The sequence below is a fragment of the Diplotaxodon limnothrissa genome, linkage group LG7, assembly GCF_057381915.1.
Source record: "Diplotaxodon limnothrissa isolate DT_005_m linkage group LG7, D_limnothrissa_male_GT1.1, whole genome shotgun sequence".
NCBI lineage: Eukaryota > Metazoa > Chordata > Actinopteri > Cichliformes > Cichlidae > Diplotaxodon > Diplotaxodon limnothrissa.
The window spans coordinates 39,891,667-40,035,845 of NC_140602.1; the positions used below are offsets into that span (position 1 = coordinate 39,891,667).

The following is a 144,179-nucleotide window of genomic DNA, read 5'->3' on the forward strand; positions in this document are numbered from 1 at the left end:
TATTGACCAGCATGTTTTTATATAGGTGGTCACACTAGCAGGACTATGTATGCACATATCTGTAAAGTAACACGTTTTTTTTTTTTTTAAGGTTTTTTAAAGATACTTAACATGGTCCTGTGCTGTGTACAGAAGATCAAACTGAGAAATGTTATTTCAACTAAAAGTTCCACCTATCAGTTTTTGGTAGGCTATATGAAGTTACTCTAAATAATATTTTGATATTTTTAATATTTTAAATATTATTGTAAATTTTACTGTAAATTTGTAAATTGGTATCAGCATCAGTAGCTACTGTAAATGAGTAATTCTTGAAAATACCAGGTAAAAACTGATTTGTATGATTTACATTGTTGTAAGACATGTACACTCATAGCACATTCTGTGAAGTGCCATTACTGTGAAGTTAAAGTAAATGGGGTAACTTGTGGGTACTATATTACAATGTGCATAGCTTTTAATTGTCCTTCTTTCTGAGCTATTATTATCACTATGTATTAGATTAATTCAGTCAAATAATAAATATTTTACAAAGCGTTGCTTATATCTTATATAGAGCACTTTAACAGTTTATAGTAATATTCTCTTACTTTGAGAATATTAATACAGATCTTACTGGGTTTCTGGTGTGCATTATTCCTCAGCTCTACCAAAGGCACCTTTAAAATTGCCTATGAAATCTATGGAAGATTGTGGTTACCAGCAGTTGGTGGTTGATTATCTTGGACATCAGGGTGGTAATATCCCGGCTTCAAAATCCCTTAACCGCTACTGTAAAGATTGAGCGTTTTAGGGCTGACAGCTCGATATTTGGAATTTATTCCAGAAAAAAGGTGGTGATAAACTCAAAAGTTGCTTCTGTCATCTGAAAGACAAAGAGCTTATCATAGATAGATGTAAGCAGATCTCAAAACTTTCCAGTTTTGAGTTGACATTAGTGTCTCCAGTCACATTGACATATAACTCTCACACTATATGTCATGGGCCATCCGCTATATCATGTAAATCCAGACATATCATATAAAAAAATAAAACACAGATGTATTTGTTGAGCTTTAAAAGCTTTAAAAAAAAAAACTAATGCATAGACAGACAGACAGACAGACAGACAGGCAGATAGATAGATAGATAGATAGATAGATAGATAGAAGTGCAGCACAGCTGCACTTGAATAACTGAACTTACCGTACAAAATATTACAAAATGGGAAATGTGGCTTTTAAACACTCTCACTAACCATATTAGTTTTGCAGCAGGAAGCTGTTTCAGCAAATGATACCTGTGTTTCCTCTGTGTTTTTCTTGTTCTTTAAATCCATGTGTAGCATGTGCAGTAAGTGGTTTGCAGTCATGCTTTCTTAGGTGAACAGTTTTATTAGATAAAACCCATTTTCCCACAGACTGAGAAATATAGTAACAAGCTCTCTAGAGGTCTATAAAAGTGGAACCGGGGCATCAGGTGACAGAGTATGGGCTGCTTTTATATACTGTAAGTGATTCTTCCTCAGTGTTTTAAACAAAAATCTAAAGGAATACTGCTGAAGACCAAATCAAAGAGGTCCACAGTGTGTTTACATGTGTTGTACCAGAAGGAATAACATTAACAGTTTCTCTGTGGGGGGGAAATCATTTTTATTGATGTTAATCAGTTTTATTAAGCTATTCTTTTATTTCTGTTGAAATGTTCAATCTTACTGCCAAGATTAAATTACATGTAAACTCAAGTGCTAATTTTTACAGCATTGTCAACAGATGGCTGGTCTATGATTGGATTATATTGTCAAAGAGAAAATTCAGACATGCACTGCATGGAGATTTAGAGTGCTGTGCCAGGCAATATTACTTAGTATTTCTGTGCTATGTGCCATGTACAGTATCACTACTACCAAGCATGCCTATTATCTGTGGACATTTTCCCTGGCACAGTCCACTATTGATATGAAAAAAGATATACAGGCTGCCATTTTTTTTTTCAGCTGTCTGGGATAAATGTTAGCTAGCGGTGTCATATATAGTCCACAAAGATACAATGTGAAGTCTGGTGTGAGACACTACTGAACAGACTAAAGGTCATGTTTGTCTGTTTTGGTTTTTCAACCACTTTTTACTGATATATAAAAACGTGTTTTTTACAAGGCATCTAAATTTTAATTTCTGTTTGGACTTTGCACAGCACTTAACCTCCAACAAAGGTGAAGTTGCAATGTGAAACCATAAAAATATGCAGTAAAATATCAGTAATGTAAAACTGTAGCCTGTTTATTTATTTATTTTTCTTTTAGCTCATTCAGCATTTAGGTGATATTTGTCATTTTACAGGCAATAACCTGTTAACTGTGCTGGATGCATTGGATGTGGGGGTTATGTCTGTGATTGTACCGTGAAACATGTACAAAATTGTATCTGTGCAATGAATATGATGTACTTAAGGATATGATTAATGCATGCATCAAAGTTGAGTCCAGTAACTTCTTTTGAAGTCAGATCAGTCTAACAAACTATTCACATTAAGGATTAATTCACTGGCCATTGCTTAGTTGTTTTTTGTTTTTCTTTTGTCATTTGTATGATTTTTTTTTTTTTTTTGCTTCATTTTGGCCACTGAAAGGAACATATTTATGAACTTATTTTTGCTTCCATGAAATTGTATCTAGAACACCAAACTCCAGCCCCATATTACATAACACGCTTGCACATATGCAAATAGGGCTGTGCGATATGACCAAAATCTCATATCCCGATATAAGACATCTATTGTCCGATAACGTTATAAATCACAAAAATGTAACATTTTCTGTAAATTCTGTGAATCTCGGCCAGCTCGACTTGCATGAAGTGTTTCCAGCTGTGCGTCATGTAGCTGGAGTCGAGTGCTTTAACCGATGCATGAAACTATATATTTTTAGACATAAGTTGTAAAGGCCACCGTTTTCTTTTTGAGTATTTATTACATGGCGTGCTGCGGGGAAAAGCCTGTTCTAACATTTGAGTCTAAGATTTATTTTTTTAGCACCTGACGGCTCTTTTTTGCTTCTCATCCGTAAATACTGCATACTATTTCATGTGATTCAGTTTATTTTGAAAAGTCTCAACAGGTTCTTGAGTTTTATTGTGAAAGGTTTATGTGGAAAATAAACAAGCGAACAGCGATGGTTTTACCGTCGTTGTTGCTAACCACAATGCATAAAAACAGGCGTTTGTCTGTCCGAAGTGTGGTTATATTAAATATAAGAGAAAGAAAGAACTTTAAGAAATGAATATAACCACTACAGTGACCATCAAAACAATGAAAAAATATTACTGGAAACGTTTATTTTGCGACACCACGAAACAAACGATAGCGTAAAATGAAACGGTAGATGTTTTTATATCGTCATCCGATATATATCGTTATATCGAACAGCCGTATATGCAAACTTTCCCAAGTAACAATGATTTACAGTTTGAAATCTTAGCAAATTCTCTCTTTATGCATGTTGTTCTCAGCCTCTGGCTTTTTGGTGAGACCATAAATAGGCTCAAAGAATGAGCCAGATGAAGATCATGATCAGTTATGAACAACATACGGTGACTTAAACTACTTAGCTACTGTAATGCTTCAATTTTCCTCACCTCTGACTCAGTGAGGTTGTTTTTGTGAACCTTATCTTATGGCTTTTTCCAGTTGGCTTGTGATTGATTGGTAACAGCCTGATGGAGTTCAATAGTTAGTTACAAGCTGCTGGCAGGCCAGATGGCTGCTAACTGGCTGTTGGCTGACTCTCTGTGCAGCCATCAGCTACTGTCTGACTATGTGGCTAGTTACCTGCTGTTGCCAGGCTGCTGTGGACGCAGACTTGCTCCTAGAACATTGATTGGCTTGTTCTTCTGTTGAGGGATTGTACTGGTTGTGCAAAAGTCAGAGTCAGACCCTGGAAAATAAGTTGTTTCATGGCCACCTCTGCACACTAACTTGTTGGGATTGTGTCAATACAAAATATAGAAACTATGTTCACTCAAGGCTCATTTTTAACAAAAAAAATAATTACATTCAGGTGTCATAGCATTAAGTTACATTTGATGAGAAGCAGAAAAATAATAGTAGAGATAAACTGCAGACATGAAGGCAACATTATCATAACTTTTACTACAAGATTGATGAGGACACTCTAAATTATCCTGTAGATGTTTACTAAATATCTCCATTAATTTCCCATGGTAACACACACAGTAAACATAGGAATTTTTATTATTAAATAATTCAGCAAATCATATTCTGAATGAGCTGCTGTGCATTTGTGGCAAAAAAGTAGCTGTTGCAGTGCTGATGTTAATGTTTGATAAGCCAGAAACATTAACATAAAGAAGTCCAATCCAGACTTCAGAGGTTGAAAATGTTAACATTAACTGTATCTATTGACCACAGTCTGTCTGTTGTAATTACTGCAGAGTACAGGACATGGTTACCTCAGTTTTCAGTATATTTGTGATCATATCCATCCAATGGGCAATGACAATGACACCAGAAAACAAACAGAAGAGTGCTGGGGCAGAGAGATTGGACTTGAGCCAGCTAAAGTAGCAGCAGCATCCACGGCAACTAGAGCAGCACCTGGCTGAATCACTGGAAGCTGCAGCTTCACTCTGTCGGGCAACTTAGTTTCTCTTCTGTGAAGTGAAATCACAATTTGGCTAAGGATAACTTGCATACTCAGAGTAGTCTTTAGGTTTTAAGGCAAGTACACACTCAAAGTCTGCCAGTAGTCAGTGATATGAAGCGAGCAGATGAAGATGCTGTGGATCTGGATTCCAACAACAGTTTGCATATGAAATGTGCTTGAAAAAGAAGGGCCTGGTCAATGCTGAGGCAGATGATGCTAAAAATCATTTGGCAGTCATTTTTTCCTTGATGTGTCACAGAGCCATCGTCTGGTCAAAACGTCAGTTGATCTAAGGCTTTTTTGGGTTATGATCAAACAAACCTAATCACATTTTAATCAGACTCAGCTTTGCTTTATTTTCAGCAAATGGAAATGTTTTCAAATACTATTAAGATGTGAAAATGTTAACTATTATACATTATTAGTGTCAGAATTTAGCTTAAATAATTATCTGCTAGCATGCAGAAGGTTGGTGTAACAGAAAAGGATGCAAGACATGAGATGGAGGCAGATGATCCACTGTGGCGACCCCTAAATGGAGAAGCTGAAAGGAAGAAAAAAAAAGCTGAAAGCATGAAAAGAACTGGCAATTTACAACAATGGTAAAATGTTATTGTAAAAGTGTGTGTGCGTGCATCTTTGTGGCAGCATTGGATGTTTCTAATGCTGCAGCTGTGTTGATGCTTTGTTCGGAGGCGAATGCACAGGCATACACAGTCCCCAAGGTCTGCCACTCTGTCCTGTACTAATCACTGATGTCTATTCACCCTCTTTGTTGCTGTAGTTCCCTTTCTGTCCTTCTTCCTGCTCTTCCTTCTCTGTTCTCCTAATTTTCTTTTTAGTTTCCGTCCCTTTGTTCTTCTGTCTGTTCTCCTCCACATTCTCTGGCATATAAAGCTTCACCTTGTTGTAATTGCCTGCTCTGTTTTCTCTGTTTGGGGGGGGGCTCACATATGGACCATCTTTCAAACAGCCTCTAAATAAAGTACACAAAGTTGTATCTGTTTCTTCTTCATACTATACTATAATAAGTATAATATTTACTATATATTAAGATATATAAATCTCTTACATTTTAAATAAATGTCCTTCATACCTGCAGGTAGATCAGTTATTGCATTACTTTCTTTTTTTTTTCTTAAATACACTCAAAAAACAATCAGAATTAGTCCTGTAAAGCTTTTAGATGAAATATACTTGCCTCTCCTCCAATTAGTGTCACCCTGTACTGGTGTTGGTCTGTCTAGACAGAAAACAACAATTATTTGATTTTAATGCAAGTCACACGAGAATTTGACATTTAATGCTGTTGTATAAAGCAGAAATAGGTAGTTCTATTAAAATCAGTAATTGGCGACATAATGTCACACATTCTGAATTTGACTGGGATCACTGGAATATCAAAATACCGGCAATAAACAGGGGTGTTAAATTGTTTCAGGGTGAATCTTCTTCACTTTTTCACTTCACAAGACCATCATACTTCATCTCTCTATCTTGTACATCTCTGATAAGTTATGAAAAATAATAACATTAGGAAGGTATCAAGGTGAAGATCACCATGTGCACAGATGTGTTTTTCTCTCTAACACCATCTGTGGCTGTGTGAAAATACTGTGTTGACATTATTCAGCAGGTCAAATGTTTGCCTAATATCCCAGTGACAATTTCACATAGTGAAGGCTAGATGTTAGGTGGAAACATGCTTCACTACACTTCAAAGATTAAAGTGTGAGCAACATAGAGACACAGGACAGCCCATCCTCCTACAATGTAAGAAGGTCAGATCTTTTCACAAACTTTCCAGAGCTGATAGTGAGAACTGATTTGTATTTAGGAAGTAAATCAGCCCCCTAGAGAGGCTTAAATTAGATTTCAGTAACTCGCTTTGGTAATAAAACAAACTCTACAAGACAATAAACGAGACAATAAACAACATGGAGTGGCCAGTGAGATAACATCCACAAACTGTAGCAGCAGTGGGCAACACAGGTCAACAAGTATTTGTTTAACAGTGCTTGAAACACCAGGATAAAATACTTAGTTTGTTTTGTTTTCTTGTAGCTCAGAGGCACAGAGGCGGATACAAGAAGTCATACAGCGTTCAATATTTCCTATCTTGATTTAACTAGAGCTCAGGTTATTACTTGCAGCCTCTCAGTGTGTTTGTGTTTCATTATCTATTAAAGTAACTTTTTTGTAGGATCTGATGTTGGAGGAGGCATATCTGCCTCCTCTTTAGATCTAACCAACCCTCCATTGCCCACCTCCTACCCCCCTAGTGGTATATGTTTTTGCCATATCTCACAGGTGTTTTTTTTGTTTGTTTGTTTTATCTATCGTTCCAGTTTTATTTATCACTTCGTCGATCAATTTGTTCTTAATAATGCCACATTGTTTTTTCTGCTTCATGTTTTGGGGTCCCTAGAGATGGTCAGAAAGTCTGTGTACATTAGTCCTTATTCTACCCACATATTTAAAGTGAGTGTAAAGATTTAGGAATATAGTAGTGGATTAATCCAGTTAATCTTGCAAACACACAAATGAACTTTATAATCCAACGCCCATCTCTATGGCTTTATGAAGTGGAGTTAAGGGAGACTGGGTCTGTGCTGAGCTGCAGCAGCTAATATTCAGTTTCTGAAATCCATCTGCTTGTTAATTCTCATGGCAGCTATGAAATTCCTCCAGAGCCAAGTGGGGCTATTGATCGTATCTGTTTCTCTTGTCAATGTTAAAATAAAAAAACCAACAATAACACAAACAGCTGCTTAGTCAGCTCTCATACAGATGAATTATCTATGTGTGTGGGAGGAAAGGACAAAGGCAAGTATAAAGAAAAGGAGGATAAAAGGATGAAGGTGATGATCAAGGAAAATGAAAGAAAGAAAGTGAAAAGTCTAAAGTTAGGGAAGAAAAAGCAAAACTAACTGGAAAGAGAACAAATGAGACTTGTGACTTTTATAACACCACCCACAATAACCTTTAATAATAAGGCTATAGTATATCGTTGACATCCATCCATCCATTTCGTTCCACTTATCAAATTCAGGGTCCAAGGGGGTACTAGAGCCTATCCCAGATGCCAGTGGGCGAGAGGCAGAGTACTCCTAGATCCTTGACGCAACTGTTGTTGTGATTATTTGGTGCTATATAAATTAAACTTAATTGAACTGAACAGGCCACCAGTCTATTACAAAGCTAACACTGTGGAAGGAAGCCGGAGCACCCAGAGAGAACCCATGCAGACGCGACGTGAACATGCAAACTCCAGCCAGAAGTGCTCAGGAGTGGACTCTGGACTTTCTTCCTATGAGGCAACAGTGCTAATGTTGCCCCGTATTGTGGTCATATATTAAAAAAAAATCAATATATGAATAAGTAAAATAAAAATTAAAACGTTATGTAACACCTTTAGATTCAGCCTAAAAAGTAATTAATGGTGTTTTCCAGTAGTTTACTATTGTGAATGCAACCAAAGGCTGAATCATCATCAGTTTGTAAAATAAAATGCAAAGTAACTGGGTGCAGGTAGCTCACCAAATGCCAAAAAAGCTAATGCAGAGCCTGTAATTGGAATCTTCTCCAAGGCCTCTTGGTGTATCTTCTTCTTCCCTGTTTTCCTATCTTCTCTCCACTGTACAATAAAGCTAAAAAATAAAGTGCAAGTGCACTCACTGGTTACTTTATTAGGTGCAACTGTTCAAGTGCTTGTTAATTCATATATATAATCAGCCAAATGGCCATATTTAGGCATATAGACAGGGGAAAGCTAAAGTTTAAACCAAACAAGAAAGGTGATGTAACCCACTAAACACTGGATGTCGGATAGACGTGCAGATCAGACCGTTGGGTCCGCTGGTCCACGACCAATTCTGTATATCTATACAATGTCTATACAATTTGGACTGCCCAAAATTACTTCGTGCAATGGAAAGTCCTTTTGAATGTGGCATGGTTGTTAAGGGGGTTTGTCTGAGTACTTCAGACACTTTTGATCATTTGGGATTTTCCTACACAGTCAGTCAGAGCCAGTTTTCTGGGGAAAATAACACCTTGTTGAGGTCAGAGGAGAATGGACAGATTGCTGATAGGAAGGCTACAGCAACTTAAATAACCTCTTGTTACAAGCAAGAATGTGGAAGAGCATCTCTGAATGCACAACATGTCAAACCTTTAAGCAGATGGGCTGCAGTCTGTGAAGGTTCTCAGTCATCCAGGTAGTCTAAGGCAGCGGTCTCCAACCCCCGGGCCACGGACCGGTACCGGGTGTGAAATGTATGGTTTTCAGGGTTTTTAGCGTTATTTTGTTATCGTTTTTATCGTTAACTCAGTTTTCCTCTGTCTTTTCACGTGTGTTATGAATAAATCGTATTTTTTTCTGTACCGGTACTAGTTTTATTTTGTTGTATTTATCCACGACACCTTAAAAGCCGGTCCGTGAAAATGTTGTCAGGCATCAACCGGTCCGTGGCGCAAAAAAAGTTGGGGACCGCTGGTCTAAGGAGTCAAAGGAGCTTGGATTGGAAAGAAAAACGTCTGGACTTCTTTAAGTTGCTTGAAGACGTTTCACCTCTCATCTGAGAAACTTCTTCAGTTCTAGGGTCAAATGGTGGAGTGCCCTCCCAAGAGGGCCATGGACCCCCTAATGATCCTCTACCTAATCAGACGAGCCAAGGTGTTAAAATGGGTGTAGGTCACAATCAGCCAAAGCCCCACCCTATCATGTGATTTCCTGAGGTTGGGCTACAGCAGCAGAAGACCACACTGGGTATCATCCAGAGTTATAACAACATTTTTCCATTCAAAAAGTCTCAGATCTAATCTGAGATAAGCAGCTGTGATCTCGCTACGTGCTTCCAAACCAGCATTTCATCTCGGAGAAAGCTATCCAAGAGAAGTAAAGCAAGTGTGTAAGTTCATCTCTGAATGTTCGTAAAGCATTTCCACATTAAGCTTAACAACCAATATATGGAGCGACTGCTTCTTCTCTCTCCCTCCCTCTCCTGTTGCTACTTCAATCATGAAACTGATCAACGATCAGCTGATTGACTTTTCTGTCACAACTCCCGTCTCTCTTGTTTGTTTATTTTATTTATTTATGTACTTTTGTACACTGATTCTGCTGCATCTTTTCAAAGCAGTGTTTTCATTGTCACACTAAAAACTCCCTGCATGCTGTAGAAGCCATCACTTTTTGTTCATTTTCATTATGGCAGCTCTGCATGGCTCCGGGACCCAACTGTGAAAGTTTTCAGCTCTGTTCGAATTCTGTTGCTGGTCTGATCTATGTATTTATTTCATTTAGTTAATCGTTTATTTATTTATTCATTTCTGTATTTTTAAGACCTCTAAGGCAGAGATAAGTCACTGTATGTCTGAAAAACTTTGACAGAGCAGAATTAGCTAGAATTATTAATTCAGAATTATTAATTCAGAATTAATATTAAGAAACTTAAATGAGATGGACACACAACAGTCTTTCTGTTGTGATCTTTCCCATGTTTCTTTTCATCATATTTATTCAAATAGCATTTTTTTAACACTGCAAATCTTAGGCAATAAATAAAGAAGAACTGCATGGGTTTAGGAACCGTGAGAGTTCTCAGCTTTGTTGTTGACCTGATTTAAAATTAAGCTTTAAGGAACAATAAATAAATAAATAAAGGTGAAAATACAATGAAAAATGTAATTATAAGAAATTCCTTTTCAGTTAACAGACATGTCCCTTATGTCTTGACTTTCCTTTATCTAAAACAAAAGCTTCTCGGTAGTGCAGTAAGGGCGACCTTTTAATACATCTGTAATACAGAAATATGCACAACAAAAGACTCAACAAAGTGATGAAAAGCATGAAAAAGAGGATCCATATTTATCCAAGGTGCCCAAGTTTGACCACTTTCCCAGCTTTGTCAAAACTGCTAAAACCAAAGTCCATTTTGTCTTTGAGAGATTTATCTTTTATTCTTGTAGTTTATGGGCGCAAAAGACTACCACGTTTTATCATTTGTCTCCTCTGGCACTGCAGGAGCTTTAAAAAAGGATAACTAACAAGTGTCACTGGTGTTAATTCTCAAAATTAATTTGCACGGTCAGTCAGAAACGCCACAAGCTGCTGCTGCTGCCACAAGCCGCAAGAATAAAAAGCTGTGCAAAGGCATCAACAAATAATTTCCACATGACTTAAGTTCAACTCATACAACTACCAGTGAATCAAAAAACAGTGTAGACCCCCCCTCCCTCCCATCAGTGGTGATACATACTGTAGTACTATCATTTTGGTTTAATAACCTTTACATTGTACTCCTTGAGCTCCACAACCCAGCTGAGACCATGTTAGCAACAAGCATCCCACAGGAACGTAGAAACTGCTTGCAGAAACATCACTCCAAATGAATCCCAGTGTTTGCTGGTCATGCAGGAAACTGTTTGTTATAATGAAAGCACATTTATAAGGCAATAATATGTCAGAGCTGTGCTGAGCTAAGTGCAAAGGAAACACAGCTGATGTGGTCAGGCACAGATGAGTGGGAGGGTGACATGTCAGAGCCCCATAAAAGAAAAAAAGGGACTCAGACTATAAAATGGAACAAATTGCAGGAACATCCTGCAATATAACAAAATCAAATTCAATAGCCAATAAAAATGAACAACCTTATGTAACAATAAATTGAAATTGTGATATTTTTTTTAGGCTGCGGCCTGTGGGAAGTGAATTTTTAGTTTTATTTTTTCAAAATCTAATTAAGTGACTCTGCGGTGTCCTCAGAAACTGTTGCCACAACCTCCTCCTCATCCTTCATATGTTTTGTGTGTGTGTGCTCTCCTCCTTACCTTTCTATCCCCCTGCATCCCCTTCTTCTGTTTCATCTCAGGATCTACAGCACCCAGTGAGGTGACAGATTAGCAGGTGAGAGACCTGCTCACGCTGCCCTCTAATTGGAGTCTGCTGAGCTGTTAGCGATGTCTGGATTTATTTCACTCTCTCTGGTCAGCCAGCAGATGAGTGGGGAGTGGGTTCCAAATTCTTCAATAAAATCTTTTGAAATAAACTCTTTTGCCAACCTGAATTTGCATCCTAAATTGACTGGTGCTTTAGCCAAAGGAAAGCGGGATCACATTAGAATGCCAAATATGATAGCTGGATCTGTTCACGAGCTCTTTTTGTTGGACTATCAACCTGTGACCAGTTGCACACACATTTTTTATTTCCATGAGATGAATTTTGTTGAGTTGGTGACCCCTTTAGTGCTAACGGCTTGACATTTTTGTAATTTTCCTAAAAATCTGGTAAAGACATGCACCCGATTGACTGCAAGCATCACAAACTTGACATGCATGTGACGAATAAAGAACCTTGAACCTTAAACCAAATCAACACAGTTCTGTGTAAACTATGAATGCCGTTTCACTGTATTCTACTGGGAAGTCATGCACATCTTCCTGATATCACATCCAGTCTTTTAATCAATAATTATTTTGCCTACTGCTTAATTTTTTAAAAACACACAAAATTGTTGATACAACAGGGCCATGCAAATTACAGCCTACTAACCAGATTTCGTTTGGCATCAATAGCTAGCACTGGGAGAACAATTCTCTACCAGAACGCCTGCAAAAGACAAGCGACAACAATTTGGCACAGAAGCCAACCTATCCTCTTTCCTCTGCCAGTAAGGAGATTCACAAGGGTAAGACACAAACACAGACTCCTCTTTGTGTGTGGAGATAGAAAATATATATTGTCAACAAACACACACACACACACTCAGAGAGTCTCAAAGGAGTGATGAAAGAGATGAGAAGGGGATCCATGGTGAGCCTGGAGGACTGGATAAATATTGACCTGAATGAATGAGGTCTGTCACAGTACATAAAAAGGGTTATACACTCACACACAAGCTCACCAGCAACCATGACTCCAAAGAACCTCTCTGTTTATAAACTACACCTACATCTCTACTGCTCAACCATAAAATTTAAGAAAACCTGGAATCGACATTAATATTTATAGAAAAACTGAAGCTGAGGTTGAGTGGAAGCAGTACAAATAATGAAAGTGATGTGTGTCTGTAGCTGATATTGCTTATTTGACATTGCGTGTGCAAATATAGCCAATGTTTTTGTGCATGCCTGAAATCCACTTCTATGCTTGATTGAGGGGGAAGTAGCTGCTGTATGGATGGAAAGAAAAGCTGATGGAAAGATGATTTTATTTTATCTAATTGACACTGACATTGCTGGATTCATGTTTGATGTTTCCTCTTAAATGCAACAGCATATTCCGGCTGCCAGCCTACAGACAAAAATGCTGCACAGTGTGTGGAAAAGGAGATAAGTAACTCATTAACATAACATTAACAGGTTATGATGTCCTTAAAGGTACCACTCTGGTAATGTGTGATGATATTTGCTTTTGCTTCACTCAGCCATGATGAAAACAGTTGCACATCATCAGTTTTTCTTAGCAGCAAGTGACAGGAAGTCACTTGTTGACTGCTGACAAGTGGGGGAAGGAAGGAAAACTGTTTTGAAGCAAGTTTATTTACTCCTGTGTTGATGCTTTAAAGTGTATGTTTGTGTTTCTGTAGCCAAATTTGGATTCCAGCAGGCTTTGAGAACTCTTGGCTAATGTTCCCCTATGTGTTTAGTACAACGTGTGCTCACCTAGGTACATGGTACATTCTAATTAAAGTAAATGAGTTTGAGGAGCTTAAAAAACAAAGGAAAACAGCGATCCACCATGTGTTGCAGTTTGCTGTGCTTCTGCAGGTTTTAAATGTTTGTGCAACTTGTTAAGCAAGTATGACCCCTTTTGTCTTGCTTTGAAAGATTCATTCTGTCAAACCATATTTTTCTTGGATTTTCATGCTGTTACAGTTTCATGCTTTTGGATTTTCATAGTTGCTGTCGAGGAATACAACATGATTGCATGCTAAGTTTTAGTGAAACTGATACATTTGCTAAAGTGACTTTAAACAGATAAAGAATTGTTTTATCTATGATGCTAAATATCTTAATTAAAATATACTGATTTTCCACCACAGTAGTTTAATATCTAATCAGTTCTAAGCACCAGATAACACCTAAAAAGATTTACATTTACTAGGGAAAAACAATTATTTAAACTCCTATGAGTACCGGCAATGCTTTCTGACACTGTTGGGTTCAACCTCTTGTGGATTTGCAGGCACAGACAAACTCCGCTTGCTTACTGCATAATGAAGGGGGAACGCGGCATGATCATGAAACAACACTTTCCCCAGAACACAGCATGTGGCAATTTGTGTGGTTTTCTGCTAATTATCAGCTATTTGGCTCTGTTTTAAGGCAACGCTGATTATCCCAATAAAAAGAAACGTGTTTAGGAAGTAAAGATGAGCAAGTCCCGTTGTGACACTGCAGTAATTTTTTAAGAAGCTGAATAATGAATGTCTGCAATGGGAATTATCGTGTGCAGCACTATGGTATGAATACAAATACCCTGCTCTAATGTTCTGTAGCTACACACCTACAGCCCCCATTTTCAATCAATCATTAATAATAAAACGGGATCAAAGAAGGACTTTAGCAAAGTCATACTCACTGTTGATAAATTCTCTAAGGAGAATGGCAATGTTCACTACTGTAAAGGTTTTGGCTACATCAAAACCAGAAAAAGAGACTGGGAAGGTAATGGTTTTTAACTAAAGCCTTGTCAAAGTCTCAGCCTAAACCAAATCACCCCCCTTACTTTTTAAACAACAGTACCATCTACTGTTATCATAGTGAGAGCACACCTCATTTAACATGTGAAGAGTACAGTACTTACTGTTGTGTTTCATTCAGTAGCAGGTAGAACATTTTATTTCACGAGTCCTCTAATAGCTCAATGGAAATTTGTCCCACATCACCACTGACCATAGATTTAGTATCAGAAAAAAGGATAACTTTTCAGTGTTGAATGTTAAGACGTTATGATTTGAAAAAATAAAAATAATAATTATAATGAAAATAAGAGTAGCACAGTCTTAGACCTAGCCCAGTTTTTCAATACTACTAACAAAACACTGTGTTTGGTTATATTGGAAATGCCTTTGTGGCTGAACACTTTCCAAAATAACCAAACAAATGTTTGTAAGTATTTAACAGAAGGGATGTGAGGAAGGGGAGAATACTGTTTGGAGAGGTTTCACACACATTTTATTTAAAGTCCTTTATTACAGTCAGAAATCCAGTACCAAATTTTGTGCATATGTACTGAAAATAGAAAATATTCACATATTCCTTTGATCGGTGCATGTAGAAAAAGCTTTCGGCCCTGTGTCGGAAATGGTACTTAAACATGTAACTCTGAGACGGGGTTTTTGTCTCTTGCAAATGCCTTTTGTTTTTTTTAAATAACAAATCTTTTAAATACACCTCTTCCAACCTTCACACAGTTTGTTACAATTCAGTGCCTTTCTTGCTCTGGTTTTCATGGATCTATCTGGTTTTATAGTGCTCTTCTGGCAGGTTTCTTAGCTTCTCGGCAGCCTAGGGCAACAAACACAAAGTTATTATGCAGTTTGACATAGTTTTTATGCGATTTTATGGAGTTCTATGCATTTTCAAAGCAACAGCATGAATCAGTGGAATCCTGTACTCATGTTTTTTCTTCTTTTGATTTAAAGACATTAGCTTTTTATCTCCAAAATTAATATTTGTAAACATTTGTAAATCAAAAATTAAGGTGTCAGTCCCATATTAGCAGTCACAACTTTGACTTTTAATTGAATATCATTCAGTTTATGATGCTGAGCTTCTCCTTGCAGTAGTTACTCACTATAGGAAGCTTTGAGTAAAAAATAGTTACTATGACATTTGACTGTAGTCTGGATAAGCTCAATGGAGATGAGAAAAATCAAAAGTTCATGTTCTCTGCTCGGTATGAACGCATGTGCATAAATGTATCACCTGTTCAGGGGTGAGATCTCTTTGCTCCTGGGCAAGCATCTCATAACCCACCATAAACTTCTTAACTGTTGCTGAACGCAGCAGAGGTGGGTAGTAGTGAGCATGAAGCTGCCAATGGGAGTTATCTTCTTTTAAATATGGGCCAGTAGGTGCTCCTGGAAAAAACAGAAGACAGAAGAGAATCTTGAGTTGCATTGTGTGAAATGAATGGACCCCGCGCAGCCTCAGGTGGGAGCTCAGCTTTTCAGCTGCTTCTCCACTCCAGACTCAGCTCCCCTCTCGAGCCCCTGCATCACTGAAATAGGGAAAAACTGATTACAGAGTGGCAGCAGCTGCCCTGCCAACCACAGTGGCACTGACCCTCGAGCCCACTGCACCATGCTCGTTTCTGTGAGAGCCAGTCTGGTCTAGCAGTGGCATGGAAAATCAAGAAGGCAAATCAAAGTACAAAAAGGATGCCTATGCTAAGCAGCCATGAAAAATATATCTGACATATCACATCAAGGGCTTGGTGGAAGAGTCATGAATGCCTGCTCCTTCATATTTTCATGTTAAGACACCATGTTTCAAGTCTAAGAACTGTAATTTTCAAAGGACAGTATGACACTGCATGTTAAAATACATTCACTGGCCTCTTTGTTATGTACAACTTGTTAGTAGGGGTTGGACCCCCTCCCTTCAGGACTGCCTCTGTGGCACTGATTCCACACGATCCTCAAGTATTTTGGTCCGTTATGTGAATGTCTGAGTCCAGGACGTACCAAAAGTACTGCATTGGTTTCAGATTTGGTGACTGTGGAGGCCATGTGAGTACACTGAACTCATTGTTGTTGTCATAAAAACCAGTAACGATGAGCTTTGTGACATGATGTGTTATTGAAAGCAGTCTATCAACACCAACAGCCTGAACAATTGATACAAGATGGGTGGATCTATGCTTTCATGTTGTTCATACCAAATTCCTAAGACCCTAATATACAAATGGTGCAGCAAAAATCGAGACTCATTTGACCAGTGACCATTTTTCCAATTTCCCACCATCTAATTTAATGAGCCTGTGCAAAATGTAGCATTAGTGTTCTGTTCTTAGCCGACCGGATGAGCAGCCAGTTTGGTCATTTCATTTGGCGTTTTTGTTTAGATATTTTCTCTATTTCATACCATTCTCTGTAACCTCTAGAGATGGTTGTGTGGAAAAATCCCAGGAGATCATGAGTTTCTGAAACAGACCACCAGTGGATCATGTGTACCGTATTATTTATTTCCTCAGTGTGCCTGTGAAACTACGAAACAAATAAATACACAAGCACACTCACAAATTGACAAGAGCACAATCAAGAACACTAAAAGGTAAAAATATGCACAGCCAGCTCACAACAAGCTTAACAATCAGTTAACTAACATGGTAAATTAAAGAATAACCCATGATGTAGTGTAACAGAAACAAAAACTTCCCTCCAACTTGGGCTTTTGTGAGGACATGCTTTCTGATTTAAAGAAAAAAGTGTGCAAATGTGCCTCCTGTTGCTGTTCAGCTGGCTTGAGATCTGGTGACTCACAAAAGCAATAGCCTGTAATTACCATAACTTTCATGATCATTCAATCATTTGCACTCATCATGTTTGTCTGCCATTTAATTCTGCCTTTTGCCTTTAATTTGCTACCATCCGCATATGTAAATTCATAAAACTTGCAGAAAATTCCAAAAACATTTGGGTTATTACATCGAGTCTCTAAATCCCCTAAGTGCCAAGACCAACAATACATACTCACTGATTTATGAGTGAAGCATTTAAATAATTTTTTGTATCTTACTGCAAGCTAATTAAGTGATCAGGGAAGAAAAAAATGCAGTGGCACATATCTTTGCAAAAGAAGTATGAAATATCCCTTGGGACATTGTATTCGCAAGGAAAGCTTCTCCTTTTGAGTGAGTTTCCTGACAACGGGGTCTGATCAGACACAGATACAGATGACAGGAGGGCGACATAAAGAAAACTAATGGATGGGGGAGAAAAAAAAGGAGGAACAAAGAAAAGCCTGAAGCAGTCAGATAAAGAATGAATAGAGACAGATGTTCCTATTAGAAGACAATTACCTAGTTTTAAATCGTCTTTGGGTGTGTTTGCTCTGCTGGCATGCGTTTCAGTATATTACTGGGTGCATTATTTCACAGTTAACAAAGTTACAGATATTCCTGGATATGGGGCCACAAATCAGAACAGTTAGCAGTGTAATTTTCAAAGACAAGCAATAACACTATATATCTGACAGATGTTTTACGACTACCATACATCACTGTTACCCTGCATACTGTGTCTGCCTCAATCTGTGTTCAAGTCCTTTACTCAGCCTGGTAATATTGTCTGTGATGCGCTGCACATCTCTCTGCAAGCCTCCTGAAGGAACAGAAAGGTAGTTTAATATAATGTATTATTTCCCAGGTGAATCAAACAGAATCCACCCAGTCCTCCATCTTTCTGTGTCACCACTCTGACACTAATAAGCCCAGCACTAAATAATAAGAGCTGGCTTCTGCCAAATTAACTAAAATAAAGAAACAGCTATAAACTGATATACTGTAAGCTATGTGCTGTATATATAGAGTGAGAGGTCAGTGTGTTTAAAGTAAACAAAGTTTAAAGTAAAGTTGTTGCCTACGGGACTAGAAAGCTTGGGGTCAGTGATTTAACTATATGTTTAAAATCATATAATGCTTAAAATAATCCACCAAAGAACTGCACAAACATAAAAAATTGAGGGTAAGGGGGGGGGGGGGGGGAAGTCCAGGTTTAAATTCAATTGAAATGTCATTGATCTGAAATGAGCTGTCTATTTTAAATATGTGTAAACTGAAGCAATTTTGCATAGAACAAAAGTTAAAAGTATGCTGATGTGAATGCCATGTGGAAAAAAGTACAATGCACCATGTTGATAAAGCATTCATAACTCTCTGAAATCTTTCAAGAGATACAAAACATAGCAGGAAACAGGCAGGCATTTAATCCCCTAATTGTCTGCAAGTACAGAATATGTAAATAAAAACCTGGCTATAGGTTTTTGGCTAAGTGCACACTACAAAACCGAACAAAATATGTATTAGCTTAATATTCTAATATTTAAAGGCCTAATTTTGAAATACTGTGTCTTAATTGTTAAACTGAGACAACTCTCCAATGTATCAAAGTCATTCTGTTTGCTAAAAAATAAAGGTGCAGCTACTGAGTCCCTGCTTACAACCTTCAACACATTGCTTTAACTTGACCTGAGTCTTTTAGACTCTAAGAAATGAAACAGACTAGAAGATTAAAGTCAAAACTTAACACAAGATCTGTGGGATCTTTCACCATAGGCAACTTTAGAGTGCTTCAAAGATTTGATATCAAATAAAATAAAAAGAAGAAAGTGATTCGATGACTGTGTCCTCTGGTGCCCTCTGTCCTTTTCACCACACTGCAGTTTGGGTGGGAGTGTTTCATCTCGCCTTTTAAAACTATCTTTCATGTGGGCTGCCTTGTTCCTAGTGACCTCCTTTAGAAAAAAATGATAACATGACAACTCAGGTGGTAGGTCTTAAAAATACAGGATTTCATTTTCTGAAACTGATCTGTCAAGAGATATTTATGGACCAAAAACTGGCTCTCTGGAACATAACAGATTTCTGAATTCTTTCTTGACTAATCAAAATAATACATTTTAACCTTGTGTTTATTATTTCCAGTCAGATTGCTATCAAACCCTTCCCTGGTCTGAGGATGCTAATGGAAGAAGACACAAGTCACAACAAAAATTTTAAAAATGGGGAATTACAACAGACCAAATAGCAGTAGAGTTGACCTTTAAGCTAAATGATAAATTTAGCATACTGATATGCTCACAAGGACAATGCTAACTTTATAATTTCATGTATTGAGAAAGGAAAACTGATGTCTGACAGGTACTGTGTCTCAGTATTAATTTAATGTGTTACTTGGTTACTTACTAAATGCAAAGACCAGATGAGACTGATGGGAATACAGTAGTTTTGGTCATCATTAATAAAATATTGATTTTGCCTTCTTACATACAGTCAGTGTGCAGTGAGATTTCCTTTCAGTAAAACAACTCACAGGGCACAGGTGCTGCAAGGATTGAACCAACAACCTTTAGCTTATACAAGGATCACTCTGTCCACTCAGCCATGATAGCACTACAGTCCTTTCTGCCATTCATCACCTCATCGCATCACTGCACTCTGCTAACCTCTGCCCCAGCTTGAACACAATGCAAGGACATTTCTGTGGCTTGACTCACAGTATGTAATGTATTTCCTTTACTTTCTAAAGCACAGGTTACTATCAGCCAGTACATTCACGAAGCACCTCTGTAAAAAGCAGAGAACTTTCTGGATAAAGTTTGAAATCTTGCTTTTGTGTACAAGTTGCTTCTTCACCTCAGAAAACTTATTTTGGGCTGATATTTGATATCCAATATAAATTGCAAAAGTGATATTTTTCTACAGTTCCCACAAGTTTATTTGCTTTTTCACTTTGCTGTTCTTTCATTTCCCTTATGAGTTATAAATTATGGGGAGGTACAAGAAAAATGGGCGCAGCATTGAAATACATGACGGCAAATAAACATTTGTTAAACTGAAAATACAAAAGAGCAGCAAAACATTTAGAAGAGCCACCTGCAGCATTTTATAAATATGTAAATTTATTTCATCACAAAGGCAAAACGTGTCTTCAGTTCCATGCCAAACCACTGTCATATATTCAATTCGCAATGACTTGTAACTCAACAACAAATTCAGCTTTCCTCAGAGGATATGACTTGATCGGTTCAACCTGAAATGTAAATTCAAATACCTTTTCTGACTTCACGCATTTTTTTTCTTTTTTTTTTTTTTAGCAAAAAATGCTATAAAGACATTACATGGATGAAAAAATAAATAAATAAGTAATGGGCCTCCTACACCTAAAGGGGCTTTTATGATATCTCATTCTAAGTCTATTGATTTGACTGCTTCCACTCTTTTGGGAAGGAATTACACAATATTTTAGAGTATGTTTATGGGAATCTTTGCCCATTCATCCAGGAAAACAACTGATGAGGTCAGTCACTGCAAGCGAGATCCTACCGTCCAACAACAATCTCTGTTCCAATTTATCCCAAAGGTGTTCTGTGTGGTTAAGGTCAGGGCTCTTTGTAAGCCAGCAAAGTTCTTTCTCACCAAAGACATTCAACCATGTTTCATCCAAATTTGGAAGCACAGAATTGTCTAAAATTGTAAACTAAAGTTTAGAGATTTACCTTCACTGGAATTTAGGAGCACAGCCCAACCCAGAACATAAAAAAAAACAAAAAACCCAAACAAAATAGCATCCCTCCTCTGCCAAACGTTATAGCTGACACAAGGGTTGCTTAGTCAAGGATTGTCGTGATTATTTTTGATCAATATTGAGATCATGATTATTTGTCATGACTATTCATTGATTTTACTGACAGAATTTGTTCATTGCATCTGTAAACAGAACACTATTTTCACATCTTCAGTGGATCTTTTTGATTTGGATGGATTGTTAATGCTGGACAATTTATATTAGCAGCAGCTGCTTTGCTTTTCTTGGCCTTCAAGCATTAGTTATACTGTAGTTTTGTCATTTGTGTTTCCAGGCAGTTGTGTAACTTTGCAGTGAACTCTTTGCATATGATTCGCTCTTGGTTAACATCACTTTTGCTCAATCCAAAGCACTTATAAATAATGGATGTTGATCCACTTCAAGGGAAAGTTCTTAAACTTCTGCTGTGGCAGACATTTGAACTTTGTTGTACATCTTTTTCTTTTTAATGTATTGTTACTTTTCTAGACTGGTGCAGGAAACTTCAAGCTGCATGGCACAGAAAAAAACTGGCTGGTATACTCAGGGAAATATTCAGGCAGTGAATATTTAGAGGACACTTTATTTGCTTTTGCTTCATGTTCTGTTGGTGGAGTGGGTAATTTAAACATCACTCGATCATCGTCATTTAATTGTAAGAAGCCAAAATCATGATTAAGATTAAAACTGCAGCCCTAGATGCACAATTAATCCAAAGAGAACACTTCGACCCATATCCAATTATGGTATGACAGTGTGAACAGCACAAATCCGACATTTTCAAGTCCGATCTGGGTCACTTTCATATGTGGTACTGAATCCGATACATATCTGATGTTTTAGAAAGTGTCTGCTGTTTGAACGGTCATGTCGCATTAAATCCGTCTTTTACGTCACTGACACAAAACAGACACCAATTATCAGCGCCGGAGAAGCGCCCGAGAAGACATCGTTAACGCTTCCTGGCCATCCGGTGTAGAGGAACATTTTATTTGTACTGTATAATCTGCAGATTCTGACAGAAATCTGCATCCTTTGAAGCATGGCTCCTCTCTAAAACAGCAATAAGGATCATTATTACTCCATATGTAAATAACAAAATAACTTTATAACTTAAGGCAAAATTGGGAAACGTAAAGTCTGAAACAGTCAAATAATACTGTTTGGTCTGGGTCTAAACAGAGCGCGTTGTGTGTGATGTCTTCTTTTGCGCATGCGGGCCGCTTTGAGGGTTCACACTAGAGCGCGTTTGCTGTCACAATTTATTTGTAGTGTGAATGAGCAGACAAAAAAAATGGATTTGATCAAAAAATCGGAATTAAGCATTAAGACCTGCAGTGTGAACGTAGCCTAAGATCTCCTGTTTTACATAAGAGACAAAAAGGTTGTATCTTTTGTAGAAGTTTTAAAAATGTAAATATTTCAATGTGTCTGAGTGCACACTAAAGTGGTAACACAGTAAGTGGCTGATGTCAAAGCTGAGACTTTATCAACCAATTTATTACGGCAGAGATGATGCAATTGCAGCAAGAGCTATCTAAACATCAGAAAACGTGTGTTGCACCTTAACGAACATATATCTTTCCAGTGACATTGGACGAGCTGATCAATATTCATATGTTCATTTTGTGTTGTGTATGATGAAGTGCCTTTGCAAAATTATGTTGGGGAGAAAAGACCGATCAAGGAGATAGGTGGAAGACTGGGGATGAGAAGTCCTCTGCATGTTAATTATGCTGATCTGCCATTATTAAAAAGCATGTCACAGGGTGAACGTTGACTTAATGGAGAAAGGGTGGCACAAATAATTAAATATAACAAGAGGTGGAGAAAAGCAATTGAAAGCTCAAAGAAAAACCAGAGGATGTAAGGAAAAAGGCAAGAAGTGGCATCTTTAACCTTGTGTTGCAGAAAATATAATGCATATGAGGTCAAAGTGGGGTGGATTTTCAGTATTAAAAATCTGCGGGGCTGTCAAAAACATAAGGTGTGACAGAATTTTAATCACCCTCCTTCCATATGACTTCTCATTGGTGCCAATTTGGTGTGGTATGAGAAATCATTTAAATACTGACTATGAAAACACTTGAAAACACACATTTTTATAGATTATTCTATAATAACTGCACTAGCTGATCACTCAGATTCAGTCAAATCATGCAAAATTGATTAGATGGAACTTTACAGTATAAACTGATAATGACCCAAAGCACAGTGCAAAAGCGAACAAAGAGGTTCTCAAGGAAAAGGAATTGGACATCCTTCAACGGCCAAGTCACTCACCTGATCTCAACCAATAGAGCATGCACTTCAGTTGCTAAAGACAAAACCAAAGAACTAGAGATGGACAAAGCAAAAGCCAAGTGATTGCAGTAAAGGCCTAGCAAAGCATCTCAAAGGAGAAAATGCATCATTTGGGGTTCTAGATGTCAGGCAGTAACTGAATGCAAAGTAGTGAAAACCTCCTAATATTTAAAATTGTTAGTTTGTTCAGTTAATTTTGAAAATGAGGCATTGTATAAAAATGGCTATAATTGCTGAACAGTTAAGGCAATACGTTTAGTAAACCTCTTGATTTAAAACTGAGAGTCTGCACTTCAATCACACCTTGATTGACTGATTTAAAATCCACTGTGACAGTTCACAGAAGAAAAGATATACAATCTGTGTCATTTTATATTATTATATGGATATATTACAATATTTTGTAGTAGTCTACATGTGATACATCCATCTATTTATTTAAACTAAAAGTATCTTGAAAGTTTTCTGCCACCTGTCTCTCATATTTCTTTCACTCTCTTAAAATATCATAAAAATATGACTGTTTCTTTTTAATTCCCCCCCCGACCATGCCACTTTTTGTCTTACCATGCCAGCCCATGGAGTATGGAAAAGAGACTTCGAACAGATTGTCATATTTGGTCAGTAGTCGCTTCATAATGGCAGCCAGACCTGACAAACAGTAACACAGACATAGATATAATGACTAAAGGCAAATAGTGTGGGAAATAGGGAGCATGAACACATTTACATATACTTATATACCTGTGCGCATAGTTAAAAATTAACTACATGAGGAAGGGAAGCTGAAGCAAGGGTGTAAGAGTGAAAAAAAAAAACTTTAAATGTGAAATGAGAAACAAATGCAAGCAAAAAAGCTTTGAACTGAAAAATTTAAAAATAAAAAAATCAGTATTTTGGAGGGAAACTGGAATATAAAAGAAAAAAGTCCAGAATTATTAGTATACAAACAATTACACAGACACACACACACACACACACACACACACACACACACACACACACACACACACACACACACACACACACACACACGACAGATAAATAAAAAAATATTCAAAGTAATCTGTCACAATTAATCAGTAGTTTCACTTCTAATATCTAAAATATGATCTCTTCTTTAATTTTATCTTTATCTATCTTTATCTTTGAGAGCTAAAATATTTGTAACACACAGTTCAAAAACATTCTGTCATTGGCTTACAGTGGGGCAAAAAAGTATTTAGTCAGCCACCGATTGTGCAAGTTCCCCCACTTAAAATGATGACAGAGGTCAGTAATTTGCACCAGAGGTACACTTCAACTGTGAGAGACAGAATGTGAAAAAAAAATCCATGAATCCACATGGTAGGATTTGTAAAGAATTTATTCGTAAATCAGGGTGGAAAATAAGTATTTGGTCAATAACAAAAATACAACTCAATACTTTGGAACATAACCTTTGTTGGCAATAACAGAGGTCAAACGTTTACTATAGGTCTTTACCAGGTTTGCACACACAGTAGCTGGTATTTTGGCCCATTCCTCCATGCAGATCTTCTCGAGAGCAGTGATGTTTTGGGGCTGTCGCCGAGCAACACGGACTTTCAACTCCCGCCACAGATTTTCTATGGGGTTGAGGTCTGGAGACTGGCTAGGCCACTCCAGGACTTTCAAATGCTTCTTACGGAGCCACTCCTTTGTTGCCCGGGCGGTGTGTTTTGGATCATTGTCATGTTGGGAGACCCAGCCTCGTTTCATCTTCAAAGTTCTCACTGATGGAAGGAGGTTTTGGCTCAAAATCTCACGATACATGGCCCCATTCATTCTGTCCTTAACACGGATCAGTCGTCCTGTCCCCTTGGCAGAAAAACAGCCCCATAGCATGATGTTTCCACCCCCATGCTTCACAGTAGGTATGGTGTTCTTGGGATGCAACTCAGTATTCTTCTTCCTCCAAACACGACGAGTTGAGTTTATACCAAAAAGTTCTACTTTGGTTTCATCTGACCACATGACATTCTCCCAATCCTCTGCTGTATCATCCATGTGCTCTCTGGCAAACTTCAGACGGGCCTGGACATGCACTGGCTTCAGCAGCGGAACACGTCTGGCACTGCGGGATTTGATTCCCTGCCGTTGTAGTGTGTTACTGATGGTGACCTTTGTTACTTTGGTCCCAGCTCTCTGCAGGTCATTCACCAGGTCCCCCCGTGTGGTTCTGGGATCTTTGCTCACCGTTCTCATGATCATTTTGACCCCACGGGATGAGATCTTGCATGGAGCCCCAGATCGAGGGAGATTATCAGTGGTCTTGTATGTCTTCCATTTTCTGATGATTGCTCCCACAGTTGATTTTTTCACACCAAGCTGCTTGCCTATTGTAGATTCACTCTTCCCAGTCTGGTGCAGGTCTACAATACTTTTCCTGGTGTACTTCGAAACCTCTTTGGTCTTGGCCATGGCGGAGTTTGGAGTCTGACTGTTTGAGGCTGTGGACAGGTGTCTTTTATACAGATGATGAGTTCAAACAGGGGCCATTCATACAGGTAACGAGTGGGGGACAGAAAAGCTTCTTACAGAAGACGTTACAGGTCTGTGAGAGCCAGAGATTTTCCTTGTTTGAGGTGACCAAATACTTATTTTCCACCCTAATTTATGAATAAATTCTTTACAAATCCTACCATGTGAATTCATGGATTTTTTTTTCACATTCTGTCTCTCACAGTTGAAGTGTACCTCTGGTGCAAATTACTGACCTCTGTCATCATTTTAAGTGGGGGAACTTGCACAATCGGTGGCTGACTAAATACTTTTTTGCCCCACTGTATATGTTGGAGAAAAGGTGATGTATTTGCAATTTTAATCAAGTATATAATGTCTATAATGTCTTTAACCTTAAATGCATGTAAACCACTAAACCATACTTTAACAGTGATTAATTATTTGGAATAGTGTTAACACGAAAACCGAAAGATAAAGTTAATCATTATTTTACAAAAAGAAATTGCAAAAACAAAACAATAACAAAAAATTAAGTAATCAGTTACAACAATTTCACATAGTGGAGGATTTGACAAATGTATTAAAAGGTAATACTCTTCTGTAGTTACATAGTACTTAAACAGCTTAGAAAACACTTTTTGAACTTAAAGTGTGTAAAAGGGTCTAAAATTATATACTTTTTCTACTTTGAAGATGATACATATCAGAAATCAAAGCTGCAGGTTCTTCACTCAATCACAGTTTCACCTCAGAGAACTCTAAATTGCCGTATCACTCTCTCAGTCACTAACTCTGTAAGTATCCTTATACACAGACAGTCTTAAAACACACACTTACCCTCTCTTTCCTCTGTTGTCAAGTCACTGATTCGGAGGACATGTCGTCTTGGTAACAACAATGTCTGATAGGGCCAAGTTGCCCAATATGGAACCACTGCCAGCCAATCAGAACTCTCCACCACAACACGTTCCTAAGAGGATACACATTAACATGTTTTAAAGTGTGCAAAGAAGCAGAATTATGTATTACATATCAATAATATAAAGCCTAAATTGCTGATACAAAGCTAAAGTGGCTTCCCAGATACTTCATGAGGTCATCACATTACCATTTTTACAAACCAAAATTACTTCTGCTGTGCAAAAGTCTTTAGCCTCCAAGGTTTTATTTAAATCTCAGTTCTAATAAGCCAGACTTTTTTTTATATTTTTAAAGTTGCCTTAGCAATAGTTTCTTCAGCCTTTCTGAATAACTTCCAAAGCTTTTCTTTGTACATTGGCTGATTTACATTCATTTTCACTCCAGTCCTTGTACCCGACCATTTTCATAGGAATGTGTGTTTATTTATTGAGACACCTAACACTAACCTATGAATCATTCAAGCATAAAAAAGACACCTGACTCAAGGGATGACTCAACAGTGTCCCGTGTACACCTAACAGAGAACAAAGCAAAGAAGCAACATTTAATTGTATCTTTAGGTATTTTTGGTCACGTGCTTTCCTTGAATTTATGAAAAAGCCAAAGATAACACTTTGACAGGCATAATATAGTATTTTCATATCAACAAGGTGATTCCCAAAGAGCTGTTATCAAAAAGCTTGGGATATCTCACCAGGATGTTAAGTGTGTCCTTAAGAATTTTGAGGAAATCAAACAAATAGACGACAAAAAAAGGAACAGGGCTACAAAATTGACCTACAACAGATAAACAGTATCTGAAAGTCATTTCCTTAAGAAATAGGAAAACGTGCAGCAAAGACCTGACACAGGACCTGAGAGGTGCATCTGACCCATCTACTGATACCTCATCGAAATGGTCTCATTGGAAGATTGGTTGTCAAGAAGCTATTTGTAAGCAAGAAAAACAAGGAGACAAAAATTGAGGTTTGCCAAATTACACAAGAACTGACAAGAAAGATCAGTGGCAACAGGTCTTATGGAGTGATAAATCCAAATTTGAAATTTGAGAAAGGTAAACAGTAAAAGTCTGCAGCTGACTGTAAAATACAATAGAGGCTCTGTCATGGTTTGGGGCTGCATTTCAGGCAATAGTCCTTCAAGAAGCTATGAAGACAGTTCATGCTATGTTGGATAATAAAAGGAGATCATACCAAATGTTGATTTTTCAAGCCCATTAAATTGTACAAACTTAGTTTTTGCCTTGTATTGTGCATCTCCATTTGTTTCATGTTTTGCGCCGCACCCATTTCCCATTTTCCTAACAAAAAAAAACTTTCCACATTATTGTATACTGTAATTATACCTTTTATGGTATGTGTCATACAGATACTGTATACCTGTATAGGGTTTTGCTGTCTTATATTATGCAAACAGAAAAAAAAGAGAAAAGAAAATTTCCATGATACATAAAGATATACCCGATGCTACACAGGAACATTCACACTTATGTTTGCTAAACTAAAATTACCCTACACATGTTGAAAGTAGTAATTTGATCCCTTTAGCTTATTACACTAGAAAAAGGAGCCATAAAGTTAAAAAAAAGAAAAGAGCATGTTGTAACAAAGTGGGTTCAAAATGGTAATATAATGAGTCAGTCAGGTTTGGCTGTTCGCAGCAAGTAGCCTAATTATCATAAATTGTTTATATGCAAAATGTGTCTGAAGCCAAGAATTAACAAGCTGATGAATGGGCACAAACAAGCCCTGACCTTGCTATTACAATCCATCAAAAATAGATAAGTGTGTGCACATGCTTGTGTGTGTGTTAAATCACTAGCATGAATCTGATGCAACTTGGCTAGTAATCCCAACAGAATACATGCAATCGTTTTTTCCTCTTTGCATTTTACTTCCAGGTTCTGTTTGTTTGCATGTATTTCCTAACAGAACTCACTGCTTATTGTTATCAAAGCACAGACCTGATAAATTAACACCTCAAAGGGTTCTTTAACCAAAGATATGAAGCTAAGATGCCTGTCTGTTGCTTAGTACTGCCAGGTGAAGAGTGAATTTATAAAAGCTGGAAATCTGAAATCTGATCTGTGAGTGTATTGAGACTGAAAAGAACTGTGGCAGAAAGCCAAAATCATCAGCTATACAACTGCACTTCTTGGTTTCCATCATCCATAGCACCTAATTGACACACTGCACACAGGCTTGTATGATGTGTGATTTCGCTTGCCTAAAAAGAACAAGTTGAATTCAAGTCAACGAGCAGAAACAATCCAAGGATCACTGATAGAAGAAAGGATTTACCAGAGCCTAACTGCAAAAGTAAAGTTTGTGTTAAATTGATAATGCTGAATGGAGCACTCAGTGAATCACATCTCTCAAAATGGTACTAAAATGATTTTATAGTGTGCTGTGTATAATCATAAGGTTTGTAAGAGACAAGAATAAAATAATACACAGATCAACAACTCAACACAATGCATTGTCAAAGGAAATAAATACACATACCTTCTCTATACTGGCTTCTTGTAATTTTGAGATTGTTTTTAAATTTTACTTATCACTTTTAAAGCATGTTTTGATCTGGCTCCAGGCTACATAGCAGATGTGTTACCCCGATATCAGCCATCTTACAGCCTTAGATCCTCAAGTGCTGCCCTCCTGGTGTTTCCAAAGTCAAGGCTTAGAATATCCTTTTGAATAACCCACCTGAGTATATAAGTCTTGGAAAATCTGTGACTTGTCTCAAATTAATTCCAAAAAACACATTTTCATAAACTTGCTTTTATGTGATGTTTGCGCTCTCTTTCTTGTTCTTTATTTTGTTGTTATTTGTGTATCTTTTTTGACTGTCTTGTGTATTTTGTATGCAGTGTTTTTCTGTCTCTTAACCTCAGTTTAATTTTACAGTTTTATTTCTGGCCATAACCTCTGGCTTTCTTTTCAAATTTCTACTTGTACTTGCCTCTGAAAGCACTGTGCAAATTCTGTTTTTGAAAGGTGCTTTAATTATTCAGTGTACACCTAGTTTGCCTGATTTTTGATTTCCTTCACTCTTTTTATTTGCAACCATTTGCACATCAGAAATCATAACTTATCAGAGTCTAGCAACATACCTACAATCCAACCTGAGCAAAGGGAGTTAGACTAACAGAAAACAATTAACAATAGTTCAAAGGTTTAAATACTGAACATGTTTCTACCAGCATGTTGTTCACCCTTGTTGCACCTTCTGTGCGGTGATTGCCGAATTTTGGACCCTGGATTTCCTCCAGGTATTCAAGACATCCCCCACACCAGCAGAAAATAATGTATTGTGACTCATTCTGTCATTTCCCATCACTGTGTTTCTAACCCCAGAACTAGAGTTGTTGTGCAATACTACTATAAACCTAATTATCAGTAATCACACTTCTAGCCAGATAAGAGTCGGAGCTATAATTCTTCCACAGGTTTGAACAAGCTTGCCCAGAAAGGCATTAGTGCATAATTAATGGATCTACAGGGAATAATGTGCTGTTAAATAACTGTGGGGGGAAAACACAAAGTAATCTAACAGAATCACAAAATGTTCAGTTCTCCTAATCAAGTGAATTTGCTGTATAGAATTCTACTTAGTGCCTGGAGTAATACCACAGAGACCATGGCTTCTGTTTCACCACATACGCTTTATTTATTTATCTTTTAAAAGGGATGATGTAGCGCAACACTGTAAAGAAAACTGTATAATATTTTAATGCAAATTATTTAATCAAATCACCATGACTCACATTTTATGCTTTTAACCATAAAATTTTTTTTAACCTAAAAGCACTTACGCTACATATATCTACATAGTTTCTTCTATTTTTGTTCTATTAACACTCAGTTTTTTTATTCTTTATCCTCAAGCCTACTCAAGTTCTTTTGTCTTCAGTACTTTCAACAGAATTACAGAGAAACACAATGAAGATGGAAAACTGAGAGCCAGAATGGTGAGGAAAGATTGAAGAGGAGGTGCTATTAAATGACAGAGAGGAAGCGAAGGGTGGCGTAAAACAGACACTTCACGGACAGCAAATCCCAAGGAGTTTTTTTCAATTAGCTTAGAAAGTTTTTGTTTCAAAGTCAAGAGTGTCACCTGGGAGCCGAAGACCAATTCAGAGTCCTCTAAACACGGCAGTGTGCCAATTTAAGGTCCTAACCACGAGGTCAGAGAGACAGGAGCAAGGAGCCAGCGAGAGGGAGAGAAGGAGAGAGACGTTAGAAGACGACAAGGCTTTTTTGCACACACACACTTCTACTTTCACACTGATTTTATAAAGGTCAGTCCCCATGAGTACCTGTCTAGGAGATTCAAGTGTCTACTCTGCTCTTCTCAAAGCCTTAATGCTATCCTCTCTATCTCCCTCACACACAGACACACACTCCCAGTAGAACAGGTCAGCTCATTCCCTGAATGAATCAGAGGCTGTCTGATTTTTTCTTTTTTCCTCTCACCTGCACGTCTTTCTCTCTTTGTGACTTTGCATCTCTGTTTGTGCCTTCACTCCTCTCTCTCTATCTCCACTCGACTCCTGCAAGCTTCTTTTGTTCTTTCTGTCTCTCGTTCCATCTACTTGCTTCTCTGCCTTCGTCTTACTTTACTCCTTGCAGTTAATCTGAAACGCTCTTCACCCATTCTTAAACTTGAAATACTTTTTTGGCATAAAAAAAAAAACAACTACAAAAAAAACAAAAACGCTTTCAATTCAAGAGTAGGCTACAAGTAGAAAAATATCACTGTCTAGTTGTATGTGACTTTCAGCTGCATTTTTAATATCTAATCAAAATAATAATGACCACAATTTACGGTAAATGAGCAGGAAAATGAACAGTTTACAAACCAAAAGTGAAACTTTAGCAACTAACAGAAAAGAAGTTAAGGGTCTTTTTATATTTAAAAGGCTTATTTGAGTCTATGCGTGCATGTGCACGTGTGTATGTTAACTGATGAATCATCCTAACTAAAAAGTAAAATAAAAAAGTTCAACATTATGGATAAAAAATGATTTCCTTTCTTGCAAATATTTATATAAAATGATTGGTATCAGTCTTTCAAGGCCTTTACATTAAGTATGCAGGTGGTGCTCATCAGTCTGACTTTGCCCAAACACTGCTTTTTAAAAGGAAGAGCTACTCTGGCTACTCTCTGGTAAAAAAAAACAAACAAAAAAAACAAAAACAAAAACTAACTACCATGATCATCACTATTTAATAATGTTGTATATTTATTGTTGTGCGCTTCCCCTCTTTAATATATAGAAAAAAGTGAAGTCAAGGCAATTAACTGTCATGGTGTGTAGGTTATACATAGTGTGAGAAATGTGATGAAGAGGGCCCAAGATCCTTACACAGGATGCAGGCAGGAATTAACCAAAGAAAGACATTTATTTAGAAAGTCCTGATTTTCTGTCTTCTTTCTCAGAATTATGAAAAAAGTCAGAATTCTGACTTTATTGTCTGTAGGTTTTAATATCAGGTTTAATGTAGACATGAAAATGTAGTCATTCTTGTCATCTTGGTAGAAAATATAGTTTGTGATATTAGTAATGTGATATCATTACTTTAATTGGGAATAGTTGCCCCAGTAAATTTACATCAAACTACAAGAACATCTTACAGGTGGAAGTCTAAAACTGAAGGCACAGCTAGGTAATATCATTACAACAAGATCAACTGGTAGCATACTGTATTTTCCGCACTATAAGGCGCACTTAAAATCCCTTAATTTTGTCAAAAATCAACAGTGCGCCTTATAATCCGGTGTGCCTTATGTATGAATTCTGGTTGTGCTTACTGACCTCGAACCGATTTTATGTGGTACACGGCGCTCAAAAATCTGTCAAGAAATGTTTTAGTATGACTTTGGTAAGCTACGAAGCTGCGCCGCTTAATGGATTGTCAGAGCATTACGGCTACCGTAGTCAGGAGCCTCGTGGAGTAATCTGGGTCCAAAACTCCGTCAACTTCAGGTCCCAAAGTCAAACGAACACTGCGGCATCACTCAGAGTTAAACACTGTCTAAATTCTTTCATCTTTAATAAAATGATCAGCGTTGCTGCTTTACCAGGTGTAACAACTAAATTTAACATCCAGGCATCCATGAAAACAGAATTTATTAAATTTAACGGAATTAAGTTAGCAGGAAGTTAGCTCACTAGTTTCTACCTAAACATTATATAGCATGTTCTGACTGAGAGATTTCTGAAAAAATTAAAACGTACAGCTCAGCTATCACTTCCAACATAAATGTAGAAAGGAAAGTAAACAGCAGTGACGTTTGTAGGGTTACTGAAGTTCGGCTAGCTGGTATATAATGATGTGCTACGTGATTGCTAGCGACACAGCTATGTTAGCATAACATAAACAGTGAAGCTGGAGAACGAACGCTAACTTTTTTCCACTCGATAAAAGTTCCCAATGCTGTAAACAGACCAAACTTCAGTCAGGAGAATTGAGATAATTAATCCACAATACAAGGTTAGTCATTAATATACTGCAACAACACAGGAATGGAGGAGCTGCGAGAGAATTCAACATTGATTAATCAATGGTACGGAAGTGGAGGAAGCAAGAAGAATGAGTTGAGTAAAATTTAATCTGATTTTTTTTTTTCGTTTAATGCACCTTATAATCCGGTGTGCCTTATGGTCCAAAAAATACGGTATTTGGGTAGCTTATGGGTGGATAAACAAAAGTGAAGCAGGTTTACAAAAAAAGGGTTTTAGCTGTGAATATAACCTGAGGTTAAGTATATTAAAGTGGCATAAGTAAGCCAGTTCTCCATGGTTTCAGATAGAGATGTAAAAATTCACTCCCAATTCGTTCTGGGTTTCTGCTAAGTGTATGCTCACTAATAAGACATTTGCCAACCTGCTAAATGTACTCAGTGCTGTCTTCAGTGGTTACTGCTGCTGATGCTGTACACATGACTGAAAGATCACTCAAATACACCCACACTGAGTTTTCCTGTTCTTCTGGCAGGTTGAAGATTGATGCTGCAGCATTATGTTAATGAGCATCTCTGCTGTCCAATCACACGCTTCACTGACCAAGAGACAGGCAGATGATGTGGATGGGAAATCAAAAGAGAATGGTGAGGTATAAGTAAGAGAGAGGAAAAGAGCAGCATGGCAGAAAAGTGTAGTAAAGTAGACAGATAAAGAGAGCAGTCATGGTGAGAAAAACACTACGGCAGAGGTTTGCAGGCATCCTGCATTTCGAGGAATTTCCATCAACATTATATCAAAAAAATAACTGAAGTAATATATTAAGAAAATCATTTGATTAAACAGGCCTTCGGAATCATGTATTATGGTTTGAGTTGCATATTTGACCTGGGAGACCACATCTCTTGTACGTCTCCTTGTGGAGCACACATTAGACATCAATTTCTGGATAATACACTGGATACACTTTCCATAATTCATGACTTTAGAAATTTTGAATCTGATAATAACCTGACCTCACAGGAAGAGTAAAATACAAGCTTTGGGAACACTTTATAATAGCTACTGTTATTAAATAGGAACTTGACAGGTAATTAAACTTCTCTTAAAAGATAATTACAAAATTACACAATGGAATGAGTTCGGTTTATGCACCAAAACTACAGTGTAGGATTTAACAAACCATGCTTAAAATCTACTCATCCACAACCTTAAAACTGGACAATGGAAAATTTTGCTTAAAGGGTGCATACTGTATTAAAATGGGGTCCTGCCATGGCACAGATACCACAGTACACCTTCATCCATCTCTGTGTCCAACAGTTTTAGACACACGGCAAAAGAAAGTCTTGCTGTTATAATTCCATATACAATAAATAATATAATTATTTTAAATTACCCAAATGTAATTATTGAATAAACAACTGATGGCGTAACTAATCATTCAGAAACATTATTAATTATCATTAATTAATTATTATATATTTTGTTTGTTTATTTTGTGAATTAAAATGTATTAAATTACAGATTACAAATTACTATTTCAAAAATGTTCACGTGTTTTAAAGGTTACCAAAACAATGTGTTTATGTGTGAGCCGTACCTTTTTCTCAGCCTCCCGTTTGGCATATTGCAGCAGCATTGGCTCTCCGTGTTTCTGATAGTATGCTCTCTGACAGCGGTCTGACAGGGCCGGCTCATTAGGAAGAAAGTTGCTGGCCCACACCTATATGAAAGCAGAACGCTGATTATGATCATGATGATGATGATGGAGATGACAGATGGAAAAACATAGAATCTAGAATAACTTAATATATGTGTGTGTGTGTGTGTGTGTGTGTGTGTGTGTGTGCGCGCGCATGCGGTTACACTACAGTGTGTTTAGATAATCAAAGGGTTATTAAGTGAATCTACCCACTTTTTCCCCACTGCCCTGATTCCAAATGACCACATTACATTTGCTATTTAATAGGGTGATTTATCAATATCACTCAATCAATAAATGTTTTACAGATGCAGAATTCAAGCTTTCAAAACACTTTCTTTTCTTTCAGGCTTCTCATATTGATAAATGGGTTTTCCCCTGCAGCCACAGGCTTTCATTTATTTCAATACAAAGTAAAAATCTGTTCCCATACACTAAAACTTAATTAAGACAGGTACTTTATCAATGTGAAAAGCACTGACTGGCCCTGAGAATGTATTTTCTCGATGTGCTCCCCAGTCAGAACCTTTTGTGAACCCGGTTTGGTTCACAAAAATAGATTTGGACTATTGTGACACCCTTCTCTCTGCCTCCAATAAAGTTCTTGTCTATTCTTAATTAAATCTGGCCGACACCTGGGTCTTCATCTGAGGCACTCAGTGGGTCTAGAAAGTTTCTGTTGGAAAAGAATTACTTGCAAGTCATAAGATCCTATTGCACATGGGCTCAAAATTATCTACTGAAGTTGAAACAGTTGTTACACATTAGAAATCTGCTGTTCTACTACTGTCTAAGCTCATCACACGCAACTAATCAAATGGACCAAGGCTGTGTTTCAAATATGGTGCCAAATGCTTATAATTATAATCTATTGACATTTGTTGGGCTTTTTGCTTAATTTGTCGACAACTACCAATCAAGAATTGGAGCTCTAAGGTTTAAGATGTATGTGAATAAACTCTCTAGTGAGTAAGGAAGTAAATAAGAAAGTGAATTATAAGGAAACACATAGTGAAAATACTCCAGGAAAATAATTTAAAGTTAGCAAAAATGACAAATCTCTGTCATTGCGACACCTGCATTTTTTTTTTTGTCTACTCTACTGTGCTTGGGATCACTGCCCTGTTACATTACCCAGTTTTGGGCAAGCCTTAGCTCTCAGACAGCCTCACATTTGACTCATGAATATTTTGGAATACAGAAGAGTTTGTGGTCAACTCAATGACTGAAAAATCTAAAGTTTTGTGGTTTGTACAAATGCAACTTTGCAAATCTAAGATGTGCTGTCATGTTATTTTAAGAACAAGCATGGCTTGTTTGTCTTCCAAACAAGCCATGCTTGCTTGGTACTTTTCTATTTGTGCCCTTGGGAATTTTAATATTTAACATGCTAACTGAAGCCTGTAGATGAGTTTGAAATGTAGCTTTTAATTTTTCACTGGGCACTGCACAGTCTGACATCTGACATCCATTCCTGGGAAAATTGAGGCATTGTTTTAATGTTCCAGACCAGCCAAACCCAATACTGGTTCTCCCAGAGGTGTCTTCCTATTCAAAGGGAGTTTTCCTTTCCAATGTTTCCAAGTGCTTGCTCATAGAGGATCATTTGATTGTTGGGGTTTCTTTCTATTTTTGTGGGGTGTTTACCTTGCAATACAAAGCACAATGAGCTGACTGTTATTGTGATTTGGTGCTACATAAATAATACCGAATATAATAATTTAATTTTCTAGACATGATCACACTTGCTGATGATCAATTAATCAAGAGTATTTGATTATCTGTACTTGGAGGCTGATAACTCTGTTAATTCCTATGGAAGCAGTAAGGGTGTACTTGCAGTAAGGTTTCACAGTCCTGTGAAACCTTTTTTTTTTTGCTTTGTACACACAAAATTAAATTCTTGTGATAATTGCACCTGGCAAGAAAAATAAAATAAAACAACTGTCTTGATCGTTAACAGAGACAAACAAATTGTTCAAACTTTGCTCTCATCAACCACCAACTGGCATTCCCCACCAGGCTATGTTTACTCTAAATGAAACAATGGTATTATCTCTGATTGAGAAAGTGAGCATCCCTGGAGAAAATGATGCTGCAACATATTCCTGCAAATTTATGAAACAAAAGTATTTTTTTGGTTTCACACTATAGTTCAGCTGCATTCTGGGAAGCTTTATATGGATAATAGTGAGCATCAGACCAGACATTTGCATTACCCATGCAAAATATAGGATTTTAATGGCTGTAAAAGCAGTGCCAAATAACTCAACTTGACAGTGCACGTTAAATGATTGCCTAAGACAACTGTTACTGAGGTTTTGAATGAGGCACTGTATTTAATTTGGGGTTTGTTAAGAACATCACTGCCTCCCTACATATACTTGTGCTCATTAGATGCAGAGTAGACAATGCATTGTATATTCATCCTCTAAAGACTGAAAACTTCACCAGAATATTGATTAGGTATGTGGCTGCTTTGTGTGCATACGTCTGTTCTTTTAAGGTATTTCTTTCTACTACGGTGATCTTGCTTTCTAGTGGGATGTCTTTTTTAATATTTGTCAATTTTATTGGAATCTTTTAGGTCTTCCATAGTGTTCTGAAATCGAAAATAGCATATTTGTGTCAGGCATCAGGAGTGGATTTTCCAGTTAAATCATTCCACTATATGATGAACAGAGTAATAACCGGAGGCATCCTCTGATGCTTTAAACACCACCGCTTTACACTGTGTTGGAGATTCCTTTCTGATTTCAGACTTTTTTTCTTTTTTTACCCATACTGTAGTGCAGGGATAACACAGTGACAGATTTGAACCTGTCAACCTTTCCTGCTTTGAATACAGAAATTTTAGGTGGAAATGCAAAATGGTTCCTACTGAGTGCAGGCTGGAGCTTTCATGTTCTCACGGTGCCTACGTGGCTTCTCTCTGAGTATTCCAGCTTCCTCCCACAGTTCAAAGACATGCATGTTAGGTTAACTGGTGATTTAAATTAACTGTAGGGATGAATGTGAGCACAAATGCTTGTCTGTCTCTCTGTGTTAGACCTGCAACAGACTGGATAGGATCCTGGGATAGGCTCCATAGCCCTCACAACTCTGAATTGGGTATGTGGAAGGAAATAGATGGATGATAATCAAGATTTTCTTCTTCCCTTTCAGTCAGTTCTGCTGACCTTGCCCAATAGTTGTCATATTAACATGGGTTTGGATTTATGAATAATGCTTAGCATGTAATAAAACAAACGCAATAAAGTAATACTTTTAAGCAGCTGGAAGTTATTAATGTTTCCTGGCATGTTGCCTCAAGCTGCGATAAGACCCTTTCCACAATCACTGCTGTAGAAACTAGATTTATGTTCATATTAATGGCTTTTGGCTAAAGGCTGCACCATGCTTTTTCAAGCATGACCCTGGGAAGGCAGAAAGAAACAGACTTTGTTGTGTTTTTATTAAATGTGCACATGCTGTTTATCTTCATACTTCCCGGTACGTGTAGATACATACATATTATCTTTTACTGCAAATAACAACATCATCATGGCTTTTACTTCAGCTTCCAAGTATAACATCTGAAATAAAAATATATACTCTGGAAATAAATATTAACTCAATGAATATCTGGTCCTCACGGTCAATTCGTAGCACTTTGCAAAATTAATTTTCTATATTCTTTGGACTGCTTACATAAAAAAAATTATATCACTATTCCAGAGGCATATGTTTTCCTTCCTCCACTTACATAAAAATACATAAAGCTCTTTTCCTTTGAGACCAAAGTTATCAGAAGCAATGCTGCCTCCAGAACATGATTAACATTTTCTGTTGATTATTCTTCAAAGTCTTAGATCTACCCTTCGTATGTGTTGGCCTGGAGGGGTTGCCTGGCTGTACACATAGACGAACACACGTTTAAACCACTCTTTTCTTGGACTTTGATGTCTAAAGCAAGGGAAATCTAGTCTGCAGGAAAATCCTAAATAAATAAATAATAAACATTTTCAAAAAGCCCCACCAAAGACTGGATCCAGGTTTGATTCTTGATCTTTATAACAGACATGAAAAACTAAATACATATGTGTCCTTTTTATCTATTTACAGTAATGGAAGTGTATTATAGAAATTTGGTGTATAGAAAGTATACGTATCTTCAACAAACTTGGATTATTTCTATTACAACCCTGTTATTTTGAAGTTGCGTACTGCCATCTGTTGGTCATTTCTATATTTCAGAAAATAGCAGCTGATTCAGATTCTATTATGGTTTTGCTTCTATCTGTGTAGTGATGAGCATATTATTGATTTTATTTATTATTTTTCATTGATTGCCAAAAGGGAAGAAACTAATCAACTAAGCCAATAGAAATCCTTTTAATAAAGCTTAAGAGTTAAGAGGGTGACATCAGCTTTGTTTTCAACACATTATTTTAACTATGCTTTTAAAAAAACATAGGAAAATCAACCCAGCGGTGTTTATCAGAGCTAAAACATCTCTATGATTTTGTCTCTGTTGTTTGCTCAACATCACACAGTAAGGTGACAGTTTGACAGGAAATGCCTCCCTATTTCAAGTTTTAGTTCTGCCTTATTAAAAGGCAGGAAAATATGAGCACAAGAAAATAGCAAAGCTGTAAGGTGTGATTTGTCTTTAGAAAAAGTAATAAAGGAAGAAATGACCGACACACAAATACAGAATTGTTGATAATTTCTGGATGAAAAGTCAATTAACAGCTTCTGTGCTGAGGCTTGTCTGGCTCAAAAACTTTTATATGAAAGCTTTGCTGTTGGGGTTTTTTTTTTTAAATCACTTCTCATCTTCATTGTCATAAACTGGTCGCTCAGATGTGCAAATTGGACCAACGAGACAGATTTGTATTGCAAATGTGTGATAAGAGAATTTAAGGTTTTGATGCTGCAACATGAAAGTAGCTGGAATGAGTGTATGTATATATTCTTGCACTTATTCTCACTGTGAGGACATTTCATTTATCAATGAAGATGAAAAGTTTGTGGGAAATTAGATCCAGCATTGTTTTAATTGCCCTTTCTCACATGTCGCACACAAGAGGAGATTACTACTGAAATGTGAGGTCGCTGCCAACGCAGAGCATGCAGAAGGAAGGACAGACTATTCTCACATGGCCACAATCAGACATCACACAGACTTTCTGCTAGGAAGCTGGCAGGTTAAAGACAGTTTAATGGTCGATTCAACTCATTATGACATTTGCATTCTAACAAGCATCACCATGACTGCAGTGCATATGCCAAATCAGGTAATGTGTGCATCGCTTACCTGGCAGTGAGGATGTGGATTTGAACAACCCATCATAGCACCCTTATTCTCGAAGATCTAAAAACAACAGCAGCAACAACAACAACAACAACAACAAAGCAGCAGAAGTTAACACAGGATTTAGATAGCTGTTCTTATCTAAACAGCATGCATTTTCTGGGCTGGATTGGTTGACACCAAGTATGAGTATCTGAGTATTAGGTGTTATATGAATTTCTATATCTAAGGAATTATGACAAAATGCTGAACTGAAACAAAAGGTGTATTTTTTAGTTGGGTCCAAATAAGTGTACATCCTACAAATGAACAAAAAAAAGCTTCCAAAAATATTATTTAATATTTGGCATGTGGCACATTTGAAGTTAGACATCTTGCCCATGTCCTGCTTTATTTGAAACAGCTGTTTGAATTTGTGAATTTGACCGGAGGCGTCATTAAAATTTTATGTGATCCAATAAAATACATATTAACGTGAAAAACTAGAGACGGCAGAAAATTGAAGGATTTGTGACAGGGTAAAAAGGTTAGCAGTTACAATTTTAGATGTATCCAGCCCTGGGAAAAATAAAATCAATAATGTGACTGTGTTTGTGTGTGTGTGCGTGTCAGAGAAAGTGAGAATATTGCATACCTGAACCCATGGGTAAATAGTGCCTAGTTCCTCAACAAGCTCCGCCCACTTGTCTATCACGTTTACAACCTCTTCTTTTTTCATGAGAGGGAGCGTGACGTCTGACCAGGGATGGAAACACATGACCTTACTGAGGAAGGCATTTAAAAATGAAAAAAAAGAGAAAAAGAGGAAGGAAAGGTGGTTATTGGTGTTAAAAGACTGAAACAGAATCTAACACTTGCTGAATTAATTAACCAGGATCAGCTTCTCAAAATTAATTAACATTAATAACTTAACACTGCACTACCAAAAAGAAAAACAAAACAAAAACAAAAACAAGAAAACCTATTACGATGCCTATAATAACAGCAAATTTGAGTCTTCAGAAATTTTAGCCTGCACACCAGAGGGTAATGTCATAGTGGCTTAATCGATCTTCTATCCAGGCAACAGTCTACGCACTTACAGTAGCATTAAATGCAGATAAGACGGTGGAAATGTCACTAGTTTTTTATAGGGATTTGGGGTGATGTGTTCCTTTTGTTGTTAGAGGTTCATTTAAGACACATTACATTGTTGCTGTTGCTCTTCTTGTGAATAATAAGAATTGAATGATGTCATTGTTTTAGTATAAAACAGACCCTTGCTCTGTTTTTGAATTTCCTGGTTAATTAAAGCAAAGTGATAATCTGGGGGAAGGTAAAAGTCATTGCTATGCACTTCCCATAAACTGCCTGTCAAATACAGCTACATAGCCTTTACTTTAGATTTTCTGTTGACTCTCACATTGGCAGGGCCCTGGGGTTCAGTTGAAAAATTACTGCACATAAAAGCAAAGCTGACATTTTGCTCCTTTTAGATTTAGATGAATGTCACAAACAGACATGGATTACAACTACTGGTTGAGTTCAATCTTGTTTTTAAGAGGTAATATTATAAAAAAGTGAAGTCAAATAGTCAGTGGAAACAGAATGGAATTGGTCTATGAAAAACAGAGCCAAATAACTGAACACAGAGTAATAACCCTAAAAAATGTCTGCAGGAAAAAAGAGAATGGAAATAAATGCTGATGGATATGTGAGAAAGTGAAGGTGCCATTAATGAATTGTGTATTCTTCATGTTCACTATATAAGTTAAACTACCTCACCTGGCAATAAAGTCTAAAGTCCAGATTTAAACTACGGTTCTAAATAAATAAATAAATAAATAAATAAATAAATAAATATATATATAAAAATGTGAATTCTATGACAGCTGTGAACAACTATTTGCGTTATTTTTAGAGAGTCTTCCTTTGTGCAACCAAACAAAACAACCTTTTTAAGCAACCAAAATAGCTGTCACAACTATAACATCGTATGTTACATTTAATGAGCCAGACTCCTAACGATAATAAAGGTTTATTCAGCTAAGAAAAAAAAAGAAAAAACAAAAAAAACAAAAAGCAGGTCGTGGGTGGGGGGTTGTTTAGGCATTTTAACCAACTTTTGTAAACAAACAGCACAAATTAAACATCTGACACAATGAAGCTGATAGGAAGCAAAAAGTCAGAGGATCACTGAAGATATCAGCACTTGCTATTTTATTTATATTTCCAACAGCAGTTTTTACTGTGCACCAGTTTGACCAGCTCATCAAACCATGTAGCGCAGCTAACACAACATCAAGCAACTGTGAGCTTTCTCTTTTAAAACAGTTTACTTTGGGCTCTGTTGTAAAATGTCAAAAATACTTTTTTTAATGCATGAGGTCCTGTGAAAAATTAAATACATCCGTATTGCTTCTATAGGAATTAAGGGGGTGAGTAACAGCCAGGTGCTGCTAATAAAACACGCTTGATTAATTGATCTTCCGCAAATGTAATCACCTCTGTAAAAGCAGATGTTTGGGCAGATTGCTGGCCTGAAGCATTCAGGTGTTTGTTAACACAATGCAATAATGTTCCCAGCAGTGGATGTTCCAGCAAGTTCACCCTAAGGTCAGACCGTGCAATGTTGAGACAAATTGCAAAAAAAAAACCTAAGGGGTACTTATCAGACTACTCTACATGTTAAATGTTCATTACAGCAGAATTACAAAAAGACTGAACAAGTCTGGCTTGTTAGAAAGGGTTGCTATGAGAAAGCCTCTTCTCTTTAAAAAATATAGCAGTATAGCAGGAATATATAGAAGTGTAAAAACCAACAATCAACACAACAACTGTCAAGCACGGTTTGCTTTCCAGCCACAGGACCCGGGTACATGGCAGTCACTGAGCTAACCTTGAACTCCTCTGTATATCAGAGCAATCTAGAGTCCAATCTGAGGGCATATGTCGGACATCTAAAGCTTGGGTGAAAAGGGGTCACATAACAGGACATTAGCAAATGAAAGACAAGACTCAAGGTGGTTGTAATGGTCCAGTCAAAGTAAAAACCCAAATGAAATGCTGTAGCATGACCTTAACAGAGCTGTGCTTAAACTAAATTGAGGGGTTTTTTGTTTTTGTTTTATTACTGTATACACAAGCTAGCTTTAAAGTAAATGAGTAATTAGATGGAAATTGTTGATTTCCAGAGACATTTTTTTCAAGAAATATAATCTTAAGTTACCTTAAATCTGACACAACAACAAAACCAGAACACCTAATTATCTCTTGAATCTTCCTTTTGCTTGAAGTTAAATTTAAGACAAAAAGACACCTGTACTGACAGCAAATTACACCATTAAATAACTATAATTATTGTAAGGTGTCAACTGACATTGCTTTTACTAAAAGTTTTAGCAAATTTCAAAGTCCTTCTTAGAAATATTCCTGGGCAGCTATACTTAGTTTTCCTAGAAAGGAAAACAAGACACTGTCAGATCTGTAAAATAAAGTGAGACCAATTTTTTGTCACCACAGTGCTGAGAGGGGTACTATGATAAAGTGTTAAAAACGTTCTTATTTCTTTTGTTGCACTACAGCTTTCTATTGCCTTCCGTGACCCAGATCCCCTAAATTACATTTCCAATTCTGCACTCCCCTCTAATTGGCACTGAACTTTGCTGCAGGGTACAAAGATCTACTTTATTTTTCACGTTTATTATTCTGTTAATATGGCCACAAAAGCATATACTGATCACAGATACACTAAAAGGAAAGCAGCAGCATGCTGGATGTGTGAACAAATATGAATACAACCTCACACTGCGAGAAAAATCACACACTCTCACCTAAATTGAGACAGAGGAAGAAAAGTACCCTAAAATGTACTATATTTTTTAAGTCAGTCACTGCTGTTTCTGTGCTTCATCACATTGCGAGTGTGGTAAGCAACACCTGACGGCCTCTACATCTGCCAGCACATGGGATTTAGAAAAAAAAAAAAAAAAGCAGAGTCTTCAGTTTTCAACCAGCACAATATTTTTTGATTAAATCTATTATTCAGTAGTTATGCAACTCTGCTGTCAGACAGAATCAAGCAAGAATTCCCAGAGCACAGGATTGTTTGGGAATGTTACCTTCAGACTGAATATTATTTATGCAAAAATATCAAAAAACTCCAAAGCACTCTCTATTCATATAAAATTTAAATCCCTTTATTCTTGTTAGATTTAACCTTCGAAGGCAAATAAAGTTTATAACAAAGTAGTAAAATGCATTTTTTAAGAAAAATTTTACTTTGTTCTTATAGACTTAATTTGCCTTTGAAGATGTATTTATATTATCTGTGTGGTCTTTTTTGTCTGATTTGAATTGACTTTGGTGAATTTTTGGTGATTTTGTTGATTTCTGGGCTCTTACATCTGTCCACTCTTATTGGTTGAGTTTTACTTGTGGAATTTTCCACTTTCACCTTGAAGTTTGCTACTAGTAAAACACCACTTAAAAATTTTCAACCACTCATTTTGTCTCTTATAAAGGCCTATATGCCACAACCTGTTGGAGTTTTAGGTTCATCTTTTAATATTTTACCCTGAAAGCGCTCCTTAAACCAATTTGACAATTATATATCTTTGATTCATAGCATAGCAAGAATCATGTGTGGCCAAGTACCCAGAGAGGGAAAAATGTAATCTGTGAATTTTTGAAATAGAAAATGCTGTGTATTGTATTATAGAAGTGTGCACTAACAAAGGATTTAGGTCTTTTTTAAGCTTCTCTGGAGATGTATAAATCCAGCAGCCAGTGTTTATTGAGCTGACTCCTGTTGTAAAACATTCTTCAGTTGAACTTTGTAGAATACAAGATACACCCAGGAATAGGCATTTTGAGCTACCGAAGGACATGTTATTTATCAGTGTGGATGGATTTAGGAAAATATCACTCATGCACCAAGGAGCTACAAACTAGAGTACTGATAAAACATCTCCATCTGCTGGTTGCACAAAATAACATCACTTTCTAATGTATGTACGGTGGCTTGGTGATTTTGTTTTGCTCAAGTTCAAGATGTCCTGAAAACAGGAAGCATGCAGTGCGTTGATGAACAAAATTAGCGTCATCTAATAGCTGATTATGATGAAGATGATGACAACAACGAATTAAGAGTTGCCTCAGCATGACTGCTCTGATTGCAGTCATCAGCTTAGATTTAATTAGTCATACATTTGAATGCATCATAATTTTGAAAAGGAACACTGATTAAGATGCATCGTGTCCTAGATTAAATTATAACTTACCAACTGCATATTAATTTATACTATGTATTATACATTTCATTATGAGCACTGCATTTCATACACATATAGATTGAGATATTAAGATTTGTTCTTACCAGACACCTCTTGCAGCTTTAGACTGAAATAATGGATCTTGGTCTGAACCTGAAGAACAAAACAACAATATATACTTTATCATATTTAAGTATTATAACCAAATAGCTAAAGAGCTACACGAAAGTCGAGTTTGCAAGAAAGAAAGAATTGCAGTTACTTGCTTAAATATTTTATTAAAAAGGTACTGCAGTTACTTCTCCTTTTCCTTACAGTATTTAGACTGCACTAGAACTCACCAGGGTCTGGAGCGTCAGGCTGAAGAGCGGGGAAGTCATTCTCAAACACAAAGGTACTGTCATAATCTGGATTCCCCTGGAGAAAAGCAGACAGTTGGAGAGATATTAGAAAACAGCAGACAAAAAACATTTTCTTTCAAAACCCAAGCAGAATGAGGAGTGAAGAAACCTCTTATTTGGAACTGCTGGCAATGTTACAGCGCAATTTAGCATTATGTATGATTGTTAATGTCTACAACATCAATAATAAATGGAGAGAAGAATAGATGAACTATCCACGACATTATCAATATGTTTTCCAATGGATGCCTTGTTTGTGGATTTACTACTTGTTGTGATCAGAACCAAAGAATGCTGTTCAATGCCTCTTCTCACCTTTCCATTTGCCCTTTTGTTCCCAGGACAAAGTGGGTTATTTGGGTCATATCTTGGTATGTGCTCCTCAGGTGGTCTTTCAACTTGACCTGCCCAAGGTCTCTTCATGCGGTGGGCGGACACAAGAACCCAGCTGTCCCTAAGAGGGTTGTAACGCAAGTGCTGGTGCTCTAAAGTTACACAAGACAAGTGATAAAATGTAACAAGACAATGTAATAACACACATACATTATTGAAACCACAGGCTTCAAACATAAGGCCCGGGGGCAAAAATTGGCCTGGCAAAGACTCCAATCTGGCCCCACTGGACAGTGGGGCTGATCAATTAATCGGATTTTAATCACGATTACGATCTGGGCTTTCAACGATCATTAAAAATGACTGAGCCGATTATTAGCCCCTCCCTCGTGCTTTACTCTCGTGCTGCTCCGTGTGGCAAATCGAGCGCACCTCTCTGCATTTCGAACACGTGTCACAACAATTAAGAGCAGCAGTCTCTATGGGCTCAAAATGTGGTCATAAATATTTTGTACTTGTAAATCGGTTTTGTACTTGTAAAAAAGATTTGTATGTGTAAAAAAGATTTGTGCGTGCGTAAAAAAGATTTGTATGTGTAAAAAAGATTTGTGCGTGCGTAAAAAAGATTTGTATGTGTAAAAAAGATTTGTGTGTGGACTTAGCCCAAAAAAAACCCTGCAAGTTACAAGTACGAATTTTGACCCTATTTTTCTTCCTTTAAGCTGATTGGTCAATGTCATGTCAATCACAAATTAAACAATCCAATCAGAGAACAGATGGGTTTGGCTGTCGGAGAGGCACTTTTTTGAACTGCAGGTCCTTGAAGGGTAATCTCTATATAAATATCCGATAGCAGTTAGGTCCCCTTACTTTCAGCAGCTGTTGAAAGGATAATGTTGTGGTATGTCAGTGGTTAGAAATACATTATTACTTTAGGATTAGTTTAACACAACGTCAGGGCTGACCCAGGACCATTGCTGTGAGTCACAGTGCGCAGCATAAAAGTCCTTTCACATCGGACGCAGGATGTGCTGCTAATGCTAATTGCTAACTAAAAGCAAAGGATCCAGAATTTGTTGCTGGCTGCTGAGCTCTGTGGGTTTTTGCAGCAGCTCTACCTGTACTAGATGCACCTGCTCCTTGTCGTTTTTACCTCTGACTTTATGTGAACTACAAGAGTTTGTGGGGTTTTTTTGCTAGTTCTTCAAATGTTCAAAAAAAACATGTATGCTAATTCATAACGAAGAAAGCTTTGTAATGAAGACTGTCATTTCCAAAGCACTGCCCCCCCCTGCGTCTGCAGCGCTGTTGAAAAGGCTGTGGAAGTCCCTGTATTAAACACGTAGTCCTGTGACACAAAAATCACCAAACTCGGACGACCACAGACTGTTTTCCTTCGTGGTGATGAAGGAAAACGCTGGGTTGGCATGTAAAAGGGCATTTATTCCCTTCAAAGACCTGCAGTTCAAAAAAAGCACCCCTCCGACAGCCAAACCCATCTGTTCTCTGATTGGATTGTTACATTTGTGATTGACCACCAATTCACCAATCAGATGAAAGGAAGAAAAATAGGGTCAAAATTCATACTTGTAACTTGCAGGGTTTTTTTGGCTAAGTCCACACACAAATCTTTTTTACGCACACACAAATCTTTTTTACACACACAAATCTTTTTTACGCACGCACAAATCTTTTTTACACACACAAATCCTGATTTACAAGTACAAAACTGATTTACAAGTACAAAATATTTATGACCACATTTTGAGCCCATAGGTCTCCAACCTTTTTGCGCCACGGACCAGTTTATGCCCGACACTATTGTCATGGACCGGCCTTTAAGGTGTCGCGGATAAATACAACAGAATAAAACTAAAGAAAAAAAAAATTATTCATAACACACATGAAAAGACCCAGGAAAACAGAGTAAACGATAAAAACGATAACAAAATAACGCTGAAAACCGATAAAAACCCTGAAAACTATACATTTCACACCTGAGCCTCAACTCTCGCGGCCCGGTACCAAACGACTCACGGACCGGTACCGGTCCGAGGCCCGGGGGTTGGAGACCACTGATTAAGAGGACCCGAGGGAAGCTCGGAAAGCTAAGCAGAAGTTATTTGGAGAGGAGAGTGACTGCCGCTGGTTGAAAAGAGAGGTATAAAAACTTCAGTGGTGTGGAAACATTATGGGTTCGCGGAGTCAGACGTGGATCAAGTAGACATAGTGTGTAAACTTTGCTACAATGTTGTAGCGGCACCACAAAGCAACACTGCAAAGTTCACTAAACATAGATGTTTACATTTTTCATTTATTTTTTATATTGCAAACATTTGCACTGTTATCAGTATTTGCACACTATTTTATTATTTTTTGACAATCTTTAAAGTCATTATTCAATACATTGTTGTTGTTAAATAAATATCGTCAAATAATCGAGATCTCAATTTCAGTGAAAATAATCGTGATTATCATTTTTGCCATAATCGAGCAGACCTACTGGACAGTTTTGGAAAGTGTGAAGGAAGGCATAAATCTTGGACTTTTAACTTTATTTTCATACGTTTCACAGCTTTAATAACAAAAAACCTCCCCTATGGGCCATGCTACACCAAAGGAATTAGGTAACAGATAGAAAATTAAATTAAACAACAGGAAGTTCCTTTTTGTTCAATAGAAATGTCTGGGTATTTTTTACAGTGGGTACACAAAAAAGGACATTTTCCATAAAAAAACAAAACAAAACAAAAATCTTTGTGTTTTATACTTTTTCAGTAATTTTACACATTTATTTCTTACAATTTCTTTAAATCACTACAGAAAAGGTTATTTACCATGTAGAAAAACGGTGATTTCCTTTGCCAGGAGAATAACCTCCTCCTAAACGTCAGCAAGACTAAGGAGCTGATCGTGGACTTCACTACAAAGCAGGCGAGGAATTACAAGCCCCTCGTCATCAGTGGCACGCCAGTAGAGAGAGTAGACAGTTTCCGATACCTGGGTGTCCACATCACTCAGGACCTGTCATGGTCCTGTCACATCAACACCCTGGTTAAGAAAGCCCGTCAGCGTCTCTTCTTCCTCAGAAGACTTAGAGACTTCCATCTGCCACTGAAGGTGCTCAAGAACTTTTACTCCTGCACCATCGAGAGCATCCTGACGGGAAACATCTGCACCTGGTTTGGGAACAGCACCAAGCAGGACAGACGAGATCTGCAAAGAGTGGTGCGCTCAGCCGAACGCATCATTCAACCAGAGCTCCCTGACCTGCTGTCCATCTACACCAAGCGGTGCAAGACCAAAGCTAGGAAGATTATGATGGACCTCTCCTATCCCAACAATGGACTCTTCTCACTGTTGAGGTCTGGGAAGCGCTTCCGCTCCCTTAAGGCCAAAACAGAGAGAATGAGGAGGAGCTTCTTCCCCCAGGCTATTCGGGCCCTGAACCAGGTGTAGGACTGGACTCTCCCACACACATCACATCACTATAAGACTGGACTCTCACACACATCACATCACCACACGCACTCTGGTTTTTCTTCATGCACACTTCCTATAATTTATAATCTCTTTCTGCTACTTGCACATTTTTTTACTGTAAATTTCTAAGTTAAATCTGTAAATTTTGTAATAACCTGTAAATTGTAAATACTGTAAAACCACTGTCATTTAATGGTCGGGCATTGCATTGCACAGCTACAAGCATTTCACCTCATGTCATACTGTGTATGGTTGTGTGTGTGACAAATAAAATTTGAATTTGAAACTGCACTTTTTTCTTATATTAAAATATCTCAAGGTTTAATTTGTGTATCAAACTTTTTTACAGTGACAGATCAAAGTTGGGTGCATCTTACCCACGATGTACAATGAGTTTGACATTCCCGATTTAAACATTTACTATTACTTATAAGAAACACCTCAAAAAGCATTCAGGAGCAGGTTTTGTAGCTACAACATGAACTACAGGAACTACAGGAACTACAGGAACTACAGTCACAAGACAGCTGGCAGAGTCAGCATGTCTGTCAGGCCGACAGGGGAAAAAGTGCAGGGTACAACATAACTAAAGACTTTGTGTAAACTCCTATAACCTACCAGTGAATTCGAGTAGTGAACAAGCCCCGAAGCATGACTGAATGCATTTTAGCTTTAACTGTTTCCAGTGCAGTACCTTTTTGGTAAACAAGAATGAAGAACTCGGGAAATTATAGAAGTCATTTTGACGCTTAAACATTAAGGCAAACTGACAAATTTAAGAAGTCCTACTCATTATCCAGTGTCTGTCATTGGATATAGTGAGTGATTGAAATTAGCTTTTTAACGTTTGTAAATTCACAAAAAAATGCGTACCTTTTGGGTCAAAACTGACGTCTTGCTTCCCGCTCATGTCGGTAACTCACTGTTTCACAGCTGTCTCCTCCCCGGTGTTCTTTTTTTGAACCATGAGCTTTCTCTGGACTTTAGCGTATGACGCTAAATCAACACGGTCCACAACAAACCTTGGCCTACTTCCTGTTTTGTTGACAAGCGAAAGGTTGCTACTGTGCACAAGCCGGTATGCAATGGCACACTTCTAAAAATCTAAACAAATAAGTAAGTAAATAAGACTGAAAACGTCAAACTAAGGATAATTGGTCATTAGACTGTTACCACCCAATACAGCAGCCTGAAATGTTTAGCTTTGGTCAACTGGGTTTTTTTTTAAATATGATATTTTAATGTCTTTAGAAAAAGACGGTTTTGCATTGTGCTGGCAACCCTGGAGTCGCGCGCTGCCTACGCTACTGACTCGGCCCATGATTGGCTAAGCGTAAAGTTCCCTCCCTCACCTGACCAGGAAGAGGCTGTGAGCGGAGCACCACGCCAGTCCGCCTCCCTATATGCATGTAGCCAAACCTGTCTGTGTGTGTCTGTGCGTTTTGTTCAGCCATGTCCCTGCTCAAAATCATTTTAAGACTTCTGGTGTTCGCCGGAGTCACCGTCCTGACCGTGCTGTTGTTGCGGTATTGGTTGGCCAGCAAGCAGTATGTGTTCAACAAAGAAGACGTCGCCAAATTGGCCAAACAGTATGCAGGTGAGTTTGGGTTTGCATGTGAAAAAAGTTGCCACTTCATTTCGTTTATATTTAAAGCGAAGCTAATTTTGGTTGCCTGAACTGCCATATCTGCATGTCCTGTGCATTTTAAATGTGTCTGTTCTCAGGACAGGACCATGAGCAAGCTTTCTCCAAAGTGGTGGTGGAGCTGAGAAAAAGGTAACGATACCGTTACACGCAGGCTTGCATGTATCAGGCAGCTTGTGGTTGCTTCTGTACAATTTCCATCACTATTAGGTTGTTTAAGCTACTTATTAGCTGCAACATGATGCAACTTATCTCTTCAGCATGTGCTCATTTCACTTCATTCTTTCTTGGTATAGTATGGATGTCTTATTCACTTTCATTTTTTAATACTGTATGAAAAATTGGTGTAGTCTAAAATAAAGCCAAAGTGAAAGTTGTCCATAATGATTTCTTTGACCTTGAGGTACTTTCCTCCGATTTTCCTACTAAAACTCAAAACTGGTAAATTTGCACAGAAAACTCTCACTTGGTATTCAGATTATTAATCAGTTTTTTAACGTTAAATAAATGGCTAACAAAGTATATTTGAACTAGGTATCCTGGACACATCCTCCCTGATGAGGACTTGCAGTGGGTGTTTGTGAATGCTGGAGGCTGGATGGGCTCCATGTGTGTCCTCCATGCCTCTCTCACAGAGTACTTGATACTGTTTGGCACTGCGGTGGACACTGGAGGACACTCAGGTGAGGAAGGAGAGCAGTTAAAGAGAGATACCGTATTTCCCGGACTACAAAGCGCACCTAAATATTAGCCGCACAAGCTAAAATCAGGGGAAAATCCTGTTTTGTACATACATTAGCCGCACCTGACCAAAAGCCGCAGGTGTTTCAATGTTGACTTATCATATGTAAGAGAATATGCACAAAGGGAATTGTCAGGAAAGAGATGGCTGTTTGGAGACATCACTTTTATTAATATTTTGAAAAACAAGTTATGGGTACATATTTGCACATGTAGTACATAACAGTAGCCTACAGCACACCAGAAAAATAGATTCGGACTACCTTTTAGGCTGAGGTGCAGTGACACAGCTTTAACAAGAAGAAAAGTCAGTCATTCACCACCATCTTTCTCTTCTTCCTACGCACTAAAACCACCAAAGTCCTCTTCTCCAGTGTCGGATACAAACAGGCTCAGGATGGCTTCGTCATCCACTCTTCTTCTCTCCTTCGTTGTCACTTTCAAAACCAAAGAAATCCTCATTGTCAGTTTCAGAGTCGAACACCCTCAGAAGGGCCGTGGCGGTGTCCTCCTCTCCATCATGCAGCAGTCCAGCCCTTCAAAATCCGTTGGTGATCGTGGATGTTTTCACACTTTTCCACGCTGTCAGAATCCACCGGTGGAGTTGGGCATAACTTGCTTTTTGGGCATAACTTGCAAGTTTATCGCCGCTCATCATCCACGACTCCCGCTGAACGCGTAGCGCTACTTTGAAGTTTGTTTTCGCGCTACTTCGTACGGCACTACGTTGCCTGGCGGACGGACATGTGACTAACATACCACTCTTGAACCCCGATCCTTCCGCCAGGCAACGTAGTGCCGTACAACAGCGGAACAAATAAAACAAATCGTCTTACGATATGACAAAAATCACGGACAATCCATAGAAAAGCCGCACCTGACTAAAAGCCGCAGGGTTCAAAGCTTGTGCAAAAAGTAGCGGCTTATAGCCCGACATTTACGGTACATAGATGGATCAGCTCCAAAAAAAGTTTTTTTTGTGTAAGTTGACGTAAACATCTGCAGACATAATGGTTTTGGGGAACAAGTTACTCTAGAGCAGGATACTCTGATCTCAAAGTTGAAATCTGCTGGAGTTATTTACAGTATGGTGTCAGATATGAAGGGATGAATTGCCCTTCTTATGCTCTAAAGTGAAGTCAGTCTGAAGCACCCCCATTCCAGTCCAAGTCCTTACAATGTTGCACAGTGGGCTACAACTTGATCCTTGCAATCTAGGAGATGCTGATATATATAGTCCCATTCTTAGTCCCAACAATAATATTTGATTTGTGACATGATTTACAGAAGACTATTGGAATTGTATGTTTAGAAAACTATAAATACTCTGAATTGTATCATTTTGACTCTTTGCATCTTGCTGTTTCTCTCAGGTCGTTATTGGGCTGAGATTTCTGATACCATCATTTCTGGAACCTTCAGACAGTGGAAAGAGGGGACAACCAAGAGTGAAATATACTATCCTGGTAATGCATTAACTCATTACAATATTCAATTTTGCATTTATACACAATGGAAACTTTAATGTATCTCAATAACTATAATTTTTTTTTTCGTTTGTTTGTTTTTTGTTTTGTTTTTGCACAAATTGGCTGGACATTTTCTTTCAAGATTTTTTGATAGAGAGCAGGAATGATGATTTTAAATATGGCAAGTTGTTCAGTTCCTAAAGCAGCCCCAGACCATCACAGTACCACCACCATGTTTGACTGTTAGGATGATGTTCTTTTTATGAAATAGTATGTTATTTTATTTTTTTAAACAGATGTAATGGGACGTAAACCCTCCAAAATGTTAAACTTCTTCAATACTTCACTAAAATATTTTCCCAAAAGGCTTGAGGATCAAGATGTTTTTGCCAAATGTTGTTCTGGGTTCTTTTGTGACCTCCGGGAATAGTCATTGAGGCACGAGTCATCTTGCAGTAATTTTGGTAACCTGCCTACTCTTGGAAAATTCCGATTTCAAGTTTTCTCCATTCATGGATAATGGCTCGTTCTTTGGAGTTCCAAAGTCTTAAAAACGGCTTTGTACCCTTTCCACACTAATAGATGTCAATGACTTTGTTTCTCATCTGTTCTTGAATTTCTTTAGATTGTGGCATGATATGTTGCTTTTTGAGATCTTTTAGAGGACTTCACTTTGTGAAACAGATTCTGTTTAAGTGATTTCTTGATTCATCAGGTCTGGCAGAAATCAGGCCTGCGTGTGACTACTGAAATTAAACTGGTTAATTACCCTCTTATGATTTAACAAGAGGGGTAGGGCTGCATGATTTTGCATAAAATGAGAATCACGATTTTTTTTTTTTTTTTTTTTTTTTTTTTTTTTTTTTTGGCTTAGAATTGAGATCACGATTCTCTCACGATTTTCTTTTCCAGTATAAATATTTATTGCACTTATTAACTGCACTTCATAACAGTTGAGACTGAACATAAAAACAATAAATAAACATAAAAACAACAAATGTCTCACGTTTTGTTGTTGCCGCAAAATGTTGTACTGCTTGAAATTCCGTCTCCACCGTTGCTCGATGCTGCGTGTATAGAGCAGGTAGTGCAACAATAGAAAAATAGTTGCGGGACGGCACTGTGTAGCGTTTCAGAATCAGAATCAGAAAGGGTTTTATTGCCAAATGTTGAGCAGGTTTACAACATTAGGAAATTGCTGCGGTGCTTCAGTGCAAACATACTGTCATAAATTGCGCTTAAATAGACATGAAAAAATAAAAGTAAGAATAAGAATTAAAAGTGCTACGTAGAAAGATATATACATGAGTGCAGGTGGTGATCCGTGCCAAAACATGGAATGATGCAGTGAACACAGCGTAGGGTCATGTGTTAGTGGTGGGAACAGTCGTACGTTTATTGTTCATGTGTCCAACAGCGGAGGGGAAGAAACTGTTCTTATGGCGAGAGGTTCTCGCCATAAGAGAGGTTTGTCTAGGGTGTTGATCATTTTCCTAAATCCCTCGTTTTGCACAGTGTTGATGGGAGCCATATCTTTGGTCAGGTGATAAGTAATAGCCTCCGTAATTTCTTTGTGCCTGCGAGAGTTCCACGGGTATAGGGAAGCGCTGTATAAGGTTCTCGTTATTGATGTTTGGGTGGTTGACCGGGACGGATTTTCTCCTGTCACTTTCTCGTCATCCCTGACGTGCTCTCCGTTGTTTTTTCCCTGCTAATTTTAGCATCACACGGCGCAGCTTCTGTATCACGTGGTATAAGGCTCCGCCCTTGTCATTTGTTGAGCACGAAGAGTGAGCGCTTGTTTTCATGCAGAGTACGTCCCGGATCAAAATGCGGCACAATCGGCGTCGTCCTTTTTTTTTTTTTTTTTTTTTTTTTTTTTTATTTAAATCGTTGTCATTTGGAAATGAGATCGCACATAAGTATGAATCGAGATCGCGATTTTCTAACGATTAATCGTGCAGCCCTAAAGAGGGGGTATTTATTTTTGTCACATCGGGCCAGGTAGCTCTGGATAGCTTCCCATTTTAAATAAAATAATGTAAACCACATTTTAATTTACTTTAATTATCTTTGTCTAATGTTAAAATTTGATTACCTGAAACATGTAGGTGTAACAATATGCAAAAGAGAAAAAAATCAGGCTGTTGGTAAATAAGTTTTCACAGCACAGTATGTTATTAGCTAAACTCCTGTAGTATTATTGGGTAGTAGTAATTTTTTTTTCCTGTTCTTTCATATTCTTTACCCACAGGTGACACTATTGTGCATGCTGTAGGAGAGGCTACGTCAGTCCAGTGGAGTGCCGGGACTTGGATGGTGGAGTATGGCAGAGGATTCATCCCTTCCACGCTGGGCTTTGCTTTAGCAGACACCTTTTTCAGCACCCAGGACTTCCTCACAATGTACTACACTTTTAATGCCTACATGAAGGGTTTGCTACTTGAGGCTGGTACACTACTTACAGAAGCTGGAGTTTTCTAAGGCAAAATAGAGTCCTAGATGATTGCACATGGACATTACCATCAAATCTTGTGCTGTGACATTTTCTTCCCAACCACTAAAATCTGGTAGAGGAGAGACTTGCTGATAATTCAGAGTGCTGACATTTAATATTTTTATATGAAATTGTAGACAATCCAAATTTACATTGGTACAGTTGATCATCTTCATTGACTCTCTTGACCCTCATAAAGGCTATGCAAAAGAAAATGTCTTACTCCATTTCACCGTAACATTTGGCATGAGATTTCAAACTGAGCCAAATCACCCAAACAAACATTGCATTCTGAATGGCAGCCTTCCTTACTTTACCTCGATTTTAACAGTGAAACTAAGCATCAGGTCATTAAACATTCCACTGAGAGCTCAGACTGCCTCCAGAGTCAGAATGACTAATAAAAGGAAAGAAAATCCATATTATTAGGATCCAATTTAAAGATGAAAGCCTTAAAGCTTATTTTGCCAAATTTATCATTCTTTTGATAAAAATAAGGCAATATATGCAACCAGGTTTGGTTGTGTTTACTTCTTCATAACCAATGATTTTTACAAATAAATACTGATATTCAAAGTGGTTTTTTTGCAGGCCAATCTTTCAAAACAAATATGCAATGTTTAATCTGGATTGTAAAACCTACAGTAATGTATATAATGCACAGCTAAAGTCACTATTTTCTTATTAGATGCCAATTTCCACTTTGTGCAGATTCTCTGCAGATGAGGTCTATTGTAAATGTAGCTGCATTAGGATTCGGGCTCTCTAAGCTACTCTCGGTGAGAAGATGCAAAAAAGAGAAATTCTGTTCTTTGCTTTTAAAGCTTCTCTTGGCATTGGCCACCATTTACCGATTCAAAGCTCACCTTTTGTGTACCGTGTGTCTTTTGAAGGTGTTAAAAACCTGGGAGGATATGCTAATGAAAGCTCTCGTCTTGTCAGCTGTGCGAACCTTGGTGGTTTTATTTTTATTTTAACCTGTCTCTGCTCGAGCTCATCTTCAGAGCTACATCATTGTGGCAACCACCAAATTTTCTGACTAGATGTGTGGTTTTGACATTTTTTTTTTTTTTTTTTTTTTTTTTTTTTTTTAAATCTCAGAACTGTGGAGGTTAAGGTGGAAAACTGAAATCCTTTCAAACAATAAAGCAAAACATTTACATCACATACTGTACATACTGTGGTAGGACACCAATGATGTTATTTGGAGAAACTCTTTAAAATGTTTGTGCAAGTCATTTAAGGTAAGAAAATGGGAAAACACGGTTGTATCATACTACAGACTTCTGCTAGGTTTACCTGTAATTCTGTCATTTTCTAATTTTACAGAATGGTTTAATTATGTAAACTTGATTACTTTTTTTTTTTTTGTCAAAAATGTTCTGAGCTCAAATAGCCTATAAATTAACTTGAATAATACTGGACTCTGACCAAGCTACTTGGCTTCAGTATCTGCAACTTCCGTTCCTGGTCTTGAATTTTGCACTGGCCGACTGGGAGGGCTAAATATCTACATCCTATTGTAGCACTGTGGATAAATGTAATTGTGGTGTTTTACACTGCTGCTGATTGTGTTCTCAGTTTGTATCTTTTCATGTAAAACAGCCTTATTTTCAGGCTAATGGCTGAACTTACTAAGAGCTATGTAGGGTTTCTAGTCTAGTGAAAATGTGCTGTTACTACTCTAACTGATGTTAATTAGAAGCAGCATCAGTAGCAGTGCATTCTCAGATGAATTGTAATACTGTACCAGATGTGCAATTTACTCGGGGTTAAGAATGAAACTGACGGTGCCAAAAGAAATAAATGTCTTTGAACTTAATAGAAGTGTGTTTTGCTTATTTCTCTCTATACTGTGTATTTAATCAAGGCAATGAGAGGACGACTGGCATATAAACAGTAGCTGTCAATATTTGATCTTGGCTGCCTTATTCATAATAGAATTGTGAAATGACATTTAATATTTCATTGCAATGGTATTGAATCCATAAAAAGTGCCTTTGCCATGATGCTCCAATGCTAAACACAAGATGAGTGAAATCTCAAGCTTGACACTCCAAATCCTTTATTGTAAATACTCAATGGTCAGATGGTATTTAATAAATCTGGTCATCAGATGAGAAGACAAATATATCAGTCCTCATCTCTGTCTGTAAATGTCTCAGGCAACCTGGTTGTGTTTCATATACACAGAGGTGTGTGGTAGATTTTTGTGTGATATGTATAACTAGGTAACTATATACACTATATATCTATGTGCACTGAACATACATATTTTAACTTTCATGTAGAGTCTTAAGCACAAGACATTTTGCTTCACCGAGGTTTATTAAGGTTTTACAGTAACAGGGCAGTTAATACTGTTGAGAGTTCGCCTAAATAACTCACTCTCCAGCTCCGGTAACTAACCTTCCCTAATACACACTCAATGTCTTTCATGAAGTACAACCAAAAGAATAAGTAAAAGTAAGTAAGTAAAACTTTATTTATATAGCACCTTTCAAGATAAAAATCACAAAGTCCTTCACAGAAGCTAAAACCTAAAAATATTGTAACAGAGATCCTGAACACATCACAACTAAAATATCATACGATATAATCACACACACACACACACACACACACACACACACACACACACACACACTATGAACCTACACTGAAGTGTTTTTTCCAAGATTTAATAATTAGGATTAATGTGTGATGTTTGACCGTGTCATGACCTATTGTGATAAGCCAAAGCCAAAGGGTAGCTGGAGTCCTGACTGGCCTCTGGCCAAGACCTTGGCCGCTACCTGAACCCTGCAGCTGTGTTTGGACGGGTGGGAAAGTTACCCAGCAGCAGGGGGCGGGGATACTGGTCCCTATATATCAGGGGACCAGAGGACACCCCAGCACTTTTTCCCCTCTGCTGTTTCTCTCTGTCTGCCTCTGTGTTGCTCTGCTGTCTGTGCTTAAGGCTGTACACCCTGGGGTTTTTCTTTGCTTGTTTTCTGCTTTGTAATTCTCTTGCTAAATGTCTGTATGTATTTTTCCTGCTGTTCATATGATTCAGTGTATTAAACTCTGTTCCAAGAATTCTACTCTTTTCCAGAGCATCTTTTTGAGTGTCTTGATTTTAATTGGATCTAAAAGAGGTTGGATCTCCACATCGTTGGTGGGAGAAGGTTATCAGGTTGGCTTCAAAATTTGCGACCACATGTGATAGGCATTTGTGTTGTACATTTGCTTAAAGCTGTAGAATATCCTTGCTGTTGCTTGTTCACCTATTTATATATACTGTATATATTATACACTCATTAGACAATTAGGTACTTCTTGCTAGTACTGTGTTGAACTCCCATTTGCCTTCTGAAGTATTCCTCAGTGATTTTGGTCAATATTGGCATTAGAGCATCACACAGTTGCTTCAAATGTATTACGTGCACATCTGTGACACAAACCTCCCATCACAGCATATCCCAAAAGGTGCTCTACTGGATTGAGACCTGTGACTGTAGAGTCCATTTTAGTAAAGTGAACTGATTGTTATGTTCAAGAATTTTTTTTATCTGAGCTGCTTTGTGACATGGTGTGCTATCCTGTTGGAAGCAGCCATTAGAAGATGGGTACACTGTACTCACAAAGGCATGGGCATCAGCAACGCTCAGTTGGTACTAAAGTGTCCAAATTGTGCCAAGAAAATATCCCACACACACTCAAAAAAATGAAATTGGGTGGTTGTTACATGCATAAGATCCAAACTTGTAATTTGAACTAAATAATTCCATGTTTTTAAGGTGAACGTAATTAAATCATGTAGCATCTGCATGAAATTCAGCAACTTAATTTGTTCTTGTTGAGATGACATCATACAATCTAGTAAGAGTGGCTGGATCCAGGCAACTAACCGCTCTTACTAGATTGTATGATGTCATCTCAACAAGAACAAATTAAGTTGCTGAATGATTTAATTACGTTCACCATAAAAACATGGAATTATTTAGTTCAAATTACAAGTTTGGATCTTATGCATGTAACAACCACCCAATTTGATTTTGGGGGTCGACTCACGAAATTCACAAGATCACATTAGATGTCAAACCACAGGAAAATCAATGGGGTTACAAGAGGAAGACAACCACACCACGTGTATGCTGTTACTATTTCTTGTGGTTTAACTTGTCAAGAACAACAACATAAAGCATCATCAAGCATAGCTTTCCTACTTTTGTTAAGTCTGTATTGACAGATTAATGCCATGGTGGTTCGTGCTGTTGCCTCAGAGGAAGAAGATCCTGTGTTCAAATCCACAATGTGGCGAAGTTTGCAGTGGGTTCTCTCTGTGTACTGTGGTTTCCTCCACAGTTAAAAGTCATGCAGTTGTAAGGGTAACTGGTTATTCTAAATTTCCCAAAGGTGTTAAAGTGCAAATGATTGTTTGTCTCTGTATGATTGACTGGCGACCTGTCCAGGATGTACCCTGTCCCTCTTGCCCTATCACTTCCGCAGCCCAGATAAAGCTAAGAAGATGGGTGGATTGGAAGTTGCTGTAAATCCATTGATTTCTTTTTTTGGTTGAACATTACTTAATATGAATACATGTACTACAGACATAAGTTACATTTCATTCATTCAACAAGATTATCATTGGTGTAACAAACAAATATTTTACTAGTTCATGTAACAAGACTGATTTTTGATGTGCCAAAGTGTTTAAACAATATAAGATGGATTTAAATAAATTTAATTAGACTAACGTGGTGCAAACATGTTGATTGAACAAAAGTCAAATTAATTGAATGTTAATGTTAATATTATGTTAAACCTACACACATATATCGTGTTGAGACAACACAATCAAGATGGATTAATATAACATGATTTGTTTAGATGGAATATAAGTGGCAAGATAAAATTACGTTCATCCAATGAATTATTTTTTTGAGTGCAACTTTATACCACCGGCACCCTTTCATGTTGTTTATTGCAAATTCTGGCTACCATCTGCTCGTGACCTTGACATGTCATCTTGATGGCATCTACATGCCTAGATGCCATGAGCTGCTGACATGTCATTGTCTGATTAGATAATTGCACTACCAATCACTGAACAGGTGTACCTATTAAAGTTTTCAACAAATGCATATACTTTAATATTCCCTTATTCCTGCTAGTCTATTGTGTGTGTGTTACCATGTTATCTTAAATATAGGTTTAATGTCAGCCTAACAGACTGGCTTGACCTCATTACCGTTTTGCTCTTTAAGCTCTTTGGGGGAGATTTATTCAGAATCGAAGCTGGACAACCAGTGTTGAAATACCAGCGTGATTGAGCAGGAGCTGCACCTAATGGGATAGACAACACTCTCTTTAACTAATTGTTTGGCTTATTCCAGGGTGTTTATGTCCTCCCACTGGTTGCTGGAGTTGTGCAAATAGATGTCTCTGTGTGTATGTCTGCCCCTGGAGACACACATGCACACAAAGAGTTAGAGCACAATAGTTACTAAGGATGGACACAAGCATGCCCTCAAAAACCAGACAGCCAAAACGGATCTATTCATCACCCATATTCACATTTACAAAACACTCACACACATTCTGATAAATTAAAGTAGCTTAAAATGGTGTCCTTTGATAGTACCGCTGTGACTTGCATGTTATATAGATCTCTTCTGCTCTCTAGTGGAGATAATCAGGATGACATACATCAACTGATCAGTTTCAACCTGAAAAGAAATCAAATGTGAGCTCTACAGGAGGCTTTCAAAAGATAATAACATCAGAGTAAAAGGTAGTAGGCTACATGTCAAACTTGGAAAACATTTGTGATTGAGTACAAAAGTGCAATATAGGCAGTTAAGATATTGCGGTTTAATGAAACCTAACAATAAAAAAAAACCAAAACTTTAGCATTCTAGCTTTTAAAGAGCTTTTAACATCTCATTTTTGCAAAACTTTAAGTCAATGAAACATTTTGTCATTGAGATTTTTCTAAATTCTCAAAGTAAACATAGGTGATGCTTTTCTTTACCACCGTTGCTGCTTCACAAAAGAGGCATACTCTTAAGTACGGTAGCCCCGAGGGGAACGTAAGACCCGACAGAACTACGCGGTGGACCAACTTCACCATCACCTAACGAATAATACCGACCTTACGAAATTTTTACAGCAGTAATGGAGCTCAATTATCAGTCAATGAAAGTCGCCCACCAGGCCCGAGAGGCGGTGAGTGAACACGGGCTTTTGTTTCTTGTTGTTTTACGCAAATTTGACGCACAACTGTTTTCAGATATCAGCTTGTGACTAACTAGCAGTGGCAGTGAACAGATGGGCACTGAACTGTCTGGTACTGTAAGCAGTGTTAAGCTAAAGGCATATGTATCCAGGTGTTGGTCGATTTGTTTTACACATGTGATGGGATTTCTATATTGTCGCTTTCACGAGCGTGGTAGTTAGCCGTCGAGCTAATCGTTAAGTTCTGCATGCACTCACTGGTTGCCTAGAGACAGCGTCAACTGGTTGTTGTTTGTGGTTGGCTGGCCCCCTCTGCTGGCAACTGTGTTTTCCCTGTATTTCCAGCCCAATATAAAATATTCCTCCTCCACATGTTTGAACCAGGGAAGAGAAGAGAACTGAAGCATTAACGAGCACAGGCTAACTCGTTAGTTGATAATTAGTGGCTACTTTTAGTTAGACCACAGACATAAATAAATACTTTAGGGAGTGTCATTTCCATCTTTATTGTCTGTGCAGGTTCTTAGTCATCCAGGTCATGGCAGTCTTTAAGAACTTGTAAAAAAAAAAAAAAAAAGCAGTTGGACTTCTTTAAGTTTGATGATGTTTTTCATCTTTCACCCGAGAGGTTTCTTAAGTTCTAAAAACAGCAGGTGGAAGGTGCAAGGTATTTAACCAATAGTGGGAATTTTCACAAGCTTAAAGAAGTACAGTTCTTGAGACTTCCATCTTTACTGAAATTAGGCATACAGTTAAAGCCCGTGGGTAGCACAGTGGTAAAGAGTTTTGCCTCCCAAAGAGGTCTATCCACAGGCCAGCTGGCATGTCTCTGTGTGGAGTTTGGATGCTCTCCTCGTGTCTGTGTGGGTTCTCTTCAGCTACTCTGGCTTCCTCCCACAATTCAAACACATGGACATTAGTTTAATCAATGACTCCTAACTTGATCATAAGATAGGAATGTGTTAGCCCTGCGTTAGGTTGGCAGCATGTCCACGGTGTATCATGCCTCTCGCTATATGACAGCTGGTACAGACTCCAGCCTAATGGTGACCCTGATTGGATAAGGCGAAGTAAAAGGATGAATGAATGGAGTTCCAACCAGTATTTGTTGAGTGCTGTGGCTCACTTGTGTAATGCTTTTGCTATTATGCATAGCATCATGGCCTAAAATAATACTGTTAAATGTTATATCTTGCTATAACCTGTATATGGAGTGGCTAATTTCTTTGCATTTCAGTGATTCACTTTAAAGTTTTGTTTATCCATAAGTTGTGACACTTCATATCCTTCTGTTAAAAAAATCCTAATATTCTTCTAAAATATTTTGCTTTTGGGGGGACTGTATTGGTCTTTATTAGACCATATCTGTTCTTCATGACACCTGTGACAAATTGAACAATATTATTTGGTAGTTCTTTCTCATATAACAGCTCCATTTGAATTCCCCTTTTGTCCTCTTGTTGTTGCTGTTCTTGTTGCTGTCCAACAGGATGAGCAGAGGACTGAGATGAGGAAGAAAAGTCTCCTCATCCTCATCTATCACCACCTGCTGGGGCAAGGGTCAGTATAAAATTGTGTGTGTGTGGATGCATCAAGTGGTGATCAAAAAGATGAACTTTTCTTTTAAGTACATTTTTAGCATCAGGTTTAGATACGGACTTTTAAAACAGGTGGCTGAGTTTCTTTGATCAGAGCAAGTAGAATACATAAATTCACTCTTTGTTACTTCAAAACAGAATGGCATTATGCAAAATGGCATTGCTGGTTTATTATTGAATAAGTGGTAACAAACCAACCAAAAGGTCATATTTGTATGTCTGTATAGAAAAAGTGAAATGCAATTCATCAAGACAAGCACATCAAAAATCTGTTCCTTGCAATGTGTCTGTCCACCAGCTATGTAGCTGCAGCAGTGGCCTTGGATCAAGAGACAAATGGAGGTGTGAGGAGGTTCGAGGTTAGCGATAACATCGATCTGGAGATGGTGTTGATGGAGTATGAGAGCTACCACTACGTCAAATTCCAGAAGTATCCCAAACTTATCAGAAGAATAGCAGAAGCAGGTGCAAGAACTCTGCTGAAACACTGAGAAGCAATGAAAATTATATCTCATGCTCTGTAAAATTATTAAAAACTAACTTATAGTCTTAGCATGTTTTTTTCTGATATTTTTTTCTGTCCAGGTGAAAGAAAATATCCAACACGTAGTGCAACTAAGAGGTGAGTCAGTCACGGGCCAAGTATGCTGTGCATACATGCTCACAGTAGAGGTGGGGAAAAATCGATACAACATCGAATCTCAGTATTTTCGGTGGCAATATTGTATCGATAAAGCAACACAGACACTGTCTTATGGCGACATTTAGGGCAGAAAAAACAAAAACTTATTGCATAAAACAGATATTGACAAGTTGAACTTTGAGGAGATAATTTGTAGTTGAAATGGGTGATAAATTGCAAATATGTTATTGCAAAACTCAGCATGTCACAAAATATTAAAAATCACAATAATAATTATGAGTGAAGTATTGTGATAATATTGTATCATGGGTGTGTCTGGTGATTCCCACCTGAATATATAACAATAAGTGAGTCTGCCATGCTGCTAGTCCATGCATGACAGTTAAAAAAATACATGTGTTTTGTTTTTTATTTGTCCCCAGGAGTCCCCGTTCAGCTGTGAAACCCCTCCCAGAAATCAACCCTTCCCGGAACACAAACACAGGAACTGGAGCAAAGAAGCCAGCCACTAGTGTACGGGCAAATGTGGAAAAATGAAGTCAAATCAAAACAACTCTGTACTCTAGCTAGCAATTATTCTGACATTTATGTTAATTTCCTAGGAGAATGGCACCTATCTTGCTCCACAGTCATCGGACTTTGGTCTCAGCGTATCCTCCATCAAAAATGCACCAGCTGGAGAGTGTGCCACAAACAGGAAGGTACTGGAGAAGTGAATACTCTGAGAACAGAAGCAAACCTCATCGTCCCAATTGAAGTTAATCACATTTTTTTCTTGTATGACATTTATGAGACGGTTTTCATTTTACGATGATGCTGCAGCAGGATGCTAACAAAATTGTTTATGTTTAATTCATTACAACATAAACCAGCACCTTTATGATCTGGGGTTGATTTGGCCGTGCCAAATGCAAAAACATAAAATAGAAGTCCTCACCCTTTTTAAAACAAAATTACCGCTGTCACTTTTGTTCCTATTATGTTCTCTTATGTATCTTGGGGGCAGATGACTGATGCCAAAGGTGCAATCCAGGATGCTGTCAGAGGAGCTGGGATTGATTCAGACCATATGGTAGTTATGCTGGAGCCTTTGAACTAAACTGACTTATAAAAAAGGTCATAATATTCAGACAAGCTTCAAACAACTGTGAAATGTGTAAAAATATATTTTGGTAACAGTCTGAATTGTCCAAAATAAAAACTATTTGAAGGCAACAAAAAGTACAAAATGTCTACTGATAATAATAAAAAGTCTATGTTGCAGGAACGCCTACTGAAGCCACTGAGTGGCTTTTCTGGAATGAGTGGTGAGATGAGGGCACTAGCTACGATCGTCAGCAGGGTACACACACACACACACACACACACACACACACACACACACACACACACACACACACACCTTAATAAGCCTGAGGAGAAGCTGATTTTATCTTAATTTGTTCCTTGGAATATGATGTAAAATCCTCCATATGACTACAGAGCAGCAGAGGGCTTTGTTTTGAATGAATTGATCTTTTGTATTAATGAAGGCCCAGGCTCTATCCACTTCCCTTACCTGATGTTTCATTCTAAAAGACACCTATTTACGCAACCAGGATGTGTGTGGGGGCCAATTTCTGGCTTATGTCTTCCACATGCATCACTCACTCTCTGTTGTGTGTGTGTGTGTGTATGCTTTTCCAAAGGACATCTATTTGCACAGCCCCAATGTGCGATGGGAGGACATCATCGGTCTGGAGGATGCCAAGCGATTAGTCAAAGAGGCCGTCGTTTATCCCATTAAGGTGCGGCCGCTACCCGAGCATGCTGGTATTTCAGCTCCGGTCGCCCATCTTCGATTCTGAATACATCTCTTTTAAAGGGCTTAAAGAGAAGGAGGGCAGTGGGGTCAGGCCAGTCTATTAGACTAATATTAAATCTTTACCTGGGATATTATGGTAACACAGATACAGAAATGGATAGAAAGACACATGTGGCATGCCATGTAGAATTTATTGTACTGCTACAGTCACACAAGTTGTGCTTCTGCAAATAGATAAAAACTGCATCATCAGACTTATCAGGTTTCTTTGCACAGAGCTCAGTTTGCTATTGGTGTGCTGAAAATGGAAATACAATGTGTTCTCATACTGAGCTAGGATGTGATTTACTCAAGTTGTATCTATACTGTTTTGTTCATGTTTCCCCCTCATTCTTTGACTCAGTCTCTCCTCCTCAGTATCCCCAACTCTTTACAGGCATCCTGTCTCCATGGAAGGGTTTACTGCTCTATGGTCCCCCGGGTAAGGACTCAAGTGCAGGATATTAAAAAATGTCAGGGTCTCACTATGAAAACTTCACATTCCCTTACCCACGCAGGTACAGGTAAGACGTTGCTGGCCAAGGCCGTAGCTACAGAGTGTAAGACAACCTTCTTCAACATCTCAGCTTCCAGCATTGTCAGCAAGTGGAGGGGAGACTCTGAGAAACTGGTCAGGGTAGGCTGTCAGCTATAGGAAGAATTTTACAAAAACATGTTTGAATACTATTCTCTGGGGGGGGGGGGGGATGTCTAATTAGTGTAAATGATTTAATACATGTGTCTGCAGGTTCTATTTGAGCTGGCCAGGTACCACGCTCCATCCACCATCTTCCTGGATGAGCTTGAGTCAGTGATGGGCCAGAGAGGAAGCAGCATGGGGTGAGCTCAACCACGAAGTGCAGTAAAATGTAGCTGTGCCACTGCTGCTGTCCACAAAACCTCTGTTTACTGCTTTCAGGGGCGAGCACGAGGGGAGTCGCAGGATGAAGACTGAGTTACTGGTTCAGATGGATGGACTAGCCAGATCAGATGACCTGGTTTTTGTACTTGCTGCCTCCAACCTACCTTGGTAGATTAATCACATGCACATTTGGACTTATTGGCCTTCTGTTGCATATACAAATAAATAGGAAGACAGAAAAATGCAACTCACTATTTTTGCTGTTTCAACCCTCCTCGTAAATTTATTGCCAGCATCATCTCAGCCTGATTTTAACATTCATTCATTTTTCTTGCATTGAATGCATTTGAAAAAAGACCCTTCATTTTCTTGACAAACACAAGATTATGATGTTATGATTTCAAAGTCACAGCTGTATAAATACAAAAAGATGACTACTAATACAGCTATAAAATTATGACAGTTAAATCTGCCTTTGTTTGTTTCTAATAAATCTTCTCTCAGGGAACTGGACCACGCAATGCTGAGGAGGTTAGAGAAGCGGATTCTAGTGAGTCTTCCCTCTTCACCAGCTCGCCAAGCCATGATTTCTCATTGGCTGCCTCCTCTCAGCTGCACAGGAGGGGTGGAGCTACGCACTGTGCTAGACTACGAAGCACTGGCAAAAGTGCGTATGGAGTTTGTCAAGTGTTTAATCGTTATGCTTAATAATTTTTCTGTAATTAATATTTCATAAATCATATATGTTATCTGGAAGGAAATGTGTTCACTCATGTACATCTGTACATTTGTGTGTTTTATTTCCAGGAGATGGAGGGCTACTCTGGCTCAGATATAAGATTGGCATGTAAGGAAGCTGCCATGAGACCAGTTCGAAAGATCTTTGATGCTCTGGAGTCACATCAGGATGGTAGGACAACACACACACACAATGTCAAGATTGACCCCTACAACAGCCATCTTCTCTGTCTTACTGTGATTCTCTTTTACAGATGACACAGACATGCCCGCCATCCAACTGGAAACTGTAACAACAGCTGATTTCCTGAATGTGATTGAACACACCAAACCCTCAGCACGAAACCTGATGGACAGATACACAGCCTGGGAGAGAGAGTACCAATCTGTCTGACACTAGTACACATAACATGAATGTAAAGACTTTCATACTAACGCCACTAAAAGTGATGATAACTCGTTTTTACTGTTACAAATTTATATCCTGCACTATACTAAAAATTTACACTAATGACTATATATTAGCGTAAAATGTTTCCTATACTTTGGATATTTGTGACAAGCTACTGCAGGTTGGAACGGTGTACATTTTAATAACTGTGGAGCTTTGAAAAACTCTTTTTGACATGGAGAAAATATTTGTTCAGTGATCATTTGTTTTCTTTTTTATTATTTGAAAACAAAAAGTATACAACCTAATACAAATACGCGAAGCCATACCAAATGACTATTAGAGCTGGCCTACTGGTATTATACAGCTAATATATATATTGTTTAGTATTAAACTTTGCTTGTTCCATATTCAGTTTTTCAGCAAAACGTGTTTGAGTCCATAAGAAAAGATTCATTCTCATATCTGGAGGAAGATTTTTTTTTTCAATAAATATTAATGTTAGCCCGCGACTTTGTTCCAGATTTGAATTTTGGCCCACTGTGTATTTGAGTTTGACACCCCTGCTCTAAACCAAGGCACAATGTACATTCCAAATTCCTTTAATTTTAAATATGTTTATATTGTCTATTCTGTAAAATAGTCAGATGTCTATTCACCTGCTTGCTGCTACTACTGCACATTCATCCAATGTATATACTATATATATATATATATATATATATATATATATATATATATATATATATATATATATATATATATATATATATATATATATATAATGTTCTTCCTCTACCCCCCCCCCCCATTTTTTGCACATGTCGAGGAGCGTGTCAGGCTACATTTCACTGTGTGTTATACTTGTATAACTATGCATGTGAGAAATAAAGAACCTTGAACCTTGAATTGTCTCTCTATTATGTTTTAACTGCATCTTCCTTTGTTTGAACCTATTCTCCCAAAAAACTGCATTAGCAGTGTGTATGCAATGAAATTAAATGCTTATTGCAGTGTAGGAGGCTCTCATTGTTCCTTCGGGTAACTCTGTGTCATTTATTCTATTCTCTCCTCCTTTTGTTTTCATTCTCTCACCTTATTTTCATTGGCTCGCATGTCTTTCGACTCTTTTCTCACCTTCTTTTTTCCTTCTATGCAGCGTTTTTGTCTTTGTGCACATTGCCTTTCCTCTAAACTTTACTTTGAGACTGAGGAAGCAGAGTACTCGGAAATGTACTATTTTGTGTACTAAGTAGAGTTGGATGTCTCGAGACCGGTCTCGAGACCACTTTTACGTGGTCTTGGTCTCGACGTACTTTTGTCTCGGTCTTGCTGTCTGAGGTCAACATAGTGGTCGGGAGTCAACAGTATCCATGACACACAGCGTAACGTTCGATAATGTATCATGCGCAAAAGCTTTAGCTCTGAGAGCCGTGCTTAGAGAGTGCTTTGTAGTGAATCAGAATAGTCGACTCCCATTGAGCGAGAGCCGGCTCCTCAATTAATTTCCTTTCGCTGCTCAGCTGTCACACAGCGACACACAGTGGCTCAGCCATGCTCAAATCCCTCCACATTGTGGCATTTTATTATTTCGCCTTTCGCGCCCTTCAAACACAACTAAATGCAACCCGTTAGATTGAGCAGTATGCCCGGTCAGTAAGTTACAGAAATGTCAGCGACTTCGTCTGTCATAAAGTTTGCGTTCATAGAACACAAAGAGTTTTTGGTAAATGCAAAAAAGAAGCATTCGGCAAAGTGCAGGTTTTGCAAAGTCTCCTTGACCGAGACAGCTGGGACTACCTCAACCTTCCCATATGGAAAAGATATATATAAATCTTATAAAGTTTGTATCTGTCTTGTGTGAAACTTGTATGAAAAGCATATAAGAGTGAAAACAGATATAAGATCCCTTGAAAAATTATATAATGAAACTTGTATGTTTTGGATACTTACTAAAACAATGTATGAAAGTAATGCGAAAGTGGCCACTTTCATGAGTAAATCATGTAAGCCTTATATGATTTACTCATGAAAGTGGCCACTTTCATGAGTAATCACATATAAGTTTTTACTATTTCTTTTCCGTATGGGCTTCACCAGGCACCTGGAGCGCAAACACCCTCAAAGGTAAGCTAGCCAGTAGCCATCTATCCATCTTCAAACTCTTCTAACTACCTTTCCAACCTCAGATGACCAGGTCATGTTTATGTAATATTGTTATTTATAATGTGTTCTTCAAACCTCTACGGTGGCCCATAGAGACAAAGCATGTACAAACTCCAAGACGCTTACAAATTCCAAATAGCACGCACAAACTCCAAAACACATACAAAATACAAAACACATGCAAACTCCAAAACACGTACAAACTCCAAAACACGTACAAAATCCAAAACACATGCAAAATACAAAACACGTGCAAAATCCAAAACACGTACAAAATCCAAAACACATGCAAAATACAAAACACGTACAAAATTCAAAACACGTGCAAACTCCAAAACACATGCAAAATCCAAAACACATGCAAAATCCAAAACACATGCAAACTCCAAAACACATACAAAATCCAAAACACATGCAAACTCTAAAACACGTAGAAAATTCAAAACACATGCAAACTCCAAAACACGTGCAAAATCCAAAACACGTGCAAAATCCAAAACACATGCAAACTCCAAAACACGTAGAAAATTCAAAACACATGCAAACTCTAAAACACGTAGAAAATTCAAAACACATGCAAACTCCAAAACACATACAAAATACAAAACACATGCAAAATCCAAAACACGTACAAAATCCAAAACACATGCAAACTCCAAAACACGTACAAAATCCAAAACACATGCAAAATCCAAAACACATGCAAACTCCAAAACACATGCAAACTCCAAAACACATGCAAACTCCAAAACACGTACAAAATCCAAAACACATGCAAAATCCAAAACACGTACAAAATCCAAAACACATGCAAACTCCAAATCACATGCAAACTCCAAATCACAACGGAAGTGCTCCAGGACGCTAGGGGCAGTGTTGAGCTCGATTTACAAAATAAACGGCAAGTATGTTGCAAACACATGGGCTCTAGTCTCCGTCGCGCTTCCCAGGTTGCCTAGCAACCATGATACTAACAGCTGGAAACGTGTCATACAACTTTGTTTGACAGAAATGAAGGAGAACATATTTTTTTCATTTGTTTGTTTGTTTCTACAAGAGCTTTGTGTGATTTGATAAGTATCTGAGGCTGAGACCACAGGACAGTAAAACATGATTGTTGGTCTTCATTTCTGTACTGAACAGTCATTTAAGATTAGCTAGTAAATAACAATTAGCTAATGTTGTTCATGAGACTAAAGTCATATCACTTTGGTAATGTAAATATAATATGGCCAATATTATGGTTATTATATTAGTCATTATTAGCTATTACAGCAGTGAACATGAACTCTGTGTCAAATACTGAGCTTCAGTACAGATTCAAGTTGCAGTTATTTACAGTACATGTCTTACCACCTTAAATCTTCACTCAAAGACAAGTATATAGGAATGACTGCCAAATTTATTTGCCACTGAAGCAGAAGGATGGCATCTGAATAAAACCTCTCTTGACATGCCTAGATGACATTAAAGCTTGGTTGGCTCTAAACTTTTTAAATTTGAATGAAAAGAAAACAGATTTGTTGGTGTTTGGACCCAGTGGCTCCTGTGAGTCCTCTTCTTTTCATTTGGAACCCCTGGAAGTTTATTTTAAACCTGTTGTTACTGCCCTTGGTTTTAAGTTGAACCAGTCCATTTTTATCATTTAAGGCGACTGGCAAGAGTGAAATCTTTTCTTCCTAGGCAGCACTTTGAAACCGTGATCCATGCTTTTATTTCTTCCCCTGTGGACTACTGTAACGCACTTTATGTGGGGGTCAGTCAGTTGTTACTCTGACATCTGCAGCTGGTTCAAAATGTATATTGACAGTGCATATATAGGTGTATCATATATAAGAGACAAATGTTGTTCCTTCAGTATGTTGGCATTACTAAATTTGGCTCAATGCTTACATACATGTGTAAAAAGAACATGTACAAGCTGTGATAACTGTTTCTGATAGAATGAAGGGTAGACTGATATATTAAACATTCCTTTATTGGGTTAGAAAATCAGACCATGTCATAACTGCTTTAAGTCATACAGAATAGATATCAGAGCCTTAAACAGGCTGACGTCTGCTAAATGGGTCAAACTGGGCAGAAAGTATACAAACACGTAACATCCTTATAGAATATGATGTAACACTATAGATCAACTTACCTCAGAATATATAAAGCATATAAACAATTACAGCAATATGATGCAACAAACACAGCAGTACTACTAATCCAAAATACTCAAAGCTTCATAGAACTGAAACAAACATTTATTTTTAGTTCCATTCTGCTGCTGATACATACTTTATTTTTCTGAACATTAAACTTGTTGCTTCCTTTCATAGTGTGTAACCTGAATGCCCTGGGTACTTTCTCCCACACTGAAAACACTGGAATGATCAAATTATTTGAACATTACCTAATAAGACTGATTCAGGACAGACAATTAGTTATGTTAAACTTTCTTAGCAGTCCTTCACAAACAGGGAACAGTCTGTCTATTCTCTCCATCTGTCAGCTGCTGCTGGCTCTTCCTCCTCCTCTTCCTCACATACTGCTGAGTTTGTCCTGGTGGATCATCAGGGGTGCAAAGCCTCACAGATGATGTGTAGCAGTGGGTCCCTCAGTCTGTCCTCACTCTGGACACTTGCAGTTGTCACACATAGAAATCAAATGTGTGATAAGCTGCAGGATTCAAACACAAGTGTAACTTATAAACACATGTTCATACTTTTATTCCACAATCAGAGAGAAAGAAAAAAAGAGAGAGTGCAGGACAGACAGACAGGTGACAGTCTCAGGTGTATACACTGCTACAAAACAGCACACGAGAAGGAGGATTTAGTGTTTGTGTTATTACGAGTGCTAAACAAGAAGAATTCCCAGATGGTACAGTGGACACGTGTGACTCCTGTGATTAAAGCATCTTTCTTTCAGCTTAACGAGTGAACCGTCAGCTGACTGACATGACTGACTTTAATTATGCATAAAATCATCACATTCTCTGTAAGATTAAGCTCAGCTATTGAACGGCAAATATTTTGAAGTAAAGGCTTTAAAACCAAGTTAGTACAAACGTCGCTAATGTCACATAACTTTCCCGACATGTTGCCAACAGTAATGTTTTAATGTTCTTCATTATAAAAACATTTGCACATAAATAAGTGACATAATATTCAGTACTTACTTCTGAAAGTTTACTCTTCGTCCGCTCCGCTTCCGCCGTTTTTTAAATTATCCACACCACCGCCGAGCTATGAAGTCTGGGATATGTTGGGCCATGAAGGCTACACCGACCCATCCTTAAAATTCAGGGAAATTAAGGACGCATTTGAGGGCCGCATGTAGAGCAGCCTTTGAATTGGGACAGTCTTCGTCGTGTCACTGTGACGTAATCGGCCTTAAAATGCGGCCTTTAAGGCTGCAGACCCCAAATCCGGTCATTGGTACTTCCTGGCTTGTGTAGTTACTAGGTAACAAAAGCTCAACACTGCCCCTAGCGTCCTGGAGCACTTCCGTTGTGTTTTGGAATTTGCATGTGTTTTGGGGTATGCATGTGTTTTGGATTTTGCAAGTGTTTTGTATTTTGTACGTGTTTTGGATTTTGCACGTGTTTTGGATTTTGTACGTGTTTTGTATTTTGCATGTGTTTTGGATTTTGTACGTGTTTTGTATTTTGCATGTGTTTTGGATTTTGTAAGTGTTTTGTATTTTGTACGTGTTTTGTATTTTGCATGTGTTTTGTATTTTGTACGTGTTTTGTATTTTGCATGTGTTTTGTATTTTGCATGTGTTTTGTATTTTGTAAGTGTTTTGGATTTTGTACGTGTTTTGTATTTTGCATGTGTTTTGTATTTTGTACGTGTTTTGTATTTTGCATGTGTTTTGTATTTTGTAAGTGTTTTGTATTTTGCACGTGTTTTGTATTTTGTACGTGTTTTGTATTTTGCATGTGTTTTGGATTTTGTACGTGTTTTGTATTTTGCATGTGTTTTGGATTTTGTAAGTGTTTTGGATTTTGTACGTGTTTTGTATTTTGCATGTGTTTTGTATCTTGCATGTGTTTTGTATTTTGTATTTTGTAAGTGTTTTGTATTTTGCATGTGTTTTGTATTTTGTAAGTGTTTTGGATTTTGCACGTGTTTTGTATTTTGTAAGTGTTTTGGATTTTGCATGTGTTTTGTAGTTTGTAAGTGTTTTGGAGCTTGCACGTGTTTTGGATTTTGCATGTGTTTTGTATCTTGCATGTGTTTTGTATTTTGTATTTTGTAAGTGTTTTGTATTTTGTAAGTGTTTTGTATTTTGTACGTGTTTTGTATTTTGTAAGTGTTTTGTATTTTGCACATGTTTTGTATTTTGTACGTGTTTTGTATTTTGCATGTGTTTTGTATTTTGTACGTGTTTTGTATTTTGCATGTGTTTTGTATTTTGTAAGTGTTTTGGAGCTTGCATGTGTTTTGGAGTTTGTAAGTGTTTTGGATTTTGCATGTGTTTTGTAGTTTGTAAGTGTTTTGGAGCTTGCACGTGTTTTGGATTTTGCATGTGTTTTGTATCTTGCATGTGTTTTGTATTCTGTAAGTGTTTTGGATTTTGCATGTGTTTTGTATTTTGGACGTGTTTTGTATTTTGCATGTGTTTTGGATTTTGTAAGTGTTTTGGAGCTTGCATGTGTTTTGTATTTTGCACGTGTTTTGTATTTTGGACGTGTTTTGTATTTTGCATGTGTTTTGTATTTTTTAAGTGTTTTGGAGCTTGCATGTGTTTTGGAGTTTGTAAGTGTTTTGTATTTTGCATGTGTTTTGTATTTTGTAAGTGTTTTGGAGCTTGCATGTGTTTTGTTTTTTGTACGTGTTTTGGATTTTGCATGTGTTTTGTATTTTTTAAGTGTTTTGGAGCTTGCATGTGTTTTGGAGTTTGTAAGTGTTTTGGATTTTGCATGTGTTTTGGATTTTGTACGTGTTTTGGAGTTTGTACGTGTTTTGTATTTTGCATGTGTTTTGGATTTTGTACGTGTTTTGGAGTTTGTGCGTGCTATTTGGAATTTGTAAGTGTTTTGGAGTTTGTACGTGCTTTGTCTCTAGGGGCCACCGTAGGGGGGTTTCAAGAGTGTCCCTATAACATTGCTCGGCTAACAGCGGCGTTCTCGACAGTGAAGTCCAGATCAGAGCGGTCTATGGCTCTGGTCCAGATAGCACGGATCGCAAAACTGAGTCCTAAGGTTCTTAAATCGAACTTAAGGACCTTTGACTATGACTTTCTTAGGTGTTTTCTACTATGTTGCCCTACTAAACCAGTCCAGTGTGTAGGGGCTATTTTAGCATTATTAGACACAGTTATTTTGTATTGGTGTAACTTCAGACTTTATTGAGTAGTTCATTTCTTGTCAATACAGCTGTGTCTGATAGCTGACTGGCAGGAGGAGGCTTAATGCAACCTGCAAAGTTAATGCACAGACATTTTGTCTTTTGTAGATTCCATTCAACTGTTTTTCTGTTCTTGTTATTTAAGGTCTTGCAACCCTGAACACTCCAGTATTTTCATTATTACTAGTTGTGCCTAATGATCTATATGTGTCACACTGGATTAGATTAGGTTCTTTTGTATGCAAAGGTCTGCCCTCATTGATAGGTTTAAAATTACTGTGCTTGTAAGATACAGTAGTTTTTGTGGTTGAATAGAAACCGATGTTTTACAGATTCCTATTTCCCTGTTTTGTAGGTACTTGGAGTACAAAGCAGGATCTGCAACATCAGTGATAGCGGTCAATCCCACACAGCCTCAATTATCATTGTTTGCTCCAAGCATCCACTTATTTTCCCCAAATTCACCCAGGCAACAGGCCATCACCCAGTCCATCCTCCAGGACCCTATAGTTGGATGCTCTCTCCCCCTGTCTATCGTTGAGAATCCACATTTTAGACACTTCCTGAATGTCTTGGATAGCAAATACACTCCTGTGTCTAGAACCACCTTGACAGAGAAGCTGATACCTCACCTTGTCACTAAATTGAAGGGTGACATAATCAAAGCCCTGGAAGTCCAGCCAAATGTAGCAATAACAACAGACCTCTGGTCTGACCGGAGGCTTCGTACTTTCCTGGGAGTTACTGCTCATGCTGCCTGCAAGAACAAGGACTCTTACAGTTTACAATCATTTTTGCTTGACAGTAGGCGTTTCACAGGGAAGCACTGCGGCGAACGAATCGGCTCAGCATTTGACAGAATAGTTGAGGAGTATGGCATTGGCCATAAAATAAGCTACATTCTGACGGATAATGCATCCAATATGAAGCGGGCCTTTAAAGTCAGGATGCCAGAAGTAGAGCACCCTGAAGGTGACAGCAGTGGTGACCTCGATGATGAAACAATGTGGGAGGATGCAGAAGGTTCTGATCCATGGTCAACGGGTGAACGTCTTTCTTGCTTCGCCCACTCGCTGCAACTTGTAATCAGTGATGGGATGAAAGAGGTAAAGGCAATAGCTAGAGCCATTGCCAAAGCCAGCAAGTTTACAAACCTGCTGCACAGCAGTAGTAACCACAAAGACTTGTTTGAGGCACACTTTGGCTCCAATAAGTCCATCCCAGCAGGAAACAACACCCGCTGGAATAGCACCTACAGACAGTTAAAGGCTCTGATCACACTTGACCACGGGGCCATCACTGAAATGTGCAGCAATACAGAGAATTTAGTGTTTTCAACCCGAGAGTGGGCTCAGCTGAAAGATCTTTGTGCTTTGCTTGAGCCTTTTTCTGATGCAACAGACCTTACAGAAGGTGATCATCAGGTGACTATTAGCATGGTGGTCCCCACTGTTCTGGACTTGAAGAATCATCTTATAAAGATGGAAGTACAAATGCCCCAGGCCGTAACTATAGTCAGGGCACTGAAAAGATCCTTAGAGAAACAGTTCTCTGGAATTTTCAGGCAGATTTGCATGGACGAAAAGGATCCAGAAGAGCCGTTTAGCCATCGGATCTACTTCCTTGCCACCATGCTTGACCCCCAGTTTGGACTGACCTGGGTAGATTTAGATGTCCAAAATGGTGAAACCGGACCAGCACTGAAGAGGTTCAGAGATTACCTTAAAAAGTCATTAATAGGTGACTGTATAATAATAATAATTTATTGTTATTGTTGTTTTTGTTGTTCCACTTATTATCACTGTCTTTGGTTTTATAGCATCATTAGAAGCATCCTGTCTAATCCTGTCTTTGTGTGTGTGTGTGTGTGTGTGCACCCTTTTCCAGACCTTTTGATCACAGAGGTAGACAGAGACGGACCTGCAGCACCAACAGAAGAAGACACAGAATTATCAGATAGTGACTCAGCGCCACCCCCAAAACAACGTCTTCTTTCACGCTACAAGGCATTTAGGTTGCAACGCAGCACAAGCCAGGACTCGAGCACTGATGCACAAATAAGCAAGTACCTAGACAGCATAAATGACTCTGTGATGCACTCACCTTTTGGTCAAAAAACAAAGAGCGTTTCCCCAGTCTACACAGTGAGGTGTGCACATGTCTTTATATTGTTTGATTACAGAATTTTACTTAAAATGGTGTTGTTTGACTAAATAAATGTGACCATTGACTTTTAAATAACATCTGCATATCACTTTGTGTTGACAGGCCTTATCCATTTTAGGGAAGTTGATATCATACAGTGTAATTTGACTAGTACTACTACAATAGGACATGATGCAATTTCAAGTTTATAATCTTCAGTTTGATGTTACAATTTTATCTATATATAAAGTATAACTGAAACCAGTTACATATTTCATATTTTACAGTTGTTGGAGGTGATCGCTGTTTTGTCAGATGACTTTGGGGCCAGTCAGTACCATCATGCCAGCCCTTAAAAGCACACAAAAGTTAGTCTTTTTTGTCCCGGTCTTGGTCTCGTCTCAACTTGCCTGGGGAGAAGCTGATTTTATCTTAATTTGTTCCTTGGAATATAATGTAAAAATATGAAAATCCTTTATATGACTCTTGCTGAATGTGTCCACTACAGAGCAGCAGAGGGCTTTGTTTTGAATGAATTGATCTTTTGTATTAATGAAGGCCCAGGCTCTATCCATTTCCCTTACCCGATGTTTCATTCTAAAAGACACCTATTTACGCAACCAGGATGTGTGTGGGGGCCAATTTCTGGCTTATGTCTTCCACATGCATCACTCACTCTCTGTTGTGTGTGTGTGTGTGTATGCTTTTCCAAAGGACATCTATTTGCACAGCCCCAATGTGCGATGGGAGGACATCATCGGTCTGGAGGATGCCAAGCGATTAGTCAAAGAGGCCGTCGTTTATCCCATTAAGGTGCGGCCGCTACCCGAGCATGCTGGTATTTCAGCTCCGGTCGCCCATCTTCGATTCTGAATACATCTCTTTTAAAGGGCTTAAAGAGAAGGAGGGCAGTGGGGTCAGGCCAGTCTATTAGAGTGACATTAAATCTATACCTGGGATATTATGGTAACACAGATACAGAGATGGATAGGAAGACACATGTGGCATGCCATGTAGAATTTATTATACACAGCCACAATCACACAATTTGTGCTTCTGCAAATAGATAAAAACACGCACACACACAGAAATAGATGCACACACTTTTGTCATCATCGCCCAGACCTTTCTCATGGATATGATGACAACAAATCAGGTTGTCTGCATCCTCTTGACATTTACAGACGAAGATGAGGACTGATGTGTCCATCTCCTTGTATATATTCTGCTGGCCTGTTTTATTGAACATCGTCTCTCTGCCTTCCCACAATCCTAAACTTTTGCTTCCATTATTATTCATTCTCTGAGCTATAGGTCAGTTTGGTCATTTCAGCCAGCCTGTGTTTGCCACCTAAAATTTAAACTAATTTGTTGTGTGTGGTATTTGCAGCACTGATCAGCTATAAATCAGACTTATCAGGTTTCTTTGCACAGAGCTCAGTTTGCTATTGGTGTGCTGAAAATGGAAATACAATGTGTTCTCATACTGAGCTAGGATGTGATTTACTCAAGTTGTATCTATACTGTTTTGTTCATGTTTCCCCCTCATTCTTTGACTCAGTCTCTCCTCCTCAGTATCCCCAACTCTTTACAGGCATCCTGTCTCCATGGAAGGGTTTACTGCTCTATGGTCCCCCGGGTAAGGACTCAAGTGCAGGATATTAAAAAATGTCAGGGTCTCACTATGAAAACTTCACATTCCCTTACCCACGCAGGTACAGGTAAGACGTTGCTGGCCAAGGCCGTAGCTACAGAGTGTAAGACAACCTTCTTCAACATCTCAGCTTCCAGCATTGTCAGCAAGTGGAGGGGAGACTCTGAGAAACTGGTCAGGGTAGGCTGTCAGCTATGGGAAGAATTTTACAAAAACATGTTTGAATACTATACTTTGTGTTTTGTGTTTCATTTTTTGAGGTCTGATTACACTGGTCAACACTGAAATTGTTACTGACCTAAAAAGGTCCTAATCTGTAGTGTCTTGGTGTGTTGAACACAAATATGAGCATGAAAATATTGTGTTTGCTCTCGTTTGGAAGATATTTCATATAGTTTTTTTTTCTATGTTTCACTGTGTACATTTATCCAGCAGGACTGTAACAACATCCTAAATAAGCATAGAATGATGTAATATTGCATCACATTGGATAATACCATCATGTACACATCATCCAGAGTTTATTCCATTATTTCCTGAAGGAATGCAGTACTACTGCCAGGCAGCTGCTGAAGTAAGCTGACATCAGCAGTGTACTATACAAAGCCTAGTTGGAAAATTTGAGAAATCTTTCAGACTTCATGGGATACAGCTTAAGCTACTGTTACATAAAACTGTCATTATTCTATCCATTTAGTTACAATACAGAACACTAATGCCTCAAAAGTGTGTTAATACTGTGGACAATTTTTGCTATATTTGTGGGGAAATGACATTTGCCAACCAGAAGAAAGTATCACTTCTCAAGTGAAGAAGTCATATCGTCTTTACTTTGGATGCAAGATTGGCGATCAAGACAAGCCTTGGGCCCCGCATATATGCTATGCTACATGTACAACACAGCTTTCGTAGTGGTTACATGGCATACATTCCGTGATAAACTAGAGCCAATTTTGCATTTTGACTGTCATATTCGTTTTGAGTACATAAAAACTGATAAGAAATGACTCATTTTATTTCAGTAACATGACTTTTGTACAATATGTTGACCGTGTATGTAGTGTAAATGATTTAATACATGTGTCTGCAGGTTCTATTTGAGCTGGCCAGGTACCACGCTCCATCCACCATCTTCCTGGATGAGCTTGAGTCAGTGATGGGCCAGAGAGCAGCATGGGGTGACCTTAACCACTAAGTGCAGTAAAATGTAGATGTGCCACTGCTGCTGTCCACAAAAACTCTGTTCATTGCTTTCAGAGGCGAGCGCGAGGGGAGTCGCAGGATAAAGACCGAGTTACTGGTTCAGATGGATGAGTCTTACCTCTTCACCAGCTTGCCAAGCCATGATGTCTCACTGGCTGCCTCCTCTCAGCTGCACAGGAGGCGTTGAGCTATGCACTGTACTGGAGTACGAAGCATTGACAAAGGCGTTTAATCATTATGCTTCACATTTTTCAATTACCATTTGATTTCATGAAATTATATATGTTATCTAGAAGGAAATGTGTTCATTCACATGCTTCTGTGTTTTATTTCCAGGAGATGGAGGGCTACTCTGGCTCAGATATAAGATGGCATGTAAGGAAGCTGCCATGAGACCAGTTGGAAAAATCTTTGATGCTCTGGAGTCACATCAGGATGGTAGGACAACACACACACACACACACACACACACACACCCTGCAGCTGAATGTAGCTATAACAAATGAGCTGGTGGTAGAAACAGATCTGCATTGGTGGGACTGATGTCGAAATAGTCACATCCTATAAGTATCTGGGAGTTCAACTGGATCACAAGCTGGAGTGGTCTGCCAGCAAGGATGCTTCCTACAAAAGGGGTCTGAGCTGGCTTCACTTTCTACGAAGACTCAGATGTATGCAGCAGGCTGCTCTATATGTTTTATCAGTCTTTTGCTGCGAGCACCATCTTTTTTGCTGTAGCATGCTGGGGTGCAGGCATCAAAGCAAAGGATGCAAACAGACTGAAGAAATTCATCAGGGAGGCCGAGTCTGCTGCTGGCATGAAGCTTGCCACCCTGGAGGAGGTGATCAGTGACAGAATGCTGGCAAGACTGCTGGCAATCATGGACAATGACTCCCACCCCCTTCATAACACACTGGACAAGCTGAAGAGCAGTTTCAGCAACAGGTTCCTTCAGCCTTGCTGTCTGAGGGAAAGTTACAGGAGGTCGTTCCTTCCCGCTGCAATCAGACTCTTTAATTCATCCACTTGGGTCAGGTCCACAAATGTGGAACAGAATTAATCACACCTCAGTGCACCCTGTCACTTTTGTACACATGACACATATTTGCAAACATACTTGTCCTTTTATATTTATACTTCTATCTCTATATTTATCTACCAGTATCTCTGTTTCTACACTCATTTTATATGAGTGCTTGTTGTTTGTTGTATATTTGCTGCTATGACAACTCAATTTCTCTCTGGGATTAATAAAGTTTCTCTGATTCTGAAAGTCAAGACTGACCCCTACAACAGCCATCTTCTCTGTCTTACTTTGATTCTCTTTTACAGATGACACAGACATGCCCGCCATCCAACTGGAAACTGTAACAACGGCTGATTTCCTGAATGTGATTGAACACACCAAACACTCAGCACGAAACCTGATAGACAGATACACAGACTGGGAGAGAGAGTACCAATCTGTCTGACACTAGAACAGCACAATTTAAAAAAAAAATGCTGGTTTAATCATTTGTTTTCTTTTTTTATTTTCTGAAAAAAAAATATACAACCTAATACAACGAAACTTTTGTTATGGTGACTGGTACTTTGAGTCAAACTACTATAGCATGACTGTTTTCAATTTATCAGGATGTTCTGAGGAAAATAATTTCATATCTTAAGTCTCTCCACTGTTGAAACATTAGCAGTGTTACTTGTGCAAATGAAACCAGAAGGTTATTTTTACTTGGCGCTCAAAGCAGATTCTGCAGGATGTGTTCAACAGCATCTGGGAAACTGTCACATATCAGGTGGGGAGCTGGGCTTATTTTATTCTCATCGTCTTCTCTGTATTTACCTAAAACATAACAGGAGAGAAGATGGTTAGCAACAAGAAAAAAAAATTATGATAGATGAAGTAGCTAGAAATGTAGCTTCTAATAAAGACACCACAGTGGAAGAGAAAGCTGAAGATGAAATGAGAAGCTGACTGTTTCTCAGCTCACCAGTTCTGACAAGAATACCCAACATTCCTGAATTTTGAGCCCCGCCTACATCATCTCTGGCGTCCTGTTGGAGAAAACAAACAAACAAAAAAAAAAAGCACAGACCTACTTTTAGTAAATTGTGAGGGTGTTAATCAGTCACAGGCTGGTGAAGAAATATATATCACAGGGCCACTCAGTGTAAAGACCACCATTTTATTTTAATGTTACCACTAGGAAGAAAAAAAAGATTTTTTAACATTAGTATATCTTGTAAGAGGTACTAAAACTGTCAACAGCAACAATAACATTACAATAAATGGTTATACTGTATACAAGAGAAAGCCAAAAACTCACTTTCTGTCAAAAATGATAATATACTTACATCGCCTATCATGACAGCTTCACTGGGGCTACATCCTAAATCAGACAGAGCCTATTTGAAGAAATGAGAAGAGGCTTCAATGGTTGTTAGTACCAAAAAGCATAAAAAAAAATCAAATACTAAACACAAAAAGATTGTATAGATGCTATAATGTCAAGTAAGTATCTGACATGTCTGTTATAAAATCAACAATTGTCTTACTATATGAGGAAAAATAAAATCAAAATAAATTCCACACCTGTGTAAAAAATGTCTTTTCAGGCTTTCCAACTACAGTAGCTTTACAGTCGGTGGCATACTCCAGTCCCGTCACGAAAGGCCCGGGTCCGAGGGCCAAACCATCCTTACGTTTGTAGTAGCGAGCCTTATGGATGGCGATGAGAGGAGCTCCATCCAGAATCATTCTTGAAAGGAATACACATTTAAAACAATGACATTTTAGAAAACAAAATCACAAACACCAAGTTTATTATATGGTCTCATTTTTCAAGAAATAAGACATAACTGCACAAATATGCCCAAATAAAACGCTTGCTTTGCTACTACTGTATATCAAAAATAAATAAATAATACAAAGTATCTGATATTTTTGAGTAAAAATATCAGACACACTGAAGATTTTGCTGATATATATGTCAGCTGATAAACTTGACCAAGTTTAACACCTGAAAGCCTTGTTGAGTGTGGAGTAGTTGAAGTGATCAGGAGCAAGTCCAATGACGACAGCATTCGGCTCTGACGTCTCAATCCCTGCAAAAGGAAGAAAAAATATATAACTGGAGGTTTTTTAAATAAATTATTATTCATCTATATAATTTTATAGTAACTGCTAAAGAGATATCGATTTATGAATTCTTTGTGCTTCATTTTTAACAAAATGCTTGTAGACAATTAGAATTTTTTATAAAGCTATAATGTCTTAAACATAAATAGTTTATCTTATTTGGTTACTGAAACAAATGATAATTAAAACAACATAAATTCAGGTCTACCTCTCCGTCACTCACACACACACACCACCACACACTCAACTTCGTACCAGTGAAATCTTCCAGGGCGCTGTCTTCCACCAGCAGCAGGGGTCTGTGTTGTTTCTGCTCTAACAAACTCCTTGCTGCACTCAGAGAAGTGAAGATCTCATTTTCCTGTACAGTAAAGGTCATTTTTCAAGATCACATAAGGCAGCACTCTCGAGGTCAAAATGGCATCACAGTCCTTTCAGTTTGTTGATTTATTAAGTAAATCACCAGTTTTGCTTTTCTTCGCCTAATTTTGACTTCTGCACTAACATTCTTTTCATCACTTTACTTTTGGGAAAAAACAGACATTACAAAACAAGATCACAGCGGTTCCCCTTCTAAAGGTCATTTTGATTTCTTTTGGCACTGCAGTAAAAGTTTCTGCTATAAGAAAGGGTGTGGCTATTTCACCTGGAGGTTAAAATTGAGGCGTTGCAGCCTTTCAAATAAGATCCTCTTACTCTCCTTGGTTGTGTTGGTCACAAACTTGACAGCTACAGACGCCTGCCGTAACCTGATAATGCACAAAAACACAAAAGAAAACACCTAGCAATTCAAACCATGTTTACAATTCACAGCACTCTATCACAGGAAAAGAACTGATCTAAGATAAAGATATGCAGCAAGCACAAGACAGAAAAAGGTTTTTGAGTAGTGTTCAAGTAATTTAAAAAAATAATTTTCAGTCTTTCTTTTCATTCATAGAGTAACATCCTGACTCTCAATGCGCCATTTTAGGTCTGATTTTTTTCCCCTCCTGCCATTTACCTGTTAAGGGCATCCTGCGCCCCGGGCACTGCTGTGTCTTCTATATGCAGAGTTCCACTCAGGTCAATGAGCACAGCCTTCAGCGCTCGCCTGCCTGCCATCCTGGAGGCCTGCACAGGTAAGAAAGGCAATGATGTCACGAGAAGTCATTTTCTTAATAAATTAATCTGTTATTTTCGTAAGGAAACACTAAAAATTGTAATATAAGGTGAATGATATTCTGTAATCTAAATTTATCTGCATTTATTCAGATTTACAGACAAAAATCGTAGTATTTACAAAGTCAGAACTGGGGAATTTGGGACATTTCCTTTTTGTTGTTGCTTAAACTAATGATCAAAATCCTCTTTACAGTGTTTTCACTTGTTGTGAACTAATCTGAAAGAGCACAAATACAGGATGTTCTTAACATTTTAGATAACACATTAGATAAGACCTGTTTGGAACGCAGTATCTGATTACGATTTCTAAACCGCTACATATGACCATCGTCCACTGTAAATGGAGCTTTAGTTGGTTTTTTTTTTTTTTTTTTTTTTTTAAAAAGCTTATTCTTTGATAACAATTTATTATTTTGGAGATTATATGTTTATAATCATAATTCACAGTGGTGGTGGCAGAATCTGTCAGATTACCGGCCAAACTGAGAGGATTACTCACCAGTTTCTGTTATGGGTTTCTGCCGAGAATGCAGATTTATGGATCTGTAGGTATTTGATTTCAGGCTATGAGTCCCTATTATTTAGACATACTTGGATTTGCGTCGTGTAGTTATCAGTGCAAGGGTACAATTAATGCTCTTAATACCCACCTAAAACCACACACACACACACACACACACACACACAGAGCGTGTAAGGCTACCTATCTAACATCTGCAGTCATCTCTACAGACAACAGAAAAAATACTGAACTGTCAAGAAAGTGCTAGGATAAAAATAATAAACCTGGTTTATGTGTGTGGTAAAGGTACTAAATCATAACCTAAAGATGTAGCTTAACAGGCTGTCAGTCTCTTACATTCAGGCCTGATGTATTGTACAACATTACTCCACTTTGTATGTTTATTTAATATCTGGCACACTTGTAGCTCGTACACATTTGTCGTTCCATATTTAAAGCTTTCAGCACTTACTAATTGTACTAAACATTGTAATGGCTGGTTTTTGAGAAAAGGTGTATAAACTGATGTGTTGTCTGTTTGACAACTTTAATGTGTACTATCCGTATGATAATTGAATCGAATAAAAGCATACATACAACTGTTAATACATCTTTGAATAGAATTCGCATTAAAACATCTCATGACAAAACTCTGAAGCAAAAACAGGTTTGGTCCTTGGGAGATAGACAAAAACACAAGGGGGGAAGGGTTTTTTTCGAAAGCTATTTAGTATTTTAAATAATATTTCTGAACCACTCTTTCAAAAACTGGGTTTACATGCTGTATCAGGAGAGATGTAATGTACACAATAACAATAAATAAGCTTTAGTATTTTGTGCATGAATTATTTTCAAACTCATTGTGATAACACAGAAAATGGTTCGAATGTTTTCGGAATTATATACATGACACAATAATTTAAAAAACCTTTATTATTCATTCCCAAATGAGAGAATTAATGATAAAAGTTTCCATTTATATAAAAGGTACAAAAGCGCTACAAACTGACCTACTGAGAGCGTAAAGAGCCAGTACAGCTAACCTTCAACAGCATCAGCAGCAACCCTCCTACTTCCTGTTGACGTTTTCTTCTTCGTAGATTTAAAACGGGTTTGTTATGTGGTCACTGCTGACCCCTGCAGCTCAAATGCAGTACAGGATTATGTTTTCAAAACAGAAAAAAAAACTTGTGTTCTACATTTTTGTAGAGAAAAAAATTTATCTTAGTACCATATGTTTAATATCACTCTCTCTTGTCAATATCAATCTCTTTTTGTCGTGTTATTATAACTTATATTTTTTCAATTTCTATATTTGTAATCAGTTAAGAGGGTTATCCTTAACCACTTAATCACTCATTAGAGTAATAAAAAACATATGTGTCCCATCACACTAACAAGTAACAGATGTATTGCATTAGTGGGTCGCTCAGTGCATTCGGATAGATTTAATATGGTGGGAGGTATTAACGCAGCGATAAAGACCTTCTCTCTACAGGATGCCAGAGGCCGCTATTCAAATCCTCTTTGCATGTTACCTCCACATAGTGAATAACAACTGTTGTTTTTTTAGCTTTCTGGGTTTATTTTTTGCATAAATAGTTTGAAGCGCACATGATAGATGTGGAAAAAATGAAAACATAAGCTAATCCCACATGTCTTAAGGTCCTTCCAACAAAAACACAACTTTAACGTGTTGATCTGTTTCTGATTTTAATTCTGGTTTATTTTCAGTAGCTCTTTCTTTTTACACTTCCTCTGGCTCTTGCTATTGCTCTGTTGTTATTAAATTATAATTTCACCTGTAACACCTGCAGCCTTCTCTCTTCCCTGCACTTTTTTCCATCTAATATGTATTTTAAAAACTGTAATCAGTGATTTGATCTGTGTTGTATTTTGTTTTTCTTTAAACTCTGTTGTATATATTTTGTATTGTTTCACAGAATGGGTATTTTTCCATTATAGCTACAGTAAATTATATTCAATGTGAATACTTTTCAAATTAAACTCTAAAGTAAGCACGACTCACCACAATTCTTTCAAAAAATATTTTTGTGATTTATTATTAACGGCCCACAGATCAAAACACCACACATCCTGACCTGTGTTTTGCAGACACATATTCAGATATAATTGCGTGCTTGCTTATAGTTTTTTTCCTGACCTCCAAGCTAAACGAATCACATGTCAAAGTGGCTTTACAGCACAAATCTCTCTGATAAACATATGCTTGTAATTCCAGCAGATCCCCTTTTGCCCTCGCACCCTCCTCCATCTAATGTTAATAAAAGTGGAGCTTAGCTGGATAGAGAATGGTGATAATTCACTGCATATGGAGATTATTAATGATGTGGAGCTGGTCAGACAGAGAAAAAGGAAGTTGAGAGAAATAGTGTATGTCAATATTTACACAGTGATATCCTTTATCCAGGTACAAGTGCTCGCTTTTGGTCAAGTGAGAGTAAAATTTTAAAAAAGGAAAATTTGTTAAAAATACTTTTAATAAAGAGTGATGCATGTGACCTTTGTTCCCCAGTAAATCCAAACACAAAGTTGCTATTTATTAAGTGTATCCAGCTAAGATATATACAAATACTCAAAATTTTAAATTCCTTATTATGTGTATGTAATACTGTAGCTTTCTTTTAATCTTTCTATAGTCTTCAGGAATAGTTCTCCAGGCATCATGAAGGACATTCAAAGCTCTTCTTTGGATGTTGGCTGCTTCAATAATATAGATTCCTGGGCTCTGGGAAGGGCAATCCATGACTGAGTGATTTATTTATTTATTTTAATTCTAGGTATGCTTTTACTGCACTGGCAGTGCATAGAATCATTAAAAAAACTGAAAAATACATCTGTTGCTGTTCAGCTTTCCAGATGGTATTACAAGGAGAGTCAAAATCCTATGGTACTTTTCAAGATTCAAGACGTTTATTGTCATATACACTGCAAAACACAAATAGTTATGCTGCAATGAAATTCTTACTTTATTTATTTATTTATTTAGGACAGTGCATGTTAATGAACATAAATGTAAAAAAAAAAAAATTACATGAATGTAAACATGCCAGATTATAGCCAGGGGCTAATTTCCATCTGTTGTCCTTAAACATAAAAAAATAGACATAATAATTCATAAAAATTCATCATTTATCCATAATAAAAACTCCATCATCAAACTCACACATACACACCATTCTGTTCCCAAATAAAACATTAAAACTATACAACTCATGCATGATCACACACTTGATTTGTCCATAACCAGTTTTTAACCTTTGCCTTAAACAAATTGAATGTCGAGCATTCTCTAATGGGTTGAGGAAGACTGTTCCACAGATGGCCACCCTTAACAGAGAGGACGTTCTGCCCAAATGCTGTCCGTCTGTAGAGTATAAACAAGTTTCCTCGGATTGTAGCTCGAGTGGTCCTGTCTGAGCTTTCTTTATGCCTAATGAACTGCTTTAGTGGTGGTGGAGCAAGGGAGTGTAAGACTTTATATATTAAACACACTCTTTTAAGTTTCACTAAGTTATTGAAGTTCAGTAATTTATGTTTTTTTAACACATGACAGTGGTGGTGGGAAGTCGGGAACTTTGTGAGTTCCCTTCACACAACTAAGTAAACAACTAACTAACAAATCTCCACTGTGAGCACAGAAAATAATAGAGTTAAGTTTATTTAGTTGTGTGAAGGGAACTCGTAAAATAAGATTTTCTGCATTCATAATTCCATTTTGATGAGATCCCCAAAACCAGTGACTGAAATGAAGCCCCCAACCTCCATTTGTTCTACAGATGACTGTAAACACTCACCATTTCACCTCTTTCCTGACCTCCTCCTAACATACTGAGGACTATCACTCCACGAGACCCATTGCTGCTGTTTTTTGGTTCAGTTCTTGTGCAATTTGGTATATCTCAGTCCTTTCTCACCGTTTTCCTTGCTTAACACTGCTTCTTGACAGCCACCCTTCCACTGGGACAATTTCTGATGATGTTTTTCCTGTTCCTTAAGGACATGACTTTCAGATACGGTTTATCTGTCTTAGGTCCTCCACCTTGTCCAGTTTCCTCAGTACTTTTAAGGACACATTGCATGCTGTGCCAGAATATTCTTTGCCAAGGTTTTGGCTAATTGCTCTTTGGGAATCACCTTGTTGGTACAAGTACTATTTTATAACATTTAGAGCTTGAGTTAGGCACATTTCTTATGATGGGCTTAACAAACACAACTATTTTTCTGAAAATAAACAAATAAAGTGTAGCCAATAGGCTCCAGGCTACTTAAAGACCTTCAGAATTCCCAAAGAACTATTGTTCAAGATCACTTTAGAAACAAAAACAAACAGCAAAAAAAAAAACCCCAAAACAAAACAAGAAGTGTCTCAAGACTTCTGCACAGTACTGTATGTGAATGTGTAAAGCCACCAGGTAACATACACTACCGTATTTTTAAATTCAGTTTCACATTGGTCACCAATGTAAATCGGCACCAACCTGACAGAGTGGACAGGCAACATTTATTTTCGTTACTTGCTACACATCTAATATTTCATTCATCAACAAAACAGCTGGAAGTTTTATCGAAATGTCATTTGTTTAAGTTTGTCTGCTGTCACACACAGAAAGCAACATAACATAAGGAATTCCACAACACTGAGTGATACATTTATTTCAAGACAGTATCTCAATTTTTGTGGCACTGAAGTGTAAACAGTTCAAAATACATTGGTCGGAGCTGCGTTTGGCAGCATTGCTTAAAATTTACATCTATACCATTTAGCCTTTTCAGTTCTCAGAGATGGGCCAATTACAAATCAATTCAACACATATATATGAAGAGATTTGTGAATTGTGTTCCTTTTTGAACCTGCTGTTAGTTGCCCCATAAATGTTTGAAAAAAAAAAACAAAAAAACTTTGCAGGCCCCTTTTACAGTATGAAGTGTCAACAAATCTGTCTGTACTAACAGGTTATTTAAATACCGATTTATAAAAAAACATTTGCAAATGATATGATATCGGGGATCAAGATGAAACCATCATCCTGTGTGGTCATGACCTCGACAAAATTACATCAATTTTGTCCTTTTAGTGGTGATGAAACACAACAGGAAGTCTGCACCAGCTAATTTTCAGTTCTTCTTCTCTTTGCATTTAAAAATCTGCAGTTGATCTTCTATTTCAGCGCCGGCCAGTTGAAAAACATTTCCGCCCTCCCAATAACTGACAGTGGCAGAAGTCTCTAAATGGCAAAGAGTTCAGGATTTTGTGCGAGTGGCTTTTCATTGGCATGTTTGTGGTCCTCCACCTAAGTTTGGTAGGCGAAGATCAACCAAACAGCAGCAACAGGACGATGCAGGCAGAATTCACTATTATCAAAGGCACTGTAAAAACAAAAGAGTACAAAACACAAAGTAATCAAACTGATTCCATCAGCAACCTCAGAAATATTACAGCTGCTAATTCTTGACTCAAATACATCTGTTGCAGAGTGAATTAAAAATTGAAGAGCACACCAGCAATTTAGCTCACTTAATACTGGGTTATATAGGAAAAAGTTATTTGATTTTGTTAACATCAGAAAAAAATAAGTTTGTTGACAGTCATGATAAACTTAAAGTCCACCCTCTTTCATTTTTAAGATTTTGTGTATTAAACAAAAATCCTTAGCAGATCTTAAAAATAGGCAAATGCAACTGCAAATGAATAATTACATATGACATATTACAGTGTGTCATTAGTTATTTAATGAAAGCTAAGCCAAAATGCAGAAGCAGTGTGTCAAAAACTAATTGCCCACTCTTCTTTTCAGGGTTGCTTCAGTTCATTGATATTTGTGGTCATTCATGTGCACACAGTTCTCTTAAGGTCCTGCCACAACATTTCATTGGAGTTGAGTTTTGGGCTTCGACTGGGCCACTGAAGCATTTGAATTCTTATCCTTTTTCAGCCATTCTGTAGTAGATTTGCTGCTGGGATTGGGATCATTGTCATCCTGATTGACCCAATTTTGGCTGTGACCAAAACAACCCCAAATCTCCACTTTGGTCTTGTGTCTGTCCAAAGTAAGTCATGCACCCTATCCGTGACATCCTCCTCTGACACACCAACCCTCTGAATGTCCTCTTTCACTACATGAAACTCATAAATCCTGGCTACTCTGGTCACTCCCAATGAAAATCTCAGCTTAAACTGTGCCACCTCTGTTTCCAAACCATATAAAACAGCAGGTCTCACTGCTGTCTTTTAAACATTCCCCTTCACTCTTCCTGCCATAAATCACTCTTAACACTTATCTCCACCCCATCTCTCCTCTCTTCTTCACCTCTCTTGTGCACTGCCCCAGGTTTTTAACCTCAAGCCTTCACTACCTCTACTCTGTTGTATCTTCACAGTTACAGTTAATATGAGAGTACATTTACTTATTTTTAAGATCTGCTAAGGATTTATGAACAATACAGCCTACCGACCTCTCATGACAGTCCGGACTGAGCGGATGAGATTGAGAATCTGGGCTTTGATTCCTGGATCATCTCCAAAACCTCCAACTCCCTGGTCAACACCCCAACCAACTGCAGACACACGGAGAAATAAAGGAGAAGAGAAAGTACAGGAGACAGATGGGAAGAAAGATGAGAAACACCAGTAAATGAGATAGCAGATGCATGTATACGTGTTTATTTTCCAGTTTAAAAAAAAAGACCACCCGCTTTAATGTTATTCAAAACATTGCATTTTTTTTCTCTGTAATGCTCAACCCTTAATTCTTCCTTATAAATCCCAAACAAGAGCCTCTCCATTAACCAAGAGGCAGCCTGCTAAATGTATACGCGTGGCTAGCTGCTTTTAACCAGTTATTTCACCATATGATGTACGTGACATAAAAAACACTTACTCTTGCTGAGAAATCTCTCCTCATGCAACACAGCGATTGCATTGGTACACAGAATAGCGGTCTGGATGAGAGAGTAAAGAGTAAACGCCATGCTGGCAACTTCTTCTTCTCCTCCTCCTTCTACCGCCACTCCCAGAGATGCTGCTGCCGTAAACAGGCATGCCAACGTCGTGCAACAGACGTACCCAGATTCACACACACGCGCAATGAATATTAAGTGACCACATCACTCAATTACTCTTTTCTTATACTGTTTTATTGGTGTTTTTCCATCCTATTTCCATTTGATTTACCTGCCCTGTTGTTTTATGCCATTTTAGCTGTTCAGCTGTTGTTTTGAATTGGTCTTATAAATCAGTTTGACTTCACTCTTACCTTTTTTTTTTTTTTTTTAAATTTCTACAGCATCTTTAAGAGGCAACACAAGCATGCATGCAGATCCCCAAGTGCTTGCTTATTGCAAACTTGATCCACTCATTCACACATACATTTACACAAGCACCTTTTTCTATGGCTAAGCAAGTTTAACTTAACAGTCCCACACTCACACTCTGATGGATGCACTTAGCATTCAATATTTTGCTGAAGGACAGTTTGACATATAGAAAAACACTTACTTCTGACTAGTCAACAGCCCACTCCATCTTCTGAACCACACTTCCCATAAAACATAAGTTTGCATTTAGATATAATAACCGGGATCTTCTTAACAGCCTGCTTTTAGTTTCAGAAAGAACTTCATATTCTGGGTAAAGGGACTCCATCCACACAAACATGAACTAGTCCTCCACACAAACATGAACTAGTCCTCCACATTCAGTTTTTCATATAGACTTTTAATTTACACATAAATAGTAGAGAAACTACAAGAACATTCTGAAATACATCTGCAATAACAGCTTCTAATGATAACATTTTCTCAGTAAATGACAACTTTGTCCATTTATTTTATAAACAAGATGAGTGAGTTGTCACTTTTGCTCTTTTTGATTTTGCTCAAACATCACCATCATCGCCACCACCCCTGTGTCTCTTTCTTTTTCATTTCACATTATAATAAATAGTATTATCACAATTGGGGTCTCAGGAGTTGATACTCAAATAAATAAACAAAAAAAAGCAAAAAAACAAAACAAAACGCACACACACACACACACAGAGAGATAGGTAGAATGACTGTGAAGATCAGTATTCACATGTATGACATTTTATACAATAAGGTGAAATAATTTACATATAAATATACAACACTGACAAACTTCAGGCCTTTACTCTCGGATGCTCTTTCTGGAGAGAAAGCACGTGTACAGAGTTTTTCATTTCCAAAACAACGAGGCAGATTCTGCAGCTGATGGCAGCAATATTTATTTAGTGATAATCATAAGACGTTACGACAGGAAAACGTCTTGTGGGAGAATGAACCTTCACTGTGTCTTACAGCTGCTCAGTTCCATATGGTACACAGTCTGCAGTTAATGTGACACAGGACATAATTTCAGGTAACTCTGACTTTATAAATAAAGTATTAAATATAATCAGATGTGACATTAATTAAGGACAAGGTAAAAACGGTGGTTTTGAAATGCTGTTAATAGAGTTGTAAACTGCAAAATTTATATATATATATATATATATATATATATATATATATATATATATATATATATATATATATATATATATATATATATATATATGTGGACGTTTTTTGTGGTACCGTGTTGTAGTACCATTGTAAATATCAGTGCTTTATTTATTTATTTATTTTAATTCATCTGACATACTAAACCAAGGTTGTGTGTGTCCAGCCACTGACAAACTGGTGGTGGTGGCTCGTGTTTACAGGGAATGATTAGAGTTGAACATGATGAAGTCCCTTTGGGATCAAATGTTGATAATAGATAAATGTTGTCGTGCTTGTTTCTCTTCAGGGCCATCACTTGGTGATACAAATACAACCTATCTTAGTCCTTTTTCATCCAGAGTTTGGCCAATGTACAGTTGAGCCCACGGGCAGATAAAAACATCCAATCTTTATTTACTTTTTTTTTATGCCTGGAAATTAGTTTTCTGACATCTACAACTGCCTTCCTGGTGGTCCTCAAAGGGCGAGGTTGCTTTGGTCCCGGTTGGCTAATGCTTTGAACGTGACTGCCAACACACTCGCAGTGTCACAGGTTTCAGTCAATTAAGTTCAGTTAGGGAACTTGAACCAGGGAAAAAGAGGAAAAACTTTAGAAATCTTTTACCAGTATGATGTCCCACAGCCTCACATGAGTTCTTAGCAGGCAGTGTGTAGAGAGCAACTAACAGAGGTGATATCGAAGAAGCAGCAGAATAATTGCTGTCCCGCGAAAAGTAATATAATGTATGATATAGTTTCACATCCTCTCTGTCGGTGATGGTCTCTGTCAGTTTTCTGTGTGCTAATCCTAAAAAAAAGGGAAATTACATTAGTTTTACATTCAGGGTAAGAGTTTTTCCATACTGATTTAACTGATTGTTTAGAATCACCCCAGAAAATTATAATAAAATGTAGCCAGTAATGCCAAATGTGTTAATGCTATAAGACAGTTTATTATCAATCAAATGAAAATTAAGTATATTTCACTGTCTTGCCATTATCTCTATTATGATGTAAATATGAGGCTTAATAATGTGCAGCTTGTCAAAAGCTTTTTATGTGATAACTATTTATTTTTACATTTCTTTAAGCTTCATTTTAAATTTACTGAAAAATATTCACCTCTTTGCTACTTGTTGAGATGGGAGCTGATCTTTTCTTTTCTGATGATGTTTGCGTAGGGAATCTGAAAGGCAAAAACGCGACATGAAACGTTACATTCTTCCTAAAGAAATACCTTTAACACTGAAAAAGGTTCTCTAAAGTAAACTTTACTATTATGATTTTATCATTGGTGGAAATATGAAAATCCAAAACTCTAGCCAAGCTGGTGAAAGTAAAAGTCTGTCAACACAAATTAAACATTTTTTGGAGTTCATTTGCATGTCTGTGTGAAATTAATGTGTCATTACTCTCAGACAGATCCATCTGCTGGTTCTAGACACATTTGTCAATTGTTTACGTGAGTATGTGCATTTGGTGTGCACATACAGGCTTATAAATTAGCTTGAACCCATATTCATAATCGCCTGCCTTTGTGATTACATGAATGCATGTTCTTGTGTGCGTTTTGGCGCACGCCTTGCCACTGTGTGCACACAAGCGTGTACAGTGGTGGCATGTGTCAGAAAACAAAGACAAACAGCGTCTGTCAGCCTGTCTGCCAGCTGCTCCAGTGATTGATGTCGACGGAAACACTCAGATGGCTGCAAAGGAACTTCTCACCCGTGAAAGACAAACTAGATGATTGGCTCTGTCATTTGATGGACAAATAAGCAAACGCATGTGTCCGGTCAAGTCCTAGTGATGGCTTCATTTATTCAGCCTTTAATTTTTGTTTTTGTTTTAACCCATGGCAAGGATTTCCCAAGTATGCATACAATCTCTAGCAGTAGTCAGAGAATTGACTGGCACATTTCCTCATCGGTTTTTGATTTTTTTCTGTTTCGGTTGATGTGATGTCACTGTATTTTAGTAAGTACTGCATAATTAGTCTTAATTATATTTTTTCTCAAAATCCTTGCAGACAATTTTTAAGGCAATCATGAAGATTTTCTTTTAATTTGTGTATCTAAAAAAGGGTGTTTAATTTGTCATTTAAAAGCATATTTCCATCAGTGTTAAGCACTAACATTAGTAGTCTTACCATCTGTAACTGTTGGACCATCTCCTCTCTGTAGGCGAGCTCTCGTTTCATCTGATCTTGAAAATTGTCTGAAATTAGCGTACAATAAAAACAAACCTTGATTAGGTGGCGCGTGTATTGTCATTTTGGAAAATTGGAGTGATAAAGACAGCCGATGACAGAAAAGGGTTGAGCAAAAAAAAATCGGCGAAAATAAAAAACTGAAAGGTAAAAATGGGGATAAAGGTAAAGGTGTAAGAGACTGTAAGAAAGACAGAAAAGGAGAAGTTGCCCTTCAGAGTATGGAAACTAAAAGGAAATCAGGGTAAGAGGGAAAAAAACTGACTTACGGAAGACAGGAAATGGTGAGGTGCCCTTCAAAGCGTGAAACTCTTGCTCCAGTCTCCTCCTGAAGTCGATCTGTTCCAGCAGAACCTTCTGGAGCTCTTCTACAGAAGGACAGAAGAAAGCAGAAGGAAAATATGAGAGTGGTTGCATTAAAATATTCTCTCACAATCTCACAAATGTCCATCTAGTATAGATTACTAGTTTTCTATGGTCAGTGCAGCTGAGATGTGCTCAAACAGCCCTTACCTTTCTCCATGCTCTCAACATCCTTTTTCAGCTGCACAGGAGAAGCAGCACCCTGGCTTTGATCGCCTGAAAACATGAAGAGACTTAATTTCAAACTTTGAAATTAATTGTTAACTAAACTGGGATTTGATCCACGAACAGGAAATGAGTACAAAACAAACAAATAAAAATAATGAATTTAAGGCCATGCTCATAAACTATAAATGATCTTGAAATCAGTTATTCAAAAGCAACCAGAAAAGCTACAAATGTAAGTGAAGTTAAGTGAAAGCATCAGGCATCATTTGATCGCCTAAAGGAGGTTATGTCTGTTTGTTAGATCAGGATAAGGATGAGAACAGAATGTGCACGGTGAGACTCAACAAGAAAAACAACAGACTGGATGGCAAAAGTGTGAGGAAAAATTAGGAGAAACAATGTCCATAAACATTTAATAAATTAGTATGAATAACAAAGAAAAAATAGAAAAATACAATAAAATTTGCTGATCAAAAGACTGATCAAAAAGAGAGTGATAACCCTTCAGAAACTAAAAGAAGTCAGCTGACTTTGTGTGCAGAAAGCCAAAGTTAAGTGTAAGTGTAAAGTGAAGTATTGCAAAAACAACTTAACTGCAGTCTCCATTATTTGGACAGAACTACTTGGTTTTTATTTTGTCATGGACTAATTTAGTTTCCTCCTCTCTTCAGCTGTAAGTGAAGCATTGCAATTCATGTTCTGGCCTCTAGGTGTCAGTACAAGTTCATGGAAACTACTTATGATGACCGGAGACTATGACGAGCTTTACTGTTCTCGCCTCTTATTGTAATATCATGCTTCGTCCAATCTAGTCAGAGAGATTTGAGTCAATCATCTGGTGGCTGTTAAAGCTGAAGAAGGGCGGAGATGTGGAAAGTTTTGATTTTACTACAAAAGTTAAGATTTTTTGACCAATACAAGTAGTTCCTGCAAACTAAAGCAGGATTTAAAAGCCATAAATATGGTTAAAAAAAACATCCTCACAGTTAATAGTGCGAATGTTTTATAAAATATATGTTCTGTCTGTTTTGTCTTTTTTTTAACTCCTGGAGGATAAATCTACTTGTTGCTTTAAAAGTCTGCCATCCTCAGAACAAATATCTCCATTACATGCTGTGTTTTTCCTTCAGATTTCCAGTGTCTGCCATGGTAAGCATGCATGTGTGTGTTTGAGCTAATGTCTGAATTGTGACAATGAGGCATTGAACGCCTTAATGAAGCAAGTGAGCACCCTCGATATGTGTATCCTCCTCCAGTCATTTCATGTCCTGGCTCCTTAAGCCTCCCTATGCTTCTCTCTCTCTCATTTAGAACAGAGAGAGCTCTCCTCTCTCCTCCTCTCCTCTCTCCTTTCCTCTCCTCTCTCTGTCTCATTTGACAAGCAAATTTGCAGACAGTGCCCGAGGATAACAACCTCGTTTGACAGTCAATTAACCGTGAATAGTCAAAGCCAAGGCGGTTTGCATTACATAAATGGAAAATTAGATTATTTTTTCTCCCTAGAAACAGAGGGAGAGTTTAAAGACAGTGGAGGGGGGTGGAGGGACTCGGAGGAATCAGGCCTTCTAATCACGTAGAGCTTCCCACCGCCCAGGGAGACGTTTGGCAATCAGGGGAAAGGTGGTCTCATTTAATTTGTTTCGTGTAATTTTTCGAAATACATTATACATTATGCACAGGGATCATTACGATGTGTGTGCGTGTAGGGGTTGAGGGAATGGGGGGTAGATATAAATGTTGGCACAGATGTCATAAAGCACTTTTAATGTCTTCCTGACAGATATAAAAAGGTAATAAGCTGTGATCTTTTTCAAACGGGAAAGGTTTTTTTGCGCTGAGAAAGGGGAAAAAAGGCAATTATGTCGGGGGCGATATGGGTCTGGGATGGAGATTGCCAGCGCGGCTGCTTATCTCTGAGCTGATGTTTTCTTGTTGAACTATAACGGCCCCCCTAAGAGTAACAGCCTAGCGACAACGCCACTAAAGAGAGGAGCCGTGGCAGAGCGGCGAAAGAGGCAGCTTTGCACTGCTGTTTCATCTCTGTGTGTATTTATATGAATCCCTTAACTTGCCATCTGAGAGGACATGGAGATGGAGATGGATAAAGCTTAAGAGTCAAAGGCTTTCCCTCACTGACTGAACTGTTCTGAATGTCATTTGTGTAAGAAATCAGTGTCGTTTTGCAAATAAAGTCATAAAGTGTCAGTTTTTAATCAGCATTTTAATCACAAGTAGGTTTACTTTCTAATATAAATAATAATCAGTGTCATCAAACACCAAATATAAGCAGACGGTATCCATTCCATCCCAATAATTATACTTTCAGTGCCTGATTTGCCAGTTTCAACTTTTGCCTTTAGTTTATTTTCTGTGTTCTATCTGAATGTAGCTGTTTTGCAACCACTTATAAAAAAAGAATAAATACAAAAACGTGAGTTTTTATACCTGAGTTCTCCCTCCAGTAGTCCGGGGCCGACGTCTCAGTCTCTGGTACAAAGAAACTATTCTGTTCTTTTGTTTCATCTGAGAAAAGATGAGAGCGAAAGACAGGAAGACAGACAGGAAGAGAGATTCAGTAAGGGCCATTGGCTGAGCTGGTTATCCGGACACATGGAGATAACTAAGTGTACGCATGATGTGTGCGTCTCCTTTGTGTGTATGCATTTGGGAGCTATGGTCGAGCGTACGCATGTGTGTTTGTCAACGCACTGCGAGAAAACACGGGGAAGACATTTTCTCCGGGAAAAGGGTCAGAGTGGGAGATGAGAGGAGCAAATGAAACGTCACAGGAATATGAGCCTCACAGGAACACAGGGACACTATAAAACCACTCACTCAGACAATAAATGAAACAAAGATGCTATAATACAACAGACTCGGACATCTGATGAAGCAAATAGTAACAGTTTGCTGAAATAGATTGTGTAATGCTATTTGATGAAACAGTGTAAAAAACATTTGATGAAACTGAGACATCGTAAAACAACTGCAGGGTGGAAGATGTAGCGTCCAACAAACCATGCAACCAATATAGTGATTTCTGGAGATTATATATGAAAGATTATTTGCTGTTGCAAATTTGATGGAGAAAAAAAGGATGATGCTTAATGTGCTTTTTAACTTTTGTGTCAACAACTATTTTTCAGTTTCAAAACGAATGCATTTAATTAGATTTCTGCAATGCCGCGTTCTGTGTTGTGGAGACTTTAAAATGAAAAACTGTTCCAAAAGATTAAAACGTTTGCGCTTACCGGAAATGCTGGAATTGTCTTTGGTTGCATATGCAGGAAGTCCTTCGTCTCTGTTTTTGTGAACCTGGAAATCAAATATAGTTGATAAATATTTAATTTAAGACAATAAATTTAAAAAACTGGAACATGCACTGAGGCAGGGCAGTCTGATTCTGATAATACTAATACTACTAATAATTTAATCTGCAATATACTGGAGACTATGCTTTTATTCCTCAAAATGAATACTGAGATAAATCTGCAGTGTGTTGCTAGATGATAGTTTAACCCCCCCAAAGAAAACCATCGTCAAAATTGAACCTCTACTTCCTCCTCCTCTTGGAGGTCTGGTTAACATGGGAGTCGACAGGTTAAAGATTAGAGTTGCCCTAACAAGCTGGGGTGACAGAGGGAGAACGAACACAACGTGGCCATTAAACAAGCCACACCTGGGCCTATTAGCTAGTATCAGAGTGAGGTGACTGTTTTCATGTCTACGGGGAGAAACCAGCCTATCAATCTGCTTATGCAGATCACACCACTGCCTGACTGCGGCACCATTTAAATAATAATTAGCTAAAGTGGCCTGTGGGGATATTTACGTTTTTGTAAGCTGTGTCCTCCCGGTGAGGTGGGGTGGAGCTTGAGAGAGGTAAGCTGGCAGGAGGGGAGGTGGGCAGGCTGGGAGACTCCTGCTGGATCGAATCTGAGGAGGATCGAGGGGACGTACCGGGATACATTGCGCCACTCCCTCTGTCTTTCCCCCTATCCTCTCCAGCATTGTCACTCAGCGCAGAGAGGTACAGGTTGGTTTGAGTCTGTGGTGGTCTGTTTGTAAAGCTTCCCTCCTCTTCATCATCTTGCTTTGATGACTCCACATCCACTTCCCCCTCCTCCTCGCTTTCTGCTCCCTCCGGTTCCCCATCACCTCCACTTTCACTTCCATAGCTGCAACTGCTAGTTGGTGATAGCCGCGGGTGTTGGTCTGATCTGGTGACTACAAAGTCTTCATCCGTTGCTCCAGTGACCCCTCCGCCATTGCTGTGGAGCTTGGCAATGCTTTCTGCATCTTTGATGACAGGTCGGAACGCAGAGCCATAGCTTGACTTCCTTGACTGGAGAGTTGGGTTCTCCAGTAGTTTGAGCCAGCCCTCTGAGGTGACAGGGCGAGGGTCGGTGGTAACTGTTGTACACTCTGTGTCAAACAGCCCAGATTTGGGTGTGGTGGACCCGCCACTGGGAGTCATAGTTGCATTGATCCCACTTCCATTTCCACTCACAGCTCCAGATTCACTGGGGTCTGAGAGATCCAGGAAGGCCTGCCTCAGTGAGGGGTTGTCTGTCAGGGAGGAGAGGGTGCTGGGCTGAGGATGGATGTAAGTGGGGACAGGGATTCCTCCTGCTGCTCTTGGTGGCCAAAACATGCAGAAAGGAGGATAAAAAGAGTCTTTTCGACCGGGCCATAAAAGACCAGACAACCCTGCCCCTTTCTGTCCAGCTGGCACATCACTGTCCTCTTTTTTCTGCTGGCAGAGGCCAAATGCTGGAAAGGGATAAGGGGAGGGGAAGAGTGATGTAGGAGGGAACTTCTGCAGCATGCCGAAACCTTTGCTTGGGACAGGAATGACAGGGTAACTACGTGGTGTCTTACGAGGAGAAAGACTCCCTCCATCCAGATCATCCTCATCTTCAAAGCGGGTTCTTTTCTGAGCACCCAGCTCAGGTCCCATTACGTGAGGCACCACTGAACCTGACAGACTCTTCATGGGACCCATAGCAGAACAATGGGAAGACGAGGGCAAGGCTCTCTTTCGGCTGCCTCCATTGAACATAGCTTTGACATCTTCCCACGCATAAATTAACTCCTCTGGTGGATGTTTGTCGGTTAGTTTGAGGTGTCGTCGCCAGGAATTAAAGTTGGCAGCATCAGGCTGGGTATATTTGGTTTCTGGTGTTGAGCGGTGGGAATGGAAAATAAACTTATTTGGGGAGAAGTACATGTTGCAGAAGGAACACTTGATGCATTTGGCCCTTGAACTATTGTAGCGTGCAGGAATGAAGTTACCACGGCAACCCCAGGCGCACTCATGTGTTACATCGAAAGCAAAGTTGTCGGGGAGTTTCGGTGGCGAGTTCTCTCCGAGAAAGGACTTGCACAGACGCTCAGCTTCACGCTTGGTGATCATGCCACAGCGTCGTGACGAGATGGGCATGGCGCCGGCCCTTCGGAGTATCTCCAGCTGAACCGGCGTGCACTGAACACAGGTGATGCCCAGTGCCACCCGACGATTGTGAATCTCATTATAACTGTAATTCTTGAGGAGTGTGTTGGAAATCTGCGCCAAGCAAAGTCTCTCTGTATTATCTATGACCAGTGATACAATGGGAACGCCATAAAGGAAGACCTGGCCAACCTGGTTGGGTTTGAGTGGTGAGGAGGAAGAAGAAGGAGAGGGTGACGATAAGGAAGAGGATGAAGAGTGGTGATGGGTGGGCCTGGGTGGAGTCAGGGGTTCCTGTTGGTAGGGGCCTGTTGAGCTTGTCATTATGATATCAGTAGGGCTTGAAAGATGAGTCTTGTCTATGCTCGGATAAAAAGTAAAAAAAAAACCTGGAAAGAAAGAAAGAAAGAAAGAAAGTTCAACATTTATTAATTCATAAATAACCTTTTAAAACAGTTTACGAGCGCTTCTCTACCTGTATTATCAGCAATATGAAATGAGTTTCTTATTACCTAATATGCACTTCGACCAAATAAATATTCCTCAAAATAATAAATAACAGAGAAGTGGATAAGGGAGAGCAAAGAGAATAAATAAAAAAATCCAGTGAAATGTAACATTTTAATTAAATGTATCTGATTACCCTTTCAAAATCTGTTTTTTAAGAAAGTTAACAATTAATTTAGAAATATTTTGACATCACAGCTAAATGCTTATTTTAATATTTTTAATGTATTTTAATTTCTGACTATTCTTGCAATTTCATAAGGGGCACAGAAATCGAAGCTGAATTGTGCAGATGGAATATTATTGCTGTTACTTGTTTTGATGACAGCAAATATATTTTTTAAATGCTCAGGAGGTATATCTTGATGTGGCTCCTGCGAATTTTTGAATTATCAAATGGGAAAAATGATTCAGGAGGATGAGGAAACACTCTTTCATAAGCACTGCTGTGAAGTGTACTTTAAAAAAAAGAATCATTTAAAAAAATTAAAAATAAAATAATGCAAATACCACCAATGGCACATACGGTATTTTAATAAGGTTGCATATAGTTATTATTATTATTTCTGTACCATTCACAAGGCTTTGCTTATATGATGCCAATCTTATTGCCTTTAATAGAACTGTGGCACTTCAGATGTCCCATTCGTGCGTTACTTCATATACTTTTTATTGTGTTTATTTATTGTGCTTATTTTAATATACCTTATATTTTTGCATATATTTTAAGTATGATAATGATAATTACTGAATATAACGAATAGTGTAAATAAGAGATTTATATGAGCTTCTTGAGAATAAAAGTTATTTTTTGTAAATGTATTATGAATATATTGTTTTCACTTTTTTTAGAAACAGCAAATTTGCATGCCAGAAATTTCCATAAATCCCTTACAGCGCATCTTATGTTGGTTCTGCATTCACACACAGTTGTGATATATTTTAAAAACCGGTATAATATTTTACAAACATTTCACAAAATTTTAAATTAAAGAGATCGTTGCTAAGAAATTACAATACATTTATACATTCTAAGAAATTTAATAATTACATTGCGTATTACAGAAAAAGGACACTGGGTCTAAGAATGTAAAACAACTGCGGTGTTTTTCTTCTTCTTCTGTTTGATTTAACTACTCATAGGTACAGCATAAAGACGACACGCAGGACTCCGCATACCAGAACTTTAACTCAAGAATTCAGCCCGTCTTTAATTTTTACTATATTAAATTTTTTCTTTACATATTTCTTTTCTTTTTTTATGCTGTTTGTTTTTCTTTTTTTTCGCAGAAAACACATATGCTTCCATTAAAGTTTTCACAAGTGGGTTTCACGTTCAACTTCGGTAGAACAAAATTAAAACAATAACAACAACAACAAAATAATAACAATAATAATAACAACAACAACAAAAGCAATAATAATAACAATGTATTCCAAGGAAATAGAGGACTGTGAGTTATACATGCATCGCATTTTCTGTCCCCACTGTTCATGTAACACAAATCGATAACAGTCTACACTTTTACAACACTTTAACCAGAGTAAGCTCGGGAATGATCAGCAGTCCTTACCTTCGGCTTCTGGGGAAAATCCCAAAACGCGTCAAAAATATCCCGGTCACGAGAGAAATCGATTTATCCTGCGCAGCTTTAAAAGACTCATTTTATCACGTAAAAAACAAACAAACGAGAAACCTTGTATCCGGGAAACACGTGGAAGCTATTTTTTATTTATTTACTTTTTAACTGTAGAGAGAGCCTGCTCATGATGTGAGTAAACTGCGGCGCTCGCGCCGGCTTTATTCCCTTTTCTGAGACACCTCGCGCAGTCCTAATCCCCCCTCCTCTCTCTCCCTCTCTCTCTCTCCCTCACGCGCTCTCTCTCTCACCCGGCAGCACACCTGCCTCGAGTTTGATTGGCGTGTGGCGCGAGCTCAGCCCACCATCCGGGACAGACACCCGCACACCTTCACGCGCGCACACAAACCTCCCACCTCCCGCCTTCCCTCACTGCGCCGCTCTGTCCAAGTGAACAGCTAAAATGACGTCTCCCTAACTGTCAGCGAAACGCTGGAAAACTCAAATTAACGCCACAGAGGTCCAGGGTAACATACGCACGACACCGGAATGAGTCCAGAGCGCGCGCCTTCAAACTTTAAACAGCCACCTACACTAAAAAAAAGACAAACCCAGGATATAGGAGGGGCGCAATTTTAGCTATTTTACTTACCATATCATCGGCCTAATGAATATTAATTTCAGCTTAAGTGGTTATTTTCACACAGAACCAACCATAGCTACGCTACAAGCTGTTGCCATCAGATGGTTGTCTGCTGTTGGTCCGCGGGACGCACACCCCGAGTTGCAAATTAATTACCACCAAACTGATGTTAAAAGAGACTGCTGGCAGCACACACGGTCCGACGAAGAGACTTGAATTGGAAATATGGCTTTTAAACACAGACATGGTGTGGAGTAAAACACTAGCTTGGCCGTGGGGGCCGAAGAAAGGAAAAATAAAAGCTGAGACAGCAGACAGACAGGCCGGCAGACAGTCTGAGGATCAGAATAATATCTATCAGGGCAGCTGATACCCACATTCAACGCTGAGCAGGCTTTTGGAAATATGACTGTCTAAACATGTGCAGGTCGTTTCCAGGACTTTTAAACGGCAGCAGGAAGCACACTGCAAACTATATCATATGTTGTAACCGAGGCTCAGCGATGCACCCAGCTAACACACGATGCTATAAAAGGTGCAATTCACCTGATAAAGGCCCTTAAAAATTTTCAGCAGAGGGATCGGATAAGTGTTCCCGCGGGAGGGGTTCAGAGCATTTGTTACCAAACCCTTACTCCAAGCTCCGAAGCAGGTGTTTTTGCAACTGCTGAATTACTCCTTCCACTAAAAATATGCAGGCAAATTACACATGTGAAGCGAAGACCTAAATATGAAGTCCATAACCCAGATACTAGCGGCCTCACATTTATCTGAAGTTATCCGCAAAATGATCTCGTTTAACTCGTCATGCGAGTGCACTCATGGGGAAGTCCTAGTTCCAAATAATGATCGTCCTTGTTAATTAAGACACGTTGATAACAAAGTTGCTCTCAGGACAGATTCTTCTGTGGCTCGTCGTGGGGCAGGATGGAAACTTTATGTAGGGAATAAGAAAGAGACCAGTCTCAGAAAGAAAACTGCACACACGTTAAACATCAACACAGGTGTGTTTGTCTCTGAACTGAAAATTATAACTGAGGTATCTCAACTTCTAAGGAACTTTTTAGCAGAATGTTTTTGAAAAGACACGAAGGTTGGAATAAATTTTATCCCCACTTTTATTATTATCTTAGTTGTCGGAAGGTGAAATAAACAATTACCACGGGGGCAAAACACGCAGGGATCTTTATTTGCTCCGAATTGCCTGAATAAATAAAAGCTGCAGTGCGGACTAATATTTTATTTTGTCTAAATTACACATAAAATGTTGTAACGTTCGACATATCTTAACATAGTCGAGAGACATCCAGTCCCTAGATTTTTACTTTCATGTCACCCATTAATTTCCTTGCACACCATCAGATAATTCATAAAAGTCATCAACACTGAAAGTTTTGGAAAGCCCGCTTTTAATCCAACTTCTTCCTTGCGAATTTCAAATTACGCATTCATCTGTCTGAGTAACTGTCAGTCTGGTTAAAAGGCTGCCGGATACTGAGATTGCCTGTAATTTATTCTCGCCCAATCTTTTCTCAATAGCATCTTGATAAACATGACAGAATCGCTTTTAGGCTCTGCTTTAAATCTGTGCGCGCCTGTGTGTGTGTGTGCGACACAGAGGAGAGCGAGAGAGCCCCATCTGCTCCTTTTCAAACCAATTTAGGATGTCACTGCGCGTGCTTTTGTCTCGCGGACGGACGCCACGGGAACACTCTGCAATGGGACAAGAGGTGGGTTGGGGCTGGTAGGAAAGGGGGGCAAAGAGCGGAGTCACGCACGGGCCGCAGTTATGGTGCTTGGTGACGTCACAATAGAGGGCGAGGGGAATAAAAGAGTGTAAAAACCAGGTAAAGTAGGCCTACCTTCAAGAGCTGATACCCAATCTTGCTTCAGAAATGTGTTTTGGCAAACACTTACATAACACCCTACCCAGAAGTGGCCTATTTAAAAATAATAAAAATTTAGATATGATTATATTATCTATGTTTACCACGTGGTTACCAGATTTTAAAATAAATATGTGGCAATTTGCTGCAGAATGTGAAATAATGTAGAATATGAAATAACTTTTATGTCTGGATGTATTTGTTTTATATTGGTCTCACTAATAATGCGCAGATAAACAGCAATGAAGTAAATGAATGGCTACTCGTTTGTTGGGTTAACTTTCCTTCTCCAGGACAGAGATGTCTCTGACATGTTATCAAAATCCGAGCATGACTAAACCATGTGAAGCAGGAAAAGACGTATTGGAATACAATAGAGCTATTAGTCCCGTTGGAATACATTTCACTTTTTTTCGTAATGCATTAGTCGGTCGCCCTACTGAGAAATTAATCTTGCGGTTAAAGGAAAAAAAAAATGCTTGTGTGACCTCGGAGGGTCAAAGCTGGATGAAAAAAAAGGAGAGCGAGTGCTGCACGTCCAAAAACATAATAAATTAAGAGCTACAACACTAAGTGATCTTGAGACATTTAACATCAAATCTGTCAATAAGTGAAACATGCCCCGGGAGAGTGATTACCATACTCAGATGCATCACCTCCTTTTTTCAAAAGGCACTGGATCAAGACTGAAGTACCCCACAGCATCGATTTGATTTTCATTATTTTATTAGTAACCCTCATTCTCTTGAAACAGTTGCACACATGCAACTTACAGAACAAGAACAAAATGTATTTTATACATTTTTAAACTGCCATTCAGATCATCCTACTTCAAGCTGTTCGAATATTGTATTTATTTATGTTTTTAAACGAGACAGCATCTAAAACAAAACTGATATTTAACCACAAAATATATTCACGTTGGTTCTCTAACAACTCACCAGAGCTTATATTAATTTATTGCGGATTTAGAGGCAGATGTAGGCTACAATATGGCGCACACTCGTCCTCGCGTCTTCTACTGAATCCTTCGACTGAGTTCTGCAGTGAAGATTTAAAGTGCATTACAATTAACACACATGTTAAAAAAAATACGAAAAAGTAATTAAGTTTAATATTACATTATCTTTTTTTCTATATATATATATTTTTAATTTGTTTAACTTTTTTAACTTTTTTATATTTTTGCCAGTTTAAATAAATGACTAGAATGAAAGAATACCGAAACAGTGCTGGTCTATTTACAGCATTAGTGCTGCCCTGTCACAGCCTATTAGGTTACATTATTACACTGAATCTTAACGCCTATTTAAAGCCGTGGGCCAAAAACAGTTTTTCTTTTTACGTATTACACGATTTTTTTTCTCTTTTCTGTGGGAATCTTAATGTTTCAAGTGCTCTCATATGTGGGTGTAAATCATCAACTCCAGGTGCCATCTGTTCTAATTTAGATTTTATTTGTCATGGTTCTATTTTTAAACTGCTCCCGTATCAAGACTCAGCCCTGTGAGTGATGCTGTCCTCAGTTTGTTAGATGTGAGCTTGCCCGAGGCGCTTGTACCAATTAGCAGAACAGACCAACAACTAAAGGTTCCCATATTTCATCGCAGATCTGGAACATTAGCCAGTGAATTATTGAGAAATGATAATTGTGCCAAATTCACGTGACTCAATGTTCACAGAAAATAATTTTTAATCAAGCAAAAAGGCACATCGCTCTTTTAAATCGTTTGTAAATAAGCGCATGTACGTTCTCGCTGGTTTGTTTTCACCTTTTAGAAATTCACCACCTTATACTCATTCATCTGATCACATTTTGTGTGCCCACCTGCTCTGCAGAGATTTGTGTGTGTGAACGTTGCGCTGACATAGCAATAAAACTTAGTCCCAAAAAGGTGTTAAATTTAGTGCAAATGTTTAAGTAAAGAAAGTCCCAAAACACAATTTAATTTAGTGTGTCTATACTGTAGCTTTCTAAGTCCTAGAAATATTATTCCTGACATGAATCTGCATAATTACCTGATCCTTCAAGTTACAGATTCATTTCAGGCAAATGCAGGTGTAAGTATCCAATGCTATGTTTTACCTGCTTCAGATATGTGCAGAGGCCCTCATTGTGTTCAAGTACAGCTTGTAACAAAACAACCCTTGCACTGTTAATTTAATTAATTAAGGAAGTACATACTGTGTTCAAATATACTCTCTATAATCTTTCACAATATAATTGTTGCTGATTTGAGTCTCCATATGAATGTATGTTTATTTAAAAAGAGGTTGTTTTATGAGAAGAAGTTGACCACTTCTGGTGTTAATTTGTTACGCTGCTCTTTGTTAGCTTTTACTCATCTGCGAGGGTGACCTAAGTTTTGAAGTACGTTTGTGGAAGTCCCACCTGGAGTTCCTTCATTTAATATTTTATCAACTTATCAGCCTTATCAGTTTTTCCATGATCATCTCAAGTTTCCCCGATGTTTGGTCCTTCAGAGCATTCACTGTGTGAACAGGTATGTTAGGAAGGACTAAAAAAAAGGATACTGTACAATTTGGAGCTGTAGGAAGATACAGTTTTATTTACTGAATGACTCAGATCCATAATTAAAGGCTTGCTTGACTTTTAATGACCCCTGAACACAAGCAAACTCGTGTAAGTTATTTTAAGTGGAATGAGTAATGAGACGTTAACAGTGAACACTGAGCTGAAGCCAATTAGCTCTGCAGTGCAGGCAGACTGCTGGGCGCTACAGTGCGCTTTAAAGCCAAGCAGAGAGCCTGCAAGGTCAGAAGGGGCTGGGCTGTGTGCGTGCGTGCTTGTGTGTGTGTGAGTGTGTGTTGGTGTGTGTGTGTGTGTCCATCTTTGCAGGCTTGATGTTATCGTTTTCTCAGTTTGTTTGACACATTTGTGCACAAGCTAGAGCACAATGGTACGTGCACTTTCCACCAAAAGGATGACTTTAAGAGCTTGTTGACATGGGAAATGTATTTTATTGGCCGTTTAGCTGGTTTTATTTTTGTGGTCAAAGCTGCATTATCATCGCATCATAATGGACTGGAGAAGTGGGACAGTTTTGATAAAAGTCTTTCGCCCTCATGGGAAGCGTGGATACCATTCTAAGCTGGGAAATCTATTAAAAACTTATGCTATAGAAAGCTGTCTGCAGTAACACAGTGCTCATAATACGTTTTGTGGTTAACGAGCTAAAACATGTAAAACCAGCGGTATTGTTCTTTAAATGTTTTATCTTCTGAATATAGCTCAGATTGATGCGATGCAGGCTGCTTTTGAAGCAGTAGCAAGTCAGTAGAACTAATGGTACATTTAGATTGTTTGTGTGTGTTTACGAATATAATCCAGAAACAGGATTTAGAAACACCCTTCCTGAGTGGAATTTTTTTTACACTGGAGCATTTGGGGGATTTTTCTCATGATGTTAAGCAGTGCAAGTTAAAAGTGGAAAAACAAAAAGAAAAGACAAAAGGAAGTAACGGTGACTTCTCTCAGCTTCATTATCATGTTTTTTTTTCACACTCCTGACAAATTTGTTTTATGATTCTTAGAGGTTACTATGTAAAGTTGCGATATTGTTTGTCTTGTGTAACCCATAGATGTGTTAGATAATTATTATAACAGCATTATGCAACTCAAATTATAAAACTCTTTTGGATTAGGTTTGTTAAAAGGTAGAAAAGAAGCAGAGAGAGAGAGAGGGAGGGAAAGAGAAGGAGAGGTCTTAGGCAAGTAACGCACTACAAGACTATTATCTCTCGTCCAAGAGAATCATTCAGCTCTCTCTGTGGGGTGTCAAAGCGACACATCTCGGCGGGGAGAAGATAACTAACCAAGATGATCGCTCAGTATCACGGCTTAATTTTCTTTACTGGGGGATATTCGGCGGTAATGTAACTTAAATAGGCCATTGTGGAGCAAACTGCATCGTTTTATATGGGACATAAAATCATGGAAACTCACCAAAAAGGAAGATTGGCACTTAGGTCTGCACAATGTGTTAAAATGGATTCTGAATGAATTACCACAAATGTCGTCCCATAAGGCCTGCAAACAGTATTTTCTTGCTGTGCGTGCATGAGAGCAAGAGGTGTGTGTGTGTGTGTGTGTGTGTGTGTGTGTTTGTGCATGTGTTTGAGAAAGAAAGACACAGAGAGAGGGAGATCTTTTTTTTTTAGATTGAGATTGCTCATTTAACCTTGTACAAGAGCTTAATTCCAAAATGATATGAGTGCATTTAAAAATAAAAGGCATGATTAACATCATGATTATCTTTGCCTTGTGTGTGTGTGGGTGGGCGTGTTTACACATTCCTTTTAGCTCATATGCTGCAACTTACAGATAACAATTAGGAGTCTGCTCATGGTCACATCCAGTATCCCAGAAGTGTAGAGGAGTGGAGGCTGCTGTAAGGAGCATTTTTAAATGCGTTATCGCACACATGTGGGTGTAATACTCAGGTGCCCACATAGGCTTGTTCATGCAGTTTGCATGCATTACGCTATTGACATGGTGCATTTGTGTGTCTCATCTTTCCACTCGGCCATGTTTCTGACTTGTCTGTCCATCTCCCTGAGTAAACAAGAGCTATGTTAATGTGAATGTTAAGGGCTCTATTAGTGCTACAGACAGGAAGTGGAACAACCCAGGCTTTTTCTATTCGTCTATAATTAATGAGGACTAGAGGTTAAACTACCTCTTAATCACCAGACAACATAGAGAGGGATACGAGGATGGAGGGGATAAATAAAAGACGAGAAAAGAAAGAAGGGAATCAAACAGAGTAAGTGAAATAAAGAAAAAATAAAGGGAAACAGCCATCATTGACCTCGATCAGCGTTGTTCTCGATCAGCATGAATTTGCCCACAAATATTTAGTCATCTCTGTAAGTAAAAGATCAAATCATCCCATTGTGGTGTAGTTGGACTTTTTCATACATTAAGAGTCATTTTGAAAGAAATGTAAACATTTGATCCTCCTTGAAACAGCTCCTTATGAGAAAAAAATACCACATGGAAAAACACAAGGAAAATTAATTTTAAAAGCAATTTCTGTCATGGTTCTGGGTCATTAATCAGTTGCTTTGTGTTTATGGACTTCTTGACTAATCATTATGGTGTTTCTAGACTCATATTTAGTATGTCTTATATTTATTAGTTTTTCTTGTTTATCCCTATTGGTGCTGGTTTAGCTCCCTCAGTGTTTCCTGTGTTTGTCAGTCTTGTCATTTCACGTTCATTGTCTCTGTGTTCTGTCTTTAACACACTCCTTAGTGTCTCTCTCCCTCTGTCGCTCTCTCTCGCTATCTTTGTGTCCCTCTCCTACTGTTAAGCTCGCGTGTCTTTGTCTGGGTCTCACAGTGGGTGTCACTTCCTGTTTTATTTTCAACCCTATCTCGTGTGTTATGTTGTTTTGCCTCCCCTGTTCAGTTAGTCAGATTTGTTCCTGCTGTGTTTCCACCTGTTGCCCATCCTCTCGTTATGCTGTGTAGCCAGTCTTCATGTCCTTCCGCCATGTTTCCCCATGTGCTGTGTGCTTCATGTTTTGCGGCGTAGTTACCACGCCAGAAGTTTATTGTTTTGTGATTGAGTTTGTGGTTCTCAGCAATAAAGCTTTTTAAGTTGCCTCACGGCCACACCTTGACAATTTGGTTTTGACCCACTTTCTTTTCACATGCATTGCATAATTGTTTTGAACACTATTCAATACAAAATTCATTTAGCTTAATATTGCATATACTTGAATATACCGCCCTTTGCTGAGCTGCCTCACTGCATGTCAAATGAAATCAAATATGTGCTTCAACAGTGCCATTCAATCCTGGTCTCACTCCTAGCTCCTCACATACAGATACATGCCTGAGTTTAAACAAAGACAAACTCTACACACAAAGTATGGCAGCAGCCAAGCTTGTGAAAACAGGTCACAAAGAAACGACTTTTAAATACCAAAAACTCTGCGCTGCACTTACTAAGATCCCATGCAATAGATGGGCAAAGTTCAAAGTGCATCAGATAAAGATGTTGTTAGGACAGGCATGTCAGGGACACATTCAAATAGTAAACATAAAGAAAAGAGATATATATTTTTTAGCTTTACGTGGCACTTACATATGGTACATTTAACAGTGTCTTTATGACACTTATTGTTTCCACACACCTACACTGTATGTTTTTGGGGAATGGCATGTGTTTGCATGACTTGAAACAAATGCATAATTCTAAGCCAATGTGTTTGTGTGAGTTTACCTCCGTTCGTCTTGTCATAATATCACATTCGTGTGCCTCCCTCACTCCAGGCAAGCTTTAATTGTGTAATCCTCTGATCCGGCTTGTAATCCTTTCAAACATACAGTACAGGGGTGATCATATCCATAGGCACTCACAAACACAACTTCACATCACAGATTAAAGTGGAAACAACAGATTTTGCTCTTGTTTTTATTGGAAAAAAAAAGAGAAAGTAAACAGGATAGGCCTAAAAGCACAAATACAGCAATCCTTCACAAATACAAATGTTTATTCCTTTCGACAAGCTGTTTTACCTGCATCTCTTTTGGATTTGAAATATACTTTAATGACGGCTTCAGCTTTGTTTGCTACTCCACAGTAAGCAGTGTGACAATGAGGCACAATGCACAATATGAGGACTGAAACTGAGGCAGTAAAATCAAAATCAGCCATGATCACAAACATTATTAGTTATAATAGTTTCATTTATTTTGTTTTGCTGCTTTTTTGTCAAGTCATGCACTAGAAAGAGCTTTTTGTAATTGGCCATAATGCAGCAAGTCTCAATAAATTTAAAAATATAAATCAGTCTGCACTTATGGATCAAGTGCCATAAGTCTTAGATAAAATATAAACCAGTCAACTAACTTTGGAGCAGATACAAGTCATTTTAATAAGCCCTCTTACTTAAACATCTACTAAAATAACAATCCAACTTCTATGGATTTTTTTTCAAACAATACACTTTTTGACAAAACACAAATATGAGTTCACACAAAGCGATTCCAGCGATGCTCATCGCACTCACTGCACTGCAAATTATGGAAAAACAAACAAGAACAAAAGCAGTCTACTGAGAAGACCCAGCCTGCAAATTCTTAGACAATTAATGTTAAAAAAAAAAGCCACACCTTTACTTTTCAATTATTTGATTTTTAATTATTTGATATTTGTGTTAAATGTAGTTCTGCTCAAGGGCTTGTCATTATAGATAGAGGCTGGCTTTTAAAGATGGGCCACTGGGCAAAATGGTAAACAACAGAATTAAATGGCAATAATTATTGTTCCAGAAAATAATTATTGTTCAGCTGCTTATCTGCTCTGGTGTTTAAATAACAATGAATATTAGCTGCCTTTCTCCCTCTCTCTCCCTCTGTATGTGTGTGTGTGTGAAAGAGGTTGGCTTAAGTTGAATCGCATATGCAGGACACAGATAGGCGGGCAATGTGACACACGTACTGTACGTACACATGCAGCCAGAGATTAAAACTCACACAGTGGGTTTTAAAGATAAGAAATAACATGTACAGCCTGTTATTTCCTGAAAACTCTTTCTTTATTACAAAGTAAATTATTCAAGCTCAAATATTTTAATAACTTTTTAGTAACTTTCTAATTAACTTGTCCCAAAATTTAGTTTCAAGGAAAATGTATTTAAAGTAAAACAATGTGACGATTTCAGCACAACTAATAATATAGCTAATATGCAACTACACTAAAAATGACAAATTCACATTTAATTGCTCGATCAAAACACGTTTTTTTAATGACAGACCAACAACTTCTTCTCTCCCCCCTAAATGAGATCAAGAGTGCCACATATGGATCAATTTTACATCTGTATTGTTTGTGATGTCCTGATCCCCCCCATATTAAAGCTCAGCATCAAAAACAGTTTTTCTTGCTATTATTGTTATTATTATTGTGCCTGATCTCGTACCACCGATGCACTAATACCCTTGTACAACATTGTGTGAACTGAGGGATTAACTGAGAGACATTAAGGACGCATGGCAGTGATCTGACAGAGTTAAGGGCGTTAATGATGACAGAAACATAAGCCTTTGTTGTTTTCGATGATGACAAACAAGCTCATGTGCCACATGTGCACATTTACACACACACACACACACACACACACACACACACACACACACACACACACACATGATATGCTCATTGACTTAAGTATCCCCCAAAACACAGTGCCAAACATGAGATCCAACAAGATGTTTTTCCACCTCTATTTTTGATGGATTATTTTGCCCCAAACACTGATATAATCTTTAGGATATTTCAGTATCTACTGACAGATGTTATACAGAAAGAAGATAATAAAAACAGCTATACTTCTCACCTATTAAGGGTCATTCATATGTAGTTCATTATTGTCACATAAGTACAAGACTTACAAAAGTTTTGATTAGGTTTGGGAGAGTTAATCAGTGTATAGTGCTGTATGCTGTATATGAGCTTTTTGATCCCAATTGTAACTTGGTAGGTTAAACTTGAAAATAAAGAAAGAAAACCAGCAATTAAAATTGGAGACCCCTGAAGGCATCCAAGCAGCAAAGTCTTTTAGTAGACAAACATTTGATTCAATCCACTGCTATGCATACATTTTAAAACTCTGCATCCAGTCTTGTTGCCATCAGTGTACCAAGGCACCAGACCCAAAGGACGCCTGGTGCATATCTCTATGATGGCAGCAGTGGCTTCTTATAAAACAAGAGTATTAGTCATACTGGGATGAGAACATGTTGTTATCTGATTGTTAAGTCTGATGTCATAGCCATTTCCACATCCAAAGTTCCCTTTCAATTCCCCAAAGCAAAAATGCAGAGGCACAGCTGACAGTTTAAAACTACCCAGATTCGATCAGCACCAATAAAATGATCAACGTGGTTGTTCTACTAGGCATTATAAGATAAGATAAGATAACTCTTTATTGTCATTGCACAGTCATACATAGTACAGTAGTACAATGAAATTGGAAAAACTGTCCTACGTCGGCACTACATATAACACAACACGACACGATATGACACATCACAACGTAACAAACAACACAACACATTATAATAAAGAGAAGTGTCCAGACAATGATGATAGAGGATTTGCAAGGTTGTGCAAAATTAGAAGTTAGCAGTAAGTTAGATTAAGATGCCAGTTACTGACAGATTCCGAATTTTTAATTATTATTGGGCCTTCACCTTTATTAGATAGTGGAAACTGACAGGAGGGTGAGAGAGTGGGGAAAGAGGAATGGGCCTCGGGTTTGACTCAAACTCAGGCTGCTGCATTTCAGCCTTCGGGCATTTGGCTGCTTCTTCACCCTGTGAGCTAATCTGGCACCTGGCCTGAAGTATTCCACGCTTCTATAAACTTGGACCTAAATACGTGTGACATATAGATGATTAGTGAAGATTTGTCACATTTACATAATGATCTGCCACTGTGTCACTAGATATAGTGCCAGTATTTGAGTAATATAGACTCACAGGTAAGATGTAGGATGAGGGGTAAATTGTTCTCAATACAGATAATCTAGAAGAAGATACTGAAAACATAGAAAAGCTTAATCAAAGCAGCACCTGAAATTACCCCATGCATTGCAGTAGGTTATTATGCATGAAAAAAGTCCTTCAGTTCTTAATATGCACCCTAAAATCTTACTCAGCCTGAGAGTGATTTATCTTGGTGTTGCTCAATCATCCAGGTAAGGAAATCCCTAAAAGTTGATTCTTTTCATCTGGACATCAATTCAGTTCAATTCAATTTTATTTATTTATCACCAAATCACAACAACAGTCACCTCAAGGTGTTTGTAAGGTAGACTTTACAATAATACCCTATGAGCAAGTACTTTGGTGACAGTGGGAAGGAAAAACTCATCATTGATCATCATTGAACATCATTGATCAATGGCCATTTACAACTGATCAGTTGGCCAGTGATCAGTTTGCATATTATTGATCATTGTCAGTCAGTGGTGCTAGTTTCAGTCATTATGCAAATGTGCTGTTTATAAGGTTGGGGGTGAAATGATGAAATTTTACATCCAGATGAACAGGATCAGCTTTTTATGACCTGAGTGTGATTGTTTCCTTGAACTATTTGGCGTTTGGGACACTGAGCTTTAGTTTTGCTAAAAAGTTAAACAGATTCTCATCAAGAGGTCATTAAATCATGATTTAACAATTGTACAACATCCACAGTATAGAAGTAGCTACTGTGTCATCACCCACTGATTTCTGAAGTCTAAGATTGAGCATTCACACTGTTGCTGTTTTCATTTCAGAAAATTGGATATGACATGGAGGGCCATGTCTGACTGTGAAACCACTCAGTCATATCACAGATGATTCACCGTTTTGAAGCATAATATGTATTTCTGTATTTTTTTCATCTTTATATTGAGTTTATGAAATTTGGTTAAAGCTGACTTTATGCATGGATAGCCGTGTTTGACATTTCCTGTTTATCAACTTAAAAAAAAATCTTAAATTTTTAAAATGTATTTATTTATTTTGGCTCGGTTGTATTCCAGTAAAATGTGAAGCCTGTTTGTTGTGTACTCATGGCAAGTTTTAAGAAAAGCTGAAACATTTTGCCTTTAGAATAAATTTGCACATTTTGGAGCATTTTAGCGGCAGTCCCACTTGAGTCCCACATCATTCATTGTTGCAGCTGACGTTCTTTAAAATGTGTAACTATTACTTTCAAGGAGAACCGTTTCTGTTTGTGACTCTTGACCTTGTTGTTTAACTTTATTATAAAACTTAAATTCTAATTATTGTGGCACAGCTTCCTTCAGTGCACCAATAAGCCAGAGAAAGACTTAAGAACATTTATGCAGCACCAGCTTCGGAAGATTTATTTGCATGAGCAAAAGTGAAAAGGAAATACCCCCTAAACATTTTATACACAGCTTTGCATACACAGCTGTAATTAAACATTATTTTTCATCCCTTTCTAAAAAAGAAAAAAAGTTATCAGTTGCCAGACCATCTTTGTTTAAAATTTTAATCTCATGGCTTCATAAACACACCAGAGTGGATTGTTAGTAAGAACTGGACTTTTCTATTCACCCCAAATCAAAAAGTATAATACCAGTTGCCTTGAAATGGCCCTGCTGACCTGCGTTTGACTCTTAAAATACTCTGCTTCCGCTCTAAAATGTGGATTAAAAAACATAGCTGAGAGCATAAATATTCTTCAGCATGTGTATTTGCTTTTTATAAAATCCCAGCAGCATATTACTCTTACAGAAGTCATGTGCACTGAGTAAAAATCATAGAGTGTAAAATTGACAGATGGGGCTATTTGGGTTTCTGTTAGTGCTCAGGGACACTCACACACTTTAGGAGGGTCTCTTGTCATCAACGGTACTTTGGTTAATGATGACAGCTGCACTCAGTCGTGATTGACAAATTTTAAAAGAAAGAAAGTGAGGGAGAGTTATCGTTCAGCTCCACCCACACCCACCATCCTCACTCACCCGCTCCCCTACTTTTACATGAAATCAAGAGCAACATGTTGACTTCAAACTCTTAAAATTGAAAACATATGCAGTCCATTAGCATGGCCCCCAGATGTTGCTGCTGTAATCCCAGGCCTTCTGCTGATCTGATTGGCCCAGAACTTTAATCATGAGATGGTTAATGCGGTGCATTAAAGGCACATTTTTAGTGCTCAGTGCACACATGTAAAAACTTGCATAATGCAGCAGCATTGTTCATTATAGAGTAAATAAATAAAAACTTTAAAAAAGAAGGCAAAGTGACACTTCAGGTGACTCTTTTGTTTCATATTCAACCAAGAGTGCAGGAGGGAAATGTGAGACACGGCTTTAAATTGATCCTCTTTCAGTATCTGATCTCTACGTGAATGTTACAGATTAAAATATCTCCCACTCTTTCTACATTCCAGCTTTGCTCTCTCTTTAAGCTCAACCTCTAAGCTGTATTTGAAATACAGAGGCCACAAATAAGATATTTAAGAAAAAGCAGATCTTTAAATGCACTCTATGCCGCTCTTCCCTTTGCAATTCTTATGCAATTTATTTGTGTGTAAGAAAGCCTAAGTATTTAAGCTGCTCAACAAGTTGTTTTAAACCATGTCCATTAACAAAAAAAATATTTAGGTATGATCCTGAGAAGCATCAACAGTTCAGTTCACCAGATTCGCCGGAGAGTGTCCAGCTGAACCTTGTGCGCTGAACTTGTTTATTAAGTTGAATAAAGCTGAATAAATAAATAAATCTAACCTGAATTAATATTATTAAGCTGATGTGTGCTGAATGCTAAGTACAAGACTTATGGTCAGTCTTATTGAGACACAGATTAACTACAATAAACCTTTGAAAGTCACTTGAAACCTAAAGTACATACACTCAGTTTAGCCTTTAAAAGCATTACAGGGATGCTGATACGGTAAGTAGTTCACTGTAGTAGCGTTCTGAGTTGATAACTATACAATTGTGGTGCTCTAGTTGAAGAGATGCTGGTATGAGCCTATAAAAATAAAATAGGTAACCTGGATGTAACAGTCAGAAAATACAATATTGTTGATTTTTCTAAGTGAAAAGTGTAAATCCCAAAGTGATGTCAGTCTTACACAGATCAGAACTTTGAAAATGAAACAATCTTCACGTCTTTATTTCTTGCTTAGTTCTAAAATGAGGAGCATTCAAAAAGTTTCACGTTGGATTTACAGATTATCCTTTGGATTAGGGATATTTAGAGGAACCAATTCGTCTACTCAGCCACTGATCACCGCAAGATCCCAATTTTATCTATGACTTTGCTTATTAGATGTAACCCTTTAAAGCCTGAACCATTAAAGAATTGTCAGAAAATATAATTTCCCAAGTGATGCCTAAACTGCTGCATGACAACGACTTTTTTTTTCTGCATCTTTCAACCTTAAACGACTGACAAATCCTTCTTGTCGCACCTGTCTTTTTTATACATGACACGCTTGTACAGTCTGTAGTTCATCCTCAGCCAGAGGCCAAATATTTTCCTGAGCTTTACTTTCATGTGTGTTGCACATCATGCACACTATGCAGAGTGTGCAAATGTAGCCCAGCATCTAATAATATCACACCTTGAATCTAGTTAATATGTTGATGCAGCATTGTAACATTAACTGCAACTAATCAAAACCTTATTAATTAAATGACAAAGATTTCATTCCTGATTATTTCTCAGTTGATTAATATATCTGAGAGTAATATACTGCCTCATTAATAAGTGTTTTTGCTGCCCACAGTGCTTTGCCCTCAATTTATAAACACCCACGCATAGTGCACGCCTAAAAACAGAGACGAGTCCTCTGTTTGAACTCATGACTTAATCCAATTCTATTAGTGGAGAAAATGGGTAAGGTATTATTTTGCTTTACAAGCAGCCAGTCTAGTGAATAATGTGTAATTAATAACTCGTAGTTTTCAAACAACTGTCCAAACACTGTAACAGCACTGACACTTGTGTATGAAAAATGTCAGTAAATGTGGGTTTTTTTTTAAAGATGACAGCAGATTTAGACATATGGTGTTTTACAGTTAAAACTTTTATTCAGGTCAAATAGGCATCAAGTCACTAACTGCTTTACTGGCTGTGATGGCTTTCTGTTTGCCAAGGATAATACATGCTCTCTATTTCCATCTCTGCACAGACTTTTTGGTATTTACATCTTCTCTAACTTTTAGTATGACATCTGTATGTTGAAGTGATTGAGGATCATAAGAGCATCAGAGGTTTGTATAGACCATGCAGGGTTTTATAGTCAAACATACTCCCTGATCTTCCAAGATGTAAATAATCTCTCCTTTATTCTCCTCATTTAAAAAAAAAAAATACAGAAGCAATATTTTCCTGGTTTGGTATTTCACATTTGATTTGATTAGTAAATTGGCAGTTTCCGTTCATAAATGGTGTTCAGGTTTGGATTGCAGTATTTGATTTTCAGTGTTTAAATAGTTAATAGGGGAAACCAGTATTCAGTCTAGCAACCCATTAACCTCGCCTCTGGTCCTGGTGTCTATTATAGCTTCATCCCTTTGTGACATATATTATAGTACATGTTCAGCTCATCTGCTGGCAACTGATAAATTTTCTAAACATTGTATGTTCATTTCAAACAGTTGTTAACAGTAGTTGTAGCATAGTTACAAGCTTCATTTTTTTTCCAGAATATAGGAAATGCATTAAAAATAATAAAAAATAAAACAAGCAAGCCCAAAATGTCTGACATATTTAAGAAGAATGCATGCTCTGTGATTACACTGGATCAGCTGACCCAGCTTCATACTCTGTCTTAAGCTAGGCCCAGACATCCTGTGAAAGTAATTTTCCATGCTCTTGAGCAACTGAGTGATCATATTTCTTTAGTGACTTCCCAAAGCTCAACAAGTGAGAGATTCAGAAAAGGTTGGTAAATAGAGAATTCAATTTTCTTTACCCCGATTCACAGCTCCTTCAGTGCCAGCGAAGTCCATATGCCAAAAAGCACCCAGACACCCATCTGGGGATGTACCAGTATACTTTTTTCTGTCTTTATTTTTGTTTGTTTTTAATGAAGTTTCTGAACCACAAAAGTGGCCCTAACAAAAGTCCTCTTGATAAAGGTTGAAAGCTCACAGGGATGGTGGGTGGTGTGATGTTTGGCAGAAATGTCCTGGGCTCAAATCTACTGACCAGCTTCAAAATCTTTCCTTTTTTCCCCTTATTTAGAAAACATGTTTAATGTGAAATTTACATTGTTTTCTTTTCACTGAATGGGACTGCGTACAATTTCCTTGTTCTTGTTGTATAATGACAATTAAAATTCTAATTTATCTGATGTGCCTGTGTGCTGCCCACCCACGGTCTAAAGACATGCACGTTAGATTAACTGGTGATTCTAAATATCTTCACATATTTCTTTTTCCGTGTGTTAGCCCTGTGATAGACTGGCAACCTGTGTAGGGTGTATGACCGCTCCACCTCTCCCGCACCCACAAATTGAAGAAGCGGTTAAGAAAATGGACGAATGGTCACCTGGATGCAAATTCTCCTCCACTCTCACCACGATGCACCACAAAGGGAGGGCTTCATTTTGAAAACTTTTTCCTCAAGCTTATAATCTTGAAATTACACGGGGAGGTCACTTGGCGTGTGTTATAATTACTTTGGATCAATGAGGGCCTGTTTGAGTGTTTGGCTGAAATGTGCCTGAAGAACAATAAATCAGGAGGAGGTATACCAAGGTGAACAAAAAGCATGAATTATTAAATTTTTAATGGTCATGGAGTAAATTCAGCTTCCCACAACAGGATGCGTTATCTATTTGAAATATAATTAGTTGTGTTACAGAACTGGAGGAGATGGAGGTGATGGCTGAAAGGGGGTTTATGGCCTGGCTTATTTCTCATTGCAAAAGGATTAGGACTGATGTTAAAAATATTTTGAACTCATAATTCTTTCCCTTTAGAAATGTGCAAAACATTACATTTTTCTGGTCAATAATAGACTCACTCACTCACTCAATCACTCAACTGTGTCAGTGGGCGTTCCTCTTGAACCCTTAGAGAAGGCTTGACTGATGTCTGGCATCACTTTCTCTCCTCTCGTTCTTCCTCCTCTTCTCCTAGTCCTTCCTCCATCGCGTCACGCAGTGTCCTGCGGGATCCGGGAAATGATTAAGGAAGACAGTTTCAAATACCTTTCAAATCTCTCCCTGATGGCACTGCAAAGTAGGTGGGCATGGAGAATGTGGGAGTCGGTGAGGAGTATGCCAGTGTGCCTGGTAGAGACAGCAGAAAAGGTGAATACTGAGTGTATAGATGTGGATGTGCACGTACAGGTGTTTCCCTACATCTCTAAGAGTCATGCTGGTTGTTCGTGCATGGGAGTGCCCATTAGTAATTAGAGGAAACAAGTCTCTCCAGATAAGTGTGTTCAGGTTCATTTACTTGTGGTTGCAAGTATACCAATCTACATTTTCACCTGTAGTGCAAATGTGTGTGTGTGTTTGTGTGTGTAAGAGACACAGTGTAAGAACAAATTGAGCTCCTTTAGCAGAATATATAATCTCAATTAAATATGCGATATACTTCAGTATCTTGTTCATGGTGACATACATACATGGTCCCTCACTGTGACATGCTGCTCAGTGTGGCATGACAAGGTGTGTGCATGTGTGAATACATAAACGCATTACAGTCTGTGCCTTTGTATGTGTACGCATGGGTCTGTGTGAGGGAGAGATAATGAGATCTTGTTCAGTTGAGGCCTGGTCTTGATCCCCAGAAGCCCTGGACTCATTTCAGTGACAAACCTCTGAACAGAGTGAATACGAAACTGAGCACCTCTGGCAAGCTTGGCATCAGAAGGATTTTAAACCTATGAAAGTCCAAGATGATAGTCTTTGATATCTGTAATGAGGGAACTTAAAAAACAACAACAACAACAACAACAAAAACCCAACTTTTTCTCAGGAGACAAGCTTTCTTTGTGAGATGGTGTACATTTTACAATTTAAAGAAATATGCCTAAACATAAAAGAGCAAGAGAATATCTGAACACATATGTACTACCATCTAGTATCATTTTTACCTGTGTACATTTTAATCAGTTAGGAAAATCAAGACTCTTTCATAACATAGTGTTTAGAAGTAATCAGCTATCACTTTTTTTTCATCATTTGGCTATTTGTTTAAGATGAGAAAACCTCTTATCGCTTTAACATGTGGCCAGAGACTGACACCATTATGTCAGCCATAGAGGGATCCAGTATGATGTCACCTATTGGTTTGAGGACTGGCATTTTGATACTGTCATTTTAGGATTTTGGCTGTAAAGACTTTTTTGTTTAAGCCAGATGTTGGAAAAAAGGTTGGAGTCCAAAGGTAGTAGCTAATGCTTACACGCTTGGTTGTAAAACTCCATTGATTGTATTTTTGCATTGCTAATTAGTAACAGTTTAGTACAATTTCCCTCTACAGTACAAAATTGGGGCACAAACCTGTGTGTATTAGTAGAAATATTATTGGTGCTTGCCAAAGAAATGCAGAAAAATTCAGCTTTTTTTGACATTTCAGAACATGCTAAGAATAGTTTCAGTGTCTTCCTTCCTATCTTTTTGTCTTCCTTTGCTTCCTCTTTCCCCTTCCTCTCTCTAGCCTTTCCACGCCTGTCAGCTAGCTTTACCAAGTAAGTTAGCCAAAGCTATCAATGTTCCCTTTTCTTTTCGGCATTGTTCAAACTAAATGGAAACAAGGTAATTAGCTTGTTACAATTAAAGCGAGACGAGCGGATGAATTGTAATCACCCGCAATGGAGTTCCTGCTTTCTCCCCTGCAGCCTCCAACAGGCCAGCTGAGCTATCCTCATTTGCATAATTAAAATATACAAATGATAATGGATTTTGTAGTCAATGTCCAGAGGCTGCAGAGGCAGGGATGAGAAGAAAATATTAAATCACAATAACAACCACACTGGTGTTTGCCTAGAGGGGAGGAACGGGGGGGGGGGGGGGTAGGAAAAGAAGGAGATGGGAAGAAATGGAGAATACGAGACTACTGGAAAAGATGGAAAGAGAAAGGAGGATGTGAAGATAATAGGGAACAAATGAGTGAGAGAAAAGGCAGCCCGAACATCACAGAGAGCAGAATAAAGGTGAACCAATTACATTTGCAAATAGCACATGCCTGGCCTTGGCCTGTGATGCCCTCCCTCTGGGGAAGCCTTTCGCCTGATTACATGAAATTGGGATAGAATTAAACATCTAAGAGTTGTCCTAAGACAAACCAAAATGAAATTAGAACCCGACTTCTTTTTTACCTTGGAGCGCCACAGAGCCGCACGACAGGGAGGGAAAGAGAGACAGAGGGATTTTGCAATTAGGCGAGGGACAATGTCGGTGAAATTAGGCCTTAGAGCTGAGTTCTCTCTTTGCTCTTTTTCTCCCCCACCCCTTCCTGGCTTTTTATCTAGTGTTCTCTCTTTTCACCATCAGAAAGTTCAGAGGCAAAACAGCTGTGATCCCAAGATGCTGATGTGGCAATAGACTTCACACATTCACAACGCCAAAGTACATTTGCATACACTCATGTTGTGGTTATTTGGCCTATATAGCAGCTTGGTGCACGACATTAGACTGTGCCGTAAGCGCTGGGCAAGGCCTCAAAACAAGTGAATAGCTCTCCAGCCACCACGCAAACTTCTTTTTCCACTACAGTAAATGTTTGAGGCAGAGGTTATTATGTAGAGAGGGCTCCTCTTTAAAACACGAGTGTTATTTTCTTGTCAAAAAAAAAACAAAAAACGGGGGGGTGGGCAGTTTAGGGTTTGACTAAATTCCTCTCTGCCTCGCTCTCAGTTTTCTTTTGTTTTTGCATTCTCTCTGCCATCTCCACCTTGAATAAATGTAAAATAAAATATATAAATAAAATAAAAGTCAGACCTTTTACTCAGGAGATCATCAAATTACAGCAAGACACATTGTTATTATTATACAAATAATACAATAAAATGTGCACATATTGTCTCTTCTCTTCCACTCCATTTACCAACCAATTCTGCTTTCCCACAGGGATCAAATGTAGTTCATTTAAATTGTAATCTGATCAAATCTAATCTGATCTAAAATGAACACGCATGCGATGCACTTCTCCTTCTCATTTTATTACCAACAACCTCTCTAAACATAATGACAAAACACAGTGTTCTTCACTGCCTTCCAGTCCAAATGAGCAGCATCTGTTCCAGAAGCCATTATTCTTTTAAAAACCCACATGAGCACTGAGAAAAAAAAGTGGAAAAAAGGAAGATTTTTCTTAGAAGCTCACTTATAAAATAATCTGGCAAAAACTTCACTCACATATAGAGCGGCTCACGGAGCTCTTCTGTACAAATAATGCAATTTTTTCTCTGGTGTCTTGTCTATGGTTAAGTGATGGGGAGTTTTAAGTGCCTTAGTTACAAACGTCATAGTTGGGAATTATTATTATCGGGAAACAGGATGGGAAACTTGCAACCAGACGGGGAATACTAATTTCTTCCTAGCGACCAGTGGTTGCCAGCAGTGGCTAGGCCTGTTTGACTAGGGCCTAACTGAGTAATGACTTTTCAGTTTTTATGAAGGAACTTTGTTTTCCTCCTTTTTTGTTTGTTCTCTTGTCCTCTTTTCCCATCTTTTGCATTTCCCTGGATATTAACGTCCTCTTCATTGTCTCTGTTATGTTTTAACTACTTCTTCCTTTGTTTGACGCTATTCTCCCAAAAAACTGCATTAGCAGTGCGTATGCAATGTAATTAAATGCTTATTACAGTGTTGAAGGCTCTCTTTGTCCAGTTGTGTAACTCTGTGTCATTTATTCTATTCTTTCATCCTTTTATTTTCATTCTCTCACCTTATTTTCATTGGCACGCACGTCTTTCGACTCTTTTCTCACCTTCTTTTTCCTTCTCTGCAGCCTTTTTTTCTTTGTGCACATTGCCTTTCCTCTGAACTTTGCATTTCTCTCACTATGTCTCTTCACACCATGTCATTTAACTCTTCATTACTTTCTCTTTGTGCTTTCATTAAGTGCAGCTCCCTCAGTCTTTACATGTGTTTTCATATAATTCTGTCTGTGTGGTTCCCTGTTTACATCGCTGCCCCCCCCTCGCCTCATCTTTTGGTATTTGTGTGAGAGTGAAAGCAATAACAGCGGCAGAGCTGTAAGTAAATAATGAGAAGTAATCAAAGTTAATGGAACCCAATGGGAGCCACAGCTTCTGTATGTGGCAATAATCTCATTTAGAGAGAGAGGCAGATTTAGTGGATAATTGGGGCCTAAGTATTCACCGAATCCCTTGCTAACTAACTAACTAACTAACTGAGCTGCTGATGCCCGTTTTGTTCACGGCAACACAGATGGAGCACAAACAATGAAGAGACGTTTGATGTACTCTTTCATATTGGCCAGTCTTCTTCCTGCTCTGGTTTCTTTTCCTTTTTTGTTTTTATGTTATCCTCTGTCCTATTGATTATCTTCTCCTATTTTCATGATTTCTTTCTTTTTTCTTTTTTCCTCCTTTCTTTTATTTGGTCTTAGCTCATCACTTTGTCTCACATCTTTCCATCATCTCTTTTCCTCCTTTCCTCCTTTCCATTATACATTTTCCCTTCTTTTCACCCTTTCCTTTCAACTACTTTATTTTCAATTCCTTATGAATTTTTCTCATTTTGGCGTTTCTCTGTCGCAGCTTCCTCCTTTCTCACTACCTGTTCTTACTTTTCCATACTTCTTTGCTTCACCCCTTTAATCTGGTGTATTCATTTCAGTTTTTTCCTCTAATCCAATTTTTCTTGTTACCCTTATTGCCTTCTTCCCTTCCCTCTCATCCTTATATAGTCCTCTTTTCTCTCACATGAATTTCTTCTCCTCTAACATTTTTATCTTGGCCTGTCTACTAATTCTCCTTTCTTCTCACCCTTTCCCCTTCCTATAAATGTGTCTATGACATAAAGAAGGATGGGCATGTACAAAGTGTGTGATGGAGTTAATGAAGGATGCTGTCAGTTTCACAGCAGGGTTGTACTTGCTCTTGGGAAAGCTCAGCATGCTTTGATCCAGGTATGTGTGTGGGTCTGTGTGTCTGTGTTCATTTTTTTTGTGTTCCTGAATCTGAATTGTCTAAATGTCATTACCGAACAGCAATCTGTGCGTGCTGCTTTCCTCTATGGCTACCAGTCTTTAACCCTCAATTTGATAAGCAACTCAAATCATTTACCTAGCATGATGACTGGACCACTGCCAAAATCGCCCTGTATCATTCTCACATGTTTTTCTCCTCTGCATCTGTATAATTAATCTTTCTCTCTTTCTCATCTTGCTCTTTTTCTCTCATCACACTTCTTGAGTCCGTTCCATCCTTTATTGGTAGGAATCTCAAATGAACAGTATTAACCAAGGATCTAAATACAAAAGAAAATTAACGAGAGAAATAATTAACAAACAGATAAAACACAAACCATGTGATTTCCCCACCGTCTCTTTCATCTGTTTACCCATTTCTATAATTTTTTATTTGCTTCTTAACGTCTTATCTCCATTTTTTTTAATTTAAAGACTGTGAGTAATTTACTACGATTGCTTCAAGTTTAGATGATTCAAAACAACAAACACTAAGCCTAAGAATTTTATGAAGTGATCTTGAGCAATAGTTGAAGTCTAAGTCTACACTTAACACACAACCTGGAAAAGAAAAGATTTCAGTTGTACCTTTAGGCATTTTATTACTAGACGCCAGTTGCAAACGTGCATAGTTTGTTCCCATCACAGAATGACAAACATAACATAATACCAAAGGGACTATTAATCAAAAACTTGGCATATCTCAGCATGCTTAAAAAATACAGAGGAAACTGGACAAAGTGAACAAAAGAAGAGGTGACAGTCTTAAAAATTATTTAAAATCAGTGGAAACAGTTCTTAGTGAGAACTTAATTTGGAAGTTTTTGTATGTCAAGAGAAACGTACAACAGTGAGTTTGCTTGGGAGGCTCTGTAATAGTTTGGGGCTGAATGTCAGCCAGCGGTGGCATTTCATTAGTAACAGCTTCATTTTGTAGTATGACAATAATCTCAAACAAACCACCAATGCAGTAAAAGTATACCTGGAGAGAAAGAAAAAACACACAAACGCACAGTGGACCTCTTTCACACAGCCCAGACCTCAATGAAAGCATGGATCCTCTTGACTGAGAAGGGAATTAAAGGCAGATAACATCCAAGTTAGAGCTTTAAATGTCCTTTAAGAAGCCTGGAGAACTATTCCCAAAGACAACTTTAGACGACTAGAGATATTAAAAAAGAAGCTTGCCTAAGAGAGTTCAGGATGTATTCAAGAATAAATGTGGGAGTACCTCATCACCAAATTGACTTTCCAGATGGTACAAACTCTGTTTTTGGTTTTTATACAGTATTTCCATGTATGTTGGCACATCTCAATAAATTGCTGGACCCATTTTAAATTTTCCTAGAAAAACATAAAGACGGGAGGCGTGGCTCAAGGCTTTTGCACACTGTACTGTATATTAAGTAAGAGTCAAACTCCTCATCTTGTGGGTAATTAAATCTGCAACTCTCAAAATAGTAGTCCTTTGCTTTTGGCCAAAACCATAGAGTCATTACTGTAACAGGTTCGCCCTGTTTTTAGTTTGATCATTTAATGCTGTCACATTCTCATCAAGCAGAGTAATTTTTTCAGGGTGCCAAAAGGACTCTCAGGTCAGGTCACATATTTAAAAGTGCAATTTATAAAGGCTTCTGACTACATTTAATATTTTTAAGTATGGTATTTCCACAGTCGATTATGGGTGTATGCACTCGGCGTGTGTGAATTCATGGCCACGTTGGTGTGTATATGTGGACAGCTTAAAGCACCACAGCAGGATAAAGGCAGACTGTAAAAGATGTATTTAATCTGAAGATATTTGACTCTGGTTATTTTTACTTACCATCACTCGGTATTAAAAAGCACAGTTACAGTTATTGTATGGTCAGCAGGGGTGGCGGAGGACCCAAGGAAGGCAGGAAGTAGATTAAAACAGCTGTTTAATCAAGGAGTGCAGACACACATAGACATATAGAGTGGTGACTGCAAAGTCACTTGTATACCAGGTAGATACACATTGTACAGGTACACATTTAGATACCATTACACATGTTGTGTAAATGTACCCCTAGAATTGGGTCATCACTCAGAGGTATAGGCAGGATTGTTTGAATATATCTCAGGCCTCCAGAAGCAAACCCAGGGCTTTAGTCCACCATTATATAAATGAGCAGGATAAGACGCTTAGAAATTATTTACACACACGGCAAGAGAGGATTAGGATCAACCCCTGCCCATCCCTTAGCCTTTTGGTTTCACCGTGCCTTGCTTCTTTCCTATACACTATTTTCTTCTCTAATTTTCAGCAAACCAAAACTATGACATAACTGTAAAAACAAAACAATCAACAAAACGTTTATTTAAAAAAAGCAATTCATCTCATTTTTAAGAATAAAACAGTATCAATTCGATAAACGCAAGCCTCCAAACAGTGCAAACAGTATCACTCTGTGAGTCGGAGAGTAAATCGACCTCTGCGTCTGAGTACTAACTAGAGCAACAAGTCATGCTGTCAGAGGTCCTTATTGGCTCATTTAAATACCGCTCAGGTGTAATTGGCTGGCAAATTAAACTGTCATTATTGGACAGGCAAAGAGGGGAAAAAAAGCATGGAGGAGTGACAGGACAAAATGGCTGCCATTCTCCCATGGGAAAACATTGAGAAATAGGGGAGACAGACATACGCACACACAGTAACACACAGAGACTTCGCTCTGAACTGTGGCGCATGAATTCTGTCAGAAGTGCAAAGTGATAGTCATGTGAAAAGTTACAATTTTGACTGTACGCTCATCTTATTTCGTTCTTTATTGAGGACTGTGCATGTGTTGCTCCAGAAATATTTTACATACGGTCTATGTGCGGGGGAAACAAGGCTCAGTTCTCTCTGATATGCAGTAAATGCCCTTGGGGAGAAAATGACAAACTTGTACAGGATACAAATAGCACAAAGTACAAAGTAACGTGTTAATGTATAATCTCATTACAGTTTTCAGCAATACAGTAATGTAACATGTTACTGTACTTACTTCAGTAATCACTAATTTGATATTTCTTCAGTGGTCTTCAGTTATCTGCATGCCGCTTGGATCGAAAGACAAAGCAAATCAAACAGTCCTTTTTTCTTCCTGTGTACTTGTGCAACAGTCAGCTAATTACAGTTCATGTGTAGAAGAAAGGGAAATGTTTTATTGCACAAAAGGACATGAACATGCTGTAAAGTGCAACACACGTCCAGGAGAGAAACAGAGGCGTTATACTGCTAACAGAGCTTTGTCTGTTTTCAAACATCTGCACGGACAGCATGCTAACGCAAAGCTAGCCAAGAACGCAGAGTGATAGTAAAGCTGAGTGAATGCTGAACCCGCCCAGCAGCCAGAACTGGAACTTTTACAGGTAACAAATGAGCAAACTTGAAGCCTCTGCTTCACTGTGGTGATTGCTTTGAAATCTCTTTAGACTGGGTTTCATCTTTGCTTTGTGTTGTCAACTTTGTGTTCATATGTGTCCTCATTAGGTTGTTGGTGTGTGCGACTGAAGCCCAAGGTTTATACTGCTAACTGGTAATTATGTTTCAGAATATTTTACGGAGTAATGAAAAGAGTAGTGGAAGAAATTCCAGTAATTAAGTAACGTAGAATAAGAATAATGTGTAATACATTACGTTTTTTTGAGTAATGACCCAAACACATACAGGCAGCAACTTCAGAGACTGAAAAATGAAGCTAACACAGAATTCCCAAAAATTCCTAAAATGGCCATCTGAGGCTGCCTCCAAAAAGGAGTTAGTCCTCATGGATGACCTTTGATCAAATACTCAACGTCACAGAAGAAGAAAGCATGTTTACTGCCTAAAAAACATGAACAAATCAATGAACGAATAATTTACTGAATAAAATAATTGTACTAACAGAATGCCAAGATGTCTATGCAGGGAAATCCTAGTATTCTGTTAGTATAGTCAGTATAGTATAGTAAGTATACCCACCTTCCACTTCATTAGACACATCTGCTCAACTTCTCATCAACACCACTATCTAATCAACCAATCACATTCCAGCAACTCTGTAAAACATGGTCAAGAGGACCTGTAGATGTTGTATCATATAAACTGTAATCAGTTTGAATTTTTACAGGCTCACCAAAAATAGACAATAGAAGATGAAAAATGCTGTCTGGTGTGACGAGTTTTGATTTCTACTCTGACAGTGGTAGGTTCAGAATTTGGCAAAAGAAAACATAATGAATAAATTTTGTGGTTCCAGTGGTGGTGCTGCTACTGGTGGTGTAATTGTTGTGTGGAGTTTTTTTTTTTTGGCACACTGAGCATTGTTGCTGACCATTATCCCTTTCTGACTACAGTGTACCCATCTTATGATGACTGCACCGTTTGGATGAGGCTGAATAGGAGGTTCAAATCATGGATGTGCTGCTGATATTTCTGCAGCAGCTGTTTGATGCTACCATGCCAATATTCACCAAAGTCTTGGAGGAATGTACAGTAACGTTTACATATCTATGCCATGAAAGACTTCAGATAGCTCTTAAGGCTAAAGGGGGCCCAACCCTGTACTAGCAATGTGTGCCTAAGAAAGAGTCTGGTGAATATAAATGTTAGCACAAATTAGCAGGTATTTGTGCCTGTGTAATCCACCCATATAACTACAAATGCACCTTGCTATCCAAGCTAGCTAGTGTCAGATCACAGCTTAGTACTCCACTGTCCATTGGCCGCTCAAGGTTCAGAAAACAAACAAACAAGATGCAAACAGTCACAGTGACCGCACTTTTCATACAGTTATTTATACAATAGATCATTTTCACTAGCTGACCTAGTGTGGGCTGTACCACTGAGAGGGAGAGAAACAAAAAAATAAAATCAGTTCATACCCTGCATATCATTTTTTGTCTCTGTAATAAAACTGATGGATGGACAGTGACCAGAGCTTCTGCAGGTGAACCTTGACCTCAGGGAGTATATATGAATGTGTGTTTATGTGAGCATGTCTTTGTGAGTCTGGCCCATCTGTGTGTCCTGTTAAGAGCCCCTTTCTGTTTTTGCCCTCTTATTCTGACCCACATCCTCAGCGGTCAACACAGAGAGCACTCAGGCCCTGGGGAGGAGCGTGTCTCTATTTCTTTGTGTGTGTGTGTGTGTTTATGAGTTTCAGTACATGAAGGAGTGAGTCTTAGGAGGGCAGCTATACACACACACACATACACACACACACACACACACACACACACACATACAAAAACATACACAGTTTTTCATGATCTCATCAATGGATTGTGAATACAGTATTAACGATGGCTGGGCAGCCCCTGGCCACTACTTACTGAATCAGATATGTGACATCTGATATGGCTTCAATTTGAAATCCATTTGTAATGCAATATAGCGGTGTACTTGATGTGAGGGTCAGGACCCAAAGTTGGGTCACTGAAAGATCATAATAAGTGGATGGCCTCAAATAACAATTCACTCTTTTTTTTTTTTTCATTTGAAAGCACATACGTGAGTGCTATACTTCTAATTCTGCATTTGCCTAAATGCTAAAGCTTGTATGTTGAGGTTTCATGTGTTCTTTTTTTGTCAACCAACTCATATATTGGTAATGCTTTGTCAGCTCTAAACTGCAAGTAATACTATTATAATATTGTTCTTTAATATCACCACTATCACAACAAATATAAGCTGGGTGTCCTATCTTTTCCTGAGACGCTGTCCCAATCAACTCTTGCACTGATAACTGATATATCACAGCTTTAAAGTTATGATAACAATCAGCTATGATTTCTAAAAGTCTTAATTTTACTCATAAATTGTCTTCTCATGTAAAGTCCAGGCCATTGTTTTGTGTTTGCAGTTTTCTTCTGCAGCATCAGGGATAAGCTTCCAATGACTCTGGCACCCTCAGCTCACAGTGGAACAACAGTGGTGATCACTGCTCAAGGCAGCTCCTGTTCATGGTTACTGTTGTGGAAATTGACATAATTTCTTCTTTAATTTTCCCTAAAGAGATTTTCCCAGTCACAAATCTGACTAACGGTGCTCTAGGCTACAGTTCAATACAATGTCATTATTATTTGCAAACAAATACAAAATTGAAGGTTCATGTAGGGCGTTAAAAATGTGCCTGACTGTTGTGTAGTAATTACATGACTTGTAGTTTTGTGCCTGATGTGTCTGGATGACGCATGTAGAGGTGTCAGCAGGGAGCACAGAATGTTTTGCCTCACGCTATCTTACTATTAATGTAATATATGACATATTGCCAACTGTATTCTGCTAATGACATGGTCCGGTGAACCATCTGTCTGGGGAATGAAAGGACAACAGACATTAGAACGGCTGTCAGAGGTGATGCACACACTAATAGAGATAGTGTACATGTGCGCAGACACACATAAAATCAGACACAAGCACACAGGGTGCCATTAAATGCTATTTAGGATAGAAAGGGTTGGCTGGTGTGTGTTTTGGTGCGCAAAGCTCAAACAAATGGATTCAATCCCTTGACGAACTGTGTATTCATGTGTGCGTGTGTCTCTGTCTGCGAGTTTCAAAGCCCCATGCCCCTGTTGTGACATCATCTATGAATGTCATAATTGAGGGTCGGTAAATTGCCGTTTTTCCCTGCTCAGCGTCGCCCCATGTGTCAATACCGAGGTTCAAGGTGACGGAGCGGATCAATACTCAGAGACAGGAGCCATCCGCTGAATTTACAGCCCAGTAACAAGAGAGCCATGAAACGACGCTGCTGTAGCCTTCAGCAAGCTGCTGGACGAGACTGCAGCGCTGCCAGCGAGCATTTGTCAAACATGCACACCAGTGATTCTCAGAGGACTTTTGTGTTCTTGTTGTTTTGGGAAATAATTTTAGTTTGAGTCTTGCATCAGTCATAGCTATGGGCGGTGTTCTGGTTGTGTTTGTTGTGAAAGTGTTTTCATCTGAATGAATAAAAGGCCATTTCAAAAGGAGATATTCTGATTTATCATAGAGGGAAGAGCACAGGTGAACTAATAACATTACCAGTGGCTCTGTTCCATTTAGTTGTCTTAGTGAGTCATTTCTGTGAGCCAGCACAATACAACGCAATAGCACTATATATATATATATATATATATATATATATATATATATATATATATATATATATATATATATATATATATATATATATATTAGGGGTGCAACGATACACAAAATTCACGGTTCGGTTCGGTTCGATACTTTGGTGTCACGGTTCGATATTTTTTCGATACAAAAAAAATGTTCATGCCTTTTTAATTTGTCATTTATTAAAATTATAAATATATATTTTAACTCAAAAGTACAGTTTTTAAATTTAACCCGAACCCTTGTGCGTGTTTTTTATTTTGACAGCGAATGCGCACCTGTGGACCACTTATGTGCAGCCCTGGTTATTTAGCTCGTCATATTGCAGCCACAGAAATTCTTTTGTCCATGAAACCATAAAGCTGCACTTTCTTTTTGCCTTATAGTCTGATTTGTCATAACTTTTCCGTTTTGTGGTAAGCTTTTCTTTGGCTGTCACTTCTTCACCCTGACCTGTCTTATTTGGCTCAGCAGAACTAAAATATATATCCTGCTACTTTTACACACGCACACATAACGGTCAGCGATTCTCTGCGCGATCAACCGCTCACATGTTTAAGCTTGCTGCGGGAGATTTCACTTGTCATGTTTGCATAGTAAGCTAACGATTAATAAGACGATGTCAGAGGAATTGGTGCACAAATTATCATCACTCACAGATCAGTGCTGTCGCTCTCTATACACAGTTCGCACGATTGCAAAGTGAAAGCAAAAAAACAAGCGCAAATTCAAACGTGATTTCAATATGTCACATATTGACAGTGGCTCACCGATGCCAATGACATAATTATCCAGCTACATTTCTGAAAGAATGCAAAAGCATTGACATATATTTTTCCTTCCTACAATAGCCCGACGGGCAGGGAAGAGATAGATTTTGGTACCCCGACTGAAAAAATCGCTAGCCCCAGGACGTCGGGCTAGCGATATTGCAAGCCCTGTATCTGATTGAGGAATCACTCATCTTTGGAAAAGAGAGTTTATTACAGAGAAATGTCTCTTTCCAAAATAAAAGCTATACTATCCGCTTCTTCTGGGCTATATTCTCAGCAGCATAAGGAGAATCATGTGCTAACAGCTGTCTAAATGACTCGGCTAAAGTTAGTAGCATGCTTGTTGTTTTTGTCTTTGCACTAGGATGATGTCGGCGTAAATGTGCAGTCATATTCGTTGTGTTCCCACTAGTGCTTTCAGGTTAATCTCGTTGAAATGACCTTAACGCCACAACACGGCAAATCTCCGTTAACGAGCTACCGCCGATCGCCCCGTGCATGGGGCTAGACGGCCAACACGTTAACGAGCTAACTGCGCTAACACACTAGTTCCCACCCATGTAATTGAACATTGCATGGCACATCCAACATACTGTTTTACTTTAGTTCATGACTCGCTTACCTTCAGGGTCATACGTCACATGAAAACCAAAATAATTCCAAACGCCAGATCTGAATGAGGGTGGGGGAGGTCCATGTTGTAAGGAGAGCTTAACTTCTGTCTTGCTAGCTTGCCCTGCGCTCTTCCTTCTGACTATGCTGTCTGTGTTGAGCGCTCAGTGGATCTGCGCTCGACAGTGCAGCCTAGGCGGAGTAGTCGAACGCAGATTCACTGAGCGCTCAACACAGACAGCATCGTCAGAAGGAAAGTTGATAAAATAAATTACAAATGTTGTATTGTTCGATACATATGCGTACCGAACCGAAAGCACTGTATCGAACGGTTCAATATCGATACGAATATCGTTGCACCCCTAAAATATATATATATATATATATATATATATATATATATATACATACATACATACATAGTACTATTGTATACGTACATTTGTGTAGCCTAAATTAATAGTAATGTCTTTAATCAAAATAACACGTTAATTATTGTTGTTATCCATGAATTTTCATTTTTTACTGTTTTACAAAAAAAGCTGGAATATATTAAAGCACATAATATTTTTTGATTGTGTTGGTAAATGACAATTTTACTATGCAAAATGAGTTTGAGTGGTTGATTTTTTGTCCTCTCAAAGAGGTTTAGTGTACTGACTAAAAATGTGTCTACTGAATTCAGCGAATTTAGTAATTTTTCAATTTTCACCCTGTTTAAAAATTTTCAATTAAGAGTTACATTGAAGTTTACAATTTCCAGTAACCTTTAAACTAAAATAAAGCTAAATTAAACCCAGTCATATCCCTTCTGCAAAAGTTTTAATAAATTAAACACATGTAACGATAAAGATACTTACTGTTGGTGTAATTTTCCTGAAAAGTAAGAGCTTAATGTTTGTTGTTAAAATTCCAAAACTATTGCAAAATATTCTCTGAGGTTAAAAAGTCATAAAAGCCTATTTATCTGCTACCCATTGGTGCAGTATTTATACATCAACTGCAGCCTTTTCTCAAGAGAATATAATTAAAATAAGAGTTGTTTTGTGTGTGTCTGTGTGCATGTGTACCCACTACAAATTCAAGTTTATTATTTTCTTTAAGTAGCTTAAAACAAAGGAATGAAAGCCATACAGTATGTCTGTGAGCATCAACCAAAAAAGTCAGTATTGTAAAATTCAGATGCATGTGTGGGTGTATATGCAGACACTTCTCTATTTATGAATTTATCACAGCAGCTACAGTGTCCAGCAGGCATGTCACAGTGATAGTAGGTGAGCTGTGAAGGTGACGAAGCTTGCTGTGTGTGTATGCGTTCCAAGTGATGGATTAGGTTCATTTCCAATGTAAGCCGTCTGTTGTGAAAGTGAGTGAAAGTGTGTATGCTTGAACATAAGCAGCAGGAGGGAGTGTGTAAGTGATGTGTGTGTCTCCTGGACAGAGAGACCATGCGTTTCTGTTGCCTTGACTCTATTTATATGTGCCTTTACGTTCACGTGCATGTCTCTGACTGCGTGTTTCTGTGTGACAGTAGCTGAGGGATGGGTCCAGCATAGCGTGTAGTATAGCAGACAGACGCAGGGTTTCTGTGGCCAGGGGCAACAGCGAGGTGTGTATACAATCAAACATGTGTTGACAGGTACGATGGACATCACACTTTTATGATGACCTCCACGTGATTCAGTTGACACTGCACAACCAGGCAGCGCAAACACACAAACCGAACAAATGTCCCAGTTTTTAATTTACTATAGAAAAGCACAGAAAAATTCTACTTAAAGATTAGAGTGGTAACATAAAAGAGTGCCCAAAAAAGAGCAAGTGTATACACCCTACACCCTCACCCTTTAAAAAAATACAATAAAATGTAGTAACAGCCAGGTTATTAAATGCATACACTCTGGACCTTTTTGGAGATTTTGTGCATCACTGAATTCAAAACTGAATCCATCAAATAAGTCCTAAGATCTGTGCACAGTGCATGATCACTAACACTAAGCTTGAATGGGCAACAAACCAATTAGTCATTTTATTGCAGCACCACATTATTTTTAAGGCAGAACTGCACATTAGCATACAATATCTGAGATGTTGGTAATTGCAACCAGCGGGTTTTGCTATTTGCAAACTATGAAGAACTTTTCATGTCATGGGCAACACTTGATGGGGTCAGTCCCATGTCCAAGAGCTCTTTACATATGTGACCTGGGAACAATATTTACTGGAGTGATTTGGTCACCATGCTTGAATGCAAATGAGCAGGTAACTAATAAAGTGGCCGATTTTTTAACAGTTTGGTTTGGGTAACAACTTGATTGTTACCCAGTAAGTTTGCCCAACTTTGGCTTTGTTTTAAACAAACTTTTCCGTCTTGTGCCTTTCAGAACAGCCAGTTCACTGAGTGCTCAAAACACAGCCGTGCCAACTGCGAGCCGTAGAGTTGATGGGCTGTCATTTATGGTTGTGCTAGTTTATCTCCTCTCCCGTGTTCTCTGTTTCACCACTCTGCTTCAAACATATGTCACTGTTTGTCATCTCTTTTCAAATAAAGATAGTATCGTTAAAGTAAATCTATTTGGAAGATGCAGTATAATATTTGCTATTTATGTAAATTGATTCAAAGGAGTCAAACGGACTCAAAAAAAAAAAAGAATTCCCAGCATGTCTGTTTGTGTGCATATGTTGGTGTATGTATGTGGATATGTTTATATGTGTTCTGTGTGTCTCTGCATGTTTTCTGCATCTTTTTTGTTGTCCCCTTGTGAGTCCAAAACAAGGTAAACGTGTAATAATAACATCTTCAGAATATATCTCCCCGTCTTTCTCCCTTGAGCAAACCAACCCACACCATACACACCTACTCCACACCTCCTCCCTGCCTCCTCCCCGTGGCAGTGCAAGGAGCGTCCGGGTGTGAAATGTAAAAGGGAGAACGCTGTCGTTCAAACTGTCCCAACCACCAGTGTCTCCTGCTCTCGTCCTCCCTCACGCTCTTGCTTTCTCCTGTGGCGACTCTACCTCATGTTTGTTTCTTACTCTCTTTCTCTGTCGCCATCTATCTTTCTCCTCCTCTCTTTCCTCGCTCTTTCTCAGGTGGGCTTGCTGCTGTAGGTTGCAGGTGCGTGGGACCCCTCAGCCAATGAAAAATGAGTGCCTTTGCTCACTGTGACTTTGATGAACCTCACCGTGCGTCAGCCTATCACTCTTCTCCATTTGGCTTCCCCCGAAAAAAACTGCCCTGCGACACACATATACGCAGTATGCACACACAAAAGTGGAGAACGGTCTTGACCAAATATTTGTCTTGTTGAAGGAAGAGGCTGTGCTTGGCTAAATGTGTGGTCAAGAGTGCCTTTTTGTCTGTGTGTGCACCTGTGTGTGTGTTTGTGGACAGATCTATTAAAGCATGATTTGACTTTGAAACTAAAAAGTCACTGAAGGTAAGTAAAGTTATCTTCCAAAACATGTACAAGGTTTGGAATGAACAATTCCTTTGTTAAGCTTTGTAGTTCATAAAAACTGAATTACATAGTTGCAGCTATTACAGGATTTAACTACCCCGACATTTCTAATTTTCAGCAAATCTGGATGGGTGACTGTGAGGGTGCTGGGGAGCATCTCCCTCACTAAGTGATGTCACGATGTCTGATAGGAAGTTTTGATTTTGTTATGCTTTTGTTTTGAAGTCCATTAACCTCTCCCTCTCTCTCTCTCTCTCTCTCTCTCTCTCTCTCTCTCTCTCTCTCTCTCTAACTGTCTCTCTCTCAGTCAACTTCCTGAAGGCCTGAGTCATGGAGTGCACACATGATTATAGCCTAATGATGTTCACCTGAAAGGAGTTCTCCAATCAGTGGGTTGAACCATCTGATGAGAGCTGGGGCAGGGATAGCTCAGTAGGTAAAGTGGTCGCCCCATGATCGGAAGGTCGGTGGTTCGAATCCACTTAACGGCTACCCTGAGGTACCCCTGAGCAAGGTACCGTCCCTACACACTGCTCCCCGGGCGCCTGCTTAGTGGGCTGCCCACTGCTTCACTGAGTGAATGGGTCAAATGCAGAGAAAAACAAGTAAACTCCCCATGGGGATCAATAAAGTATCCATTATTATTATTTTCAGTTTGATTTGATTTAGTTAGTTTGGATATTGTTTAGCTGGGGGGTGTTTTGTAATCAGATATTTGTGAGGTGTGTCAAAATAACAGCAGTATTTCACTGTATAGGTTTTTGTAGCCGGGCTGTGGGGGACCTTTTAAATTTTATTGGTGATGGTATGACCAGCATCTATTTAAGGAGGAGTTTGTTGAGGCTCAGGTGGTTATTTCTAGATGTGTTGCCAGTGAGCATGACAAAGCCTCTGTACCAGAAAGAGGAAAGAATACATTCAAAGCTTTGAAAAACAATTGAAGGCTCGTGTGGTTGTTTTTTTTTTTCCATTTGGTACCCTTCACATTGCTTTGCTACCGCTACAGTGACTATAGGCAGGACTTTCACTACTAATGCCAGCTAACGCACAAACCCCTGCATATGCCCCATTTTTCCTCCTGCAGAAAACATTTCTAGATTTGCACATCTTTTGTGGAGATCAGTCCTCACATTTGTGTATGTGAGTCACAGATGTGTCTGTGATAACTGTTATGTGAGCAGCTATTAGAGTCAGGGGGCTAATCCCTCCCAGTTGGTCTCTAATCCTGTTCTAATCCCTTTAAAACTGTCTATCAGCCTCTTAGGACCTCTTCTGAGTTAAATCTTGTCAAGTTACACAACTGGAAAACACACACACACACACACACACACACACACACACACACACACACACACACACACACACACACACACACACACACACACACACACACCTGTACTACAGGAGTTTTAACGAGCCACATTTTCTTTTCTAAGTGAAACGATGAAATGAGATACCCTCCATTTGTTACATGAAATCATATCAATGTTTTCTCACAGCAGGTTATAGGTTTCATTCTTCCCTCATTTCTTCTTCTTTTCACTTGTCATCGTTGTTTGCTTTTTTCTGTATGTTGACCCCCGTTTTTAAAGAAGTAGATGTTTATACAATTAGATAATAAATGTCAAATATGTTGTGCTTCCAGAGGGATGTGGATAAATGCTTGAACGAATTAACTACACACCAGACCAGAGGTCATCGCTGTAGAGCTGAGAGGTGATCTGAAAAGGCATTAGCAGACATCATCTAAGGAAAGAATGAAAAAGAGATTTGTGTGTGTCTCTGTGCATGTGTGCTTGTGCAAGTCTCTCTTTTGGGACGTCTTTAGTTCATTAAGCTCGGAAAAATGTGTTTAAATCATCCTGCATTTTAAAAAATTTGTCTCTATAAAGGGGATTGGTTTCACAAGTCAATCAAATGTCAGTTCATAAGAATTTTAAAGTCATGCGTAGCCATGATGCACTACTGTTTTTTGTGCCACACATAGCACCACATTGTTGATTTTTGTACTTTTTTTTTTGCAAATAATTGTTATAATGCATAAAGAAAGTACCCACTTTCATTATAGAAACATGTGCGCACACACACACACACACACACACACACACACACACACACACACACACACACACACACACACACACACACACACACACACAAACTCCCTTTAATCCTCTTGTTTCCCCACAGCCCTCCTGCACTGCTTCCCACACAAACACATTACACAAATGAAAAACAAGTGACAGGCTGGAAGAGATGGAGGGAGGGGGAGGAAGAGGGAGGGGGAGTGAGATTTTATTTAAGTGTTCTTGTAAGCCATCTAAGATATTAATGTTGCAAAGCTACTTATCAATATTTAAGAACATAAAAGGAGTGTGAGAGCGGGGTGTGGAGCTCTCTTTGTAGGGAGGGCAAATCAGCAGGGACCTGCACTATTGAGGTGTGTGTGTGTGTGTGTGTGTGTGTGTGTGTGTGTGTGTGTGTGTGTGTGTGTGTGTGTGTGTGTGTGTGTGTTTGCTAGAACCACAGAACAACAATCAGAGACAGGATAAAGTCTATCCGATAGTTAGAGAAGAGGAATTGCTCAGTTTCTGGTTCACTAAAAGCTTTCACACACACACAAACACACAAAGTGACTTCTGTTAAGTGATGGTAAATACAACTGCTAATGTGCCCATAACCACAGCAAACTTATTTTATGTTGTGGTTAAAATGCACTGATTTATCTTTATGTGTGGATTCATGCATTCATGAATGTACATGTAAATGCATCCGCATGTTTTATGTCTATTCTGTCTGCACTTTTTAAAGTCAGACATGTCTTTACTACATATGTGTGCACAGGTATCAATGTTTTTTTTTTAATTTCCTTCACAAAATAGGAAAAGTTAAAGAATGAAACATTATGTATTTATGAAGAATCTCCATCTTATACTTGTATTTATTGTTGTCATGTATTTTCCTTATTCCAGCAGAATTTAAAGTTGCATTAAAGAACAAAGGTTAACAAAAAAAGATTGTTAAGCTAACTCTGTGGTTATACTGTCAACCACAAAGCATATTTTGTTTCATTAAAGAAAAATCATTTTATATTATTCTTATATTCAAATAAGGATAATACTTCAAACACTAAAATCCTTGCCCATATAACCAAAACAGTTATATTTCAGTATGGTTTTGCCATGTATTACTTCTTGAGGTGAAAGGTAAACAAAAACATTTTACTAGCTATATGTATCGATATACTAGCTATATAGATAGCACGCTGATGCTACTAGTTGATGGATAAGCATCTAAAAATTGAAAATACATCAAACTCTAATATTTACATAACTTTAAAGCCCATATGAAGCCTGGTTAGACTCAAAGTTCTCTGCATTTCTTGATATCTTTTTTGGCCAGTTCCCACAGTAACTCAATCCAGGTAGCAAATGTCTAAGCAGAACTGAACTAACTGAAAGATGTTTGTGAGTATGTGAGAGTATTATACAGTGACAGTGGTATGTATATGCATAAACATTTAACAATAGCATGATACAAAAAATTTCTCGAAAAATCTGGCATATGTGGTGCAAAGCAGGTAGAAAAAAGATATTTTAGTTCAGCTGCGTTTAAGAGATTAGATAGAAACCCTTCTTAGGTTGCCACTCATCAAATAAAAATAAATACATAAATAGACAACAGCCTCATTTGTCTAAAAAAAACTTTTTAAAATACAAGTAGTACTTTTTGACAAATACGTTAGGAAGTGAGCAGCAGTCCGCAGGTGTTGGCTGCTTCTGTAGCTGGACTACATTAGAGTGACACACACACTCACATACACGCACATCCACAGTGACCTCTGGACAGTGTTCTGTCATTCTGTGTCTTTTCATGTCATCCCTAGTGTTACACATCCAAAACAGACTCTGAACACAAACCAGTAAATGATTGCTGCAGGGTGGAAGTGGAAGTGTGTGTGTTTGTAAGAGTGACACATAAAACGGAAAAGGGAAAAAGATGTTTGTGGGTGTGTGAATGAGGGAACAGTGTGTAAGTGCATGTGTGTATGATGACCCAAGGCAGAGCTAGATGGATGAGTGTTCTGACCTCCCTACAGGGGTGCAGGTACGCTTATTTACACAAAGCACCCTTAGGTGTGTAGATGTGTGTGTGTGTGTGTGTGTGTGGGTGTGTGAGATACAAACCTCTGAACTTAGTCTTACAAAGAGCAACAGCCTTAAATACTAAATTACTTTTTTCTTCTTTTTTCTTTTGTTTGTTTTTTTATTCGCTGGCTGATCTTTTTTGGTGATTTTTTTTTCAGTGACTTTAATAACACCACATCAGTATTACAAACTGTATGGTCACACATTTGAACAAGACCCTCTAAGACAGTTAAAAAATAATGAATGTCGAACCTCTTTGAAGGTACAATAAGGCAGCTGAATTTTTATTCACAGTCCCCCTTTTCAGAGTCTCAGAAGTAATTGGAAAATAATTTAAAATCCTTCTCCTCATATATAAGATCTTGAATAATCAGGCTTCATCTTATCTTAAAGACCCCACAGCACCATTCACCTCTTCACTCTTCATGTGTTTATACACCACTGTTACTCAACAGGTCGCAGCCGATGGCTGCACCTCTCCAAACCCACGTTCTACCAGAGGTTTTTTTTCCTGTTGCCAG

At 38.3% G+C, this 144,179-nt stretch overlaps 6 protein-coding genes and 2 pseudogenes across 8 annotated transcripts; 4 read left to right on the plus strand and 4 right to left on the minus strand.

Moving 5' to 3' along the window:
- Window positions 1–14,810: 14,810 nt before the first annotated feature.
- On the minus strand, window positions 14,811–50,604 carry galt (galactose-1-phosphate uridylyltransferase). The gene is made up of 11 exons (XM_085359689.1): window positions 50,456–50,604; window positions 46,082–46,251; window positions 45,707–45,782; window positions 45,470–45,518; window positions 40,748–40,877; window positions 40,117–40,173; window positions 34,716–34,838; window positions 26,563–26,695; window positions 23,809–23,892; window positions 15,575–15,729; window positions 14,811–15,154 (listed from the first exon to the last, which is right to left on the minus strand). Exons 1-11 carry the CDS (start codon window positions 50,490–50,492, stop codon window positions 15,104–15,106), a joined length of 1,065 nt encoding a protein of 354 aa, XP_085215815.1. The 5' UTR covers window positions 50,493–50,604; the 3' UTR covers window positions 14,811–15,103.
- Window positions 50,605–50,951: 347 nt separating this feature from the next.
- Window positions 50,952–56,986, plus strand: sigmar1 (sigma non-opioid intracellular receptor 1). The gene is made up of 5 exons (XM_085358056.1): window positions 50,952–51,179; window positions 51,308–51,359; window positions 51,762–51,910; window positions 53,342–53,434; window positions 55,692–56,986. Exons 1-5 carry the CDS (start codon window positions 51,035–51,037, stop codon window positions 55,919–55,921), a joined length of 669 nt encoding a protein of 222 aa, XP_085214182.1. The 5' UTR covers window positions 50,952–51,034; the 3' UTR covers window positions 55,922–56,986.
- A 5,107-nt stretch (window positions 56,987–62,093) lies between these two features.
- LOC146628759 (katanin p60 ATPase-containing subunit A-like 2) lies at window positions 62,094–68,231 on the plus strand. Of its 3 annotated transcripts, none has more exons than XM_085358059.1 (16): window positions 62,094–62,144; window positions 63,643–63,713; window positions 64,050–64,216; window positions 64,337–64,373; window positions 64,817–64,919; window positions 64,997–65,095; window positions 65,401–65,466; window positions 65,659–65,736; window positions 66,083–66,181; window positions 66,616–66,679; window positions 66,756–66,874; window positions 66,986–67,077; window positions 67,157–67,267; window positions 67,604–67,766; window positions 67,907–68,009; window positions 68,092–68,231. In XM_085358059.1, the coding sequence occupies exons 1-16, from the start codon at window positions 62,094–62,096 to the stop codon at window positions 68,229–68,231; spliced, it is 1,563 nt and encodes a 520-aa protein (XP_085214185.1). The 3 variants fall into 3 exon arrangements, with proteins under 3 accessions (XP_085214185.1, XP_085214184.1, XP_085214183.1); XM_085358058.1 differs by having other exon boundaries at window positions 64,817–64,907; XM_085358057.1 differs by having other exon boundaries at window positions 64,817–64,907; window positions 64,997–65,094; window positions 65,394–65,466.
- A 1,666-nt stretch (window positions 68,232–69,897) lies between these two features.
- Window positions 69,898–78,237, plus strand: LOC146628760 (E3 SUMO-protein ligase ZBED1-like; annotated as a pseudogene).
- Window positions 78,238–78,433: 196 nt separating this feature from the next.
- LOC146628761 (katanin p60 ATPase-containing subunit A-like 2) lies at window positions 78,434–82,211 on the plus strand (annotated as a pseudogene).
- A 114-nt stretch (window positions 82,212–82,325) lies between these two features.
- Window positions 82,326–86,608, minus strand: hdhd2 (haloacid dehalogenase-like hydrolase domain containing 2). Its single transcript, XM_085358060.1, has 9 exons — window positions 86,555–86,608; window positions 84,882–84,991; window positions 84,525–84,627; window positions 84,134–84,239; window positions 83,760–83,844; window positions 83,333–83,498; window positions 83,095–83,145; window positions 82,731–82,794; window positions 82,326–82,582 (listed from the first exon to the last, which is right to left on the minus strand). The coding sequence occupies exons 2-9, from the start codon at window positions 84,980–84,982 to the stop codon at window positions 82,479–82,481; spliced, it is 780 nt and encodes a 259-aa protein (XP_085214186.1). The 5' UTR covers window positions 84,983–84,991; window positions 86,555–86,608; the 3' UTR covers window positions 82,326–82,478.
- Window positions 86,609–90,253: 3,645 nt separating this feature from the next.
- On the minus strand, window positions 90,254–92,564 carry ier3ip1 (immediate early response 3 interacting protein 1). The gene is made up of 3 exons (XM_085358061.1): window positions 92,447–92,564; window positions 92,022–92,123; window positions 90,254–90,935 (listed from the first exon to the last, which is right to left on the minus strand). The coding sequence occupies exons 1-3, from the start codon at window positions 92,535–92,537 to the stop codon at window positions 90,880–90,882; spliced, it is 249 nt and encodes an 82-aa protein (XP_085214187.1). The 5' UTR covers window positions 92,538–92,564; the 3' UTR covers window positions 90,254–90,879.
- Window positions 92,565–95,199: 2,635 nt separating this feature from the next.
- Window positions 95,200–103,668, minus strand: skor2 (SKI family transcriptional corepressor 2). The gene is made up of 8 exons (XM_085357080.1): window positions 103,662–103,668; window positions 100,640–102,648; window positions 100,059–100,122; window positions 99,253–99,330; window positions 96,790–96,855; window positions 96,546–96,644; window positions 96,217–96,284; window positions 95,200–95,256 (listed from the first exon to the last, which is right to left on the minus strand). Exons 1-8 carry the CDS (start codon window positions 103,666–103,668, stop codon window positions 95,200–95,202), a joined length of 2,448 nt encoding a protein of 815 aa, XP_085213206.1.
- Between the last annotated feature and the right edge of the window lie 40,511 nt (window positions 103,669–144,179).

What these genes read in the sequence shown, in the direction of transcription:
- galt (XM_085359689.1), bottom strand. Translation starts at nt 50,492, where the DNA reads ATGAGCGGGAAGCAAGACGTCAGTTTTGACCCAAAAG. An exon ending in ACAAAAGGGCAAATGGAAAG is followed by an intron (nt 45,783 to 46,081) that starts GTGAGAAGAGGC and finishes GCTTTTCTCCAG; the next exon opens with GGGAATCCAGATTATGACAG. An exon ending in GACAACAGAGGAAAGAGAGG is followed by an intron (nt 23,893 to 26,562) that starts GTAAGTGTGTGT and finishes ACTGTTTGTCAG; the next exon opens with GTCTGGCTGCCATTATGAAG.
- sigmar1 (XM_085358056.1), top strand. Translation starts at nt 51,035, where the DNA reads ATGTCCCTGCTCAAAATCATTTTAAGACTTCTGGTGTTCGCCGGAGTC. An exon ending in GTGGTGGAGCTGAGAAAAAG is followed by an intron (nt 51,360 to 51,761) that starts GTAACGATACCG and finishes TATTTGAACTAG; the next exon opens with GTATCCTGGACACATCCTCC. An exon ending in GGACACTGGAGGACACTCAG is followed by an intron (nt 51,911 to 53,341) that starts GTGAGGAAGGAG and finishes TGTTTCTCTCAG; the next exon opens with GTCGTTATTGGGCTGAGATT.
- LOC146628759 (XM_085358059.1), top strand. Translation starts at nt 62,094, where the DNA reads ATGGAGCTCAATTATCAGTCAATGAAAGTCGCCCACCAGGCCCGAGAG. An exon ending in CAGAAGAATAGCAGAAGCAG is followed by an intron (nt 64,217 to 64,336) that starts GTGCAAGAACTC and finishes TTTTCTGTCCAG; the next exon opens with GTGAAAGAAAATATCCAACA. An exon ending in GGATTGATTCAGACCATATG is followed by an intron (nt 65,467 to 65,658) that starts GTAGTTATGCTG and finishes TCTATGTTGCAG; the next exon opens with GAACGCCTACTGAAGCCACT.
- hdhd2 (XM_085358060.1), bottom strand. Translation starts at nt 84,982, where the DNA reads ATGGCAGGCAGGCGAGCGCTGAAGGCTGTGCTCATTGACCTGAGTGGA. An exon ending in GCCTCAATTTTAACCTCCAG is followed by an intron (nt 84,240 to 84,524) that starts GTGAAATAGCCA and finishes TTTACTGTACAG; the next exon opens with GAAAATGAGATCTTCACTTC. An exon ending in GGGTATTCTTGTCAGAACTG is followed by an intron (nt 82,583 to 82,730) that starts GTGAGCTGAGAA and finishes GTTATGTTTTAG; the next exon opens with GTAAATACAGAGAAGACGAT.
- ier3ip1 (XM_085358061.1), bottom strand. Translation starts at nt 92,537, where the DNA reads ATGGCGTTTACTCTTTACTCTCTCATCCAGACCGCTATTCTGTGTACC. An exon ending in GGAGAGATTTCTCAGCAAGA is followed by an intron (nt 92,124 to 92,446) that starts GTAAGTGTTTTT and finishes GTGTGTCTGCAG; the next exon opens with TTGGTTGGGGTGTTGACCAG. An exon ending in AGTCCGGACTGTCATGAGAG is followed by an intron (nt 90,936 to 92,021) that starts GTCGGTAGGCTG and finishes TTGTTTTTACAG; the next exon opens with TGCCTTTGATAATAGTGAAT.
- skor2 (XM_085357080.1), bottom strand. An exon ending in AGACAATTCCAGCATTTCCG is followed by an intron (nt 99,331 to 100,058) that starts GTAAGCGCAAAC and finishes ATCTTTTCTCAG; the next exon opens with ATGAAACAAAAGAACAGAAT. An exon ending in CTCACCATTTCCTGTCTTCC is followed by an intron (nt 96,285 to 96,545) that starts GTAAGTCAGTTT and finishes CGCTAATTTCAG; the next exon opens with ACAATTTTCAAGATCAGATG.